Genomic DNA, 144,179 nt, shown 5'->3' with positions numbered 1-144,179 from the left:
TAGTATTTGCATATTGTATGTGCATGGTAGAATTTTTCATATGCTATAAGTGAGAATGTAGTTTTCATCAGCTTCCCTGGTTAACATGCACGGCCTCTATCTTATTTTTTCTTTCACTCACAGAGATACGGAATTTAATGCTTTATTATTATTATTATTATTATTATTATTATTATTATTATTATTATTATTATTATTATATGCAGCTTCATATATACTGGCACGGAAAAACAAGAGAAAATGACACTTTCTATCTTGGCTTATATGTCCGTACACTTTGGATATATGGAGTTAATGCATGCATGTATGCAATTAGTTTGTTAGTTTGATTCAGAGAACATATATACAACTATGTAATAGGAACAATTAAAGTAAACTACCCACTTATATCAAGGTTTTACTTATCCAAAATGGCTTATTAGTAGTGCCTTAGCTACTACATAAACATATACGATATAAATTAGAGAATTATCTTTTCATTTTAGCCAATATCATTCAATCTTTTTAAAATAATTTTTTTTATCTTAAATTTTAAATTTTAAATTTTAAACTCTCAATTCTAAATATTAAATTATAAATCTTTTAAAAAATAAGTTTTACAATTAAAAAAAATTGACTAATATTAAAAAATTAAAAATTAGTTTTTTGTACTTATTTTATTAATTATTCTATTTCGTTGTACTCGTACTATTATTTAGTAGAGTATTAACACATTGCTTGAAAAAAAATTACAATAGAACTCATCATATTTTCTCATATTTTTTAAGTAAGTGTTATGAAGTTATTCTTTTTGAACTGAACTCTAAACTTTTAAATCATAAAAATTTTGTTATCATATTATGAAACTATTTTTTAAAAAATTTAAACTAATAAAAAAATCTACATGAATAATAATATCTCTAATAATAAATATAAAATTGCATTATAGAATTAGTTTTTTTTGCCTATATTGTACGTATATTTAATTATTTATTCAATCAATCCATTCCTGCTTTAGAGAATTGAGTAATGTCTTCTTTAGAGAATTGAGTAATGTCTTCGGAGGGAATGGTTTGCATTGCAAATGCATAAAAATTAAATTCTTCAATATATTTTTATTTTATTTTTTGGTCAGGCAACAAATTTTTGTTTTGATCAATCAAATGTATTAATGATGAGCCCAAAGAAAATATATATTGCCCAAACATGCTAAAGAGTGGGAGCGGGATTATGTTCTTTCTTATTCAGAGCCCAAAACTATTGGACATCCACTTCACAATTTAGGTCCTATGACTTTATTTGAAGGATACAACAAAAACCCAGATAACCCAAAATAGAAAATAGTAAAACAAATCCAAAACGTATCTTTGTATTGTAATATACAAATATTTGTCACTGAGTTTTTGTTTTTTTTTTTTTTTTTTTTTGGTTTAAAAATTGGGTAAAGAAATTCAGGAAAAGAGAGTTCTAGTTGCAAACCAAGCGCGATAAAGTTACTCTTTGCTCATCTTCAGACAAGAAAATTACTATCTTTCTTAAAAGAGTATCCCAAAAATAAAATTTTATATCTAATTCTAAACTTTGATGCGCCAGACAATCAACACATTTATTGTCTTCTCTATAAATATTTACAAAGAAAATGTTCCATTTCCTATTCTTCCAATTATGAATGTTTCTGATCAAGACATTTGGATGATTTTTTTTGTTTTTTAGACTGTTGATAATCTCTATGACAGCCTTTGAATCACACTCCACTCTAACTTTTCTCAAATTCATAGTTCAGGCCAATTTGAGACCCTGATCTATTTCTTATAACTTTGTTTTGAAGGCAGCTGTTGTTGTACGAAAATCTCCCTATCCATTTACTATTCTCATTTCTCAATAAACCCCGCAGCTAGCTTTTTTGGTGAACCCATTCATAGACCCATCAATAAGAAAGGGGTGCCATCTAATAAGTTGTTCTTCTTTGGGTCTTCTGTAAATTCTTCTTTGTTCATTGTTGAATGCTTCCCTAATCTCTTCTACTTCCTTTAGAATCGTGGACCTCCTGATTTCTCCTCCAGATCTTCTAGACAGCGACAATGAAGATGTCTTTCCCCTTGAGGTTAGGGTTTATATTCAATTAGTTAAATAAGTTGAATTTTGTCCAATCTTTAAAGTTGAGGGCAAAAAATTTAGGTACTTCTTTTGGGTTTAACAAATTCACCCAAATCTGCATAAGTCTGGTGCAGTTTCTTAAGGCTCCGTTTGGTTCATGTCTCACAAAGGTTGAGACACATACACAAAGACATAAATATTGAGACAGGCACACATACACAAAGACATGGTTAAAAAGTATTGTGTTTATCAATTGGAAAAACTACCATTTGTACCCATGAACTTTACGAACACTGACAAAAGTACCCATGAAAGAAGAAAAGTGACTTTGTACCCATGAAAGGCTGGATCCGTCTGTCGATAGTACTCGAACGTCATTAAAACGTTAGCTCCGTTAAGTTAAAAGCCAACGTGGAACGTTAACTGCTTACCTGGCTTTTGAATTTTAATTTGAATTTTTTTAAGAACCTTCCAGGTGGATATAGAAGAGAGAGAGAGAGAGAAAGAGACGTTAGAGTCACTTCGCGCCATTCCATCTTCTTCCTCACCACCCTTATGCATGCCCTAACAGAGAGAGATGTGAACCACGTACTGAAGCGACGCCACCAACCAAGCCGCCCAACCACCTCCGTCCGCCCAAAACACCACCGGCGACCAGCATCACCCAATCCTTCTTCCATTTTCTTCTCCCTTTCTCTATTTCTTCCCTCCTTTGCGCGTAGTCACTCTGTCTCAGCGCGAACAGCCCCTGCTTCGCATCTTCCAGTCCGGCGAGGAACCAAGGGCGGCGAACTTTTGTGCCGATGTGACCGCCGCTCCTCCGCGTTGCCCAATTTCTTCGTCCTTCCCTCTCATCAGCGCAGGTTCAATTCCCTTTCCCTACTTCCCTGTCTTTCTTCTCTTTAATTTTATTGCTTTTTCATTCTGTTTTAGTGATCTGGGTAGGTTAAGTTACATGATTTATGTGTTTTATTGTTCACCTATTTGCTGTGGCTGAATTTTCTGGGTTGTTTGATGCCAACATAGAACTAAACACGCTGTCTGAATTTGTTGCACACCACATGCTCGATATATCGCCTGAATGAAGTTTTTTATTTAAACCTTATATCTGATCAGCATAGGGCTTAAGTTTTGTTTTCATTAGGCATTTTAATTCACAAATATGCAGTTTTCTGAACTTTGTGATGATGATTGTGATTAAACTTTGGTTATGCGCTAGTTGAATGTACTTGTTTTACACCAAGTTATCTATATGTTGTTGTCACTCAATAAAGAGATACCTACCTAACAAAATATAATTTGGTAAATTCTTCATATTTTACATAGTTGAAAACAATACCACCACCACCATAAGATAATTATAGTTTTCAGGGGACATTTTTCTGAAAACATTCACTATTTTACACGGGTTGGCAGCAAGCATAGCCTATTACATATTCCTTACCAAACATCATAACATATATATCTCAAATCATTATTCTATAAATCAATAATTGAAACCTCATTTTTCATGTAATAAATAATGGAAAGGATTAATGGATGTATTGGGCTCATGAATGAGTTTAGCTAAAATTTCAAATAATGGCACGATTACTAGGCGATCTTGTTGCTTATCGAGCTACGGGAACTTGCCATATGGAACTCTTGGCAAGTTTGTTCAAATTTCACTCTATAAGAACTTGTCATGTTTGCATTTTTTGTTGGTATTTATTCTGCAACATTATCCTATTAGGTGATTTCAGCAATAGCTTAACTAGCTATGTTAAATAAGGTGGATGTAATATCATCATGAAACAAAGAAGCAATGATTTTTAAATTCAATTTTCAGATAAAAAGGACTGGAAGGCCACTCACTTGTTTAGTGGTTTATTAAATTTTCTTTTTCCTCTTTATCAGTGTATTGGATGGGTCCACAAATGTACCTTATCAATATAATAGCTATAGTGCCTTTTGTGATTTTGTTTATTAGTGGAATCAGTAGAAAATGTAGTTGGGTACATCTAGTTGAGTGATATAGCTATTACAAGATTTATACTATTATTCAAACAGTAGTATTTTGTATTCATACTATCTATTGCAGTTTAGCTTCTCTTATTGCTTGTCTCAAATAAAGTGCAACTGTATACTGAACTTTTTGATGATGATTGTGATTAAACTTTGGTTATGCGCTAGTTGAATGTCCTTGTTGAAATAGTAGGTGTATTGATAGGGACTGTTCATTCTTTTTTTATTGACAGAAATGGCTACCACGACGCATATCACATTAATAATACACCATAGAGGTAGACTTGAAAGGGGATCGGATGACAAGTTGTGTTATGCAGAAGGTGAAATTACTGAGGTGGAGAGAGTTAACGTGGATACTCTGAATGGCTTCTTTATTAGTGACCTACTGAAAGACATTGGGTATCCAATCATCTCCGATTTCTACTGGCAACAGCCTGGAATGGAAATTGAGGGTGGTTTGAGGCTTCTGCGACTTGACATGGATGTCGTTAAGATGTATGAAGCTGCTGTGGGGAATGGACATAAGATTGAATTATACACAGAGCACCCAATTAGCCAAGCAGATGTTGTAGATACGAATGAAGAAGCTGCTGTAGAAGCACCTGATCAGGTTAATGTAACTCCATCAAGGAGGAGGAGGAAAGTTTGTGTCAGGAGGACTCCAACTCCAAAGAAGGCAACAGGTCCTAGAAGAATTCTTCACCTGGAAGGGGTACAAACTGAAGCCCAAATTACAGAGGAGACCCATGGTACAGAAAAGGCCCAACCAGATGCCAGCCCAAATCCATCAGTTCCAGCTATACCAAACACAGTTAATGTATCTGAAGAATCTGCTACACCAAACACAGTTCCAGCACCATCTATTCCGCTTGACAACAATGCCCAGCCAAAGTCACCAACATACACAGAGCCACCCTCTACCTCTGATGATCCACAAGACGAATTCCTCACCCAATATGTTCCTTTACCGCAGAATCAACCCTCCTCCCAAGCCATGCCTGAACCACATCCAACCCCCCCCCACCCAACACCCCTTCTACCAATCCATCTGCCACAGTAAATGCTCCAGAAACACAGAATAACAACACATAGGAGGGTACTGGAGGTAGTAGGAGAAAACAGATAAGGAGATCTACTAAGAGACCCCTTCCAACTGGACAAACATTTATCCCTAATGCAGATCTGACTCAACCTCCATCAGTATTTATTCCGGTGGATGGGGGAGAATATTCAGATGATGAATTTGGTGTTCATTGCTATGAGTCAGAGGGCCTCCATAGCATTGGAAGTGATGAGGATGACCAGGGAAGGTCATTTCCACAGGGCAATGCCGATGCACCTGTTAAGGAGGTGAGGCTGGAGCTTGAAATGGAGTTCGAGACTCTGCAACAGTTCAAGAAAGCTGTAAGAAAGTTCAATATTAACCTTGGAAGAAGTATTTTTTTCCCAAAGATTGATTCAACAAGATGTAAAGCTATCTGCTATGATGAAAACTGCCCGTGGCAAATTTACTGTGCCAAGAGGTCATGTCTGGTGAGTTATCAAGTCAAAACCTTTGTCAATGAGCATACTTGCCCACGGAACTTGCATTGTAAATCTGCCAATGGAAAATGGGTAGTTGATGAGTTGGAAGAGAAAATAAGGAATCAACCTGATATGACAGTCAAGGATGCTGAGAACTACTTCAGAACTGAGTTTGATGTGCTTGTAAATGAAAGAAAAATTTATAGGTCAATGGCAACAGCAAGAGAAAGGATTGAGGGTTCCGAGGCTGCACAATATCTTAGGCTTCGTGACTACTCCAATGAGATACTGAAAATAAATCCAGGTAGTACAGTAAGGATACATACATCTCCTATGCCTGGGTTGGAGAGTTTCTTATTTAAGAGAATTTATGTTTGTCTGAGTGCATGCAAGAGAGGATTCGTTGAGGGATGTCGACCTTTTATAGGACTAGATGGCACATTTCTAAGAGGATACTATGGAGGCCAGTTACTTACTGCCATTGGAGCCGATGCAAATAATCATATCTTCCCAATAGCATATGCAATTGTTGAGTCAGAGAACAAGGACAGTTGGAAATGGTTCTTAGAGCTCCTACAGGATGATGTCGGTGATCATGCAGCAAATGGCTTTAACCTGATGTCGGACATGCAAAAGGTAAATATATTGTATTTATTCGAAACTGTTTTAACTGACTAATTGAATAAAGCTTAGTCAGGTTAATTGGTTTTTGTAATTCGCTAAACTCAGTACTCTTTATCTGGTTTGTATATACTTTAAGTTGGTTGAATTGAAGGCATTTAATAGTCTTTGTGTGATTTGTATATATTTTATTGATCTGATTTCAGTTAAGTATATTCAACAGATGGCATTTAGTAGTCTTTGTCTGATTTGTATATTTTTTAATTGATCTGCTTTCAGTTAAGTTGGTTGAATTGAAGGCATTTAATAGTCTCTGTGTGATTTGTATATATTTTGATTGGTCTGATTTCAGGAAACTTGGTTCTTAATCGAAACTGTGTTGATTGGTCTATGTTAATTGTTCTGAATTTAGTTTAGTTGATTCAATTGATTGCATTTAGTTCAGTATCAAATTTTAGTCAAAACCTCACCTTGTGAAGGAGTTTATTGATTTATATTCAGCTGTCTTAGTCATTCATCCATTGTATGGTCAGGGGCTAATTCCAGCAGTGAAGGATATCATGCCAGGTGCACATCACAGATTCTGTGCCATGCATATCTATCATAACTTTAGAAAACAATGGCTAGACTTAGAAATGAAGGCTGCAATGTGGGCATGCTCAAAGGCTACTACACCACAAGAGTTTGAACTTGCAATGGGGAGGGTCAAGAGAATAAACCAGCACGCTTGGGAGTATCTTAACAAAATTTTCCCGCAACAGTGGTCAAGATCTCACTTCAGTGAGTACCTTAAGGTTGACTTCTATACAAATAACAATTGCGAGACCTTCAACGGCAAAATTAAAAAGATGCGAGGAAAGCCGATTATTACCATGTTAGAGGAAGTGAGAGGTTATGTAATGAGGATTTTGGCAAGAAACAAGAAGGCACTTGTCGGATATCATGGTAGAATAACCCTGTGCAACAAAGCCGTTTGGAAAGGGACAAAAAAGAGAGCAACTATTGGAGGCCATTCCCATCCGGTGATAAAGATGGGAATGTCTATGAGGTTCAAAGGCTACATGTGAAGGTGAGTGTAGACTTGGGGAGAAGGACCTGTTCATGCAGGTTATGGCAGCTTACTGGACTTCCATGTAAGCATGCCTGTGCTGCCATTGCATACCAAAATCGCAGTGCCGAGGACTTTGCTCACAACTGGCTTACTATGGGAGCATACAACCTAGCATATCAGTGGACAGTTCAACCTGTCCCAAGCCAGGAGTACTAGGAGAAGGGAAACCACTATCCATTGTTGCCTCCAGTGTATAGGAAGCCTATTGGGAGACCTACTAAAAAGAGAGACGCTCGTAGAGATGGTCCTAGAGAGAATCCTGATCCCCATAGAGCAAAGAGGAGATATGGCCCCATTAAATGTACATATTGTCTGAAGGTATAACCTTATATTCCATATCTCATTTGTTTACTTCTGCATATTGGTTGTATTGTAAAGAAATTAAAATTGCAATTATTGCTACTGTTTTCTCAGACTGGTCATAACAGCAGAGGATGTGACAAGAAGAAAGAAGCTATGGCTAGTGGAGGAGCTGCATCAGGTAGTGGTCGTCAGCAACAGGGTGCAGAAGTGAGATCTGAAGGTATGGATGTTGATGATCTTGATGAGGATGCTACCAGAGAGCAAGAGATGTATTGGGAAGAGACTTTGGAGGCAGCAGATGCTGAAGCATCAGCTTCAGATTCACCCAGTGTAAGTTATTTATATCCACTCTCTTCTTCTACTTATTGGCATGAAGATAAATTTATCTTGCATTAAAAATTTGAGCTAATGCAATTTTCAACATTTATAGGTGAATGTTGATAATCTGAACTGTGTGAATCCTTCTGAAGAACCTATGGCAGTAAGACCTCTACCTTCTAACTCCTCTACTGCATATGTGCCACCTAGACCTATCATAAAGCCAACCATGTCCAAGAGACCAATTAGGAGGAGAAATATTAAGAGGCCACTACCGTCACAACCTTCTCCCCTCAGACCTGCCCCACCACAACCTACTCCCATAACGCCTACCATACCACAACCTTCTGTTGTTAGGCCTACATCACCAACTAACCAACCGCCTCCAAGAGTTACCAGACAAACAATGCATGGTGCAAGCCGAGGTACCACTACACGATTTATGCAATTCATGCCAACTCCACCATCCACAATTCAGACACCAGGCAGATGGCCAGTACCTGGGTTCCGTCCACCAACAGGAGCATCTTCAAGTGGCAACAACAACGGGGTTTCTAGTGGCAGCAGCAACTCCACACCCAACAAATAGGATTTTCTTGTGTGAATTTGTTTTTTGATGAAGTACTTACTGTAATGAGAGCTCTATGAACTCTTATATTATTGTTTTTTTTTTGTAACTTATGCCTAGTAATTAAACAACACAACTTGATGATTTTCATGTTCATGGTTTGTAAAGGTTCTATTAGGTACATTTGATTTGCTACTGCTACATCAAACTCATACCCTCATTTTGAGGCTTTTGTTGATAACTGCATATGAGTAAATTACTTCAAGGTTTATTATAGCTTATGGAATGAATATTTAGTTCCATTTCCAGGTTACAACTTTGCTATGTATTTTACAATACCATGTTTCTGGCTAGATTAAGACAAATCACGACATTTATATTTCTTTTTTTGTCAAAATTGAGTTAACTCCAATCTAACAGATATCAAATACATTAACAATCATGGACATTAATGTCATAACACAACTTGACTTTTTCCACAACAAGTGAAGATAGTAACAGAGTTTCGAAGTTCATCATCATCGAGACCAACCAGCTTCTAAATTCATCATCATTGAAACCAAAAAGCTGCACAAAAAGACCCCAGGACAACATACACCATAAGCACAGTTACATATTGATTAATTGGAGTAGATTCAGTCCTACACAAATCAGTAAACTCAAAAAAATAGTTATAATCCATGACCTAATAGTTCTAATTTCACCCTGGAGCTTCCCTATCTTTAACAATATCTTCACACTATTCTCTTCAATCTCTCTTCTTTGCCCAGTGAGATTGACCTCATGGTTACTACAGGAGCTATCTTGATTTTTTCTAACAAGGGCTCTTGCCAGTCCCTCCCATCCTCCGTCAATCTCATCCACCCATACAAAATACTTGCAATCCATCGTTTGTAGTGTGAAAGGGAGGAATAAGGAATCATTCACAATAAGTTAATCTGATCAGAAGCACAAAAACAAAAAGACTTACCTTTCATAGAGGACACCTTATGAACCATCTTCCAGGATTTGTTAAGGTTCCAGATTGTAGCAACACCACACCCTGTCCACAGAAGCATCTCCCAGAAAAAGTCTTCTCTTCACCCCTCTTGGAAGACGAAGTCCCTTCTTCGCTGATGCTTCCATTCGAAGAACATTGGTTACCTCTGCTTCTCCTAGACATTCTAGGGTTTTGAAATTGAAATTGGGGAAACAGTTGAGGATAAATTAGGGGAATGGGTGATGTTATAACGGTATATTTATGCTTGGACACGTTAGACTGCTGATTCAAAGCCAGGTAAGTAGTTAACGTTCCACGTTAGCTTTTAACTTAACGGAGCTAACATTTTAATGACGTTCGGGTACTATCAACAGACGGATCCAGCCTTTCATGGGTACAAAGTCACTTTTTTTCTTTCATGGGTACTTTTGTCAGCGTTCATAAAGTTCATGGGTACAAATGGTAGTTTTTCCTTATCAATTATAATAGACAGAGTACACATTATTTTAAAAAGTCTATTTTATCCTTGATATATGAAAAAAATTCAATAACTGCATCTATATCCCTTCATCTTCTTCCATCAATCTGATTTGTATTTTCAACAAAACTAATTTATAATTTCATTTTTATAATCCAGAATAAATTCAAATAACAAAACAAAATTTTACATAGATATATATTATTAGGGTTTGTGTCAAGAAGATTAAAGAAAGCAGAGAAAAAAAAAGAGAAATAAAATTATGAATTGCAAAGATGAATGTAAAAATAAAATTATGAATTGTAAAAATGAATGTACTCTACTTCAGTAACTTGTACTCAGCCAATATATGTACTCAGGATGAAGGTGAATAATAACAAAGATGAAAAAGAGAAAAGAGAGCCCTTATTTGTGGAGAAGGAAAGTGCGTGGAGAAGAAAAGAGAAAAAATGAGACAAAGGTAAAATAGTATAAAAATATAATTTTATTTGTGTCTTTAAGTAAAAATTTGTGTCTTACCTTTTTGAAAAGACACAAATTACATGTATTTTATAGGTATTCATGTGTATCCGTGTCTCTCTCAATTTTGTGTCTTAATAACCAAACAGTAAACATGTATACCCGTGTCTATGTTTTTGTGTCTTGTCTTCAAAAACAAACGCTACCTAAAGCATGGAGCGCATCTTCTTGTTTTCTAACACAAAAGGGAAAATCTCCTTGTCCTTCATATATTCTGACTTTTCTGGCGTTGGTGAGCAGTTTGTTGTGACACATCTTTCAGATAAATACCTTTGCCTTTTGCAGCCCCCTCCATTCCCATATAATCACCTATCTTGATTGGTGTGGTTTTGACCATCCTGCCAACGCCTTGAAGGTCGCATTAGTGGAGAATTCACTATTCTCCAAATGAATCCAACCTAATCTGGTATTCGCAATCCTTGGTGGGGGTGCGCTAAGATCTTCTTGATGATTTCTTCAGGTAGGTATCTCTGTAGTTCTGTTAAGTTTCATTCATTGCTTGCATTACTCTATTCCCAAACTGTGCTCTCCATATCTAAATTATTCTGTATTACAAATGGAAGCAGGGGTCTCGCCTCTTCTACCCAATATCCGCCCAGAATTTAGTGGAAAGTCCATCCCCAATAAGGAAGAAAGACATTTCGTTGAATCTAGGCCATAACTTGACTAGCTCTCTCCACATGCATGAATTTGAACTTTTAGTGCTTGGTAGAACATTTTGGTTATCTTTGTATCTGTATTTGTGCTGAAAGACTTTTATTCATAGAGGTTCTGGTTCCTGGTTTAGCTGCCAAATGAGCTTATAAAGGAAAGCTTCATTCATTAAGTTTAAGTTTCGGAACCCAAGGCCCCTCTCATGTTTGGGGAGACATAGAGTTTTTCAATTTACTGCATGGTAATTTCTTTTCCTTTCATCATCTCCCCAAATGAAACTTCTTTGAACTTTTTCTATTTTCATGCATATGGACTTGGGAATTCTCTCGTGCTATATTTCAAAATTTAGATTTGGGCTTATAATAGATTGTGCTAGAGTAGTCCTTTTCGCCTGTGATAAGCACTTGCTTTTTCACCCTTTGAGTTTTTCTTGGACTCTCTCCAGAACTGTTTTATAATTCTCCTTGCCCTGTCTGTTGTTGTTTAGCATGGCGCCTAAGTATCTTCCAATCTTCTTGCTCCCTTTAAAATCTGTTTTGGCCAAAATATCTGCTTTGACAGCCGCACCAGTATTCTTATATTAGGTAGCGTTTGGTGGAGAGACAGAGACGGAAAGACTGAGATTGAGAGACAGAGACTAAGAGACAGGGATTGAAATAAATATCAGTATTCTGTTTGGGAGACAGAAATTGAAACAAGAATGAAACTCTAATTTAATTTGCACAAAGGGTAAAATTGGAATTAATTAATTGAAATGAAAGTATTTTAGGTATAAAATGTTATTAAAGTTTCAGTCTCCATCTCTAAAAATTTCAGTCCCTTGTGTCCCTACTTTTTGGAGGTACTGAAATACTGAAATTTTAGAGACAGAGACAGAAATTTTAGTACCAGTCTCTGAACTAACAAACACGATACTGAGTCTCAGTCTCTCAGTCTCTGTCTCAGTACCTCAAAACAAACGCTACCTTAGAGAACACTATAGAAGTTTTGGCTGCATTAAATTAAGACCCGAGGCTTTACAAAAGCTATCTAGGCAGTCCTTAGTCATTTTCATTTGCACTTGAGTAGCTTCCGTAAATAGGAGAAGATCATCCTTGAAAAGGAGGTGTGAGATTGTGAGTCTAATGCTCTTCATTGTTCAGTAAATTGTGATAATTTATCCATATAAATAACAAAGAGATAAGGGGATAATAAATTTTCCTGTCTTATTCCTTTCTTAAATTTAAATTTTTTTGTTTTATTCCCATTTCATAGAACACTGTAGCTAATTGAATTGACTCCGTTCATAATGAAGTTGATCAAAGATCAAACTATTCGATATTTTGAATTTTTTTTTTGTTTGTCTTTTATGTAGTTCCAATTAATTCTTTGATATGCTTTTTCAAAATATATTTTAAATAATCTAAAACAGCATTTGAAATGCCCCAAAAAATGTTATTGGGCTCAGTTTAGGCCCCAAAAATCGGTTTTTTCAATAATGTACTTAGGACGTCTAACAGAGAAAAAATGTGTTTCCTAGATGTGGTGTTTTTAAGGTGATAATTTGATAGAAGTTATGTTTTGTATAGTAACTTGAAAACTAAAAAAAGACAAAAAGAAAGATAGGTATATATAACTTTTGTAGTTTTGTTACACCCGATCTATAATAATTTATTATAATTAATTAAATTATAATTCTCACATATTTTAACTGAAAATTCTCAACTCATTATTTTGCGGACATTTAAGGATTGGTGACTTTCTAAGATAAGAGATAACATATGGTGAGTGCTCGTAAAATTCAGATTACTTTTTTCAGTCTATTTATGTGTGACTGCCGATGCGGAAACAAATTGTTATATTCTAGAATTTTGGTGTCAAGTTGCATTCTTTTAAGTTGATGAAGAAAGAAAAAGAAAACAATAATGGGCCCTTTTTCATTAACGAGCTGCTCCCACAGAAAGTTCTCTATGGTCATGGAAAATGCCGCTTTATATTACGTGCACCACCTGTCTTTCTAGTAATAATAAGTTGAAATTTAGGACCCCAAGCCAAGTTTGATACATCTTTCTTTATAACGGATTCAATTAATGCTTATCTTAATGCCGTATGATTCTTCATCAAATATAATTTGATATATGCATGCATCAGTGACTACGGCAGAAGTAATAACTATATGGTTTTATCATAGAGATTATTATTTAATTAAAATAAGAAAGTCAAATATATCTAAAGTAACCAGTACATTGCCGTAGCCCATTTTTTAATTGTTCTTTTTAATTGGATTAAATCACCACTTGGCTTTAATAATGATTCCCTTTAAAATTTATTTAAAATGTTTTTTTAATATGATCAGTTTGGATGGAGTTGACTTCCATGTATACAAATTAAAGTGGACCGATTCAATTAGTGGGATCATCTTATATACTCCATTACATGTGCAAGTTGCAGTTTATTCTTTCCAAATATCTTCTTCCATATTATGTGAACCGTTATGAAATTACTAGAGACCACTCACGATACTTGAGTCAATAAAGATTTAATTATTTTGTCGGTTTTTATAATTTTATTAAATTTTTAATTAAATATTTATTTTTTTAATTTTATATCGTATTAAATTTTATAATTAAATTATTATTGTAATAAAAATATTAAAATTAATAAAATATTTTATTAAATAAAATGAGTATGTCTAATATTTAATTGAATATTTTGTATAATTTAACAGAATATTTCGTTGATTTTAACGTTTTTGTTATCATATGATTTAATTACAAAATCTTATATAATATAAAAATTGAATTAAAATAAAAAAAATATAAGAATTTAATTAAAAATTATAAAAATTGATAGAGTAATTAAACGTGAATACATAAGGAGGGAAGCTAAGGTGTTATATCCTATGTGTAGTTGTATACTATATAGTAACGAAAATGGCCCTTTGTTGGTCTCACAGGCCAAAGTAGCAAATTAACTAAAATCAGTGCGAATAAAAGAGAAAAGAAAATCTTTGATAAGGAATCCCCACACTACCACTGAAAAATCTGCTCAAAGATGAAAGAAAAATCATAGAACTATGTATAAATTACTATATAAATATATAGAATGATACTTGGTTGTACTTTTATATATATATATATATATATACTCTTTACTCAAAATTACTTACTACGTAGTTTTATTTTCATGTCGGATCCTTTTGGTAGGTTGTGTGTTTGAGTAGGATCTTCCAAATCTAATATAGATTATGAACCCACTATTACAAGTGGGATATTGTAAATAATATTACTTGACACGTTGTATTCTTGTATATGCTATATAGTGTGTGTACTGATGCATTTCTCATTAAAAATTTTGTAAGATTAGATTGCGATACAGATCGTGTGTCTAGGTATAACTTATTAATATTAGTGCCACCGGTAACATTGAAATTTGAACACTATTGAAACTTCTCTGTAAATGAGAAAAAAGTGTTATCTTCTAAAAAGAATTTACAAACTGGTCACTGAAGAATCCTTCATACTCGTAAAAAGGAGTTAATTATGATTAAGATATCCGAAATTCCCAACTTCTTTTCATCAAGTAAAAGTCCTAGTCTCTCTCTCTTTTATGGATCTAAGGAAAGGTTAATTGGACCAAAGGTTAATTGTGATTCATTGCTAACATGACACCTTTTATCTTGTTATTTAATAAAATTTTTAAATTTTATTATTATTTAAGTGATGATTATTACAATATAACTCTTGAGCTGAGCCTAAAGTTATGGTTGGTCTAAAAAATTTTTTTTAAGAACATATCAATACATAAATGATAGAATTTGGATTATATTCGTATAGAATTTTGTGAATATCTCACAGGATTTGTCTAAATCCTTTTTAGATATATCTACTAAATACTATAAATAGAGTCTAACTCATACTCAAAGTATAACATCTAATTCTAATTTTCTATCTCTTAGATTTTTTTTATGTGAAAATAGGATCACGGATCCAAATAAAACAAATACTAAATAAAATAAAGTCTTAAAAAAGTTATCCCTCTTCTATCTGCATTGAGTTGCAGGATAATAAAATCCAGAGCTTGCTCACAAAGATGGAGGCCATGGGAATTTTCATGTGTATGATTAGCCAGAGCGTCCGCCATAAAGTTTGCTTTCCTAAAAATATGTCTCATTCGAAAATACTCAAGTTTAGCTAGTAAAGTCCGGCCCTAATTACACGAATAATAGAGTTGGTTTCAATAATCAAGCTCTGGATGTTAAGTTTGGTCGCAAGCTTCAGACCAATGTAAATGCCCCAAAGCTTTACTTTAGTTATGAAAATCTTTCCAATGTTCATCCAAAATTCAGCTACAAAACGCTCGTGACAATCTCGAATTAATCCTCCACAAGTATCAGTCTTGGAAGTTGATAAGAAGGAGCTATCTGGGTTGAGCTTATAGTCTCCTTCCTCCAACGGTTTTCAACCGATGTGCTACATCCTAGTATAGGTGTGCATTTTTTTACTAGTCTCAGTTAATGAAATCACCTCTTCATATCTTTTAGTAAGATTCTGCGCTAAATAAGCAACACTATTACTAGAGATTTTTTTTTTAATTAAAAATCAACTCATTTCTATTTCTCCATGCTGCATTGCACACAGTGATAAAGTATATGGCCCAAGAGGTCCCATTATATTTACGATTCACCAAGCTTAAATTCTCCTCCATCCAGCTGTGAAGATCTTGATTGAAGAAGTCTCTTTGCAAGGTGCTATCAACGCTGCCTACCCAGGCATTTCAAATGTAAGGGCAATCTCTTAGCACATGGAGCAACGTTTCATCTTGACCAGGACATCTGGGACAGCTTGCATCACTAGTAAGTCCCCTTTTCTGTCTTTTAGAATTCGTGAGTGGAGCTTTATGCATAATGAGCCAAACAAAGATTTTAAGCCTCTGAGAAATTTTTCGCTTCCAAATATGTTTGGTATAGTTACCCGTATCCTCATCACTCTCATAGAACTCTTCATAGGCTAATTTAATAGAGAATTTGCCGTCTGGTTCTGAAAGCCAGGCTATACTATATGGGCCAAGGTTCATCTGGGGCTTTCATGAGACGAATGACATCCAAAATGTCCTTAAGAAGAACTTGGTGCAGCTTTTCCCACCTTCAATGACTATTTTGGTCAGCAAACCTATTAACTTTCTCTTCAAGATCACCTGTCGCAAGATTTTCTAAAGCAACAGACTTTAGTAATTCAATTTCTGGAACCCAATGGTCCTCCCAAAAGTGAACGGTTTTTCCACACCTAACCTCAGACGATGCTAGTCTTGAACTGGTTCCACACCTTGACTATACCCTTTCAAGCATTGGGCAATTAGGCTTTTGGTGTACTTTAGGAAGGGCATCGATCACCCCCGCACCCATATTTTGATTTCATCACCTTAACCCATAGGGAATTAGTCTTAGTAGCTAAGTTCCAAGCTAGCTTCATGAGGAACAAGTCGTTGGATTCTTGAGCTTTTCAAAGATCAAGCCCTCCTCGATGCTTGGGTTTGCACATTATATCCCAATTAATAAGATGAATTTTTCTCTTACTCTCACTTGATCCCCAAAGAAAGTTCCTGCAAGCTTTGTCAATTTGATTGCACAATTCTTTAGGAATCTTCATAGTTTGTATAACATAAGTTGGAATGGTGGAGAAGATAGATTGATAAGGGTACATCTTTCGGCAAGAAAAAGAATTTTTCTGTTCCAGGAGCTTAACTTTTGGTGCATTTTGTCCATAATAAATCGAAAATGTTGCTTGTTACATCTTTCATGAATGAGAGGCACACCTAAATATTTTTTTAAGTTGTTGGTTAGGTTAATATTTAGGTGCAAGCTTAGGTCCTGTCTGACAGTGTGATTGAGGTTCTTAGAGAAAAAAATGCAAGACTTCTGAAGATTAACTTTTTGTCTCGAACTTTTACAAAAAATTCTTAGGGCTTCCTTAATGACACAGACCTGCTCATTATTAGCTGGAGCAAAAAGAACAAATCATCTGCAAAATAAATGTGAGAAATCTTAGGTCTCCCTCTAAAGAGGATGATAGGCTTTCACTTCTTATTATTCACAAGAAAAGTAATAAGGTGGGATAATCTTTCAATATATAGAACAAAAAGGTAAGGGAAGAGGGGTCTCCCTGTCTAATGCCTCTGGTACGATAGAAATCTTCTGAACATGAGCCATTCTAGAAGACATTCATAGCTGGTATGAAAATGCAGTGAAGGATCACTTTAATTAGATTCTCTAGGATGTTGCAATCCTTAAGCGTTTCCATGACAAAATTCCTGCTCAATCTATCATAAGCTTTCTCAAGATCAATTTTTATTGCCATCAATCTTGTCCCTGAGTTTCTAGTTCTAATGATGTGGATAACTTCTTGAGCAACAAGAATGTTATCCGCACTCACTCTTCCTGAAAAAAAAAAACTAGCTTGATTATCAGTAATAAAAGAAGACATGTATGGTTTAAATCTCTCGACAATAATCTTAGTGATAATTTTGTAGCACATATTACAAAGATTTATAGGTCTAAACTGCACAAAATTTACTGGAGCCTGGACTTTAGAGATAATAGAAATAAACGTTTGGTTAACGTCCCTAATATGTTTAGGATCTCTGAAAATTTTTTGAACCCAAGAAAAAAGAGAATCTTTAATAGTATCCCAAGCAATTTGGAAGAACTTAACTGAGATGCCATTTTTGCCCGGTACTTTCCAAACTTCCATATTAAAAACAGCATTCTTAATCTATTCGAGGGTGACATTATTACCAAGCATAGTCACTCCCTGTTCTAAAATCTCTGGAAAAGAACCTGTAATCGGAAAGAAAACATAATTAGTATCAGCAGTGTATAAATTTTTTAAGTAAGATACTCCCATTTTTTTAGGATAGTAGGGTTATCGATCCAATTTCCATTAGTATCCTTAAGAGTTGTGATCTTGTTTCTTCTTCTTCTGCCATTAGTTTTCTGGTGAAAATACTTTGTGTTCTTGTCTCAAAATTTGATCATATTACATCTTGACATTTGTTGCCAATAAGCTTCTTCTTGGATAACCACTTCTTCATATCCTTTCCAGAGGTCTCTTTGTAGTTTCTCCAAAAAAGGGTTGTAGCCGAAGGAGCTTTTACGGTTTATCCCCTCCATATGCAGCATGATACGGTTCTTTTTCTTTAGAAAATGTCCAAAGACCTCTCTATTCTACACCTTAGCTTTGTCTACAAAAGAAGATATGTTAATAAGGAGGTCTCCATTCTTATTCCAGCTATTTTTCACAAGATTATTGTAGTCCTTGTGTAATAACCACGGTGTAAGGAGCTTGAAGAGTATCTCTTTCCTACCCGAACTGGTAAAGTGAAAATCCAACAGGATAGGTAGATGATCCGACTTGAGTTTAGGTAAATGTCTTATGCTAACATTAGGGAACGCATTGGTGAAATCAAGATTGCATAAAAATCTATCAAGTCTCTTCTTTGTATTCCCTCTTTGGCAAGTAAAAAGGGGTCCGGTAAAGCCCAAATCATTTACACCGCAGTTATTGATGCAAGATTGAAATCTTTTATGGTCTTGTGATAGGTTAGAGCTCCCTCCAGTGTCATTTAAGGAAAGGATTGAATTAAAATCTCCCTCAATACACCACGGCTCTCGAATGCTATTAGCTAATTTCTCCATGTGGTTCCAAAGCTTCCTTTTATTAGCTAGGTGCGGACTTCCATATACAACTATAAACCACCAAACATTATTATCTGAATTTATAATCCTTATGTGTATAAGTTGATCTTGAATAAAGATATGTTCAACATTTCAAAAAGCTTTATTCCAAAAATACCAAATACCGCTAGCAAATTTGATAGCTTCACTGATGCACCAAGAGTCAAAACCTAGTCTTTTAATAATATTTTCAGCTTTGTTTTCTGATACATGAGTTTCCAAAAGCACATAGAAATTAGCTTGTACCTATAAGCCATATCTTTAATAATAATGGAGAACCCTCTAGAGGCAGTTTCTCTACAATTTTAATTAATAAAATTCATTAAAAAAAAAGAGTTCAGAGTTCTCTTGATGGAGCAGGTAATCAAGCCTTCATAGGCTTTGGGCTTGAGAGAGATTCATCCCTATCCTTATACCGATCTTTGATGAGCATATCTTTCGACCCAAAGCTCTGTTGTTTGTCTCCAGAATCAATTGGGTTATTGGCTGCACTGCTGCCTCCGTGTTTTGTACCCTGTCTTCCCATGACTCTCAATATGATTGACATGGTGGCATGGTCCGTAATACCAAAAAAAGAGATGTGTCTTCCATTGTTGTGTTTTTTGGCTAATTCTTTTTGGAGTAAACTAAAGCTTCTCCAGTAATTCTGGTGGCTATTTTTTTGTTTCTTTTTATTATGTGTATACTCCATGATATCTCTACTTAGTTTTGGTTATTTGGCTTTTCATGGTTTTGAGTGATGCTTGGTTTGTTCTGGTATTGCTTTTGGTTGGGACTTTTTTTTCTTTCCTATGTCCAGGACTTTCTCCCTCAAGTTTGAGGTGGATGCCTTACTTTTTGGATGACTCTTTTGGACTTGCAGTTTATGGTTATACTTGTAAGTATTGTTATCATGTTTTTCTTGATCTTGCACTTTTACCTTGATTGGATTCTAATTGTGCTCATTTTTATCTGCAATATTTTTTTGCATGCTCTCATTATTGTCATTAAGAGTTTTCTCTGATAAGACTTGGAATTTGGAACCATAAAAATTTTCTTTTTTTACTTTGGCAGAATCTAATTTTACTCCTTCTAGGATTGCGTTTAACCTGTATCCACGGTCCAAAAAGATTTTTATTAATGGTGAGTTTATTATTTTTTCCTTCCTTATTAATAGTAGGATTATTCCCTTCCTCTACTGCTGACTATTGTGCCTCAACCTGTAATCCTTGATTTTGCACCATAATAGTCTCACTCTCATTAGGGGGTTTCCTTTTCTGATGATCCTATTAGGTTACTATTATTTTTGTCTTCTCCTCCGTGTTTCGGCGTCCAGCCACCATCCATGGCTGTTTGAAACACTTGTTTGAGCATTTCTCCCACAAATTCTGAGCAGTTTTTCATCCTATGTCCATATTGCCCACACCTAAAACATACTTGATGGAGCCCTTTGTATTTGAGTTTGAATTCTTTCTCCAGAGCCGTGAAAAAGGGTACAATCTGCTTTCTTAGATCAATTTTCACACATATACGAGTGAATTTTCCTCTAGAATGTATCAATGTAAGTTCATCAATCTTTAGCATTGTTCCTAAGGCTTTTCCTACCTTCCAAAGAAAGTATTTATTGTAGAGTTTCGCTGGAAGGTTTAGAATTCTGACCCAGACAGCTACCTTGTGTATATCTATATCGTGTGGCATGAAGAGGGATTTCCAACCCTATATTAAGAGGTAGTGATCCGTTATCTTTCAAGGTCCTACGAAGAGGGCGTACAAGTAGTCTTGATTAGAAAAATGAATCAAGAAGAAGTTCTCCTCAGGATCCATGACTCGAACCACATCTTTCCTAGCCATTATTTTTTGAGAATTCATCTCTCCATAGCTTAGAGATTGAGGCTTTTACCAAGAGATTTCACTATCAGTGATAGCTTTCATGGCTTGCACCAATCTTCATACTCCTCCAAAGTGACTTCAATGTTTGGTTTGGGATTGAAGGGAGTCTCCAAATCTTTTCTAGCCTCCAAAGAATTTTGATTCGACATGTACTCCTCTACAACCATCTCAGCTATTTCTTTTGGGTCGAGATTATTAAAACCATTGCCAACCACCATATCCCGGTAGGATATCTTTTGGAATGTTTCCTCCACCAATATTCCCTTCTTGAGTCTCTATTGGACTGGAGAGAGGATTGGTTTCTATCTCTACAACGTTATTAATGACATCTCCATTATTTTCTGTATCCGTTCCTGATTTTTTATCCCGTCCATTTTCACCTTCTTATTACTTTTAGCCACCAGATCTTCTTCTTTGGGAGACCTCTTTTCGATATCATTTAGAAAAGTTTCAGAACTCATAGAAAAAAAGTTCTTTTAGTGAATTTAAATAGTTCTACTTCTTAGATTTATACTAACTTCAACACTTAATGATATTAACCTTTGATTTTACTATATAATATATATAATTAATATTAATGATTAAAATTATTAAAAATACTAATATTATTGAAACAATTTAAAATTTTCCTATAATTTTGTTAGACGAGCATAAATTAAAATTTTAACTTTATATTCTTATAAACTATATCAAACTTATATTATTACTGATAAGAAAAGTTAGTTTTGATTTATTAAATTATTTTACGCAATTATCTAATATTTGGATAATTATTCACTTGTAAAAAATTATTATTTTATCTAATATAGCGATACGCAACAAATACATATAGAAAACTCTTTTCCAAATTCCAATATACTACTTTGAAAATTACTGAAAAAGAAGGAATGATAAAAGTAGAAATCACGTGAATTGCAACCGTCAAATACATCCCACCAAGTTTGAGCGTGGTGTCGTCCTCCCACGACCGGTAACGGTTAACCCGCATTCTGTAAATGCACCCTGCACCACTCCGCACGCGATCCCCACCCAACCCATTACGTGTTCTGTGTGAACACACCCACGCACTCACTCACGCTCCAAGTCCCACCCTTTCGAACAGGTCAACCGCCAAGGACATAACCGTCATTTCACCACCCCCGGGAATATGACAAGAAATTGCATTTTATTTTAGTTTAACTCCTAAAGTGGTTGCCTAGTATCATATCACCATCATATATTACATTATTATTACACTCATCGTTATCATCATATTAACAAATGTCATTTAGGCGTTTACTAAACTTAAGAATGATAATTGAAAATAATAGTACTACCTTACAAGGAAAATCTCTTTCTTAGCAATGAGATTTAGTTACCTACTTACCTACATAAATTAGTTACACTAATCTTGTTTCTTCGCAACAAATGTGAGATATGTACAGCTACCTAATATTACTACGAATATTCTATGCAATCATCATCAATATCATAGTGTGTATCCGTTTTCCATTAGTATAAATAAATAAAATAATATTAATTAAATTAAGTAACATAGTGTGTCAGTTTCTGGGTTGGATTTAATGAAAGCATAGTCCGTGTCTCCTCCGGAGTCAGCCTTCTTTGTTTGTCACATTTTAGAGAGAGATTGAGAGAGAGAGAGAGAGAGAGTGTGTGTGTAAATTGTGATTTGTTGAATAGGATCTAAAGCGTGTTATCTGAGATTAGAAGAAGACTTTTTATGCAAATTTGATGGTTAGCTTCTACTTCTTCACCCTTCTTAATCTGACTGAATCTCCCTTCAACTATCTGATTCTGTTTTTCTCTCTATCTGTTTATAATGTGATTGTGATTTGGGAAACTTCCGGACACTGTTTTTTATTTATATTTTTTTATTTTTATTGAGGTTTTCTCTTCTGGGTTCTCTTTTAACTTCCGGAAGTTTCCATTCCTGCTTGACCTTTGGTTATATCATTCTCATGCTGGGTAAATTATTGTGTATTTTCATTTTCTTTTAATCATATGTATCATTTAAAAGAAGATTTTAGAATAAAATGAAATAAAAAAAAAAAAGAGAAAATTTATGTTTTATGGTTTGTAGTGATGAGGTATGACCTGTTTTGAGCTTTGTGGATCTAATGTGTTTTTATGATTTCAGCATCTAATTTATAGTTGAAGTTTGGTGTTTAAGTGTTGTTTTGTATATATCAATTGCACCTTTATGTCTTAGATTATTCTCTGCTTGTGTGCTCGTGTGATAGACATTTCATTTGATTCCTCACCTTGTAACTTCAAAAGCTAAGAGAGAGATAGATGATTAACTGAAATTTGAGCAATTAGATTCGCTTCTACATTCACATATACAAAAATAGAGGTGTTTGCCACTTTTTCTGTTTGTCCTTGTGGTGGAAAGGGTGTGATTGTGATGCTAATTCTAATGCTTTGATAGAACTTTTATTTGGATTTGGTTGCTCTTATGAGAAGCTAGATTTAGGAGGTTGAAGGTGTTATTCAAAAACCCTTAAATTGTTTCTGACAAAAGTCTGGAATTTCAGGCTGCTTTAGCTTTTAGGTTCATGTGGTGCTTTCTTTTTATATATATGAGAATCTTCTTCTTTTCCCCTTTGTGCTTTACCCTATATGTCTTCCTTCTCTTTTATTTCTTGATCATTAAGTATTGAAGATGGAATTTAAATTAAAGTTTGGTTTAATTTGCAGCTCCTCTTCAAACACTGCTAAGACTTGTGACATCTGCCAAGTAACTAGAGTGGAATTTCAAAGGGGATTTTATGACACATTAGATTCTTGGGGCTGTCACTCTATTTGAACAGATGTCCTTCCGTAGTATAGTTCGCGATGTAAGGGATGGATTTGGAAGCTTATCAAGGCGGAGTTTTGACTTGAGGCTTTCTGGCCATCACAGGGGCAAGTCTCGTAGCTCTGTCCACGAGTTGCATGATCAGCCTCCGGTTATACAGAACAGCCGGTGGGCTAGTCTTCCACCTGAGCTTCTTCGCGATGTTATTAAGAGGTTGGAAGCTAGTGAGAGTACCTGGCCTGGTCGTAAGCATGTGGTTGCGTGCGCAGCTGTGTGCAAAACCTGGAGAGAAATGTGCAAAGAAATTGTGAGCAGTCCTGAATACTGTGGGAAGATTACTTTCCCTGTTTCCCTGAAACAGGTATGATATTATTGTTCTTGTATCTTAGTTCTTAAAACTATTTTTGAATAATTCGCATGATGTAAGAGAAAAGATATGATTGTTTGAATATAAGATTCCCAATGTTTACGTTTTACAGCCTGGGCATAGGGATGGACCCATCCAGTGTTTCATCAAGAGAGACAAGTCTAAGCTGACATACCATCTCTTCCTTTGCCTTAGTCCTGGTACACTACTTGTTTCTGCTTTAACAATTGTTATTGATTAGAGAGTTTTGTTTCAATTGTTTCCTTAATTGGAATTTTATAATATGCAATTAGCAAATAGCAATTCTCGCCCTGGATGTTGTTGTTTCCGGAACTTGTTCTGAATTCATAGCTGTTCTCTTGCAGCTTTGCTTGTTGAAAATGGGAAGTTTCTTCTTGCTGCAAAACGAACCAGAAGGACAACTTGCACAGAGTATATTATATCAATGGATGCAGATAACGTATCAAGATCTAGTAGCACTTACATTGGAAAACTGAGGTGCGATATTTCCTCCCTGGTACACTAGTTTTTTTTGTGTATGACATTCACTTAGTACTACTTACTAGTCATGGTATTTGAAATTATCCAAGAATAAGTGTAGAAATCTGTGGAAAGGAAATAGTAGCCTTAGCCTCATTTTGCAAAGTGCTAGTTAAGTGTTGGAGAATATATATGTACTTGTATTAATTGCCACTTGTTTCAGGTCAAATTTTCTTGGCACCAAATTTATAATTTATGATACACAGCCTCCCTATAACAACGCACAGCTGTCTCCACCGGGCCGGAGCCGCAGGTTTTATTCGAAAAAGGTCTCTCCGAAGCTCCCTAATGGCAGCTACAACATCGCCCAGGTCAACTACGAGTTGAATGTCCTTGGTACTAGGGGCCCAAGAAGGATGCATTGCACCATGTATTCAATCCCCGCATCATGCCTTGAGCCCGGCGGCTCGGTTCCAGGTCAGCCAGAGCTCCTTCCCCCCTCCCTTGAGGATTCTTTCCGGAGTATCTCCTTCTCAAAGTCGATAGGCCATTCAACTGAATTTAGCAGCTCCAGGTTCTCTGACATAATGGGCGCGGGCAATGAGGACGTGGAGGGAAAGGAGAGACCACTAGTCCTTAAGAACAAGCCTCCACGGTGGCATGAACAGCTGCAGTGTTGGTGCCTCAACTTCAGGGGAAGGGTGACCGTCGCCTCGGTCAAGAATTTCCAGCTGATTGCTGCAAATTCACAACCTGCTGCTCCTCCTCCTCCTGCAGGAACAGGACCACCAACATCTCAGCCGTCGCAGTCTGACCCTGACAAGATCATTCTTCAGTTTGGCAAGGTCGGCAAGGATATGTTCACAATGGACTACCGGTACCCTCTATCAGCATTTCAGGCATTTGCCATATGCTTGACTAGCTTTGATACAAAACTGGCTTGTGAATAGTACAGAGATTATATTATTATATTGTGAAAAAGAAAAAGAAAAACAAAACAGAATTCAATCTCCATTTCAAGTATTTCATAGGATAGTGTACTTCCCTTTTGAGTCATTTAAGATTTTACCCCTCATAATAGTCAAAACTGTAAAGTTTAAACAATGTGTGTCTAAATGTCTCATTCCATTCTCTTCTTCATTGCTATCTTTTGCTATTTCGTCTTTTCTCCTTTTGATCTTCCTATGTTAGTATGCCTTAAAGTTTAAGCTGTTTCTGTCAAACTTTGTTAATGCAGATTTGCATTCTATGTTTCAGATGCAATGAAAAATATAGCAGCATTCAATTTCCCTGATTGGCTCATTGTATGGGATTTTTAATTATTTTGCGAGACTTTGAAAGATGATTATGTAATGCATCATGTTAAATGCTGAAAATGGACCTATATATATGCTTATTGCTTTACCATGAATTGATAAGGGACTTGAATAGTTTGATTAGGGCAACTCTATCTGAAGTTATAGACTCAACAAAATCAAGGCAATTATTTTGTTGCATCTTTTAAAGAGTTGTTGGACAAAGTGGAAGCTTTCTTCTTCTCTTGGTCCTTTATTTACTTTATTTCTGTGTCTTTTTTTTAGATTGTTCAGAACACATTTGACCCATAAAGAGGAGAAGAGACTAAAATATCCTCTAGTTAGATAAATGTTCTTCTTCAGCATTGCCATTAAGAAACGAATAACTTTCCACAGAATATTTATAACAGATTCTTAACAAAAAACAAACATGCAAAATAAAAACAGAAAATAGAACAACCACCACCTTATAACAATTACATTCAAAGCCAACCCATGCCTCTGCTGTGATTATGGAGATTTAATATCCCTCTTTCATGGTATCTTGTATTCTCATGCCATATTTCCTTGTACTCAGTTCACCAATATGCTCTTATTAACCGAAGCCAAATGCTATCCAAGTTCCTCACCTTGAACTCATTAACCCTCCCAACATTAAAGCCTTGGATTACTTCATAACATGCACACTTCTTCACCTAAAAATTCCACTGCAGCCATTGATCTTCTTTAGTAGTAGTCACTCTATCCCATAGCTTTCTTCGGTTCTTCCTTTAAAACTCACTGCTGGCCAAGAATTGAACATCAATGTTTTGTACCATTTGTTTCTAATAATTATCCATAGCTCCTAGTTACTTTCTACTTTGCCATGCTTCCAATCTACTAAATTCTTATTATCAACGATCACCATATCTTCCTCTTCCTTGACTCCAACTTCCTCAACTAAAAACTGCAGTGAGTTGCCAAGCTTGCAATAAATGCGTCTGCACTGGATTTTTCTTTATCACACGCCCCATAAGACATTATCTCACCTTGTGAATTTTCAAGATATCCACTCACCATAAAATAATTACCATCAGACACATAATCAAAACATACCCACCGAAACCACTCACCCTCAATTCTAGTTGCCGTCTTAGAAATTTTCCTCTCTCTATTAGGGCTGACAATGGGTAGGGTAGGGTAGGGTTTGGACCCTACCCTAACTCTACCCGCGGATTGAAAATTCTATTAAAACTCTACCCTACCCTACCCGCGGGTTGAGAATCTCTCAACCCTAACCCTACCTGCACCCTAAAGTTCTAAACCATACCCTACCTTACCCTACTCGCAGAAATATCAAATTTTTTCAAATTTAATATAAAATTCAATCATTTCAAATTTTATACATATTAATAACATAAAAAATAACAAACTAATGCTCTAAATTACTAAATTAACTAACTAGTTTAGTGGTTGTTCACTTATTGTAAGTCATTACATAAGAGAGGTTGTGGGTTTAACTCTCACTTCCTTCACTATAGACCTAATTTTTATAAAATATGTGTTATATTTGAGGTGCGGATAGGGTAGGGTAGGGTATACCCTAAACCCGTACCCTACCCTACCCTACCCGCAGGCATACCCGGACCGTATCCTACCCTACCCGCAGTGGGTAGGGTACCCTACCCGAACGGGTTGGACCGGATTGGGTACCCGCGAGTAGGGTATGAATTGCCAGCCCTACTCTCTACTTTTCTTTTTCACCACACAGCCACACACCATTGGTTAATAAGGGCTTTAATGTGCTCCCAACTATTAGTAACCTCAGGCACTTTATTTTCAAAAACTTTTTAACTTATAATTCCAAATAGCTCACACAACAACAAAGAAAACCATGCCCCATTTATTCTTAGACCACTTCCTAACATCCTATTGCATCCATCGCTCAAACCAATCTTTAATATTATCTACACCCGTCCAATGTATGCCCCAACATAAGGACAATCCTCACAATTTAGTTGAGAAACGACAATGCGAAAAAGGTGGTTTACAGTTTTACACTCCAAATCACAAAGAAAGCACCTTGCCTCATCTTAATTATTATTCCTTTCCTTAATAGTTTTTCCTTAGTGTTAAGACATCCGCAAACCATGCCAACATTTCAAATCTAAGTGGGAGTACACCTTTTCAAATGTCATCAAATATGTATTTCATAATTAAGATTTCATACATACTGAGCAGCATCATAAAATGACTTTATATTCACCATTAACGAAAGGGTAACGTTAGTTAATCAATAACTTATCTAATCAACATGAACAACTGAGCAGCATCATAAAATGACTTTATATTCACCATTAACAAAAGGGTAACGTTAGTTAATCAATAACTTATCTAATCAACATGAACAACAGTCCTTGAAAGTGGCCCATTTCAAGTAAAAAACACTGCACCTTCATTTTGTCTCCAAATTCCAATTTTTACAAATCCTAATCATCTACCCCTTTTTGACCTATCAGTCAAAACCGTTTCCCTGCCCACAAAATTGAACGTGCACCGCTCCTCCATCAAAGTGAATAGCCTTTCCAACCAAAGCTCTTCCGGCAAAGTGCACAGCGCTCCTCCAGATTCCAACCGTCCAACCTCTCCACTGCTGCCGTCATTCGTGGAGCCTCTCCGTCATGCAGCAATTGAGCGGCCTCTATGTCATCCCCGCACCGGCGACGTCGCCCATCACCGCCAGCGCCACCAGCGTCCCTCTTCGCCGCAAGGTACGTCCGCGTTCCCCACGCCACCCGCACCCCCGCTGAAGGCCGGCACCTGCTGCCGTTCCGTTTCCCTGTTCTCCGTCTTCCCAGGTCAGTGAAACGCTATCTGTGTTGTTACTGAGTAGATGTTCACAAAATTCTTTAGTTGATGTTTTTTTTTGAACCACTGGGCTGTTTGTGTTCATTGCTAAGTCTGTTTGACTTTTTTAAGTTTGAATAAACATGTTTCAATTTCAGTTTATGTGGGTTTGAATTTCAGTTTGTAGACGGGAGTTTGTAAACGGGAGTTTGCATAAAATTGATTTTGTAAACTTGATTTTGATGAAAAATAAGTTTATATTAAAGTGATTTATGTTTGGTAATCTTTATATCAAAATAGATTATAGTAAAGTAAATATTGTTTGAATTATACTACTCAAAATTATTTTTAGATAAAAAATTACTAAATAGACATCAACTTAAATAAATTTTTTATATTATTTTATTATTTTAATTTAAATATTTAAATAGATATTATTAATTAATTTTATAATAAAATTAATATTTACTTACTAAAATAAAAATAATATATAAAAATTGACAAAATATATTTTTATATCAAAAACAAAAATAATATATGAAAAATATATCAAAATATATTTTATTATATTATATTATTTATAAATTTTTAGTATTTTCGGTATTTTTTTATTTAATATTATTTTAAACTATAAATTTTAATTATTTATAATTTTATTCTTAGTTATAATTAATATTTTATTTATTTTATTCTTTTTAATGGGATTAATAATTTATATTATAACAAAATTATAATAATAAATTAATATACAAAAATTATATTTATAAATTTTAACAGTCAAACAAAAAATAAATTTTTTTTATACAAACTCAAAAGTAAAAATTTAATAAAAATATAATTATATATTTAAAATATTTGAATACTAAAGAGATTACAAGCAAGGAAATAAAGGATAGAATTGATAAAAAAAATAAATTTAATGCTAACGTCATTTTCTAAACGCAGAAGTTACAATTTCTAGCTTCTTATAAACGGACGTTAAGAGGCAAAATCACTTATGGGTTTAGAGTTTCAAAAAGTTGTCAAACATAAAAGATGGGACGTTCAAAGCACTCAAACGAGCTTATCTCTTCTCCAACGTAAACTCCAAACACACCTTATATTGTTAAATAGCCTATTTTTTAATATTTTGTAATGATTGACTGAATTTGGATATGTGCTGTCCCCGGAAATTAGGAAATTACGGATATTCATAAAAGGTTTCAAGCACATTTTTTTATGAATTTATTTTATTGAAGTATGAGTTATTTATGCAATGTAAAAGGGATGGTTACTTCACTATGTGAATGGATGTTTGAAATGCTTACAAAGAATGTGAAATTTGTTTCATTCTTGGGACCTAATTTCTGGTTTCAAGTTAGGTAACAAACCTTTTGTGTCACATGTGAAAACTCATTCAATTTGACCGTGGAGTATGTTTGATTTTTTATAAATATTGTTTAAGTCATTTGATATGTTTACTTTTTAAATAATCTGCAAGTCAAATTCTAATGTTACAAAACCTTTCTGTATATAAAGTTTTTGAACTGGATTGGAGTTATTTGTTACATTTTTTAATCACAGTTAATAGTAATATACATTTTTTACACATGATTACTATCTTATTTTGTTACTTGTTTGATAATGTTCTATTTTAAATAAGATATATTAAGATCAAATGATCATTATGAACACAAAATTAATTAAAATTAATTCATGATAAAATAAATATTAATTATTTAACTTTTTTACTCAAAATATATGGCAAGAAATTCTCAAAGGGCATTTTTTTATTTTATTTTAGGAATGAGAATGGGTTTGATTTGATTAACAATATTTCAACAGTCTAAATTTTATGTACTTGTATTTCATTTGATTTAATTTGAGATGATATTTGTTAGAGATGTTTGGTTTCGTAAGAAACTTTGATGAAAATCTGAGATGAACTTTTGTGTTGAAGTAACTGGTGACATATTGTTGTTATGAAAACTGTGGAAGACAAGTTATAATGGCGGGAAAATTTTTGGGTCTATGATTCTGGAATTCGGTAGATATTATTCGCTTGTGTTTTTAATCACAAATAAAGCTGTAATATGCTGGTAATATACGTCTTTATTATCGTGTACTCATTTTAGTGCCATGTGAAGCTCTTGGGGTGGTCGGTTAGGATTCTAATTCTATTCAAATGATAACGTGTAGTAAATGGCAAGACTAATTATTTATTAGTTCGTTACAGGCACGAACCTGTTTTGAGATTGATTTACTGAGTACCATTCAAATGGGGAAAAAGGTAATCTGCGTGTCATCGTTAAGCAGTCTTTATTCTAGTTGCTTATAACTTGTATTCTTTTTGTCAATAGAAATTAGTAGAAACGCGCTGTTCTCCATGCTATATCAACGAGATGATCACCCACCTGAAAAACATTAATGCCGTCGCGAAGCTATCGGAGATCAATGCAATTGGGTTTGGATTTGTGAGGAGGATTCTAAAATGGGCAGTGAAGCAGAGTATAATGTTACAACTAGCAAATGCATACGATGTGGACACAAATACACTTATAGTAGATGCTGAAAACATCCGCGTCAATGATGAGTTGATAGAGAGGGCGTTAGGGATACGCGACGGTGGTAAGCTATTGATGTTTCCTTGTTACTATTTGTCATAAATAGCTTGGTTAGTTTCCTTTTTCTTTGCGTAACAATTATTGTCCGCACTTTGCTGAATCCAAAATTGTAAGTGTTGCCATACCCGAACTAAAAAAGAAGAATCATGTCCATCTGGCCATCAAAGAACAGTTTAAGAAAAAAACAACCACCCAGTTGCACGATTTTGTATATGACTGTCCCATGGACACCGAAGCGGAACGGGCTAATTTTAGAAAGCACTTCATTCTGGTGGTCCTGAACATGTTCCTATGCCCAACGAGTTAACAAACCATTTTTCTGTGGCACATACCTCTTATTCTCGATGTTGCCGACACCAGCAGATTCAATTGGGCACATAAAACATTCAAGTGGTTGGGGCTAGTAATAGAAAAATTCAAAACTAAGAAGCATGAAACTTGTTGTGGTTGCATTCTTGCCCTGATGATATATTTTAATGTTTACTTGCTTATTTTACCTACTTGATTTTATGTTGCACCATATAACCTTTTAATCTTGCCTTCCAGCTGTTATATTTTCAGCGATTGCAACATGGTCCACTCAATCGCTGTCGAGAACCAGAGTCATGAGTAACTGCATGGACTGCTGCAGAACTTGAAAAGCAAGCCGCTAATGTGCTTGCTGAGATACTAACCCACCCGGATAATTTATTCGTTGTTATATGCTAATCCACTTAACCATTGAGTGATTTTTAAAAAAAAAAGGAATAATGTTCCGCAGGGGTAATTTAAATTATTACTTTCTAAACACATTTAACATTTCCCTAATAGGGTCGCATCGGAGATAGGAAAAAAGTGAGCGAGGAATCAACATCTAGAGAACAAAGACGAAAGAGGGAATGCAAGACTAGAGCGATGCACAAGGTAATGTGTTTGTTGAAATTTATTTTAATTATAGCATTGAAGTAATAAGTTGTTAGATTATATGCCTATTTGAATTGTTCGTTTGCAATTGCAAACTGGAATACCCCCTATTCTAGTTTGCATTCCATGCAATTGCAAACGAACAATTCAAATATGCATATAATCTAACAACTTATTACTTCAATGCTATAATTAAAATAAATTCCAACAAACACATTACCTTGTGCGCTGCTCTAGTCTTGCATTCCCTCTTTTGGCTTTGTTTTCTAGATGTTAATTCCTCGCTCACTTTTTTCCTATCTCCAATGTGACCCTATTTGGGAAAGGTCAATTGTATTTAGAAAGTAATCATTTAAATTAACCTGGCGGAACATTATTCCTTTTTTTTTAAAAATCACTCGATGGTTAAGTGGATTAGCATATAATAACGAATAAATTATCCGGGTTAGTACCTCAGCAAGCACATTAGCAGCTTGCTTTTCAAGTTCTACAGCAGTCCATGCAGTTACCCATGGCTCTGGTTCTCGACAATGATCGAGTGGACCATGCTGCAATCGCTGAAAGTATAATAGCGGGAAGGCAAGATTGAAAGGTTATGTGATACAACATAAAACCAAGTAGTTAAAATAAGCAAGTAAACATTAAAATATACCATCAGGGCAAAAATGCAGCAACCACAAGTTTCATGCTTCTTAGTTTTGAATTTTTCTATTGCTAGCCACAACCACTTGAATGTCTTATGTGCCCAATTGAATCGGCTGGGGTCGGCGACATCGAGAATAGGAGGTATGTGCCACAGAAAAATGGTTTGTTGACTCGTTGGGCATAGGAACATCTTCAGTACCACCAGGATGAAGTGCCTTCTAAAATTAGCCCGTTCCGCTTCGGTGTCCATAAGACAGTCATATATAAAGTCGTGCAATTGGGTGGTTGTTTTTTTTTCTTAAACTGTTCTTTGATGGCCAGATGGACATGATTCTTCTTTTTTAGTTCGGGTATGGCAACACCTACAATTTTGGATTCAGCAAAGTGTGGACAATAATTGTTATGCAAAGAAAAAGGAAACTAACCAAGCTATTTATGACAAATAGTAACAAGGAAATATCAATAGCTTACCACCGTCGCATATCCATAACGCCCTCCCTATCAACTCAGCATTCACGCGGATGTTTTCAGCATCCACTATAAGTGTATTTGTGTCCACATCGTATGCCTTCGCTAGTTGTAACATTATACTCTGCTTCACTGCCTATTTTGGAATCCTCTTCATGAATCTGAACCCAATTGCGTCGATCTCCGATAGCTTTGCGACGGCATTAATGTTTTCTAGGTGGGTGATCATCCCGTTGATATAACATGGAGAACAACGCGTCTTTACTAATTTCTATTGACAAAAAGAATACAAGTTATAAGCAACTAGAATAAAGACTGCTTAACGACGACACACAGATTACCTTTTTCCCATCTGAATGGTACTCAGCAAATCAATCTCAAAACAGGTTCGTGCCTGTAACTAACCAATAAATAATTAATCTTGCCACTTACTACACGTTATCATTTGAATAGAATTAGAAACCTAACCGATCGCCCCAAGAGCTCCACACACAGAGCATCATGGAACTAAAATGAGTACACGGTAATGAAGACGTGTATTACCAGCATACTACAGTTTTATTTGTGATTAAAAACATAAGCGAATAATACCTACCAACCATAGACCCAAAAATTTCTCCGCCAGTATAACTTGTCTTCCACAGTTTTCATAACCACAACAATATGTCACCAGTTACTTCAACACAAAAGTCCATCTCAGATTTCCATCAAAGTTTCTTACGAAACCAAACATCCCTAACAAATATCATCTCAAATTAAATCAAATGAAATACAAATACATAAAATTTAGACTGCTGAAATATTGTTAATCAAATCAAACCCATTCTCATTCCTAAAATAAAATTAAAAAATGTCCTTTGAGAATTTCTTGCAATATATTTTGAGTAAAAAAAGTTAAATAATTAATATTTATTTTATCATGTATTAATATTAATTAATTTTGTATTCAGAATAATCATCTGATCTTAATATATCTTATTCAAAATAGAACATCCATGGTCAAGTAAGTAACAAAATAAGATAGTAATCATGTGTAGAAAATGTATATTACTTTTAAGTGTGATTAAAAAATGTAACAAAAACTTTATATACAGAAAGGTTTTGTAACATTAGAATTTGGCTTACAGATTATTTAGAAAGTAAACATATCAAACGACTTAAACAATATTTATAAAAAAATCAAACATACTCCACGGTCAAACTGAATGAGTTTTCACATGTGACACAAAAGGTTTGTTAGAAATTAGGTCTCAAGAATGAAACAAATTTCACATTCTTTGTAAGAATTTCAAACATCCATTCACATCATGAAGTAACCATCCCTTTTAAATTGCATAAACAACTTATACTTCAATAAAAAAAATTCATAAAAAAACGTGCTTGAAACCAATTCGTGGCTTCCTAATACCCGGAGACAGAACATATCCGAATTTAGTCAACCATTAAAAAATAAAATATAAGACGACAAAAATAGGCTATTCAACTACATTAACATGTCAGTATGTTTATTCAAACTTATAGAAGTCAAATAGACTTAGCAATGAACACAAGCAGCCCAATGGTGCGGATTTTACTATCCAAAAACTAACCGACAAGTGCACCGGGTCGTACCAAGTAGTACTTGATGAGCGGATATTTTATACGCTTTTTGGGGTTAATTTCATATAGTTTTTAGTATATTCTAGTTAGTTTTTAGTTTATTTCCATTAGTTTTTAGGAAAAATTCATATTTCTGGACTTTACTATGAGTTGTATATTTTTCTGTAATTTCAGGTATTTTTCTGGCTGAAATTGAGGGAGCTGAGCAAAAATCTGATTCAGGCTGAAAAAAGACTGCTGATGCTGTTGGATTCTGACCTCCCTGCACTCAAAGTGGATTTTCTGGAGCTACAGAACTCAAAATGGTGCGCTTCCAATTGCGTTGGAAAGAAGACATCCAGGGCTTTCCAGCAATATATAATAGTCCATACTTTACTGAAGGATAGATGACGTAAACTGGCGTTCAATGCCAGTTCTCTGCCTAATTCTGGCGTCCAGCGCCAGAAAAGGATTAAAAGTTGGAGTTCAACGCCAGAAATGGATCCAAACCTGGCGTTGAACGCCCAAAACAGCCTTATGCACGTGAATTATTTAAGTCTTAGCCCCAGCACACACCAAGTGGGCCCCAGAAGTGGATCTCTGCACCATCTGTCATAGTCTACTCACTTTTTGTAAACCTAGGCTACTAGTTTAGTATTTAAACAATTTTTAGAAACTTATTTTGCATCTCATGACATTTTAGATCTGAACTTTGTACTCTTTGACGGCATGAGTCTCTAAACTCCATTGTTGGGGGTGAGGAGCTCTGCTGTGTCTCGATGAATTAATGCAAGTATTTCTGTTTTCCATTCAAACATGCGTGTTCCTATCTAAGATATCCATTCGCGCCTAACTATGGAGAAGGTGATGATCAGTGACACTCATCACCTTCCTCAATCCATGAACGTGTGTCTGACAATCACCTCCGTTCTACATCAGATTGAATGAATATCTCTTAGATTCCTTAATCAGAATCTCCGTGGTATAAGCTAGATTGATGGCGGCATTCATGAGAATCCGGAAAGTCTAAACCTTGTCTGTGGTATTCCGAGTAGGATTCTGGGATTGGATGACTGTGACGAACTTCAAACTCGCGAGTGCTGGGCGTAGTGACAGACGCAAAAGGATAGTAAATCCTATTCCGGTACAACTGAGAACCTGCAGATGATTAGCCGTGCGGTGACAGCGCACCTGGACCCTTTTCACTGGAAGGATGGATGGTAGCCATTGACAACGGTGATCCACCTACACACAACTTGCCATAGAAGGATGTGCGTGCGTGAATCAGAAGACAGAGGAAAGCAGAGATTCAGAAGACAAAGCATCTCCAAAACTCCAACATATTCTCCATTACTGCATAACAAGTAACCTTTAACCCATACTCTCTTATTTATTCGCAATTCAACTGATAAATAAAATTGACTTCCTGACTAAGAATTGTAAGATAACCATAGATTGCTTCAAACCAACAATCTCCGTGGGATTCGACCCTTACTCACGTAAGGTATTACTTGGACGACCCAGTGCACTTGCTAGTTAGTGGTACGAGTTGCGAAAAGTGTGATTCACAATTCGTGCACCAAGTTTTTGGCGCCGTTGCCGGAGATTGTTTGAGTTTGGACAACTGACGGCTTATTTTGTTGCTTAGATTAGGAAAAAAATTTCTTTTTGGTTTAGAGTCTCTTATTATTGTTCTTGGTTAAAAATATCCTTCTTCAAAACAAGTGTTACATTTATTGCCCAATTGGCTAGAGTGTTGGTTTATGTTCTTGATGATTGGGCACCAGTTTTATTAAAAATCTTTTTCAAAAAAATAATTTTTCTATTAAATTCTGTGTCAAACTTTAAGTTTTGTGTTCTCTTGTTGATTTTTCTTTGTTTTTCAAAAATTTATTTTGGTTTTCTAAAAATTTTAAGTTTGGTGTTCTTCCTTCATGTTCTTGTGTTCTTGTGAGTCTTCAAAGTGTTCTTGAGTTGTCCTTGTGTCTTGATCTTAAAATTTTTAAGTTTGGTGTTCCTTAGTATTTTTCCCTCCAAAAATTTTCGAAAACAAGGAGCATTAGATCTAAAAATTTTAAATCGTGTGCTATCTTATTGCTTTTCTCTCTATTTTAAAGCATCTTTTTCGAAAATCAACTTTTAAAATTCAAATTTTTTTCAAAACTTCCTAACCACTTTCTCTCTTCTCAATTTTTCGAAAATCTTCACCCATTTTTATTTATCTTTATCTTATTTTTAAAATAAATAAATAAATAAATAAATATTTTCTCTATTTTACATCATCTCCCTTTCTCCATCATGGACCTAAGCGGAAATGAACAGTCCATGAGGACTCTGGGGTCATATTCTAACCCCTCTACTGCTTCATATGGGAGTAGCATCTGCATACCCTCCATTGGAGTCAGTAGCTTTGAGTTGAATCCTCAGCTCATTATCATGGTGCAGCAAAGTTGCCAGTATTTCGGTCTTCCACAGGAAGAACCTACAGAGTTTCTGACACAGTTTCTACAGATTGCTGACACAGTACATGATAAAGAAATAGATCAGGATGTCTACAGACTATTACTGTTTCCATTTGCTGTAAAAGATCAAGCTAAGATGTGGTTGAATAACCAACCTAAGGCCAGCATAAGGACATGGAAACAGCTGACAGAAAAATTCCTGAATCAATACTTTCCCCCAAAACGGATGACACAGCTAAGGCTGGACATCCAAGGCTTTAAACAAGGAGATAGTGAATCTCTTTATGATGCCTGGGAGAGATACAGAGAGATGCTACGAAAATGCCCCTCTGAAATGTTTTCAGAGTGGGTTCAGTTAGACATCTTCTATTATGGGCTTGCAGAAGGAGCTCAGATGTCTCTAGATTACTCAGCTGGTAGATCTATCCACATGAGAAAGACAATTGAAGAGGCTCAAGAGCTCATTGATACAGTTGCCAGGAATCAGCATCTGTACCTAAGCAGTGACCCTTCCATGAAAGAAGAGGTTAAAACAGTAACTGCTGAACTCAGCCCTGTAAAACAAGCTGCTGAATTCAATCAGCAATTGGATTTTCTAACAAGGCAGTTAGCCAAATTCAAGGAAAAAATACAAGAGACAAGGATGGCTAATATAAATATGGAAGAACAATTGAAGCAAACAAAGCAGCAGCTGTCAAGACAAATAACAGAAGAATGCCAAGCAGTTCAATTAAGAAGTGGGAAAACATTAAATACCCCACCTCAAGGCAACAAAGAGCTAAGGAATGAGCAAACCACCCAAAATTCACCTGAGGATAGTAAGAGCCCAGGGAAAAGTAATTCTGGCGTTAAAACGCCAGAAATCTGGTGGAAGGCTGGCGCTGAACGCCCAGACCATGCCCAAGACTGGCGTTCAACGCCAGTAACAAGCAAGGACTGGCGTTCAACGCCAGAAACAAGCAAGGATCTGGCGTTGAACGCCCAAAATGGGCACAGTTCTGGCGTTCAGATGCCAGGAACAGACAAGGAGTTGGCGTCTCACGTCACTCCAGCTTCTGACTCTGGCACTCAATTGCCAGTGAGGGATCAGACACACACAAGTGCTGATGATAACCCCTCTAAAAAGGCTTCTTCAACCACTTATGTAGGCAATAAACCTACAACAACTAAGGTTGAGGAATATAAAGCCAAGATACCTAATCCTCAAAAACTCCAGAAAAGAGGAGCAAGATAAGCAATTTGCTCGCTTTGCAGATTATCTCAGGACTCTTGAAATAAAGATTCCATTTGCAGAGGCACTTGAGCAAATACCTTCTTATGCCAAGTTCATGAAAGAGATTTTGAGTCATAAAAAGGATTGGAGAGAAATAGAAAAAGTTCTCCTCACTGAAGAATGCAGTGCAGTCATTCTGAAAAGCTTTCTTGAAAAGCTTAAAGACCCTAGGAGTTTTCTGATACCATGCATATTAGAAGGTCAATGCACCAAGACAGCTTTATGCGATCTTGGGGCAAGCATCAACCTAATACCTGCATCCACTATAAGAAAGCTTGGCTTAACTGAAGAAGTTAAACCAACCCGGATATGTCTCCAACTTGCTGATGGCTCCACTAAATACCCATCAGGCGTAATTGAAGACATGATTGTCAGAGTTGGGCCATTCGCCTTTCCCACTGACTTTGTTGTGCTGGAAATGGAGGAGCACAAGAGTGCTACTCTCATTCTAGGAAGACCCTTCCTAGCAACTGGACGAACCCTCATTGATATCCAACAAGGGGAAATAACCCTGAGAGTCAATGATGATGAGTTTAAGTTGAATGCTGTCAAAGCCATGCAGCATCCAGACACATCAAAAGACTGCATGAAAGTTGATCTTATTGACTCTTTGGTAGAAGAGATCAACATGGCTGAGAGTCTCGAATCAGAGTTGGAAGACATCTTTAAAGATGTTCAGCCCGATTTGGAGGATTCAGAGGAGACGAAAGAGCCTCTGAAATTTCCTCTGGAAGAGGAAAAACCTCCTAAACCCGAGCTCAAGCCATTACCACCATCCCTGAAATATGTATTTCTGGGAGAATGTGACACTTTTCCAGTGATCATAAGCTCTGGTTTAAATCCACAGGAAGAGGAAGCACTTATTCAAGTGCTAAGGACACACAAGACAGCTCTTGGGTGGTCCATAGGTGACCTTAAGGGCATAAGCCCAGCTAGATGCATGCACAAAATCTTATTGGAGGATAATGCTAAACCGGTGGTTCAACCACAGAGGCGGCTAAATCCAGCCATGAAGGAAGTGGTGCAGAAAGAGGTCACCAAATTACTGGAGGCTGGGATTATTTATCCTATTTCTGACAGCCCCTGGGTGAGCCCTGTCCAAGTTGTCCCCAAAAAGGGAGGCATGACAGTGGTTCATAATGAAAAGAATGAACTGGTTCCTACAAGAACAGTTACAGGGTGGCGCATGTGTATTGACTACAGAAGGCTCAATACAGCCACCAGAAAGGATCATTTTCCTTTACCATTCATAGACCAGATGCTAGAAAGATTGGCAGGTCATGATTATTACTGCTTTTTGGATGGCTACTCAGGCTATAACCAGATTGCAGTAGATCCCCAGGATCAAGAGAAAACAGCATTTACATGTCCATCTGGAGTGTTTGCTTATAGAAGGATGCCATTTGGGCTGTGTAATGCGCCTGCAACCTTCCAGAGATGCATGCTCTCTATTTTCTCTAATATGGTGGAAAAATTTCTGGAAGTCTTCATGGATGACTTCTCAGTATATGGAGACTCATTCAGCTCCTGTCTTGATCACCTGAAACTTGTTCTGAAAAGATGCCAAGAGACCAACTTAGTTTTAAACTGGGAAAAATGTCACTTCATGGTGACTGAAGGGATTGTCCTTGGGCATAAAATTTCAAACAAGGGAATAGAGGTGGATCAAGCAAAGATAGAGGTAATTGAAAAATTACCACCACCTGCCAATGTTAAGGCAATCAGAAGCTTTCTGGGGCATGCAGGATTCTATAGGAGGTTTATAAAGGATTTTTCAAAAATTGCAAAACCTCTAAGCAATCTGCTAGCTGCTGACACGCCATTTGTGTTTGACACATAGTGTCTACAGGCGTTTGAAACGCTGAAAGCTAAGCTGGTCACAGCACCAGTTATTTCTGCCCCAGACTGGACATTACCATTTGAGTTAATGTATGATGCCAGTGATCACGCCATTGGTGCAGTATTGCACAGAGGCATGACAAGCTTCTGCACGTCATTTATTATGCTAGTCGCGTTTTGAATGATGCCCAGAAAAATTACACAACCACAGAAAAAGAATTACTTGCAGTGGTTTATGCCATTGACAAGTTCAGATCATACTTAGTAGGATCAAAAGTGATTGTGTATACTGACCATGCTGCTCTTAAATATCTACTCACAAAGCAGGATTTAAAACCCAGGCTCATCAGATGGGTGTTGCTTCTGCAGGAGTTTGATATAGAAATAAGAGACAGAAAAGGGACAGAGAACCAAGTGGCTGATCATCTGTCCCGGATAGAGCCAGTAGAAGGGACGTCCCTCCCTTCTCTGGAGATCTCTGAGACTTTTCCGGATGAGCATTTATTTGCCATTCAGAAAACACCATGGTTTGCCGATATTGCAAACTATAAAGCTGCAAGGTTCATACCCAAAGAGTACAACAGGCAACAAAAGAAAAAATTAATTACTGATGCAAAGTACTACCTGTGGAATGAACCCTATCTCTTTAAGAGGTGTGCAGACGGAATAATCCGGAGATGTGTGCCTAGAGAAGAAGCACAGAGGATCCTATGGCATTGCCATGGATCACAATATGGAGGCCATTTCGGAGGTGAACGAACAGCCACGAAGGTCCTCCAATGTGGCTTCTATTGGCCCACACTCTATAAAGATTCCCGAGAGTTTGTACGTAACTGTGACAGTTGCCAAAGAGCTGGTAATCTGCCTCATGGTTACGCCATGCCTCAACAAGGAATCTTGGAGATTGAGTTGTTTGACGTATGGGGAATTGACTTCATGGGACCTTTCCCACCATCATTCTCAAACACTTATATTCTGGTGGCAGTTGACTATGTATCAAAATGGGTTGAGGCCATTGCCACACCCACCAATGATACTAAAACAGTGCTAAAGTTCCTCCAGAAATATATTTTCAGCAGGTTTGGGGTCCCTAGAGTACTAATCAGTGATGGGGGCACTCACTTCTGCAACAAACAGCTTTACTCTGCCATGGTTCGGTATGGGATTCGCCACAAGGTGGTGACTCCATATCATCCACAGACTAATGGACAAGCTGAAGTCTCTAACAGAGAGCTAAAAAGAATCCTAGAGCGGACTGTAAATACTCGTAGAAAGGATTGGGCAAGAAGCTTGGATGATGCTCTGTGGGCATACAGAACAGCATTCAAGACTCCTATAGGGACCTCTCCATACCATCTGGTCTATGGTAAGGCATGTCACCTGCCCGTGGAACTGGAACATAAAGCCTACTGGGCAACCAGATTCCTGAACTTTGATGCCAAATTAGCAGGAGAAAAAAGATTGCTCCAGCTAAATGAGCTAGAGGAATTCAGATTCACTGCTTTCGAAAATGCCAAGCTTTATAAAGAAAAATAAAAAAAGTGGCATGACGGAAAGCTGTCATCTAGAATCTTTGAACCAGGACAAAAGGTTCTGTTGTTCAACTCTAGGCTCAGGTTATTCCTCGGGAAACTGAAATCCCGGTGGAGGGGACCATATGTGATTACAAGTGTATCACCATATGGTTATGTGGAGCTTCAGGATATTGATTCTGATAAGAAATTCATTGTCAATGGACAGAGAATCAAGCACTATCTTGAAAGCAACGTTGAGCAAGAGTGCTCAAGGCTGAAGCTAGATTAAAAGCTCAGCAAGGTCCAGCTAAAGACAATAAAGAAGCGCTTGCTGGGAGGCAACCCAGCCATGGGGCATCAATCCTCTAAGCATTTTGCCCTATTTTTATTTTTATTTGTTTATATAGAGTTTATTGATAACAAGATAAAGAATCAATTGCATAAGTAAACAGGGTTACATAAGGAATCTGCACACAAAACAGAGAAAAAGAGCTCACTGGCAAGAAAACGCCAATAAGAGCCTATTTTGGGCGTTCAGCGCCCAAAAGGGGCAGCCAGTGGGCGCTGAACACCAGTAAGGATAGCAATCTGGCGTTCAACGCCAGAAAAGGGCAACAACTGGGCGTTGAACGCCCAGGAGAACAGCATTTGGGCGTTGAACGCCCAAAACAGGCAGTGTTTGGGCGTTCAAACGCCAGGATGATGGGGAGGAGGTAAATTCATTCTTTCTTCATATTTTTCATTTTAATTCTGATTTTCATGTTTCAATTCATGATTTCTTACATAAACATGTTAAGAACCCTGATTTCTAAAATTCCTAATTTTCAAAAATCCTACTTTAAAAATATCAAATGTATCTTAATCCATAAGCACAAATCCTCTTTTGCAAATTCAATCCAACTCTTTCAAATTTTCAAAACAAATCTATTTTTTTTTCAACTAATATCTTTTTCAAATCTCCATATTATCTTTTTCAAAATCTAGATTTATCTTTTTCAAAAAATTTTCATATCTTTTCAATTTTAAACTATATCCTCTCTTATCATATCTTCTATCTTATCTTTTCTAAAGCAATCTTTTTATCATATCTTTTCAAAATTTTCGAACCCACCCCCTCCCTTTATATATGGGTTCGGCCTCCACCCTCCTCCATCAACAATTGCACCTAGCTCTCCTTCTATCCCTCTCCTTTCTTTTCTTTTGTTTGAGGACAAGCAAACCTCTAAGTTTGGTGTGTTTATCCGTGATCACTAAGAGCATGCCTCCTAAGGGAAAACAACCCACTTCAAGAGGCAAGAAAGAGAGTGTTCCAAAACCACTTTGGAATCAAGGGAAGTTCTTATCTAAAGAACATGCAGACCATTATTACAAAATAATGGGTCTAAGATCAGTGATCCCGGAAGTTAGATTCGATCTGAAAGAAGACGAATATCCGGAGATCCAGGAGCAAATTCGAATCAGGAACTGGGAGGTCCTAGCTAATCCTGAGACGAAAGTGGGAAGGAATATGGTCCAGGAGTTCTATGCTAATATGTGGCAGACTGACAAGCAAAAACTATCTGGAACTGCTTTCTATGAATATCGGACCATGGTCAGAGGAAAGATTGTTCATACCATCCCTGGCAAGATCAGAGAGATCTTAAAGCTACCTCAGCTGAAAGATGATCCAGACTCTTTCAACAGGAGAATGATGAGAACAGAGAAGGGCCTAGATAAGATTCTAGAGGATATATGTATCCCTGGAGTAAGGTGGACCACTAGCACGAAGGGTGTCCCAAATCAACTCAAAAGAAAAGATCTCAAACCAGTCGCCCGAGGATGGCTGGACTTCATTGGGCATTCTCTGCTGCCCACTAGCAACCGTTCTGAAGTCACTGTTAAAAGAGCAGTGATGATCCATTGCATCATGATGGGAAAAGAAGTGGAAGTTCATCAACTAATTTCAACTGAATTTTACAAAATTGATAATAAAAATTCTAAAGAGGCCAGGTTGGCTTACCCAAGCTTGATTTCTCTGCTCTGCAAGGACGCTGGAGTAAGGATGGGAATAACTGAGTATATCTCAATTGAGAAACCAATCACCAAAGCATCAATGGAAAAACAACAAGCACAGGATGACCCCATCAAGAAAAAAACACAGGAATTTCTCCCAGAAATCCCTCAATCTGAATATTGGGAGTATCTTGAAACATCAGTTACCAAGATGCAAGAAGCTATGGAACAAATAATAAAGGAACAGAAGGAACAAAGTCAAATTCTTACCTATTTGTTTAAAGAACAAGAGGAGCAAGGGCATGACTTAAGGGAATTGAAGAGCCAGAAGTTATCTCTTGAAGGACCAAGCACCCCACAGATCAGAGGAACATCCACTTCCCAGAACAAAGGTTGTTAAATTCCAATTTCCGCTTTAACTCTGTGATAGTGTCATTATAGAAGTTCACCTTAGGAGTCATATAATAGTAATTAGTATCTATTTTGATTTTATCTCCAATTAAGCCATGGTTTATTTTTCTCATCATCAGCAAACATGAATAAAATAGTAGATCTTTTGAATAAGAGGCAATAAAATTTCGAGTTCTTAATAAGAGAAATTCTAATTAGTTACATGTGGTGGCAATATTTTCTGTTTTCTGAATGAATGCTTGAACAGTGCATATGTCTTTTGAATTTGTTGTTTAAGACTGTTAAATATGTTGGCTCTTGAAAGAATGATGAACATGAGACATGTTATTGATAATCTGAAAAATCATAAAAATGATTCTTGAAGCAAGAAAAAGCAGCAAAAAAAAAAAACCAATAGCCCTTAAAACCAAAAGGCAAGGGTAATAAAAAGGATCCCAAGGCTTTGAGCATCAGTGGATAGGAGGGCCTAAGGGAATAAAATCCTGGCCTAAGCGGCTAAACCGAGCTGTCCCTAACCATGTGCTTGTGGCGTGAAGGTGTCAAGTGAAAACTTGAGACTGAGCGGTTAAAGTCAAGGTCCAAAGCAGAAAGAAGAGTGTGCTTAAGAACTCTGGACACCTCTAATTGGGGACTTTAGCAAAGCTGAGTCACAATCTAAAAGGTTCACCCAATTATGTGTCTGTGGCATTTATGTATCCGGTGGTAATACTGGAAAACAAAGTGCTTAGGGCCACGGCCAAGACTCATGAAATAGCTGTGTTCAAGAATCATCATACTGAAATAGGAGAATCAATAACACTATCTGAATTCTAAGTTCCTACAGATGCCAATCACTCTGAGCTTCAATGGATAAAGTGAGATGCCAAAACTGTTCGGAAGCAAAAAGCTACTAGTCCCGCTCATCTAATTAGAATCTGAGCTTCACTCAAAAACTCTGAGATATTATTGCTTCTCAACCTATTAGTCTTCTATTTTATTTGTCTAGTTGCTTGAGGACAAGCAACAGTTTAAGTTTGGTGTTGTGATGAGCGGATATTTTATACGCTTTTTGGGGTTAATTTCATATAGTTTTTAGTATATTCTAGTTAGTTTTTAGTTTATTTCCATTAGTTTTTAGAAAAAAATCATATTTCTGGACTTTACTATGAGTTGTGTGTTTTTCTGTAATTTAAGGTATTTTTCTGGCTGAAATTGAGGGAGCTGAGCAAAAATCTGATTCAGGCTGAAAAAGGACTGCTGATGTTGTTGGATTCTGACCTCCCTGCACTCAAAGTGGATTTTCTGGAGCTACAGAACTTGAAATGGCGCGCTTCCAATTGCGTTGGAAAGAAGACATCCAGGGCTTTCCAGCAATATATAATAGTCCATACTTTGCTCAAGGATAGATGACGTAAACTGGCATTCAACGCCAGTTCTCTGCCCAATTCTGGCGTCCAGCGCCAGAAAAGGATTAAAAGTTGGAGTTCAACGCCAGAAATGGATCCAAACCTGGCGTTGAATGCCCAAAACAGCCTTATGCACGTGAATTATTTAAGTCTCAGCCCCAGCACACACCAAGTGGGTCCCAGAAGTGGATCTCTGCACCATCTGTCATAGTCTACTCACTTTTTGTAAACCTAGGCTACTAGTTTAGTATTTAAACAATTTTTAGAAACTTATTTTGCATCTCATGACAGTTTAGATCTGAACTTTGTACTCTTTGACGGCATGAGTCTCTAAACTCCATTGTTGGGGGTGAGGAGCTCTGCTGTGTCTCGATGAATTAATGCAAGTATTTCTGTTTTCTATTCAAACATGCGTGTTCCTATCTAAGATATCCATTCGCGCCTAACTATGGAGAAGGTGATGATCAGTGACACTCATCACCTTCCTCAATCCATGAACGTGTGTCTGACAATCACCTCCGTTCTACATCAGATTGAATGAATATCTCTTAGATTCCTTAATCAGAATCTCCGTGGTATAAGCTAGATTGATGGCGGCATTCATGAGAATCCGGAAAGTCTAAACATTGTCTGTGGTATTCCGAGTAGGATTCTGGGATTGGATGACTGTGACGAACTTCAAACTCGCGAGTGTTGGGCGTAGTGACAGACGCAAAAGGATAGTAAATTCTATTCCGGTACAACTGAGAATCTGCAGATGATTAGCCGTGCGGTGATAGCGCACCTGGACCCTTTTCACTGGAAGGATGGATGGTAGCCATTGACAACGGTGATCCACCTACACACAGCTTGCCATAGAAGGATGTGCGTGCGTGAATCAGAAGACAGAGGAAAGCAGAGATTCAAAAGACAAAGCATCTCCAAAACTCCAACATATTCTCCATTACTGCATAACAAGTAACCTTTAACCCATACTCTCTTATTTATTCGCAATTCAACTGATAAATAAAATTGACTTCCTGACTAAGAATTGCAAGATAACCATAGATTGCTTCAAACCAACAATCTCCGTGGGATTCGACCCTTACTCACGTAAGGTATTACTTGGACGACCCAGTGCACTTGCTGGTTAGTGGTACGAGTTGTGAAAAGTGTGATTCACAATTCGTGCACCAGTACCTCAGGTGAATGAGGGTCGATCCCACAAGGATTGATGGATCAAGCAACAATGGTTAAGTGATTGGCTTAGTCAGACAAACAGAAAATAGTATTTTGGTATTCAAAAGCATTAAACAGTAATTTAGAAATTAAAACAGCAAGCAGTAAATTGATGAGAATAATATATGGAGAAACAGTTAAGGCTTCAGAGATATCTATTTTCTGGATTGACTTTTCTTACTAACTATTTTAATCATGCAAGATTCAATTCATGGCAAACTATATATGACTAAGCCTTAATTCCTTAGACCTTCTTAGTCTACTCTAACTTTCATCAACCGCCAATTCCTTGGTCACTTAATTCCAATTAGAAGATGAAGTTCAATTCTAGTTTATGTGCCACAGAAACTCTAATTACCCAAATATAAAAGGATTATATGTCACGTATCCCGTTAAGTCCAGATAATTAGAAGTTTAGGAGAAATTATTTTCAAGCTGTTGTTCAAGTGAAGAGCTTTTCCAAGTTATACAAGAACTCAATTAGAACAAGGGCCGTTCCACCCAAATTCATAAGATAAAGAACGAAAACAATTCTTGAAATAGAAATCAATACATGAATTAAAATAGAAAAATAATAGTATCAATCCATACAATAGATAAAGCTCCTAACCTTAACAGTGGAGGTTTAGTTGCTCATGGTTCAGAGAGGAAACTAGGATTTTGTAAACCTGTAAAGTGCGGAATGAGGTAGAGAAGAGAGATGAGCCCGAAGAGATGATTCTTTTTTCTTTTAAATATAATCTTAATTAATGTAAATATATTTTCTTATTTTAAAATAAAAATTAAAGTTTAATCAGAATAAATGAAAGATTTCGCATGGCTTGTGCATTGGCATGGGGACCACTTCAAAACCTGAACCTAGCGCCTACTTGACCATGGGCTGCGCCTTACTTGGCCATGGGCTGCGCCTAACTTGATGGAGGCTGAATTGGTTTGTGTGTTGATGTTGTGTCTTGCGCCTAACTTGAGATTAGCGCAGCCTTGGCAGTATGGTTGGAGAAGAAGTATGGATTATTATACATCGTTGGAAAGCTCTGGAAGTTATCTTTCCAACGCCATTGAAATCATGTCAATTGGACCTCTGTAGCTCGAGTTATTCAGGTTTGAGTGCAGAGAGGTCATGGTTGACAGCATCATTCGCCTTCTCTTTTTCTGCGAAAACTCCATACCTTCAATACCCATATGATTCTTCTCCATCATCGATGAACTCAAATGATTTAAGAGGATATTGATACTTTATTAATTATGTTGTCCCTACAGAATTGTACTTCCACGATGTTACGCTTTTATTTTTTCTTTATGTACTCTTTATGTACTCTTATTATAATTAATTACTATCAATATTAAACTAAAAAAATATATAAGTAACAATCAAAGCTACCATTACTGCTAAGAACGACAAAGATATGAAAGAAATCAAACATTACATCCGCGAAAGAGGTGCTGCTTCGATTTTGATAAATAATGACTTCTATGAGCTAACTGTGGAAATGTCATATATCCGTTACCAAAATATTCTACATAATTGTACTCATGGCATAGCCTTTGTTGGCTATGACGCTGATAACTGGATATTGTCCCTGATTTACTCGAGGAAGAAATCCTAGATCACTACCAAGGCCTTCAATACTCATATGATTCTTTTCCGTTATCTATTAGCTCAGATGATTTTAAGTGGATACTGATACTTTATCAATTATATTGTTCCTATAGAATTGAACGATTTTACACTTCTACTACCTCTTTATGTACTTTTTTATGTATTTTTGCTATAATTAATTACCATCAACATTAAATTAACAGAAAAAATAATTTAGGTAACCATTAAAGCTACTATTACTCGCTGAGACCGATGATAGGAAAGAAATCAAATAATACATCCATGAAAAAGAAAGATCGTACTTCGATTTTGATAAATAGTGACTTCTATGAGCTAATGTGCAAATGTGATATATCCGTGACCAAAATATTCTACACGATTGTGCTCATGCTATGAAATTGGATATTTCAAGCCATTATTCATTATGTTGCGCTTCCACGATGTTAAGTTTCTACTTTCTCCTTATATACTCTTATTATAATTAATTACAGTTAACATTAAACTAAAAAAAATAATCTAGATAACAATTAAATAAATAATTTAAATAACAATCAAAGCTACCATTATCCGCTTAGACCGATAAAGATACGAAAGAGGGCGTGTTTGCTTTAATTTTGATAAATAATGACTTTTATGAGTGCAAATACCATATATTCGTGACTAAAATATTCTACGTGATTGTATTCATACCCTAGCCTTAGTTGCTATGATTCTGAGAATTTGATATTTCAAAATAACTTCTCCACAAGATGGGAGAATCGACTTTCGGCACTATTTCTTACAAGACAATTATTTACTATGTTGACTGTTTTGCTTGAGAAAGAGGTCCTGATCACTATTAAGGCCTTCAATACCTATATGATTCTTCTCATCATCAATGAGCTGATTTAAGAGGATATGGATACTTTATTAATGATGTTCCCTACCTTCTAAGATGTTAACCTTCTACTCCTTTCTTGGTATAGAATTAAATTTATGTATTTAAATTTAATTAATTGGTATAGATTTAATTAAGGAGTACACGTTTATATGTAATTTTTTAAAGATAAATAATAGACATAAAAAATATGTAAACGGTGTATTATAATTTAATTAATTTTGTTATAGAATACCAACAAATTATGTTAGAGTAAAGTATAGTTTTTGTCCCTGAAGTTTGACAAAAATTTTAAAAATATCTCTAAGTTTTATTTTGTTTCAATTTTGTCTCAAAAATTTTCGATTTGCATCAAATATACCCCTAACGGCTAATTTTTCAAAAAATTTAAGACCAATTCAACAACAATTTCATAAGAACAACCCTCAATACAAGCAAATCAAGTATAATTTTCATGCATTATTGTTAGATTGATCTTAAAGTTTTTTGAAAATTTAGCCGTCGAGGGTATATTTGATTCAAATAAAAAACTTCTGGAACAAAATTGAAACAAAATAAAACTTAGGGGTATTTTTGAAACTTTGGCCAAACTTTAGGGACAAAAAATATACTTTACCAATTATGTTATTACCTAGAATAAAATGAATCAGTTTTAAACTCTATCATGGATAAAGCCAATTTTTTTTTTAAAAATAAAAAGAATTAAACACGTAGTGACAGTTTTTTTATTAAAAGTGAAGTGGGTAAACCCTTTTTTTTTTGGAAAAAAAAGAAACAGGGATAAAATGGAAAGAAGAAATTGGATACCAAACTCCCATATTCCCATTATATATTGGTATATATGTATTGTAATTTAATTAATTGGTATAGATTTAATTAAGGAGTACACATTTATATATAATTTTTTAAGATAAACAATAGACATAAAAAATATGTAAACGGTGTATTGTAATTTAATTAATTTTGTTATAGAATACCAATAAATTATGTTATTACTTGGAATAAAATGAATCAGTTTTAAATTCTATTATGAATAAAGCCAATTTTTTAAAAAAAAATAAAAAGAATTAAATACGTAGTGACAATTTTTTTTATTAAAAGTGAAGTGGGTAAACCCCTTTTTTTGAAAAAAAAAAAGAAATAGGGATAAAATGGGAAGAAGGAATTGGATACCAAACTCCCATATCCCCATTATATATTGGTATAGATGATTCTTAGAATATTTTCGGTCTAGTTTGTCAAACATGCTTTAATGATATGTTATACTCTTTGTTCATACCCTGTCCCAAACACTATGACCCAGGTCCAAATACACTAAAAGGCCCAATCCAAAGATTGACCTTCACGACCCACAGACCTTCTCAGAGGAGGTCGGATTCAACACAGACTCCATCTCAAAGAAGTCGGACTCGAAGGATAGTTGGCAGACAACATTTATTCAAATAAGTAACTGCCCCTAAAATCTCTCAACCCACTTCTAGGAGCCATATCCTAACCACTTTAAGATAAAGAGACGGTTATTCACCTTAAAAGGTGGAACTACTCCAATGGTGGTTATTGGATCACCACTATAAATACACTGACACCCCTCAGGTATCTCTAAGTTCCAATACTCTCTAAGCCTGCTTACCCCTTTGCTGACTTAGGCATCGGAGTATTTTTGCAGGTACCACCCCCCATTTCTTCATACACACAAGTTAGACGGAGGCTCCCAGATGCAAACCAAGTCGGAGTCCACCGCCTCTGGACGTTAGGCCAACCTTACAAGCCCAATCTGTTAAGCACAAGTTACCCGCGTAACATTGGTGCCATTGCCAGGGACCTAGAGATTAACCCATGATGGTGGATGACTTAAACGTGGATGGAAACACAGCGTCTGATTCTGAACAGAAAAATCAGGACGCTGATAACAACGACAGAGCTATAGTCACTCACCAAGGGGTGACTAACCAGCATAGAGAAGGCACCTCAGGGGTGAAAGACCCAAAGGAAAACTCCTCTGAGGGACAGGAATCCGGCAAAGAAAGACAACCCCATGCCACTGATTTTATGGGATTGTTCCATGACCACCAGGGACGGCTGGAATAGCTGGAGCAAGAGCTGGAACAACAGCGAGAGGCAGAGAGAAGCCTGAGGAGGGAGGTTGAGCGAAGAAAAGCACTTGAAGAAAAGCTCTCAAGATTAAAATCCGCTCTCAGAGGACGGAACTCTCGCAGTGACCCAGAAGATTCTCCTTTGGGAGGGGAAGACCCATTCAGCGAGGACATAATGAGGGCAAAAGTTCCAAGGAACTTCAAAAGCCCCGATATGGACCTATATGACAGGACTACTGACCCAAAGCACCACCTGAGCAACTTTAAAAGTTGGATGTACCTAGCCGACGCCTCTGATGCTACTCGCTGTAAGACCTTTCCCACGACCTTGACAAAAGCAGCGATGAAGTGGTTCGATAGCCTCCCCCCAAGGTCGGTCACTAGCTTCGACGACCTCTCGCGTAAATTCCTTATGCGATTCTCTATCCAAAAGGATAAAGTAAAGCACGCACCGAGTCTCCTGGGAGTAAAACAGGAGATCGGAGAACCTATGAGAGACTACATGAAAAGGTTCAACAAAGCGTGCTTTGATATTAAAGACCTACCCACGGAGGCAGTGATCATGGACCTAGTAAATGGACTGCGAGAAGGCCCATTCTCCCAGTCCATCTCGAAAAGGCATCCGACTTCTTTGAGTGATGTACAAGAGAGAGTCGAGAAGTACATCAACATGGAAGAAAACGCCAGGCTACGTGAGCCAAGCTGGCGACCTGGGCATTCTCACTCCTCAAAGAAGAAAGAGAAGGAGCCCAAAAGAAAAGAAGAAGTCGGACCTGAAAGGCCCAGGAGAAATCACTCCTATACTCCTCTACGAGTTTTCCTAGTTGATGTCTATAGAAAAATTTATCATACTGAAAGACTACCTCCCCCTAGGCCCATCAAAAACAAAAAGAGGGGAAGTCGTAGCGACTAATGTGAGTATTATAAATTGTATGGTCACTCAACAAATGATTATTACGACCTAAAGAATGTGATAGAAAAGCTGGCCAGAGAAGGTTGGCTTAACAGATATCTCATGGAAAGGTTGGACCATCATGGCAAGAGAAAACGAGATGACGAGGACCGAAGAGACCCGCCACCACAGACCCCGGAAAGACATATACACATTATCTTAGGAGGGTTTGCTGGAGTTGGTCTCACAAAGTCATCTCGCAAAAGGCACCTGAAAGAAGTCTACCAGGTCGGAGGCGAACCTCCCGACCTCCCAACCATCTCTTTCACTAAAGAGGATTGGCAAGGCATCATTCCTGGACATGACGATCCAATTGTGATAACCATGATCCTTGCCAATGCCCATCTACACAGAACTCTGGTGGATCAGGAGAGCTCGGCTGATATCCTGTTCAAGCCAGCATTTGATAAGTTTGGACTGGATGAAAAGGAATTAAGAGCTTACCTCGATATGGGTTGGGGGATGCACCAATAAAGCCACTAGAATTTATACCCCTACACACAAATTTTGGAAAAGGGGCAAAGTCCAAAACTCTGAGCATCGACTTCATAGTCGTCGATGTGGGTTCAGCCTACAATGCTTTAATAGGCAGAACAACCCTAAATCGGCTTGGAGCAGTGGTGTCCACTCCCCACCTTTGCATGAAACTCCCAACACCAGAGGGAATTGCAACCATTAGGGGAGATCAGAAACTGGCAAGAAAATATTATAATGAAAGCCTAAATCTGATAGGAAAGGGCAAGGAGGTTCACACCATTTGAACTCGGAGGAGTTGGAGCTAGAGAAAAACTACGAGCACAACCTGGGGGAAAGACTGAAGAAGTACAGGTCGGAAAGGAGGAAGGAAAGAATACTAACATAGGAGCAACTTGGAAGAAGACTTGAAGCAGAAGCTTATAAGGCTCCTACAAGAGAATTCTGACCTCTTTACTAGAAAGCCTCCGACATGCCAGGAATAGATTCTGAACTCATGTCACATAGGCTGTCAGTGTACCCGGGATCACGATCTGTTCAACAAAGAAGACGTAAGTTCGGGCATGAACGGGCTCAAGTGGTGGAAGAACAAGTGCAGGCCCTTTTAGAGGCCGGCTTTATCGGAGAGGTCAAATATTCAGCTTGGCTAGCAAATGTGGTGCTAGTCAAAAAACAAAACGGCAAATGGAGGATGTGTGTCGACTACATCGACCTGAATATGGCGTGTCCCAAAGACCCATATCCACTTCCAAATATTGATACCCTAGTAGACTCCAGCTCGGGGTATCAATACTTGTCGTTCATGGATGCATACTCGGGGTATAATCGAATCCCGATGTACAAGCCGGATCAGGAAAAAACATCCTTCATCACACCTAGAGCAAATTATTGCTATGTGGTTATGCCTTTTGAATTAAAAAGCGCAGGAGCCACATATCAAAGGTTGATGAATAAGGTGTTTGCGCCTCACCTTGGGAATCTAATGGAAGTATACGTAGACGATATATTGGTAAAAACTAAGGACAAGGCCGACCTCCTGACTGACCTCTCACAAGTCTTCAACACCATTAGGATGCATGGAATGAGGTTGAATCCTGCAAAGTGCACCTTCGTAGTGGAGGCCGGAAAATTTTTGGGATTCATGCTAACACAAAGGGGGATTGAATCTAACCCCGACAAGTGTAGAGTAGTCCTAGAAATGAAAATCCCGACTTGCTTAAGGGAGGTCCAGCAACTAAACGGCCGACTTGCAACCCTCTCTAGGTTCTTGGCGGGATCAGCATTAAGAACCCTTCCACTTTTTTCCCTACTAAGAAAAGGATGCCAGTTCGAATGGACTCCTAGATGCAAAGAAGCATTCCAGGAGTTCAAAAGGTTTTTAAGCCAACCTCCAATTCTGACCCGACCTAAAAATGGGGAAAAACTCGTCTTGTATTTGTCCGTAGCCGACAAAGCTGTATCATTAGCTCTAATACGGGAAGATGAGGTCGGGCAGCATCCTATGTATTTCACCAGCAAATTTCTACAAGGCCCCGAATTAAGGTACCAAAAACTCGAGAAGTTTGCGTATGCCTTAATAGTAGCCTCTCGAAGGCTACGGCCTTATTTTCAAGCTCACACAATAAAAGTCCGAATGAACCAGCCCATGAAGCAAATACTTCAAATAGACATTACGGGCAGAATGGTTCAATGGGCTATAGAGCTATCCGAGTTCGACCTCAGGTATGAAACTCGATCGGCAATAAAAGCTCAATGCCTCACCGACTTCGTAGCAGAATATGCAGGAGACCAAGAGGAAACCACCACGGCATGGGAACTATATGTTGATGGATCCTCTAACAAAATCGAAAGTGGAGCTGACATAATACTAGTCAGCCAAGAGGGAACCCAAATAGAAATCTTCCTCAAATTCGAGTTCCCTGCTTCTAACAATCAGGCAGAATATGAAGCCTTGATTGCAGGGCTAAAGCTGGCAGAGGAAGTCGGCACAACCAAAGTAGTCGTGTTCAGTGACTCCCAGGTGGTGACCTCCCAGATCAACGGAGAGTACCAGGCTAAAGATTCCAATATGAAAAGGTACTTGGACAAAACCTTGGAACACCTTGGGTGGTTCTCAGAAACCGAGGTAAAACACATAATTCGGGATCTCAACAGCAGAGCAGACGCTCTTTTCAAGTTAGCAAGTACCAAGCCAGAAGAGAATAATAGAAGCTTGATACAAGAAACTCTCTAAGAACCCTCAATTACGAAAACTGAGAGTAGACAGGACATCCTTGAAGTATCCGGATTGGACCTCGGATGGATGAACCCACTAATCGAATACATGAAATTCGACATCCTACCCAAAGAGGAAAAAGAGGCCAAGAAAATCCGGAGGGAAGCACAAAACTACACTTTGGTAAAAAATATCCTCTATAAAAGAGGGATATCTACACCATTGTTAAAGTGTGTCCCAACCTCAAGGACAACAGAAGTCTTAGAAGAGGTCTATAATGGTATTTGTGGGAACCATCTCGAAGCAAGGCCCTTGGCTAGGAAAGTCATACAAGCCGGGTTCTACTGGCCGACCTTGCAGAGAGATGCCACCGAGTTCGTAAAGAAGTGTCACCCATGCCAAATGCATACAAACTTCCACATCGCTTCCCCCGTGGAGCTCATTAGCATAACTTCTCCATGGCCTTTCGCAAAAGGGGGATTGGATCTACTAGGGCCCTTTCCCCAAGCGCCTAGACGAGTAAAATATCTAATAATGGGAGTGGACTACTTCACGAAGTGGATCGAAGCAGAACCATTAGCCACCATCACAGCCCAGAAAAGTCGAAAGTTCCTCTACAAAAATATCATTACAAGGTATGGAGTCCCCCACTTCATCACCACTGATAATAGAACTCAGTTCACCGACTCTACCTTCAAAAACCTAGTAGCCAACATGAAGATAAAGCATCAGTTCACCTCGGTGGAATACCCACAAGCAAATGGGCAAGCTGAGGAAGCCAACAAGGTTATACTGGCTGGTTTAAAGAAAAGGTTGCAAGATGCAAAGGGAGCATGGGCTGAAGAACTCCCTCAAGTACTGTGGGCCTATCGAACTACACCTCAATCTGCCACAGGAGAAACACCCTTCCAACTTGCTTATGGAATAGAAGCCATGATATCAGTTGAAATCAGCCAGCAAAGTCCAAGGGTGAACTTCTACGGCGAGGTTGGCAACATACAAGGACACAAGAAAGAGCTCGAGCTACTCCCTGAAGTCCGAGAACAAGCCCAAATAAGGGAAGCAGCATTGAAGCAAAGGATGACAAACAGATATAACAAGAAAGTCATTCGAAAAAGCTTCGCCCCAAACGACTTGGTCCTGATCAGAAATGACATCGGAGTCAACAAGTCGGGGGAAGGAAAGCTTGCTGCTAATTGGAAAGGGTCATATAAGATAAGTGAAGTCTTAGGAAAGGGATACTACAAGGTAACCGACTTGAGCGGTACCGAGCTACCAAGGTCGTTGCATGCTTGTAATATGAAAAGGTACTATAGTTAAAAGCGAACTCCACTCCATGGTGTACTTTTTTTCCCAACTTCATGGTTTTTTTCCAAAAAAGGATTTTCCTGAAGGGGTTTTAACGAGACATCAAAGTGGAGACTAAGGGCAATAACTTTTAAAACCCTTAGTAGCAAAAGGTACTTTCACCAATAAATAAAGATCTTTTTATAAACATCTCTTTGTAAATTCCATTAGTCATTATCATTATCCCACGAAACGCACTGACTTAAACTCGAAAAGACGTAAAAATCCCATCACCGACCTAAGTGGACAGAAGGATGAAACGACAAGGTACAAGTCAATGTAAAGAGGTTATAAAAGCCGATCATGATAGCTCGAAAATATTACGACCTATAAGTAAAAAAAACTGAGAAGAATTAAAATATATCGCGAAAATAACCTAAGTTATGAGCAATTCAAATAAGAAAATTTGAATTTATGAGGAATACAAAAAAGAGATAAAGGAAATCCGTCAAAAACAAAGGCAGAAGCTGTCCCAAGTCTTCGAAAAAAACCAAGTAACTTAGACGAAAAACAGCCTGCCAAGATAAAAGGCTTTTCCAAGGAAAAAAGATCAAAAGAATTTTTAAAGAAAACTCATAAAGCATGCCCACAAGCAAAGTATACCCAAAAGCCCTTATCCAAAAAAGGGGCAAAATTAATAAATGCAACTTTTTGTTAACGGCCATAAAAGGCCAGAAAAGTCAGAAAACCGCCATCACAAGCAACAAAAATAAAAATTGTTCAAAAAGGGGCCCACAAGCCGGGCCCCAAATAGCTGAAATCATTTAAGAGGAAGGATTGGAATCACCAGTAGGAGGCAAGGTCGGATCAGCAGCAGGGAAGGGCAGAGCAGCCTCGTCAGCAACGGGAGTCGGAGTTTCTGAAGACGTCGGAAGAGACCCCTCTTGTCGTTCCTCACGAAGAGGAGACTCAATAAGCTTTTGTCCCTGGGTCTTCAGCTCGGAGTCTGTCTCAGGTTGGGGGGAAAAATGATAGCTCCGTTTACAACAATCTTATCAGGATCCAGAGAAGAAAGGTCCAGGTCAGGAGCAATAACTGCAATCTGCTCCTTAAAAATCCTCCAGGCCTCCTCCGAGTTCTCTGCCACGAAGTCCTCCAAATCCTGATAAGCCTTCCGACCTCTCTCCAGCTCCCATTGAAGGTCAATATTATCAGTGAAGACCCTGACATAATTTTGCTCCGCGTTCTCCTTCAGGCCCTCTACCATGGCACACTGGGCCATCAACTTCTTCTCCCTCTCCTAAAGTCGGGACTTCTCCTCCTTCAACCAAGTAATTTCCCCCTGGAGCCTCTTCTCTTCCTCTTGATAGAGAACAATCCTCCCCTTCAACTCCTCAACTTTTTGGGTAGAGCCCAAAGAGATAAGGGGAGTTTTGTCCAAGATATCAAGAAATTTTGTACATACCCCAGCAGCCCGAACACTCCCTCGAACCACAATTTAAAGATGGTTTCGAAGGGAAACATCATCCATACTAATTCGAGCATGGGAAACGATGTGATTTCGAACGAATCAGGGACCATCAAAATTGGCATCCCCTGAAGGAGAAGAGCTAGACTCCGAGGTCTTACGCTTCTTCTTCTCAAGTTCGGGGGAAGGTCAGACTGGGGGACGGGGGGAGGTAGAGAAGAAGCAGAGGCAGAAGTGACCATAATGGGACGAGAGGAGGTCCCCAAATCACGAGGAGGAGGAGGAGGAGGAGGAGGAGGAGGAGGAGCGCCAGCAGCCATCACAGCGTCAGCTCGGGCACGTGCCTTCTTCTTAGCCTCCTGAACCTTCTGATAAGCGGCGTTGGACCCACTCTTCACCATTTCTAAAAAAGAAGAAAAAAAACAATGATGTCAACAAGTCGGAAAAGCATAACAAGTCAGAATCTTCAGAAACAACTACAAAAGTGCAGAAACGACTACAAAACAAAAGACTACCTAGCTGGGTCTGTATAAAACTAGGAGAACCCAAAAGGAACTTCTTCGTGTCCAAATTGGGGGCTCTTCCCCAAACTTTCCGAAAGAACCCCACCACAGCCTCCTCAACCTCGTCCAAATCCTCCAATCCATATTTTTCCACAGGGGAAGCCTCTAACCAGTAAAGAGGGAAATGAGGGTTGGAGTTCTCATCAAGGAAAAAAGGATTATGGCCCTCTACGACTTGAATTTTGAAGAAAAAATTTTTGAAGTCATGGAAGGAGTCGTCAAAGATAGAGAAAACTTTCCGACCTTGAATGGCTCGGAAAGATATCCACTGCTGCTTGTTATTCTGCCCACTAAAGGGCTTGGTCATATGAAAAATGTAAAAAAAAGATCTTTAAAGAGGTCAGGAAATCTAGCTCTCGACTAACAAGGTGATAAATTTTTATGAAACCCCAAGAGTTGGGGTGAAGTTAGGTGGGAGCAACTCGGCAATGATACAACACACTTATCTCAAAGTCAGAGAAAGGCAGAAGAACCCCCAAACGGGTAAAAAGGCTACATAAAGAAAAAATGGGGATCAAAATCAGAGATCCTCCCAAAACAAACCCGGTCTTCAGGATCCGGGGCCACCAACTCATACTTTGGCTCATCAGCCTCACCACTACAAATTCTATGGTGGGTACGAAGGATGGTAAGATAGTCAGTGTCTACTAAGGGATTTTCCTCCAAAACGGTATCATCTACCCATTGCGAAAGGGACTCAAGGGAAGACATCTTTTCCAGCAAAAAGAAGGGGCAGAAAAAGCAACAAGACCTACAAAGAAAAATGAAAAAAGATCAAAACACAGGGCCTCTAAAAGACGAAACAGCCTCTCTCAAACCAGAAAACAGAATCACTAGACCTACAAAACTCGCTAAAGAAACCAAGAATCACGAACAGCATGCAAACCTCCTCTAAGTACATAAAGTAAAGTGCCAACATAAATGATAGGAGAGGAGAAGAAAAGGACTGACCTTTGTTTGAAAGAAGAGCAAAAACAACAGTAGCAAAGCACTCTAAGAAAGAATGCTAAAGATTTTCTCTTTGGAAGAATAAGGATTGTAGGCGAGAATGTTTCAGAAGACGAAAGAAAACAGAGAAAAGAGAGGGAAAAGTATTTATAAACACACCAGAGACATAAGGGTAAATGGACGCGATCATTAAAAAAACGCGTCGTTACCAACGTAACTGCTCCCACGTGTAAATGCAAAAACCTCAACAGACGCGACGTTTGATTAGACACGACGGTTGAGAAATTCAAATCACGTCGGTTTCAAAATCACGTCGGTTTAGAAATCACATCGGCTACAAGCCCGAGTTCAAATACTCGAATCTGCCTCATAAATAAAAGAGATCGGACTCAAGTAGGGGCACTGTTCATACCTTGGCCTAAACACTATGGCCCAGGTCCAAATACATTAAAAGGCTCAATCCAAAGATTGGCCTTCACGACCCACTGACCTTCTCAGAGGAGGTCGGATTCAACATAGACTCCATCTCAAAGAAGTCAGGCTCGAAGGATAGCTAGCAGATAACACTTACTCAAATAAGTAACTGCCCCTAAAATCTCTCAACCCACTTCCAAGAGTCATATCCCAACTACTCTAAGATAAAGGGACGGTTATTCACCTTAAAAGGTGGAACTACTCCAATGGTGGTTATTGGATCACCACTATAAATACACTGACACCCCTCAGGTATCTCTAAATTTTAATACTCTCTAAACCTGCTTACCCCTTTACTGGGCATCAAAGTGTTTTTGCAGGTACCACCCCCCATTTCTTCATACACACAAGTCGGACGGAGGCTCCCAGACGTAAATCAAGTCGGAGTCCACCGCCTCTGGACGTTGGACCAACCTTACAAGTTCAATCTGTTAAGCACGGGTTACCCACGTAACACTCTTATTATTGATGGAATAAAAAAAATTATATTTACTATATGTACACAAATATAAACCCTTCGAAATATAGAGTCTAGAAAGGAGAAAAGAACTAACCTAACTAAATCAACTAAATAATCCTTCAGTGTCTAATGCATATTCGATATTTAAAAATAAAAAATAAATATATTAAGCGACAAATAAATATGTTTAGAAATTAGAATGAATATAGACCCGTCAGTCCAAAAGGTGAAATTGTATAGTTTAATTTGTTTTTCTTTCAAGTCCCGTTTCTATACCTAAGAGAAAGGCATTTCTTTCAATAACTATATACATGTAAATATATAAAGTTTTATTAAACATAACTAACCAATATCTTCAAACAAAATTACATCAACTAAGAGAATGCGGGTTGAGTCTCGTATTTTTGGTAAAAGAAAAATAAAATTACATCAACCAATTTTATTATCAAATTTGACCGATGTAGTCATTCAAACCGAAAATCCGGTCATTTAACTATCAATTTGGATTAAATTATCATTTAAATTGATCAAACAATTAACTCAATCAAATTTAATCAAATCTGATAAAAATAGTTAAATCTAATTAAAATTAGTTAAAACTGGCTCGGTCAAATTCAATAAAATCTGGTTAAACTAAAAAAAAAATTTATTTTTTATACATAAAATTTTTTATTAAATGTATTACATAAATAATCTTAAATTATATTTACATATTAAAAAATAATATTTTATTAATTATAATATATTTTCTATTTCTATGATTATGATTTTAATTTTTTTATAAATATTTTAAAAATATAATAAATATAAACTAATTAATAAAGAATCTCGCTAGAGAGTCAATTGAGTATTTGTACAATGTGTACAATTGGCTGTTTATTTGGCCCAATATAAGTTAAAAATGAACATCCAGGATAAAATACTACTAATTTATCAAATACAATACACTCATACTATCCAAAATAACCATCCGGATATCAGGGATAATAAACATCTGATATCCTACTGAATCGAACACAATACAGCCCATTGTACACATTGTATAAATACTCCATTGGCTCCCTATACTTTCTCATTAATAAATTATTAAAATTTAAAATAATAATTAATTTAATAAAAAAGAAAACTAAATAAAAAATATTTATTATGAAAATAAGAAAGTAAATTTAAATTTTATATAATTATTTAATTATATCAAATTAAATGGTTCAATTTGTGATCCGTCAGTTGAACTAGTAATCCAATTACCTAGTAATCTGATCGATTTGATTACTAATTTAATTTTGATAACTTTAGTTGAAAAACTCGACCAATCCAAGCGGTTGGATATTGGAATACCAGTGACTCAGGTCCCTAATCAATCTAGGCTGAGTATTGGACTTCACAAAGAACAAAATCGGTGAGAACCGGTTTGACTCAGTCGAGTTTTGTAAAAATTGATAAATCAGTAGATTTGAGAAATCGATACCAATTTGTTTTTTTTTAAGTAAAAACCCCCCACCCAAACGACGTTGTATGACGTTTTAATTTTAATTTCTAAAAGAGACCTTAGCTAAACGAAGGTCCACCCTACCCTAGGCTCGAGCTCTCTTACTCATCCACATTCCCTAGTCTTTGGCACACCATGCTACCATAGACACAGAGGCAGAGTTGGGAGCTCACCTTGTTTCACCACCACCACATGTTCGCCGCTGTCGCTACGTCTCTCGCTGGATCCTCCACGTCGTGTGCTTGCATCTGGTCTCTCTCTTCCGTCTGATCTCGGTTGCTTGCGCCTCTCATGCCTCCGTGTCTGCTCGAGCAGTGCTTCCTACTCGTGTCGTCATCGCTCCCCCTGCCTCTCTCCCTCCTTATGCCTCTGCTCGAGCTTTGTCGTCCCTTGGGTGCTCGTTGCCTGCGATCTTGCTCCCTATCGAGCCTTATATTCTGCCATTTTTTCGCGTTGTAAACATAAAGAGAAGGACTGCCGCGGTGCTGCCAGCTTCTCCGCATCACATTCTTGCTCTTTCTCCTTCATACTCTTTTTGTTGGAGGACCATCGAAAGTTACTTAATTTTTCTTGCTTACTTTTTTTTTGTTTTTAATCTATTGTTCATAAAAAAATGTGATTTGGATAATTTAGTTTTTAATGTGTTCAAATTGATTTAGTTAAAAATAATTAGTTAATTTTGTGTATGTTTGTGAGCTCTGATCTCTTATGATGCTATGTATATAATGTAATGTTCTGAAAATTGGATTGGACCAGCAGATTCAACTGGGTTAAATTGGAACCAGTCTTCTAGCCAGTCTGATTGATGCCTAAAAGTGTCTTGCGAAAAATCGGTTAAAAAACTGGTCGAACGAGCGATTAACCGGTAAACCGGCTGATCCGGACCGGTTTTTAAACTACCGGTTCGCTACCAAAAAATAAAAAAAACCCTCAGCCCAGATGCCAAAAAACCCATCCCCCTCCCCCTCCCCCTCCAATCTCTCTCAAACGCTGAAACGCCCAAAGCTCCAGTCACCAACCCTAACCCTATCAGAGCAAATCAGAAGAAGGTTGGCTCGTCCTCGTTGTCGGCCGCCCTGTCCTTGTCATCGAACCCATGTCTGTCTTTGCTTGTGGATGGTCTAGTTGCTTCTCTTCGACCTTCTTCTCCTCGGCGTCGCACGAAGGCCTGCACAGAGCTATTTGCGTCGCCCTGTCCCTCTTCGAGCTCTCTCTGTATCTTTCTCACTGCGACGTCTCTTTCTGCTCGACAGTGGAGTATTCGCCGTGGCATCACCTCCCTTCCTCCCTCACTGCCGGTAACCACTCCCTCAATTTAACAAATCCTAAACTCTCTCGCACTTTTGTGGACAATATTACAGAGTTTTATTCTGGTGTCAGGAGGGTGCATGGCTTTGCAACTCTTGGTCTCTCTCACTTTATTTGTCGCTAGTTATATCATCTCTATTCTTTCTATATCCCCTACCCTCGCCATGAAAGTTTTCGCTCTAACTTGCTTTGTTGCACCCCCAATTGTCTGTAATTGATTGAGAAAGCAATTTATATCAATTTATTATATTTTGTATGTGTGCCTGAATCACAGAAATCTGATTCAAAAAGCATGCAATTGATTGAGTAACTATTGAGTAATTATTGAGTAGCTATGGTGCTTCACTGCATTGTTAAATTTTGTTAATTTTATTGATTCTGATTTCTGAGTCGTTGATTGCTAGGTTTTTTAATTCTGAGTTATTGATGGTGCTATGGTGGTGCTGATTTGTTTATTCTGAACTTGGGGAGAATAATGTTATTGCTGCTTCTGTTGTTAAGTTTTTGGTTTTTATAATTTTTATGAAACTGGAATAGTTGTTGATTTGAATAATTTTGTTTGATGGTGTTTCACTGCTCTCTTAAATTTTGATGGATGATAGTTGATTGTGGTGTTTCATTAAATTTTTTGAAATAATTTTATTGATGATTGAAATTGTTTTTTTTTTAATATTTCAAATTATATATTAAATATTTAAAAATTTTATTTTATATTTAATTAAACCGGTTGGATCCTGGTTGAACTATTGAACCAGTCATTCTACCGGTTCTTTGACCGGTTCAATTCTCGCAACCTTGATGTAATGTAATGGACTAATTGCTTGGTTATGAATTTATGATGAGACTTGAATTTGTTAACTTGTTGAATGAGAGAGTTAAATTTGTTTGATGAGAAGTTTGCTAATTACTAATTTAGTTATCCTACCTATTGTTGATTTTGCGTTGGTTTGCTAATTTTGAATTGGAAAGAAAATGTTATGGGGTAAGTATGGTTTTGGTCCCTAAAGTTTTGGTCCAGAATCGATATCGTCCCTCTTGTAATTTTCGAATTAAAATCATCATTAACGTTTTTTTGGTATTAAAATAGTTATTTTTAATAAAAAATAAAATTAAAAAAATAAAAAAAAACACGTTTTGGGGGAGGGGGCAAAGGAAACGCGTTGGGGGTGGGGGAGAAAGGAAACGCGTTGGGGGTGGGGGGAAAGGAATCGCCGCCGCCACCATCGCCGGTTTGCCCACGAGCCGCCGCCGGAACCACGACCAGAGGAAGACGTCGCCGTTCATGCATGCTCCTGCCACCGCGTTGGGGGTGGGGGAAAGGAACCACCCAGCCGCCGCCGCCATTCACCTTCTGCATCTGCTTCTTTGTGCTTGAATTTATTGATTTGGCTTTGTGTTGGATTTGTTAATTTGTTACTTTCTGTTTCTGCTTGTGTTAAATTTGTGTTGGATTTGTTGATTTTCTGCTTTCTGTTTCTACTTCTCTGGTGGAGGTGGAGGTGGAGGTGGAGGTGAGGGGTGGGGGGAAGGGGAGACGGGGAGGGGGTGGGGGACGCGGGATGGGGTGTGGGGGAAGGGAAAACAGGGAGGGGGAGGTGACGCGAGGTGGGGGTGGGGGTGCTGGGAGGGGGTGGGGTGCTGGGAAGGGAAGACGGGGAGGGGGGTGACGCGGGGTGGGGGTGCTGGCAAGGGAAGACAGGAGGGGGAGGGGACACGGGTGGGGGTGGGGTGTGGGGGGAAGGGGAAAGGGGGGAGGGGGACGGCGGCGGCGTTGGTGGTGGTGTTGGTGGTGCTGGTGGTGGTGTTGGTGGAGGTTGTGGCGGTGGTGGTGGTGTTGGTGGAAGTTGTGGCGGTGGTGTTGGTGTTGGTGGTAGTGGTGGTGGAGGAAGTAATTATGTTGGTAGTGGTAAAGGTATTTTTGTCCAAAAAAATAAAAAGGACAATTTTAATACGAAAAAAACGTTAAGGACGACTCTAAATCGAAAATTAGACGAAGAACGGTTTCGATTTTTATGCTCAACCTTAGAGACCAAAACAGTACTTATCCCAAATGTTATTGGTATTTAGTTATTTAGTTTTATTTTGTGCTTATGATATTATGATTTTGCTAATATAAATAATAGGGATGCACCTTATTTTCAATTTTAATTAGGAGGGCCCTAAAATTACCATTGTTAATTGTCTCTAATTGATTGTTAATTGTTAATAGGCTTCGTTGCTACAATGTGATTGTGAACTGCCTAATTGGAATTGATTCTGGACCACAATGAACCCTATTGCAACATTGAACCATTTGTCACATTTTTTCTCATCTTAATAGACAAAATCACATGCTCACAAGACTAATTCATCGTCGTGGTCCTGTGATTCCGTCTTTACAAAAACTACAATGTCTTTCTCTTCTCCACCGAACCTTTTCCCTGTGGTCCATGAAGAAGGATCCAGTCCTCGAATCCGCGCTCTCCCGCAACCGTCGTTGGATTGTCAACAACCATATCAAGAACATCATCCTCCGCTATCCAAACCAAGAGATCCCCATTGCATCCCTTCAGAAGAAGTTCAAAACCCTTGACCTCAAAGGCAAAGCCCTCAACTGGCTCCACAAGTACCTTTCCTGCTTCGACGTTACTTTCACTGGCAATGAACACCGCTGTCACCTCTCCAAGCACATGATGAGCCTCGTCGAAGAGGAGGAATCTGTTAGAGAGTCTCAGAAAATGCTTTCATTTGCAGGTTAGCAAAATTACTTATGATGAGCGTCAACAAGAGGATTAATGTTCTGAAAATCAACGAGCTGAAAAGGAATTTAGGATTTCCCGATGATTACGTGATTAGGATTGTTGCAAAGTACCCAAATTTGTTCCGTGTTGTTAATGAGGGCGGGAGGAGGAGCTCTATGGAGATTGAATTGGTTCACTAGGACCCTGAATTTGCTGTATCCACAGTGGAGATTGCGGCCAGGAGGAACGGCAATACAAGGCCAACGTTCTCATGTTCTTTGCCTTTCAGTTGGGTGAAATCATGGGAGAGATTTCGTGAATTCGATTTGATTCCTTACTTTTTGCCTTACATGGACCACAGGGAATTGGTGGAAGGGTAGAAAGAGATGGAGAAGATGAATGTGGGATTGGTACATGAGGTGTTGTCTTTGACTCTTTGGAAGAAAGCCTTAATAGTGAAGTTGGGTCATTTTAGGAGGGAGTTTGCTTTGCCTGATAGGTTGAATGTGTTGTTGCTCAAGCACCCTGGGATTTTCTATGTTTCTAACAAGTATCAGATTTACACAGTTCTTCTTAGGGAGGCCTATGTTGGGTCTGAACTTGTTGAAAAGGATCCTCTGGTTGTTGTGAAGGAGAAATTTGGGGAACTGATGCAGGAAGGGCTTCATGAGTACAATCAGAGGCGGCGCCTCATAAATATGGAGAAGAGGAGGAAGAAAGGTGTTCCTTTGGCTAGAGTAGATGAAGTAAAGTGTAAGAGGAGAAGAAGTGAAAATGCTGACTCAGATGATGATGAGGATGGAGACAATAAGCCGGGAGGTTTGTTTGACCCAGAGGAAAGGAAACGGTTTTATAAAGTTCTGTTTGATGATGATACTTCATGAAATTCTGAGATGGTGTGTGTGTGATAATCTAGTTTGCACATTATAAATTTGATATCAACACTTCCCTCCCTGCTACATATGCATACATACAGAAGGTTGCACATATGGATTGAACCTTTTTTTTTTTGGTTTGATATGTGCCTTAAATTGGCATTTTAACTTTTGGAACTGGTTTTCTGAATTAAATTTTGGTTTGGCTGGGTTGTGTTTACTTTTGTCTTATTGCTGATGATTCAACGGCATGTGTAAGCTGTACTTTCTATATATTAGAAGAGAAACTGAGCGCATAGTCCAGTTAAAACCTACATAACTCTAATATAAGATGCTTGCATCATTTCTCTTCATAGTTGCCGTTGAATTAAAAAAGAAAACCTTATCTTCCCATGTTCTTTGTTGTTTTCTTTGGATAATGGTCAATGGTGATTGCCCAATGATGCACAATTCAAAATGTATTGAGCAGTTTTGTTGTGGTGTTAAGTTCATCACTTGCCTTCTACCATATCTCTCTCTCTCTCTCTCTCTCTCTCTCTCTCTCTCTCTCTCTCTCTCTCTCTCTCTCTCTCTCTCTCTCATACTCACATGCATGCATATATACATACACAAACATATATTTGGCAATGATGATGATTATGATTCTGATCCTTTGGAAGGCTTTTGATGAACACCACTAGCTATGGAACTGTCTATGATTAGTTCTAAGCTATAAGATTTGAGGGCACTCCTATGTTTTACACTTTTACCTTCAGTTTGCCTGCTATTTGAGCTAGTTGGTTAGATTTGATTGTTTATATAGGAGTTTTCGGTCATGTTTCTAAGGGAAAATTAGTGACTTAATTTATGAATGATGATGCGCTGCACTGAGCTCTGAGTTACTTTTATTAATTGACTGCATAATTAATAGTGAGGGTTTGGATTGGCTTTATTTAGAGGAAGAAAGTACCCTTTTATTTAAAAAAAAATTGCAAAATTTTAAGAGCATTTGGATATAATTTTATTTGCCACATGCTTTGATCTGCAACTTCAAATTTTAAAGAAATGAAATATGAGAAATTGTTCCAAATTAGTACCCCCCTTCTTTTATTTATTTGTTTATTTTTTTTTTAATTCTGCCCAATGATGGACATACAATCTCCTGGCTAATAGGTTTTGTTCATACTTGTAGCTGCACCAATCTCTCTCTCTTTCTCACTCGATAACTCTGTGAACTGCGATCTCTCATAATTATTTATTTATTTATTTATTTTATTTCTTCCGGATGGTGCAAGAAGTCTGTGAATAAAGCTAGTGGCATAAGCTTTAGCTGATTTCTAGCTAGCTATATGAGATCTGAGGGCTCTATTTTTCTGTTAGTTTTTCTGGTTAAGTGATTACATAAGTTTGCTTCCTTTTTGGTGGCTATCTTTGATTTTTATTGATGTCATCTTCTTTAGTTACTGTTTTTTTCATTTTCTTGGTATTATAAGTGCTACTGCTACTTCACGCAGTGCTATGTGAACTTACATTTCTGTATGCTGTGATGTTGTAGGGTTTAGGCCTTTAGGGTGATGTTCTAGCTTCAATTCAGTTCTGCCCTATCCTGCTCTACTAATATAACAACTACAATACTTCAGAAGTTTTCCTTTGTATTTAGTTTACTACTTGCATAGGATAATGTCTACATTGATGAAGTTTTTTATTTTCCTTCTGAATCATAGATTTTGATTGTTTTAGTTTGCATTTTATACACATGCATAGTTAACTGCAAAATTTTTCTTTTCCCCTTTTTCACACATTATAATAATTCTGCCAAATGATAGAACATGTTTACTAATGAACGACTCTATGGATATTGTTCATGACTGGACATACATCACCTCCATTACCATCACGGCATCACTATCGTCACCACTACCATTATCATAATCATAATCATATCCATCAATCAATTAATCTCTTTGTGTATGCCTCGGTGGGTAAATGGCTAAATGGGACATTGAAGGATGAGATTGAAGCCTGTTACAAAAGCCATGGATGAGTTTTATTTAGCTATGAGATCTGAGGTCTAGTTTTTTTTTTAAAAAATATGCTTACTGAGGGTTTAAATCAAAGGCACTTTCCTGGTCTTAAATTTTCATTACAGAAGTTGAAGAGAAACTTGTGCAATATTGTGGTTTGTATTTTTCTTTACTCTTATCACATCATTGTTGTTTTACTTTTGGTTTTGGAGTTGCCCTCACAATGTTAATATTAATTCAACCTTTGGAACCCATTGCATGGATATTATTATCTTGCTCTTTTTGAATAATATAGGTTTCTTCGCATTGCAGGTGCTGATTCAGAGTAGATTGGTTCTTGAACTCCCTCCTTTGGTAAACTCTGGATCAAATCATATGCTATTAGTTCTTAATGTCAGTATCATGCTCCCATTTATGCTGACTTTATTTTTCCCATTTCTTTTTTGTTGGCTTAACAAATTAACTGTTGCTTTTCTGATGAATGTGCTTTGTCATGGCATCTGTATAGTTCATGTTGTATTTCGATATGCCCTGGGATGAAAATTATTGAAGCTGGAACTTTGAATACGATGCCAGCCTTTTCCATTCCTTCTGCCTTTCCTCCCACTGCCATAATTAACCGTTCCTTTCCCTTGTGCTGCCATTACTGATGATGTTCCTCTAGACCTTGTACTTGTTCTTCTTCTTCATCATCAACTTCTTCTCTTATGCATTCCCTTTATCACTATACCTCTAATCATTGTTGTTATTATTATTATTTTCTTGCTGTCACGGTAATTGGCAGCGGGTAGAAATGGTGGAGAGGGGAGACAGGGATGTGCACACTGCCTTTGGAACCCATGGTATCTGAGGGCACTTTGTATACTCTGTTCACTTATTCTATCATCATCATGTAACTGAATGATCCACTGCTTTGCATTCTTAGTGAATATGTACTACTATTGTAGATATTGATCCGTGAATTTCTTCTCTTGTATATTAATACTATGATAATCTTTAGCATCATGTCTCACATTCGACAAAAGTTAGTTTCTTCCATGTCTATCTCATTATAGTTTTTGTTATCTTAATTAGGTTGGAAAGGAAACTCGACATTTTGGAGTATTGTGTTGCGTGGGGTTCCAAATTTAGGTCTCTCATTGACCTCTTTCTGGCAATGATTCCCTTTATTTAAGCTCAGAAATTTCAGAAGTTAGTGTAATGTACAATGTTGTATATAATCTCTGTAAATAATCATACCTTTGTAATTTGAAGGGAAACTAATTCCTTTGAAAGAATAATATTTAATCATAGATCTTCAATTAGATATTCATGGTTCCTTATATATAAATTTTTAGAAAATCTCGGCTTACAAGTCAAATTGAGTTACAAGTCTTACAAGTCATTACAGTCAAACGCGCCTCTTATGGCATGTAAGTTTCACGTGCCTCATTAACAGATTTTCAAATCAATCAACGCGCAAATATATAACTTCCTTTTTTGAAAGGATTTCGTTTTCTTTTTCGAATTTCTTGTCTTTTTTCTTCGATTTCTTGCCTTCTCCTTTGTCGTTTATGTGCCTGTCTCTCTGCCTTCTCCTTGTCATTTACGTGCATTTTTCTCTTTGTTTTCTTTCTTCATTTTTCTCAATTTTCATTGTCTCTGAAATCAAGGTTTGAAATCCTTTTGAAGATAATAGATGATTCAACTTCAAATTGTCAGCTAAACCAGAGCGAAGTGGATTTTGAATTTGAATCCAATGAAGTTCCTGAGGTTTGATTTAGTTTTAGTTAATTATTGAATCTGAATTTGATCTACTTAGTAGTTTATGATTGTGTAATTGAATAATGCGTGAATATTGAATCTAATGTACTGTAAATTTGCTGTTAATTGTTCCTTGTTTGAATTGAATCTAATATACTAGTTTCTGATGAATTTTGTGCATTTTATATAAGACATTCGGGTGTAGATCAGGAATATTTGGGTGTATTTTAGGAAAGTTTCGGTGTATTTACAGTTTATGACTTTTCATATTCTTTTAGTTGAATTGTTAATGTTCCGGTGTAGTTCAGGAATATTTAGATGTATTTTAGAAAAGTTTGGGTATATTTACAGTTTATGACCTTTCATCTGACAGAGGATGAATTGTCTTATTCTTTTACTTGAATTGTTTTAGTTTCTGTTTAATGATGATTCATGAGTCTGGTTTTTGTTATTTTTTTATGATTGTTATTTCTATTCTATAGTATATGCTTGTTTTTAATATGGTGGTATTTTTTGGTGTATTTTACAGCCCCTCTGTGTTGTTGATGAGCAGTTTGATCCCAAGGTTGGAATGACTTTTAACACCCTTGAAGATGCTGCAAAATTCTGTAAGGATTATCCGAAGGCTGCTGGTTTTTCTACAAGAGTTCGGAGTATGAATAAGAAGGAAAACGAAATTAAGAATCAATTGATTACATGTAGCAGGGAGGAAAATGGAAATAAAAAATATCTCCGACCGAGAAGACAAATCCCAGTGCTGGTTTAAATTGTCCTGGAAGAATTTATATACACATATTGAAAGACGTTGGTGTTTAGATTATTTCAAGGTCGTGTTAAATCATTCACATTCCTGCTGTCCAAATCAAGCAGATATGCTCAAACAGCATAGGGAACTAAGCATGTCCGTGCGTCGTACAATAGAGCATAACGAGAAAGCCGGTATCAGACCAAGCAAAACTTACCAATCATTTATTGCAGTAGCCCGAGGTCACAGTGAGTTAAATTTTATTGAAAAAGACGTGAGGAATTACATCACGAGAGAAGTGCGGAATATTTCGGAACAAGACGATGCAAAAGAATTCGGAAAATACTTATTAAGAATGAAAGAGAAGAATCAGAATTTCTTTTTTGAGCTCGAACTAGAGGACGATCAGTCGATTAAGCTTGCTTTTTGGGCCGACGCAAGGAGCAGAGCTGTCTTTGAGTATTTCGGAGATGTTATTTCATTCGACACCACCTGCAATACAAACAGGTAATATGCTATTATGGTTTATCATGCTGAATTAAAGTTGTTTTATGAAACTACTGCAGAGGTGTATATTGGATGTTTTTGGGTGTATAAGCTTATTATTTGGGTGTATTTAATTATTTTAATTCTGTTTTGTCATAATCTGTTTCAGGTATAATCTGGTTTGTGGTTCTTTTGTCGGGGTGAATCACCACGGTCAGTCAACACTTCTTGGATGCGCTTTGATGAAAAACGGAGATATTCAATCATTCAAATAGTTATTTCAATATTAGCTTCGTTGCATGGGAGGAAAGGCTCAAAAAAGGATTCTCACCGATCAATGTGCATCGATGCAAAGGGCTATCGAGGCTTGTATGCCCACAACAGTTTACCGTTGGTATATTTGGCACATCATGAAGAAGATTCCAAGCAAATTAAACGGATACAAGGGACACATATAAATCGAACAAGAAATGAGCCATGTTGTTTGGAACTCTCATACCAAAGAATCATTTGATAGAAATAGGAATGATTTTCTGCTTAAGTATGGCCTTGTGGACAACAAATGGCTTTCAGATAACGATGTTTAAAATCTGCAGCAGAGGTATAAAATTAATGTTTTTGGGTGTATTATAGTCTGATTTGGGTGTATTGTGCAAAGCTTTATGAAGACCGTCATATATGGATTCCAATTTATCTGGATTACCACTTCTGGACCAGGATGAGAAGCACACAAAGGAGCGAGAGCATGAATTCATTTTTTAACAAGTTCATTACCCAGAATAGCTCACTTATTCAATTCGTCAAACAAAATGATAATTGCCTCGGAAGCAAGGAGCAAAGAGAGAGAGAAGGTAAATTGCATCACAAGATTAATGAACTCCGCTTTAGGCTATTCGGTATACGAAGTTGGAGAACAAGTTTCCAGCTCAACATTCAACAAGTTTGTGATTACTTACGACTCAGTAGCAGCCCAAGTAAAATGCCAGTGCTTATTATTCGAGTCAAAAGGGATATTGTGCCGTCACGCCCTAAGCGTGTTAAGCTTTGAACGAGTAATCCAAGTGTCATCGAGATATATATTGGAACGATGGAGCAAGAAGGTAAAGAGGTGATACACACACATCAAGAGCAGCCACAACAAGCCACTGTTGGAGCTAAGAAGCAAGAGGTTTGACGAATTGGTGTTTTGTTTGCAAAATATATGTGAATTTATATCAGAATACGATGAGATGACTGCTATTCTACACCATGCCTACGATAACGTCATGGTTGAGATAGAAGAACTGAAAGCCAAAAGGAAGGGGACATATTCGTTATCTCACGAAGATGCCAACTTAGAATCCATTAACGAGCTTCAAAGCCCTCCAAGGGTTCAAACAAGAGGACGTCTAAAAAATAGGCTAGGTTCAAAGTTAGACAAACAGATTGCAAATGCCTCAAAGAAAAAGAAAATGAAAACTCTAAGTGAGGTAAAAATGATGTTCTTTAAATAGGTGGTAATTGAGTTTAATTTATTTGTTAATAGTTTTGCTAATATGTGAGTTTATTATTTCGAGTTAAACCATTTTGATGCTGCATCAGTTGTGCAACCAAATTCCAGCCAATATCACGGACATGTTATGAATTATCAGTTTAGGAATCCAGCAGTAGGGGATAGGTTTTTGGGTTATAATTACAAGATATTGGTGTAATGATCAGTTTTTTTGGTGTATTTCTGCATTCTCTTGTGTTTGAGATTTTAATTGTTTTATATTTTTTAGATGCTGCTGTTTATGTTAGAAATTAGTGTTTTGTTTAGGATTTAGGGTTTAGGGTTTAGGAGTTTAGGATTTAGGGGTTAAGGGTTTAGGGTTTAGGATTTAGGGGTTAAGGGTTTAGGGTTTAGGGTTTAGAGTTTAGAGTTTAGGGTTTAAGGGTCTAGGGTCTAGGGTTTAAGATTTAGGGGTTTAGGGGTTTAAGATTTACAGTTTTAGGGTTTAGGGTTTGAGGTTTATGGTTTAGGGTCTAGGATTTAGGGTTTAGGGGTTTAGGTTTTAGGGTTTAGGGGTTTAGGGTTTAAGGTTTAGGTTTTAAGGTTTAGGGTTTAGGGTTTAGGGTTTATAGTTGGGTGTATACGAGTTATATTTGGGTGTATTATTAAAGTAATTGGGCGTATTAGCTGGTTTGGTGTTGTTTTCCTTCATTTTTTTTGAACCTGTAATTTACAGCTTTTGAATACAACACAGACAGTTTATTTATGCCAAAAAAATTTATAATAAAACTGGATTAAATATTCACAAAATTTACAAAAAGTGTTCAAAACTATTCCAAGACTACATAACACTGAAATTAATCACTTTCAATATCATATGAATCTATTTGACAATATGGACTCAACAACAGTGAAATAGAATTCGGGAAGCAAATTCTATTCTAAAGTGATCCACCTCCGCCTACAGTTTAAAAGAATATTCTTTTTAATCAACTCTGTTAATTAGTAAAGTAATAGAGTTATATTGTTTTAGACATAATTACCTGAGTCCAATTGTCCCATTCACACTTCTCCTTTTTAATATTTTCGGGCTGGATTATTTCAAGCCATTTCATTATATAAACAGTACAATTATAGCTGAAAAACAAAAAATAAACTAGTAATTTAATACAGGACAGTTAGAGAAAACACAATTTTCAAAGTGAAAGATTTATACTGTGTTTTTTGGCCTGAGATGTCAATGTATAGTGGTTCAATTTCACGATCTTTTTTCCTGAGAGGTGCCCCCTCGGCATATACCCTCATTCTAGAAATCACATACCCCTAAAAACAAAAAAAAAGAGCAAAATATAAGAATGAATAAATCTAATAAATGAATACACTCAAAGGATCACAAACTACACCTTATTTTGAACAGAAATACACCCAAATATTAAAACACAAAACACAGAAACAACTTACAACGAATTTATTTAGCTTCATTCTGGCTTCAGAGGGACCGTCTTCTGATATGTGTCAAGTATATAAAATTTTTTCTTTCTTACATCAGCCACCAATATCCACCAATGCTCTAAATAGCAAACAGGTGCAAAAATCTGAAACATGTCCACATTGAACAGTGTTTTAGTTTAATTGGCACATAACCAAAGAATTGTGATAAGAAGTTTTAGAAACAAAAACTTACATATGGATGTGATGATAATTTTTTGAGGTCCAAAAAGGGTATAAACATTGGATAGTCTTCGACCATAAATGGCTCTTTAGATTTAGGCTGTAAGAACTCCCCACTTGGATGATTTTCAATGGTCATGTTCTGCAGCATTTGTGTAACAATAAAAGAAATATTTAATACACCCAAAAGATTACACAAATACACCCAAATTTTATTACAGTACACCTTACCACAATATTAGGGGGGAGACAGTAAATTTCTTTTTCAAATCTTTTAATATTTTGTCTGTTCAGTATCAGACAAATAGCATTGACAATCTAGAAAAAAAAACTCAAATCAATTTACATCAATCAACATTGCAGTCATATTTCATGATAAAATCATTAATCTTATTCTAATATTACCTCAGCTTCGATATATGTAGCAACTTTTAGAGATGCAAAGTGGACTTTTGACAATATCAATGGTGCTTGGGCATTCAAGGTGCACACCGGTTCATACTCATTAGTGGTTTCATCTCCGTATGTCTTTACACGTGTGGCCCACAGGTAGCACTTTTCTTTCATGTTCCCCAACATTTCCTTGCACTTTGCATGAGTTTCAAAAATTTTTCCGGCAAACTGCTATTCCATCGGGGAACTTTTACCCTCTGAAAATCCAATGCTGTCTTTATCCCACTGTTTGCAATTTTTCCACCAGCTCCTCTAATTGTTCGATTAGTTTTGGTGTTTAAGGACTTTTTCCTTTTTGAGATCCTGGTTCCCTCTCTTGGCTCAGTATTTCTTCTTGACTTGAATCAGTGAAGTCAAGGTTGAATGATGACATTGGAAGTTCTTTAGGTACGTATGATGCTGTGCGGGCCATCATCATTAGTGCAGCAGCAGTGGCTTCAGGGGCTGGATTACTGTGTGTTGATATATAAGATACTATAAGAATAAGAATAGACGAATGATATCGAAATAGAGTTATATTGTGCTGAACTTACACTTTAGATGGAGTTGGTGGCACCGTGGGTGTGCTTTCATCAAGTTTCTGGGGTTGTCGAGTGTTGCAGGATTAGAAAAAACGAATCAAATTATAAAAAATAGTTACAGATCAATTCTGAAGATATACACCCAAATAAGGAAAATATACACCTAAATAATAACCAAATATACCCGAATATTATTCTTTACCTTTTAGTTCTTTCTTCACTAATTTTCTCGCTCAGAGACTTTGGGGGAGATGGTTCAATTGCTGGCACAGGGCTTGGTGCTGTTGTCTGGGACAGAGGCTTGCATACTTAAAAGTTAAGAAAGCTCCTTAAAATAGTTGATTAGAACGTTGAAATTTAGTTGTAAAACTCACATTGAAAGCGGTTCAGCTTACAAATGTGTCTCCATCCGTACAACCATCATCTTCTGTTGAGTTGGGTCACTAGATGATTCTTCTAACAGACTCAACCTGAAATCCACCCAAATAAAGTCAAAATACACCTGAAGGATTGAAAAGAAACACTGGCTTTGTTTTTTGAGAACTTACGTAGATGCAGACTTTTTTTTTGCCTTTTTTTCTTGAATAAAACATTAAAGGATTTTTTTTAAAAAAAAATATATACAGAATTAGAAGCAGATGGTAAAAAAAGAATCAAGCAACCGGTATTAGAAACAGAAATTACATGCTATCCGCGGGTTTGTTTATGATGCTTTGATCCATTTGTCCTTGAAACAAAGGATCACTCTCGCTTCCTAAGTTCACATCCGGCATTCTAAGCATAGAATAAATATCATTCAATAAAAATACTATATAGTTAAATCAGGATATCAAGATTCTATCAAATAAAGGTTCTTACATTTCGGATGAGTCATAATGACCTTCCGTCGATCGCAGCCGAGCTCCTTTCTTCTTGGAAAACCAAAAACAATTATCAGCAACCAAAACACCTTAAAATCGATAATATACACCCTAATATAACAAACCCCTGTGCAGCAGCCTTTTCATTGGTTTTCTTCTTCTTTGATTATCTTAAGAATTCTTGTAATAATTTAGTTCCAAGATCAGATCTGACAGTACATGCAAAAGAACATGTTAACAAATATAATTTTGATGATAAATGGTAAGATAGCTTTACAAAGTATCTTACCCTTCATAGTATTGAGTTTGTTCTTCAGAAGACGAATCCTCAACAATGTGCTTTCTCTTTTTGGATTGCGTCCTGGAAATAAAAAAAGTATGAATAAGAAAAACACAACAAAATTGATGATAAAATACTATCGAAAGAAGTGCATACTTTTTGGGTGTGGTCTGCATTTTTTTCTTTGTTTTTTTATTTTTTTTATTGGTGATGATTCTTCACTTCTGAAAGTTAATGAGAAACACTCTGTTAATACATCAAATATTGAAAATAAACAAAAAAGAAAGCGATGATAATTTCAGAATCTTACTCATCATTGGATTCACTTTCACTTTCTGAAGTGAAATCCTCCAAGATCTGCTTCCTTTTTCTGGATTCCATTTTGGAAGAAAAACAATCATTACTAAAAAACACCTTAAAAGTGACAAAATACACCCAAAAATATTACTTATTTTTTCGCCATTCTGGTGGGTTGTTTCCTTCTTGGTTCCTCTGAGTCCTCTTGAGACTCAGACTCAGAGGAAAAATCAAGTTTACTCTCCGATGGATCACTCTCGGATGAACTTGTCTTCTTCTTTTTTGTTTTTATCTTTCTTTTCTTTTTCTTTCAATTCCTTCAACTTCTTTTTTGTTTCCGCCTTCTTGAAGAGGCCCTGAAATAGTACAAACGTTAGTTTACCCGATCTATATAATTAAAATACACCCAAACTAGAGAAGGTATTCTGTTCAGTTACCATATGATCATCTATCTCCACTCTCATTCTTGTAACCAGCAGCTCTCTATTCCAGTGGCTAACCCAGAAAGGTCCAGGGATTGCTTCTCCCTTTTTCTCTGCGTGTTTTGATAAATGAAAATACACTATCATCGGGGCATAAAGGCAGCCGTCAATGGATTTTTTCTTTTTTAGATGGTAATTGGTTATGCCTTTGATGATGAAATTGAGCACATGGGCTCCCCAGTTTTCCTCCATTATTTTGTCCATCTGAAAAATTGGAGCTAGGTGCACAAGAGATACTTTGTTTATTGTCGTTGACAACAAGAACGCTATCTGAATATATAGGATGAAAATCCTCTTGAACATCAGGCGATCATGGTTGTTCTCAACACCGATATTTATCATCTCATCGGTTAGATTCTTTAATGTCTTCCCTTGGAACCTTCTAAAACTCAGTTTGTTCTCCTCAGAAAGTTCTTTATAACTCACTTTATCAAGAAACAGATCTCCTATAAAAAAGAAAATAATTTACACTCTAAATCGTTTGAAATACACCCAAATATCACTCATATACATCTAAATTTATTACTTATTACATGAGACTAGAATAAGATATCACAAAGAATATATTACAGAAAATTCAAGTATAGAGATTTTCTATAATCAGTTACCTGATGCATTGAGGTCTAGAGCAACCCCTATTGTTTTGGGTTTAAATTTAAACGAACCATAGCCTGTGTCCAGTTTGTTATTGTCCAAATTAAAGGAGTTAGCCAACTCCTTTAACAGTTTGTGTGACACATTCATTGGCGGGATGTGCGTGAGGCCACCAAATTCTAATTCGCGAATGATGGCTTTCTTTGGTTCACTCATATTTTTAAACTTTTTATTCAATAGTCTAGTGGCACATTTCAAGTCTTTGGTTTGCTGTAAACAAAGTAAAATGAGAGTTATTTAAATAAGCCATATTTACATTAGCAATAAATGATTTGGTGTGCTTACATTATATTTTTTGTATTTTTTTCACCTTGGCCCTTGGTTGTCATTTTTGCTGTAAGGAAGAAGAAATACTGTCAATAGAAAAAAAACCAAGCAAGTAACATACACATACACCCAAATACCAACCAACTACACCCAAATACCAACTATCTACACCCAAATACCAGCCATACACCAAAATCCAGTCCTATACACATTTATTATTTTTTTTATTACACGAAATGAAATGAGTTAAAAATGATATTCAAATCAATCAAACTTGCATACAATGATACTACAAGATCAAGCAAAGGTACAACAACACCAGTTACAATTTAACACTCTTATATATATATATATATATATATATATATATTAGTTCATACACCATTTTTATTTTTTGATTACATGACATTATATGAGTTCAGAATGATATTTAAGTTCAAAATGCCACTAGAAGCACCCGTCACATTCCAATTCGGACATATACACCCAAAAATGATTTCACTAGAAATACAATACAGAGTTTATATGTATACAAACTCACTTCTAAAACATGCAAACACGCACAAAACATGGACAAAAATAGACGAAAACACATGTTAAACCATTCACTAGAAGTATGTAAAACAGCGTAAACGACTTAAACTGTTTCATCAGAACAGTAATATCAAACCTAAATCAAGAACAGTGAAACAGAGAGAGAAGTACGACGATAATGCTTTGTTTTCGAAATGAGAAATAGAAATCTGAAAAATCTAGAAGAACATTGAAGCAGTACCTTTAATAATGTTTTTTCATTCTTTTTTGTGTTTTTTGATGGAGATTTGGATGTTTTCTTCTTGATTTCTTCTAGTTTTCGCGAGGAGTTTGACAGTTTCTTCACAATTGCAGTTGGTTTCGAACATGGCTTGAATCTCGAGGGTTGAGGTTTTAATTGAGGATGAAGAGGAAGAGTAATGGTGAGTAGCACGCTTTCGAAACATGAAACGGTTGAGTAACGCGCGTGTATCTATGCTCAAGTGTGGGAAATTTTAATGCGCGTGTGTTTTGTTGGACTTGGATCAACTTGTAGAACTTATAAGCTAAAAAATCTTGTATGTATAGCATAGTTAATAAATTTTTTTGCTGTTAATATGGTCATAAAAAAGGTTATCTGAATTAAATCTTAAAACAATACGAAATTTTGTTAAACCACGTGTCTTTGAATACCCTGGCAGTTTCACCATGAGTTCCAAGCTCTAACAAATGTGGGCGACTATTATACAATTCCACTGTAATTACTGTTGAATCTTGATCAACATCTTCTCTATAATAATTTTTTCTATATATCAATAAAATAGTTGCCAGTATATTTTAAGGATTTGAAAAACAATGTGAATACTAAATATCTAAACCCACTCACAAGCTTGTATTGTATCACAATTTTGAAACCAATGATATGGTAAGCAAAGGAGGCCCATTTAGGCCCAGTTGGAGCCCACAGGAGGGGGGTATAAGTGGCGTGCGCGTGGAGCTTCATCTCTTCATTATAAAAAAAACCTATCATCCTTGTCGTCGTCTTCATTTCCGAGGTCTCTTCCGATTCACTTCATTCTCTTTTTTCCGTCTTTTTCTTCCTTTCTTTTATTTTTCTTTTCCTTCCAATTTTTGTGTTAAAAAATATAATTTTTCTGGTACATTATTTTTGTGCTCTATGTTGATAATGCCCAATGATGCAAATGTCAAAAATCAAAATGTAATGAGACAGTTATGCCGTGGTTTTAAGTTCATCGATGACCTTCCCCATCTCTCTCTCTCTCTCTCTCTCTCTCTCTCTCTCTCTCTCTCTTTCTTTCTTTCTTTCTTTTAAATGTAGGCATACATACACACTCCCACTTGGTGGTGGTGGTGGTGGTGGAAGCAGCAGTAGTAGTAGTGACCATGATGATGATCATAACAATAATCATACATTGTTGGAAGGCTTTTGATGAACGCCGCTGGCTTAGTAACTGTCTCTGATTATTTCGTTATAAGTAATGAGATCTGAGGGCATTTTCTATCTCTTGTTTTCTATGACAAACCCTTTTTTTGGCTTTTTGTTTCCGAAATAATATTGATTGACGCATGCAGCGACAGCTTATCTACCTTTACTTTCACTGCATTATTGATCCAAATGCGCAAACTATAATTTTATGATGTATTGATTAAATTATTTATTATTATTTTGGTATTAGGATATTTGAACCGTATGGTTTCATGTAATATAAATGGGGGTTCTTGACCGTGATGCAATTCCAAGTAGCTCTGGTTTTGTTTGCATTTGCCTCATCGTTCAATCAATGACCACCAATAGTTTGATGGTTAAACTTCTGTGTCCCAAGTAGCATAGGACTATGTGAGGGTTTTTCTGTGGTTTTATATGATGCTCTTATTTTCTTAGATTACTGAGAACTGAAATTTCCTTTTTTTAGTTCTTTCAACTGAAATTTGTGGCAATTTTTTTTGTACTGCCCAATGATGAAAGGAAAACACTGTTGAAATGCTACAAGGTTTTGTCCATAACCGGAGCAGCACCATCTCTCTCTCTCTCTCTGTGTGTATGTGCTTGTTTATTTGTTGTGTGTGCTTGTTTATCTTCCATATGGTGCTTGAAGGTTGTGAATGAAACCAGCTGCAAAAGCTGTAGATGATTTGTCATTTGTAGTTAACCATGGAACCCGAGGGCTCTGTATTCACTTTTTTATGGCTAAGTTGCTACATAAAAATTGATTTCCTTTTTTGTTGTCATTATGCAAGTTGTTTATGTTTCGCTGTAGTATTGGATTTGGGATGAGAAATTCTGTATCCTGCCCAATGATGGAACACATTTTATAATGAGCGGTTGCACTGATTTGTTCATAACTGGATGTGCACCACCACATCTTCACCATCACCATCACCATCACCATCATCCTCAGTCTCAGTCTCAGTCTCAGTCTCATCGCAACCTTCTACTCTCTTTCTCTCTGTCATTCTCTTTCTATGTGTGTGTGTGTAAATGGTGCACGGAGATGTGGATAAAGCATGCTGCGAACGCATTATATGAATTTCATGTAGCTATGAGATCTGAGGGCATCTGTAGGTTCAAAATATTTTCCTTCAAATAGCCTTTGTAGAAAAAATTTTTCATGTATGTGTGAAGTGCTTGGATAAATGATAGTGTAAACAAGCTTGGATTACTATTGAGTACTTCAGTTGCATATTCTATAGTTTTAGTTTGCTGCTTCTTTTTTGTGCAGGTTAGTATAAATATGTTTCTGCTGTGTTATTCTCTTTGTTGCAGGTTGAGCAACATCCAAATTCCAGAATGGATCCTTTTATATGTGTTTTACAAAATGTAAACGCTATATTTTGCTGTCATCTGAGCCTTTTTTATGTGCCTAGTGATGAATGCTTATTGTAAGCTGGAACTTTGAACATAATTCAAAGCCTTTTCATCCCTTCTGCCTTTTTTCCCCACTGCCATCTTGCAAAGTATGCTGCTGCTGCTGCTGCTGTTGCTAGTACTACTACTACATTCTTCTTCTTCTTCCTCTTCTATGGCAGTTGTTGTTGTTGCAATCTTCTTCTTCCTCTTCCTCCTCCTCCTCCTCCTTTTGTTGCTTTTTCTCTTATTATTATTATTGTTATTAGATAATGAGAAATGACAGTGGGAAAAAGATGGTGGAGGCAGGCTGTGATGACTGCCTTAATGGATGTTGACAATATCTGAGGGCACTGTTGGTGTTCATGGTTCTTTTATTTTTTAAAAAAATTATATTTTTCCTCGTCCGATATATTTATAGGCTCAAAGACGACTATGGTTCATGATAATGCCCAATGATGCACATGTCAAAAATATATTGAGACAGTTATGCTGTGATTAAAAGTTCATCACTTTCCTTCCCCTATCTCTCTTCCTTTCTATATCTCTCTCTCAAATGCATACACACACACACGCACTAAATTTGGTGTTGGTGTTAGTGCTTGCGACGATGATGATGACGACGATGATGAAAACTCTTATTGTGGAAGGATTTTGATGAACTTCACTGGCTTAGTAACTGCCTTTGATTATTTATATATACTATGAGATCTGAGGGCATTTTTCTCTCTAGTTTTTACTCATACATTTTTCTTAGAAATTTTTTTGTTCTACATGAATATTTGATCCATATAAATATACAATTCTGAGCTGCTTTGGTTCTGTTTGCGGTTGCCTGCTGCATAGTTCAATGACTATATGAGGTGGTTTATGTGGCTTATTATGATTTTTAGGGTACTTGAATTTTCGTTTACTTACCTTAGTGGCTTAAACTTATTATCATTTTACCGTGAATTTTTTATGTAAAACTTTTTTGAACTAGATGACTGATGACTGAAAATTTGTGCTTTAACTCTGAGATGAAATAGTGTAACCGATAGCAAATTAATTGTTTTAAACTTTTGCCCGATGATGGAGAAAACCACTATTGAATGTCTACATGGTGTTGTTCATAACTCGAGCTGCATAATTCTCTCCTTCTCTCTCTCAGTTACTTGTTTACTCTGTGTGTGCGTAGATTGATAGATTGATAGATAGATAAATATATTGTATCTCTTCCAATGGTGCTTGAAGGCTGTGAATCAAAACCGCTGCAATAGTTGTAGATGAATAATGAATTTTAATTAACTATGAACCTGAGGGCTCTGGATACCCTTTTACTGTCTAAGTATCTTCGTGATTTGATTTTTGGTGCTCTTTTTTCTATAAGTTTTGGTGCTTCTACATGCATTATAATTAATAATTCTCTACCCTGCCCAATGATGGAGGAAATTGACTAATGAGCGGCTGCACAGCTTAATTCATAACCGGATGTATCTCCACTGCCACCTCTATCATCATCATCATCATCATCATCATCATCATCATGACTATCTTCTACCCTCTCTCACACACACACACACACACACACTCTCTCTCTCTCTCTCTCTTTCTCTCTGCTTCTGTCTATGTGGGTGGATGTGTAAATGGTGCACGAAGGATGTGAATAAAGCTAGCTGCAAAAGCCGTAGATGAATGTCATTTAGCTATGAGATCTGAGGGCATCTCTGGGTTCAAAATCTTCTTCCTTCAAGGAGCATTGGTAAACTTAATTTTTCATTATAGCAGATGACAAGTAAGTGGTGTTTCTGCTTGATGCATTGTTCTGTTTCATTTTTGGATTTGGTGTGATGCATATTTTATAGTATTTTTGACTCTAGTGATGGTGATTGCAAGAGGCTTTTGCCTATGACCATATGTGATATTCCTATACCATCAAAATTTAATAATGATGATGCTTATTGCTCACTAGAGCATTTAACAGGATTCAAAGCCACGCCATTCCTTCTGCCTTTGTCACCCACTGTTAATAACAACAACAACAACAACAACAACTATTATTATTATTATTATTTTGGTGAAAATTGCTATTATTTTGATTTATTATTTTAGACATTGATTGTTGTGAATCTTTGTTTTATCTTCCCCATCTATGTTTATACATGCTTAATCTCTGAGCTGTAACTGTATCAAAAGTTAATTTATTACTTGTCCTTGTAATAATATTATCAAGCGATAGATTCATTGATAACGTCCAGAATCACTAGAGAAGAAACTACACTTGATAATTGCTACTATATTTATAACAAATATTGGAACTGAAAGTTTATGCCCAATGATGTTTAGTGTTTAACACAAAATGTATCGAGACAGTTATGCTGTGGTATTCAGTTCAACACTTGCCTTCCATCATCTCTCTTTCTCTCACTATCTCTCCTCTCTCTCTAATGCATACATATAGACACTCAAATGTTGGTGGCCGTGGTGGTTGCAGTTGAAACGGTGATGTCAAAGATGACAACGATCAGAATCTTGTTGGTAGGCTTTTGCTGCACACCACTGGCTTAGTAGCTGTCTATGATCATTAAAATTTTGTAAGCCATGAGATCTGTGTGCACTCTACATTTTTTCCCTCTTATACTTGGAATTTTACGTGACACGGTTTATTTGGTTTTGATATGATGCTGTGAGTTAAATATTGCTTTGGTTATCTTAGTGGCTTAAATTATTAGTGTTTAACTTTGATGATGCATCAAAACCAAGAAAATTTAAATTTAACGGCTAAACTGAAACATTGCCCAATGATGGAACAAACACTACTGAAAGGTCACATGATGGTTTTGTTCATAACTGGAGCCTGCACCACTCTCTCTTTCTCTCACTCAGTCACTTAATCCCATTCTCTGTTGTGTGTGTGCGCGCTCATATGCCGCACGTGTGTATAAATATATATATATATGAATTATTATGTATCTTCCAGATGGTGCGTGAAGGCTGTGAATGAAACTGGTGGGAAAAAGCTGTAGTTTATTTGTAGTTAAGTATTAAACCTGAGGGCTGTGTATTCACTTTTTCTGGTTAAGTGGCTGTATAATCGAGGTTCTTTTTTGTTAGCTATCCCTGTATGTTATTGATTTCATTTCTTGTTACTTTGCAAGGACATTGTATATTATTATTATTATTGTTGTTGTTGTTGTTGTTGTTGAGTTTCGAAAGTGATGTGCATGCCTATCCTTCTATTTTACGCTTCATTTTTGTTCCAGTGACAGAACAAACAACTGACTATTGAATGGTTTCATGGCTTTGTTTATAACTGGATGTGAACAACCACCTTCTTTGTCTGCATCGTCATCACGATCCTCTCTGCTGGTTGTAAATTGTGCACAAAGAATGTGGGTAAAGCTTGCTGCAAAAGCTGTATATGAATTTGCTTTTGGCCATGAGATCCGAGGGTGGGTTGTGTTCTATTTTCATCTCACCTCCCCACCACCCCAAAATTAATTGGGTGCAAAATCATTTTCTTTTAAAGAGCCTTCCCGACTCCCGAGAACAGATTATCAGAAAATTGTGCATTGCACTTATGACTCTTATTTTTCTTTACTCTGATCTGATCATCATGGCTGGATGCTTTATTTTGTTCCTTGTTTGGAACTGCTCATTTGCATAGTTATTAGTTCTTTTTTTGCCATGGCCTTATGCTTATACCGTCAATATTCCATAACATTAGCTTGTTTATCTAATATGCTTATACCACATTTGTGAATTGGTGATTTATGTTGCGTTGATGCTTAAATAAGCAATACTTTCAAACTTGGACTGAGTAATTCGGATGCATCAGCTATAGTTTCAGTTTGATTAGGTGTTTATAGGTGAGTATATCTACACGACTACACGTGTCTCATTTATTTGTTCTTCTAAAAACCTAAAAGCTATATTTTGTCCAGATCATTTGGTGCATCTTTTAAGTAACAAAATTTTCCAACATTTTACCCGATGTCATAACCACTTTTTGATGTGCCCAGTGATGTAATATTTCGACATGATGCAAAGCCTCTCCAGCCCTTTCCTCTCTTCCAACTTCCATCATTAAGTAAGCTGCTGCTGTTGTTGTGTTGTTCGTCTTCTTCTTCTTCTTCTCCTTCTCCTATTCCATCCTCTTCACTGTTACTGCAACTTGCTATTGTTATTATTAGTACTCTTATTATAATTATTATTATTATTCTTGGCATCACAACTGGCAGTGGATAGAGATGGTGGAGGCTGGGGTGCTGTGTTCACCCACCGTGATGGATGTTGAGAGGCTTTTATGGATATTGGCATAGTGCTAGTCACTGAAATCTGAGGGCACTCCTAGCATTCTCATTTAAAATAATTTTGTTAGCTTGTTATTGTGTCATACTAGTTTTTTTTCAAACTATTACTGTACTAGTTTGCTATTGGTCACATACAACCCAGTGATGGATTTTACTTTCCTTAATGGTGATACATCATTCATGTTCTGTCTCCCTTTGTATGTCATATACCACCTATAGCCATTGAAACCTCTAATTTGACTAAGAAATTTAGGATTGCTTGAGTGCTCATTGTTCATATGTCGTATGATGTCTTCATTCTTCTTTTCTTTATTTATATATTTTTGTCTAAAACTTTCAGCATATGTTGTGTTTTTGTTTGCTTATTTAGCTTCAAAAAGATCAAATGATTGAATTTTGCTGAAGGAACATTTGACCAAAAAGAAGTGCTTTATTCCCTAAGTAGTAAATGATTCTTGTGTAATTACTTGTACCTGCGCTTCATATGTTGTTTTGGTTTTCCAAAACATAGGAAAATAATTCTCGGTTTAAGTTTTTCAACTTCTAACTATCAGATTAAGGGCCTGTTTAGGAAACTCTAGAAGTAGCTTTTTTTAACTTTTGACTTATGAAAAGTAGTAGTATTAATGTCGGGTGCAATTTTCAAAATCAAATTGCAACTTTCTAAGAAGCTATTTTGGAGCTTATAGAGAAGTTAAAAAAAATGACTTCTCTTATAATACTTCTACTTTTCATTACATTTCTTTAAAATGAGCACTTTTAGAGTTAAAAATCCAAACACAAAATAACTTATTTATAAGTTACTTTTAACAGAGTCATTTATTATTTAAGTTATTTTATCAAAAGGAGCTTAATTAAGTTAGTTATCCAAACTGAGCCTAAGTTTTGATTATCTACTTATCCTCTTATTTTGCACTTGATTAACCTGTACTATATTAGGAACTTTTATAGAAACCAGGATAAAAAATTTACACGTGTTTGGATCAGTTTTTTTCTTTTTGTATCTGTTGTATTTTCATGTTTTTATTTACTTTGTTCCTGTGAACAATTTATGTCATCTGTGACGTTTTGGTGTCTTCGTTGAGTGCTTCAAATCCTGGAATCTTTCAAAGGGTCAAGGGTCAAGGATGCTTGGTTCCAAGGGATGGTGAATTTGCATCATCATGTCTTGTTTTGAACTGTGTGGCTGAGGAGACCTATGTAGCAGACAAACGAGAAAGGGTCCCACAAATTGAATTCAAACATGCCTTATCCTGTTACCTCCTCTATGTAAAAAGGCATGTTCATGCATTCCTTTCTTTTGACGACCATCATAGACAAGTAAAATGTACAAGGAAATTAAAATATATAGCTTTGATATGTTTGACTAAGTAGATTGTTATGCACAATTGTAATTGATACAACACGTTGCTCCTTGTAATTTCTTGTGTCATTGAATTCTGTTAATATTTACTTGACACTCCTCCTTGATGGATTTGACTTTTCAAAGATGCAAAATTTTAATCAATTAGCCTCGGTAAACCTCTCCTCAAAAGTGTGTTGTTGAAACGGGACACTTAAATTCGCATCTTTATGTGCTTGACTTGAATAATAATTAGTTAAAAATTTTGACGATTCTGCATTTGTTCCTAACCTTTCCCATGTCACCTGTCTGATGAAATAGGCTACACCTCAGCAGTGGCTAATTCTAATGCAATTATTATTCTTAATATTTGGATAGCATTGGATTGAAATGGAATTATTGCTCAACAACGAAGTTCAATTTGGCCATCCCTATGTAGAATGGCATTTGATTTTAAATAAAATAATCTTGGGGTAGTTGCATATGGGGTAGGAACATAACAATTAATGCTTGAATAACTAGAGGCATTCTTGTCAAACTTAATGATTGAAGAGCATGTGTCATGTGACAACATTTTCTTTGGCCATGCGTGAACTTGCCGTATAAAAGAATGCCCAAAACAATATACAACAAATTTGATAATCAATATTTTAAGGGTGCTGATTGAAAGTTTACAACGATAGAACATTATATTGGTGATTTATAAATTATTTGTTAGAAATCTTAAGGCAATGATTAGCATAACTCGAAAAAGAAATATGTTGAAAATAATATAGCCATTATTATTTATTTATCAACAAGAGTATATTACAATAGTCTTGCTGCTATACAAATTTTAAGGAGAAAGAAAGAAAATTTTACATTAAAAGAAACGTTTTGCGGAAAATGAAACAAGCATGTGGCTTTATAATCATTATTAGGACAAGTTGATGCTTAAACTCTAAGTAATATTAGAGTACAATTGTTCCAGAAATGCTTCATGTCTTCATCTGATTAATTTAAGGAATAATGTCTGAAGAGTGAAGAAGATGGATCCTCAGTTTCTAAGTTGAATAAAAGAAAAGAAACTATGGATTGGCATGTCAAGTGTTTTTGTCTTGCATAAGTTTCCAATTAAGTAGATATTGACTTTAACAATAAACTGTGGCTATATATTCATCCTATTTCTTCTTTCAATTAACAAGGTCTTAAAAAAATGGAAGACATACAACAATGCAAGTGGATGGTCAGTCTATAAAAAATGTATCACATGCCTGCGAGATACATCTTTTGAAAAATATATTTAATGATGTGCATTGTAAACACTTAAAATTACTTATTTTTATGTATCATATTTAACATCATTATTTTTATGGGTTTAGTTAATTAACATGTGTCTTAAAGAATACAAGTTAAAGATATAAATTAAAAAATTTGTAAAGAATATAAAATTTAATTTTAGATGTATTTATTATGTAATTCTTAAGGCACATGTTATTAGGCAAGTCTTATTTTTGTTCATCATACGTAACATCATGCAAATATATATTTAAATTTAATTTTGATGCATAGACAGTATAAAATCTTTTACACACTTATGCAATCATATCTATTCTTTTAAATGATTATTCAAGCAGTCAATATGAAAGGTATTTATTTTACTGATATGGTGTTATGTAATTAGATATATATATAAAATTACTTTACACTGAGTGTATCAAAATTAAATTTTATATATTTATTATCATTTATCAATGCAAATAATCAAATATATGAATGAACGTTGGGGTGCGTTATGATTTTATTGAGTAAAATAAGGTTTGCCAGCCATAAGCCAGTGAATCAATGTCTCGTAGTCATTGCCTTGAGAATTGAGATTGTATATATAAGAGTGGCCATAGCTTGTCAATTTGTGCTTAATTAAGTAAAATTATTTTGGAAACCACAATCACATGGCCTATAACTTCATACATTGCTTAAAGAATAAAAGGAACGCATGTAGCTTGTTTAAGCACTAACCTATATATATAAGTACACGAGATTGTTTAAGACTGAGAAAACGGGTTTCCTCATAGTTGTGGGTTACCTTGCCACACATTATATTCATTTCATCCTTTTCTATTAATTACTATAATTATTTTATATTTCCACCATTATTTCTTTTCTTTTTTCTAGAGAACAAATAAATTTGAAGATAAGGTGCCACTCTGCACCAACTAATAGCTTGCTGGAATCTGTAATAGTCAGAGTTGAATGTCCCTCTCATAAAATAAAATTGAATGATGAAACATGCATAATAAATTAATAATCATTAGACAATGAAATTTTCTGATTTTGGGATTGCATTTCACAGCCAGCTCTATGTTTATTGGCTTTCCCTTTTTATGAGAAATTACATAGAGAAAATATATTTGTAACACTTCAAATAATAATATAAACACTTCTATACCATATATATAAGAAAAGCGAGATGGATTTTTTAACATTTAAAAATATATATATATATATACTTCATAGTTCATACCAATGTGCAATACAATTGATCAAAATTAAACCAAAATGAACCAGGAAAAAATTAAAGCATTTTATTTCTTATAGTTAAAGCTACACATATGGTGCCAAAATTTAATTAGAGTCTAGTTTAATTTGTCCGCATCGATATCATTCAGTGTTGGTGGACTTAATACGTCATTGAAAGGTACCCCTCATTCAGAACAATATGGTAGATGTTGAAATATCTTGTAGAGCAGTGAGTGAATAATTGTGGATCACTGATTTTCCTTTTTCTTTTTAGACAAATATTCAATACAAAGTAGTGTATATTGTATGGTACTATGGTATTGTTAACATCCACTTATATAGGTGTATAATGTATCTTATATTACTTTGCCCAAACAAGATTATAGGCACTCCTAATTAATTAACTTTTTGGAATGTAGTGATACATTATTTTGAAACATATCAATAATAATTTACATTTATATTTATAAGTATTTTTATATAAAAATATATAATTTATATTTATATTTATCAGAATTTATATACATAAATTAATATAATTTATATTTAAAATTTTCAAAATTTATATATATAAATAATAAAGTTTATTTATTAAAAATAATTTAATATTTATATTAATCAAATAATGACCAAAATTATTAAAAAATTACTAGTTTTTAGAGTTTCTAAGTAAAGAATTCATAAGATGTATGAAGTAACTTGGTAACGTATCACCTTGTTATTAACCACACAGGAGGAAGCATGAACCTTTTTATTTAAGGGCTAAATGAAATAAAATAGGTTAAGACTTAAGAGTCGCAATCTATGAGAGTTGAGTGTCACATCACAATAATAATGGCAACAAAATATATTGATGACTAATGAAAATGCTACCTTGCTTGCGCAGCCCTAAATTCAATCCTCCAATAGAGAGACATCAGAGATACATTGCACTTTCGCAAGTAGTTTTTAATAAATAATTAATTATTAGAATAATGCAATACTTCTATAATATTTTTCATAAATATCAAATATGTTTTTTTTATAGTTGTTAGTTAATAGTTGATTTTTTATGTTTACATGGTATAATTATTTAAAATTTATTTATTTGCCACTAAAGAAAAAAAGAGAGAAGAAATAGTTTGTTTTTTAAATATTTTTAACTTTATTTTAACATATTGATATTGATATTGTAAATTTTGACTTTGTTTAATATTTTTATGTTTATCACTATTTCTAATTCTTTCAACTATCGTTTTAATTATACTTGGATTCATTATAAATAAAATATATCAATGTATTCGGTTTTACTTTAATATAATATATTTTAAGAATTTAGTTAATATATATCTTAAAAACAAATGATAAAATTATTATTAGTAAGATATTTTAAATATTTTTTAATAAATGCAAAATCAATACATTTAAAATTTTAATTTTTATATTTTGAATAAAAAATTCTCAATTTAAAATCATAATATATATTTTTAGGCTACAAAATAACTAAATTCATATTTTAAAAGAGATATTTAAGTAATTATATTATATATATTTTTTAAGAATTATTAATGAACCCATGCCTATCTATAAATAGGGGCACATTGTCAATTTATTGATTCTAGAAACAGCGAATATTAATAAAGAGACCCAGCCAATCACTAATGTTTCACCGATCTGACCCCGCCATCCACGAAAGACTGCGTCTCCCCAACCCCTATATTAATTTCTTGACTTTATTTCCTTTATTTCTTATATTTGAAAAAACAAAAGAAAATAAAGAGATAAAAATTATTTATATTTCTTGGATAAAACTTATGGTCTTATAAGAGCTTCTAGAATCTAAATCAATAAGTAGCTTAGATCCAATTAGGTTTGTTTGACTTACGGAAGAAAATATCTTCCCATACAAAATCTCCCATGTGTTCTACACATGCAACCCTTTGTTTTCATTTTTGCTTATGCATTGCCAAATACCCATAAACTACGTTAAAGTTTTAAATTAGCATTTTTGATTAAGTTGATATAAATTCTATAGGTATGGTTGTTGTCTCAACATAATAGAGATATAAACATAAATATATAAAAATATATAGGCATAAAAAGATATTTAATTTTATATGTTATTTTAATGTCAAAATTAGACTTATTGGTTGCGAGAATTTTAAAGGTCAAGTACTACAATAGGAAGAGGTTCATTGAAGCTAAGAAGAGCTATAGTCTAAGTTTCACTTGAAAGAGCATTTGGGGTGCAAAAGAGGTGCTGAATTTGGGTGGTTTATGAAAAGTTGGTACAGACAGGAATATCAAAATTTGGGAAGACCTATGACTTCCTAATCAAAATGGGTTCAAGGTCTGGAGTCCAGAACTTGTTTTGAGCAGGAAGCCACAGTGGATAACCTGATCAACCAGGAACAGAATACATGGAAGCAATAGCTAATTCTATAAATTTTTCTACTTTTTGAAGCAAACCAAATTCTAGCACTCCCTATTGACATGCAGAGACAAGATGATAGATTTTATTGGAAGTTCAGTAAGAAAGGAGAGTATGAAGTTAAGACTGCTTACCACATAATTAGAGCTCACAACCGAAGCCAACAACCAGGTATCTGTCCGAATAACCAGAAAAAGGAGAAGTGGAAACAACTGTGGAAGATGAAAATTCCTTCAAGATCTCTGAATTTCATGTGGAGATTAATGCACAACTCTCTGCTAACAAAGGCAAATATTCAGAGGAGAGGAATTAATTGTGACCTGATCTGTTCTAGGTGCTCAATGATAGAAGAAAGTGAAGCTCACCTTTTCAAAGATTGTGACTGGACATCTCGTTTTTGGTTCGTGTCACCTTTTAACCTCTGAACAGAAGCTGCCGCCGGAATGCCGTTGCTAGAATGGGTATCGACAACTCTAAACCAAATTGAAAAGGAGAGAAATGGGCTGTTCATTTGTTGCTTGCATGGCCTATGGCATAGTAGAAACAAACTCCTCTTCGAGAACGAGAACTTGACAGCGAAAACGATTTTGGAGAGAGCAACCATCTCCTTTGCAGAAGCTCTACGTCCAACAAATTCATCACCATCGATTCAAGAGCCACCTCCAGGCAGATACAAAATTAACGTGGATGCGGCTAGCAATAATGGAGTCAAGGGAGGAGTAGGTGTGGTCATTAGAGATAGTAATGGACTTGTTGTAGCTGCTGCCACATTGGAAGTGGCTCCTGCACTTTCAGTTAGAGAAGCGGAAGCATTTGCTTTCTACCAGGGAGTGAATATTGCAGCCCAAACTTGTTTCTTAGAAATAGAAATAGAAGGAGATAACATAGAAGTAGTCAATGCTTTAAATTCTAATAACCCATTTGGTGGGACTTTTGGTACTATAATCTCAAACTGTAAAGCCCTTTTGTGTTGTTTTAGGTTTTACAAGATATCTCACATCAAGAGAAATAAAAATAGTGTAGCTCATTCTCTTGCAAAACTTGCTCTAACCAGACCAAATTTGATGTGGCTGGAAGAGACACCTACAGAAGTTTGTAACTTGGTCTATCTTAATATATTAAGCCAACTGCTTTATTAATCATAGTAATTAATTTTTAAAAAAAAAATTATCAAAAACTATTACTATCTTCAGATTAAATTCAAAATGAACAAAAAACTCAAATTCAAACTAAATTCAATATTATAAAATCAATAGAAAGAAATTTCAATCTTATTCCAAATAAGAAAACAATACACAAATTCAAATTAAATTCACGATGTATAAAATTAACAAAATATTTTCAATCTTATCTCAAATAAAAAAATACAAATTTAATTTTTTAATAAAAAATATTCAAACAAATGTAAATTGAATTAGAGGCAGAAGAAAGAAAAGACCACATCAAAGCACAAAAATGAAACGCAAAACTACAAGTCGAAAAAAAGAGAAAACAATGAAGACACAAGATTACGATGTGAAAGAAAGACAAAGCAGATGCATACAGTACAAATCTACCTCTGGTGACATCATGTCCTCTTTTTTGTCACCATAGATCTGTGGTGATTTTCTAGTACTGAATCAATGATCGTTCTTCATCGTCGCAAAGATTTTGAAGAGGAACAAGAACAACAGAGACAAATGAGGGAGGATAAAATAGAGGGGACGTTCTCTTTGCTCTTTGGAGAAGAGGAACCACTAGAAAGAAGTTGAAGGGTAGTGTCATTGCTGTCCGAAACTGACAACGTAGAAGGCAAAAAAGAAAGTTACCTGTGAGAGAGGAGAGGATAAAAAAAAGTTGAAAGAAAAATTAGTTAGAAGATAAAAGAAATATAGTTGTGATTATTGAAATATTAATGAATAAAACTATAAAAAAATATCAGTATCTTAAGTTAAAAATTTATGTCTCAACAATCAACATTTAAAAAAATACATAATACATATTTTTTTATAGGTAATTATATATAACTGTGTTCTTCATAATTTTGTGTTTCAGCAAACAAACATTAGATATATACTACTATGTCCATGTCTTGATAAATATATATAATAAAATAAAGGGTTAAGTACAATTTTGGTCTTCAAGGTACAAGTCGAAAATTTTTTCATCCTCAACCTTTTTTAATATACAAAATTGTCCCTAAGATTCAATAATGTAATTTTAAAATCGTCATTCGGATCAAAATACACTTCTTTTCTTCTTTAGAAGCAAAAATAGAAGATACAGAGCCCAACTACTGCCGCACCCAACCCTTTCCCTCCTACCTGGACTCCCCCTCCTTCCTCTTCCCTACCGTTAAAACCCCTCAAAAGCAAAAACAGAAGATACAGAGCCCATCCACCGCCGTACCCAACCCTTCCCCTCCTATCTGAACTCCCTCTCATTCCTCTCTCCCACCGTCAAAACCCCCTGTCACATTATCGCCGCCACTCCCTCTCACTCCATCGAGCAATCTCTCCACAACGCGTAGCACCTTGCCCTCGTCGTCGCTTGTCCATCGCCCTCGCAGCACCGCGACTCACGCCCTAACCTCGCCGCAACTCACCCTCGCCTCGCAACACCTCGCTCTCGCCGTCGCTTGGCCGTCGCCCTCGCAGCGTAGAAACTCGCGCCGTAGCCCTTCCCTCCCTGGCTCCCTGCCCTTTGACTTCTTCGAATCAGATGCTAACTCCATGATGAATTTTTCGAATTCAATTTATTCACCATTAAATCTTAATTCTAATAGCTCTCGAGCCTTGGCGTGTTTCAGAGGGTTTCTCTTTGCTTTCTTTTGTTTGGCTTGTAGGGAAGTGAAATTTCAAGTTAGTTATGCGATGAGTCTTGGATATGATCTGTGTTATCGATTTTTGTGTGCTTGGTGCCTTAGTATGTTTCTGTGGTGTGATTGCTAAAGGAATTTTGGAGATGATGTTGGTAAGTGGTGGTTGTGTGCTCGTATTTTTCGTCGTTATCGGGTAGGTGGTGGTTGTTCCTCGCGTTTCCAGCATCACCGCTGCGCCTCCCTTCTCCTTCCCCTTCCCTCCCTGCCCTCTGCCGTCCTTCCCCTCCCCCCTCTTCTCTTCCATCTCTTTCTTGTTAATGTTTGTTTTGATAATGATGATGATTTTTTTGTTTTTTGTTAACGATGATGATTTTGGTGATGAATTGTTGTTTTGATTTTTATTTATTTAAGGTTGTTGTTGAATGTTTTTTGGTGCAGATGATGATGGAGTAGTAGTGGATGGAGTGGTGGTGGTGGTGAGAAGAGAGCAAAGGGATAATTTTGTCATTTAAAAAATTAATCTATCTAAAAGGACGATTTTAAAATTACGTTGAATCTTAGGGGTGATTTTATATGTAAAAAAAGTTAGAAACAAAAAAAACTTTGATCTATATTTTAAATACCAAATTCGTACTTAACCCTAAAACAAATGTAGCCTAACTGTATGCTAGAATAAGTATTATTCCATAACAAATAGATTATTTATCATGATAGTAAATCTAAAAATAAAATTTACAAATTCATTTTTTATTAAACTCCGAACTTCTTATAAATTTTCATTATTTGAAAAACCCTTGTATTTTAACAATACGAGTGTTTCAACCCTTTTTATATGAGAATGCCATGTAGTTAATTTTTTTTCTTTTTGTAAATTTTTTAAGATTGTCACTACTCCCTAGTCAGTAATATTTATATATTCACAAAAACAAAATTCTAAAAATCATCAATTTATTACCTAAATTATTTTGGTCCCTCTAAATTATCAGAGGTAGCGACACCCATCAACATTTTATCTAAGCCTTATGTACGAACCACATTTGTCCGGGTGTCAAAGGTGGACCCCACGTGACCACAATCCAGCACGTGGTGGCCCATGTAAAAGTGTAAAACAGTCTCCCAACTCCATGTAGCACACTATAAATTCCTCCCCTCCCTTCAGGTGCTGATGTACAGTGGGGACAGCATAAGTGTCTCTGTCCCAAAAATTCAACGGTTCAGATTTCATCCGTACCTTTTTCATTGGGATCTACACCGCTGAAAGCCCTCTGAATCCTCAATCTAGGTCCTTGCCACCGTGTCCGCTACGTGTTCGATGCGTGTTCTGCTTCCATAAACCACATTAATTATTAATTATTTTTCACTAATTAACTGCGGATTACACTTTAAACTTTACATTAGTGATTTTTTATTCTTTTTTGTTTATGCGTGGTTCGCTTTTTCTTCTTTTTCTTTTTTTTTCTCTCTCTCTTTTCTTTTATTCCTTTTTTTTGGTCTCTTTTTATTGCAACCACCACTAAACGCGGTGCAATTGTGCCCCAATAAAATCCCTCTCTTTACCACTTAGGGTTTCCATGTTTCTTTCTTCTCCCTTGTCCCCGCATTCTCTCTCTCTAGTTTCTCTCACTCCTTGTCTGGTTCTCTCTGTCTCTCTCTCTATCTCACTGGATTCTAAACTCAAATTGGGTTCAGTTGAGCTGAAAAGTTCTGGAATCTGAGTGGGGGAATCCTTTGGAATTTGTGGGAAGTCATTTGTGCTTTTGATTTCTGGGTTTCCAAATTGATGTTGATAGAGTCTACAAATTGGTCTCTGAAGTTTGGGGTTTTCAAATAGGCGAGGTTTTCTTTTGAGGGAAAAAGTCTTTGAAATCTAGTCCTTTCATTTCTGGGTTCTGAAATAGAAAACAGAAAGTCCTCAACTTGGAGATAAATCTTGGATTTTGATCGTTCTTGAGTGTGTTCTATGTGAGAATGCCCGCAACGGACTACCAAGGTTCGTCTCCGTCATCATTGTCCCATTTCGGCCGTTCATTTCTGAACATACACCGTGATCATCAGGTTCACTCCATGGAAGGTTCAAGCTTGGAGGTGGAGCTGGAATCGTTTCAGCAACACGTGACTGACCAGTTCCTTGAGCTGTCGTCGGTTAGCCATGAAGAATTGGTGTCACTTTCATGGGTTGGGAAGCTCCTTGATTCGTTCCTGTGCTGCCAAGAGGAGTTCAGGGCCATCCTCCACACCCACAAGGTGCTTGTTTTAAGGCCACCCTCGGATCGCATGGTGTCTGAGTACTTTGAGCGAAGTGTGAAGGCCTTGGATGTTTGCAATGCAATCCGTGATGGGATTGAGCAGATTCGCCAATGGCAGAAGCTCTTGGAGATTGTTCGTTGTGCAATGGGAGGGAACCAGAGGAGCATTGGTGAGGGCCAATTTCGAAGAGCAAAGAAGGCTCTTATTGATTTGGCAATTGGTATGCTTGATGATAAGGATTCTTCTAATGCCTCCATTAATGCACATAGGAATAGGTCATTTGGCCGCAACACTGGTGGTGGTAGAGACCACCATCATAATAACAATCTTCACAATCGATCGTTGGGGCATTTTCGATCCCTTTCGTGGAGTGTTTCTCGAACTTGGTCTGCTGCTAGGCAGCTCCAAGCAATTGGGAACAATATGCATCCGCCTAAGGCTAATGAGCTTGTGGCTTCCGGAGGCCTTGCAATGCCGGTTTTCATCATGAATTCGGTGCTTTTGTTCGTCATGTGGTGTCTTGTGGCTGCAATTCCCTGCCAGGATCGCGGCCTTCAAGTCCATTTCAACATTCCTAGGAACTTCTTGTGGGCTGCTCCAATGCTATCGCTCCACGACAGGATCATGGAGGAGTCCAAGAAGAGGGACCGGAAGAATGCGTGTGGATTGCTCAGGGAGATTCATCAGATTGAGAAATGTGCTAGAGTGATGAATGAGTTGGCTGATTCAGTTCAGTTCCCATTGACAGAGGAAAAGGAAGCTGATGTTAGGCACAGAGCTCAAGAGGTTGCACAACTTTGTGATGCTTTGAAAGATGGGCTAGACCCTTTGGAGCGCCAAGTTAGGGAAGTGTTCCATAGAATTGTGAGAAGCAGAACAGAAGGGCTTGATTCTCTTGGAAAGCAAAACCTTGCTGATTAACCTTTTTTATGCATACCCTTTAGTTTCCATTGTTGGATTTTGCTTCTTTAGAAGCTGAGAATGGAGATCAGAATTGTAAGGGGGAGGTTCTTGTATCTAAGAACCGTGTAAAATGTATAGAGCTTAGAATATTTGATGTGGATCCTTTGTGATCTATGCTGTTTATTGTCCTCTCCTTGGTTGTTTTTCTTTTTGTCTTGTGATGTTGCTATTGTATAATCAATTTTCTCTGCAACTTGCTGCATCCTCATTGTAGCAGATTTTGTTAATCGATGTGTGCTAGACACATTTTCCTTTTGCTTCATGTGTTCATATACTTACAATTCGCGTTCTTGGATTATCAGGATTCGTGGTTTTCATTGAACTCTTGACTGTAAGATGCATTGAAGTTGATCAAAACTCAGGAATCACTCTTTTATTCAAGTCAGCAAGTATGCAACAAAAGAAACAACCTTTCGTTTTATATTTATCTTTCTCTTATGTGTTACCATTTCTATATTGAGAATGACATTTGATCATTTTTAACAATTGTTACTAATTGTTCTAAGTAAGAAATATGTTAGAGCAGTTTTTGCTATGGTGGTTTGTCTTCAAAAATACCCAGCATAATGAATAATATGCAATTGTAAAAAGTTCGAACCCTTAACCAGAAATAATACAACTTTCTCTTTTTTTTTTTTTTTTTTATTTGCACCGGCATTCCCTCCTTGAGATGAGAACAAGTGTTCCAGATGAATGATCAAGGAGATTGAGTTTCTAGTCAAGTCATTCAAGTTGACTTTGACTTGGTTTATTGCCATCCATAATTGAATTCCTTGACAAGGGGCTAGTTCAGGTCAAGGTCAGGATAAAACTTATGACCTTTATTCACGGAATCAAGATTTGCCGCACATTATCTCTAAACTTTTGCAACACAATACATGTTCTTGGTTCACAAAAATAGTAATGTTCCCTCTACTTGAATTGAGCTTATATCCCAGTGGAGCTTCAATAAAAAAATGTTAAATAAATACTGCTATTGTGCGATATTGAATTTAACTTGCAGTGGAACTTCAATTTAAAAAAAAAAGGTTAATCAATGCTGGCCAGCAAATTAGTTACAAGTGAAAGAAAGTTTGCGTTGATTTACCTATAATTTAAATAAATGAGTTATCCTTCATATTTTATTTTGTATTGTGATACTTTAATTATTATATAGAATATAAATCTAAATAATACAGTTATATCTCATCTCTAAGTGTTAATTTAATGTATAAAAATGATAACATAAAATATTTTTCTGGTTTACTCAAATCAAGGAGTTGATGGTTGAAGCCACACTCAATCAATTATAATATTATGTTCCCAATTCACCCAAAAGTTTAAAATAGGTACAACGTTTTTTTTTTTTTTCCTTCTCTCTTTCCCTGTTATCAACTGACCCACTTAAACAAATCTACCTATAGTACTTGAGAATTTGATTTTCTCTTGATGATATAAATAAAATTAGTTAAGATTGCTATCTTAGTATGTATTGATATATTGAATTCAGGCCCCTCAAACAATGGTTGGTGTTATTAGGATCGGATATTTTTAATGTGATAGTTAAAGTCAAAAGGTGTTATCAAGTGATAATCATGTAAAATAACTTTTGAATTTTTTGTGCTTCTCATGAAATTACATGATCAAATTTTGTTTCCAAGGTAAGCGGCATTAATTGAAAGTTACATCACTTTAAATGGATAAAAATAAAAAATGTTCAATGACTATCAAAATTTATTATTTATTATTATTATTTTTAGTTATCAATTCAATTTTTTTAATTTAGTGATTTAATAACATATTTTTAGCTTATACTTTTAAATATTGATGACTAATTAATTGACAAAAACAATAAATTTTGATAGTTTTCTAGCATTCCTCCATAAAAATTATATTGTTGGTTTTAGATGCCAAAGAATTTTTAGTCTTTTCTTATGGACATGGAAAGAATTTTTAATCTAATTATTAGTTTTGTGCCATCATGCATGAATTGTGGCCTTCAAATGGTGTTCCTTCTGGCCCAAAAAATGATGTTTCTCTCTGCCATCTTTTTATTTTCATTTTGCTTTAAGAAAAAAAGATTGTAATCTTAGAACTATGATTAAATACTCAAAATTAGATTTTCACAAAGACATCAAGTTAGTTCTCTGAAAACATAGATATGCATTTAGTTTACATTCTACTAACTTTTCATGAATCACTAAAAAGCTAGCCAATGTTAAATTATCATAAATTAAGTTGATGAACAAGATTAGTCAAATATGTTATGAACTATATAGCTCTATGAAATTAACTTCCAATATTGTAGTTTGAGAAACCAACAAAAAAAAAGGAAAATGAAAAGCACGTTTTATTAATCAACTCTTTCTGACTCTAATATAGTGTATGACAAGAAAAATAAGAGATACAAGCAAAGTTGATCCTCCTATGAACAATGGAGGACAAGGCTTCCATGGCCTTTTCGGACGCTTCTTCTTCACTGCTGGACCTTCCTCTTCACTCTTATCTGGAACCTTTTCAGCCACAATTTGTTGTGCTGCCGGCTCCGGTTCCGGCTCGGGCTCTTGTGGCTTTCTATGAACAATCTCTTCTTCCTTCACCTCTTCAATTCCAACACCAAGCATCCCTTTGACCCTTTTTGGCATCACAATCCTCAAAACTGCTTCCTCTTGGTTATACTTGGCCTTGATCCTATCCAATTCTATATCCCCGGGGATTCTAAACTTCTTTCTAAAGTCTTTGATTTTGAGGTCTTTCTTGAATGGCATCATCATGTGCATTTCCTCCACCTCCTTCTCCCCACTCACTGAAATCTCACTGCCATCTTCACTTATATTGATCTCAATGTTCTCTTTCTTGTATCCTGCATTAACATGCTAACAGGATCAACAATATCTTTATGCTAACTGTTTCTGTGGTTTGTGTTTGGTTCTAGAGATAAGAAAGAAACCAAAACATATATAAAAACTAAAAAGTGGAAAGTGTTAAAGGAACCTTTGAGATGTGCAGTGAGGATGAACATTACATCGGTTTCTTTAGACAAGAAGAAAGGCCCTGCTCTATCTTTGGCAAACTGAAAATCAGAAATGGAAGTGGAATCATCTCTGATTCTCGTGATCTTCAGACCCAACTCAACCTCCATAGATGTTGATCCTCAATTTTTCCTGAAATAATGCATAATGGTTAGCAATTTAGCATAGTGCTATATAATTCAAGAACAATATTGTGCAAGTAAAGAACATATTCTTTTCTTCCTGCAAAGGGCAAAGCTGCTAAAACGTTGAAGTACATTGCTTCTCTTACTATTCTCATTTTCTTATTGCCTTTTAAGGGAATCTAGTGTTTAGAAAACATGGTTGCAATTTGCCAACTCCATTTAAACATTTGTTACTAGTTAATGAGTTGTTGTATATACAAAGTAAGATTCGAATATCCGCTTAAGAAGTCGAGTGACCTAATTCTTCGGCTAACCAACTCACTAAGATGAACCCAAGTTGGTTAAGTAGGAAAATGACTATGATGGAGGCTTTTTCACTCACATCACATCATCTTGTCCTTTTTCTTTTTATTTTTATGCTATGAAGCACAAACATTTCGCTGAATTGTCATATCTGTGTGTAAAATACATTTTGGACATGACACTCGTCGACACTTGTCTACGCAAGTTTGCTGTATCCAACTGTGTCTTAATAAAAAAAAAACTTCTTTGAACACGCTTGAACACACCTAAATAGCATGTCAAGCCTTTCTTAAAATTTGTGTGTCGGCATGTCTTGTGTTGTGTCGTGTCGACATAGTTTTTTTTACAAATCTAATTACTAACATCTATCTTGGGCTAAAATTAGTGTAAGTTCGTTTTTAAGGCCCAAGAAAACTTGATATCATACTGAGGCCCAATACAGAATGGATCAGAAGCATAGCCCGATGTAGAAGAAGCCTTATGTCTTGAATAATATTTCATCTATTTCTCCTTCTTCAGCCCTCACCATGATCCCAAAAACAAAAATCTCCTTCTTATAAGTCCTTTGTACATCTCTTATGTGTTAAGATCATAATTGTCCTTTATGATTAAAATCTCAAGAGGGGTTTCTAACTTCAAACATACATAACTCTCTTTTTTTCTTCTTTTTAATTCTTCTTTTATTTTAAATGTAGTGATAACAAAATGGGTATTCTTCTTGAATAGCTTTGATAACATACCCTACCATGCTTAATTGATGATTTGATGTACTACTACTCAAAGAAGTGTGACCTACCGTGTTTCTCAAGTAAGAGGCACCTTTTCTAAAGGCTTTAGTATAAGTCACAAGCCATTCAAGATTTCTTTCGCAAAAGCATTGGTCGGTCATTAAACGCAAATGCGCGTGAGAGAGGTGTAACTGCCCTTCCTCCATTCCAATCACTTGGTGTGTGAGGGACATTCACTCCTCAAAACAATAATAACCAAATATAAAGAAATAGAAGAAAAAATAACTGTCGAAAAATGTTTTTTAAAAATGAATTTGCAAGTTTCTTAGGCATCATTAGTGTATGCGTATTAGTAAGTTATTATGAATAAGGTAAAAATTCATCTGCATTTATTTTTATGTAGAGTTATAAAAGTAGTTAAATTATAATTTAATTAAACATATTAAATCACTTAAAAATTGTCAATTATCAATTTTATCTATAGACGATTACATGTTTACCTATAAAAAACATAAATATTTATATTAAATTTATGATTTTAATTAAGAAATTAATATTTTCAGTTAATATCAGACAATTTTTTTTAATTATTTTTTACTTTAAATCTCAAACACTAAATATTAAATTTTAATTTTAAATTTTAAATCTAAACCCTTTAGAAAATAAAGGTTAAAAAATAGTTTTTTTATTGACTAATGTTCACACATTTTGGTTTTCTATACGAATTCTAAATTTATTAACCTACATTTTCCCTCTTTTAAGAAAATCCAAAAATATATAAAAAGAACTTAAAATGAGTGGTTATGCATGTGTTGCATGTTATTAAAGCATTCATTAATTATATACTCAGAAGTTATACCGTAATGGAAAAGTATAAGTAACTAACAATTTTTTTGAACAATATGTAAATAATGTGAATTAATAGGGTTAAAAGAGTAATTTTAATTAATAGTATTAAATTAGGGTATAATATATTGGTAAATGCTATGGTGCCTAAAAAGTGGTGTCTATTTACTAAAAAAGGTTAAAAAGTAATATTTAATTTAAAAGATATAATAATAAATAATTTTTAAAAAATTAAAACTTACTACAAAAAGTAAGTTAGGTAAAATTTAGACACCAACTCATAGGCACCATAGAATTGACCTAATATATTTTTATTTGATTGGTAATTGTTCATGTTATTTAAAATAGTCATTGTTTACCTAGCATTCGCCTACCGTAATATATAGGTGATCTGTAAGAGACCATTTTACATCATTTTAGAATAAGAAACTTTTACTTTGATCATTAAATTTGAATAAAGAAGAAAAAAAGAAATAAATAATAGACAAGAAAAGTGAATTCACCGAAAAATAAGAATTTGTAACGTGCGTGGACACTAATTTCTTCGATCTACGGTATATGTCCATTCTTAGAGTTTATGATGCTTTTAATGTTCATTAAATATATTTGTTGCCAATACGGGGTGCTTTTTTATTGGATTGGAGCACACATGTCCAGCACTTGTTGCATATGATACAAGTGATTTTCAGTAATTGCTCCATCGCTTTCTGATGGAGATAACAAATAATCATGTGTGGATAAGGTTATCTTTGAAAATTTGAGAGATTTCATACCATATTTAAGTTCTCAAACAACTTAGTCACTTGCAAGTTGCAAATGTATTATTTAATTAAATGTTATTTTTTTGACAAGAATTTTATGTTATCAATTGCTTAAACTTTTTTTATGATTTAGTGGTTGCGAATATTTCAGTACTTTTTGCAAACTAACTAATTTTGCTACCGACCCCAATTTTTTTTAAGACACCATATAAATCAGAGTAATTAAAATAAAAACACGAGAGTAAAAACTCCAAAATTGTAAAGTAGTTCACATTGGAAAATTAAAATGTGTGCAAATAGTATAGTTTTTTTCCTTGCCAAAGTAGTTCTCATTTTTGTTTCGTTTTAGCTCAAGTATCTACCTCAGTGGCTGTAAGTGGCTTTGTAGTTTGTATGACCCCATAGTTAATAGCTTGTGACAGAAATGTTGTGGTCATCGATACCTAGAGTAAGTAGTATTTGATATCTTGATGAACCCATCAAAATGGGACAGATCTATTTTTAATCATGGTTATGAGAACCGATTGAACTGGCCAGTTCAATGGATTAATCAGAAATTAACTATGAAGAGTGGTAGGAGTCGGAAATTTTTGTGATTTGTAGCTATCAAATAGCTATTAATAATATTTTTAATAGTATGAAATTTCATCCAATAATATATGATTATTCACTTTTTTTTACTGGTTATATGTTAACCAAAATTTAATAAAATTGTTGATCCCCTATACTTAATTAGACAGTTCAAATAAAAAATTAATTGCTAACAAATGGGTCAAAAAATTGAAAAAACCGATTAAAGAACAAAAAAAAAATCAATCAAATAATCAGTTAATTAAATTAAAATAATAAAATATAAAAAAATATTTTTTTAAAAAATATATATTATATATAAATAATCTCAATTAAATATTTAAATTTTAAAATTTTTAACTTTATCCATTTAATAGTCCGTTTGATTTTCAGAGCATTACTTTTTACACATTCTCTATGTGTTAGAGGATTCTTTCTCTTCTCTTAAATAGTTAAATCACATATGCATACAATCATGTTATACATGTATATCAAAATTGGGGATGGTTTCATCAAGACGCGTAAAAACGTCTTTTTGTAAAAATGTTTACGTATCATATTATTATTAGATATATTAATGAATTGGTTATTTTTTAACTTTTTAATATATTAAAATAAAACTTATTTTTTTATAATAATAACAATAAATCTAAATTTTTTTAGAAATTTAATTGTATTTTTAAATTTTTAGGAATTTAAATGTCTGCAAAACAAAAAATTAGAGATATATTTACCTTTTTATCAAAAAATTTAAAGATATTCGATTTGGATTGTATAATTCAATCGGATCAAACTGGGTCTAATAATTATAATGCAGACAATTGGGTTTATTAAAAAATAAATTATTAACCGATTTAATAAAGATATCCAATAATAATATGACACATATAAACATCTTTAAAAAAACATTTTTTTATTAAAATAGTCTCCATCAAAATTAATCATAAATATTAATTATTAATATAAAATAAATATATAAATATATATTAAAAATAAATTAAATAATACATATATTCATATATATAAATACATAATGCGTTTATTCTTCTTTAGACAATAACTAACTATACAAAGAATATTTTATGGTACTTAATAAATTTATGTCTAATTTGTTTAAAAGGTAAAAACACAAGAGGTGAATCCAACCTTTTTATATTTGTGTCATATAGTAAAATTAAGTATTATAGAAGAGACCACGATACAATTGAATAGCATCCCAATAATAATAATAATAAATAATAATAATTTTATATAATATCGGTAATCAACAGAGTACATATACAAGCATATATTGGAAGCAAATAAAGCAATAACATTCTCCCAATAAGTAGATACAAACCACACACAGTAGTAGTAAGCTGGAAAGATAAATTATACGAAAGATACATAAAATCGAAAAGCACAATAATTCAATAATATTATTGTTGTACGTATGTATACGTATATGTATGTATACAGATAGAGGCATCAGCCAAAGAGGTGGTGCTTCTTCTTGCCATGAGCTTCTTCATCTTCCTCTTTAGCTTCCTTCTTCTCATGATGCTCATGGAAGGCAAAACCTCCAGATCCCACTGCAGCTGCCGCTGCTACCTCCTCTTCTATCTTGTGCCTGTGAGCATGCTCTGGATCTTTCTTTGCCTCGTGCTTCTCATACTGTTCATGTCCAATTTTCAAAATTAATTAATTCATGCAAACAAAAACTAATTAATTACTTAAGAAAATGAAAATTACTTACCAAGGCATAGGCACCAGCAGCTGCAGCACCAAACTCACCGAGATGCTCAAGCTTCTTGTGGTGCTTCTCTTCTTTCTTGTAGTCAACCTCATCTTCATTTCTTCGATCACCGTCATCACGCCCATAGCCACCGCCATAGCCACCGGAAGAAGGTTCATCAGTGGAGTAAGCTGTCTTGTTGTAACCGCCAGATTCACCATAGCCACCACCGCCAGAAGGCTTATCGTAACCACCTTGATCGCCATAGCCACCAGACTCACCGTAGGATGATGACTTGTTGTAGTCACCACCGCCGCCGTAACCACCGGAAGGATTATCATCGTACGATGATGGCTTGTTATAGCCACCGCCAGAGCCACCGTAACCACCAGTTTCCTCGGTGGAGTATGATGATGACTTGTTGTAGCCAGAGTCAGTGTCTATGGGTCTGTCTTCATCGTCTTTGCGGTGGTGGAAGAGGCCTCGAGAGCGGTTCTCGTCAGACATGGTGGATTGAGAGAGAGAATAAGAATGAAATGTGTGAGTGTAAGGTAGGATGGGATTGGTGGTATGTGATAGGTACCTATTTATAAACGGATATCATCATGTTAATTGCATGAGACCAAAATATTAATTTAATCTTAAGTTAATTAATTAATTGTCCCTAATTTAATTTTTATTTGAAATTAACCCATTATATGCATTCTACTGCATATGTATTGCCTCTTTATACTTCTTCAAAACAAAATAAATAAAAAATAAATAAACAAATTCATGATCTACCCATCACATTTTTTTTTATATATTTTTGCTTTGTATTAAAATTAATTATAAACATTAAAAAATTTACTTTTATAGCATAAAAAAAAAGTGCTAACAATTTTTTCCAAAAAAAAAAAAAGAAAGCAAATAAAATCAAATTAAAATTGTTATTTAACTTATTTCTATTGAAAATATAAACAATTTTGGTAAAGTAGCTAAGAAAAAAAAAGGAAAAAAAATTGGAAGGAAAATATCTGAGTCCCCGGCCCACATGTTTTTACTTTTCTCTTTCGAACGGAGACTATTTATGTAGCTTTCTTAATTTCTTTTTACTCGTATTGTAATTTTTTTATTCTAATAATTCAACAATTTATTTTTAATTAAAAATATTAATGAATTGGATCAAATCAAGTTTAGTTAGACCTAAATTTAACGCTAAAAAATTATCATCTCTATTTTGATTTGACTCGAAATTAGTATATACAAATTTATAAATTTTATATATTAAAATAATAAATTTTATTTTTTAAAAATTAAATTTAATAAATATTATATTATATTTATATTAAAATAAATTATTTTAAAATAAAAATAATATCGTATAATATAAAAATATAATTAAAATATAAAATTATAATATGATTAATTTTATTTTAAAATATATATTTTTATTATAAAAAATTACTTTGAGCCAGTCAAGCAACCCATGTATAATTCGAATCTAACCAAAAAATAAACCAGATAAAAAGTAACAAAATCGAACCTATTAAAATATGTTTTGGATTTGAGTCAAATTAAAGTTTTAGACAAGATCAGGTATTAAACATTCTTATTTTTAACCCATGCTTTTAAATATTAGTTTTTTAGTATTTTTCTTTGTTTTTAGGAATAAATTTAATTAGAGTATTAATTTTTTTTAATTAATATCAGTTAAATTTTTTGAAGTTTTTACTCTAAATTTTAGAGACTTTCAAAAAATTAAAGATTAAGAACATAATTTTATAATAAAAAATTTTACTAACAAAAAATTAATTTTTTATATTTGTTCTTATATATCTGCATAAATAAAGAATGAATGGTGTGATAGATTATATAGCACATGAAAATAGCACAATTTACTTCATCCTGATTATTTGTTTATGGTTTAATTATTCGGTTGGTTCATATAATTTCGTGAAAATTTTAATTAGATTTTTATATTTTTTTTAATTAGATTTCTATATCAATTTTTTTTTAATTGAGTCTCTATATTTTTTTTTTTTATTTGAGTCTCTACACCAATTTTTTTTTAGTTGAGTCCTTATACAATTAAGTCAATTACTATCAAAAGAGACTTAATTGAAAAAAAAAAAATTTAGTGTAAGAATTCAATTAAAAATATATATATATAGAGAACCTAATTAAAAATTTTGCAAAACTATAAAGATTAACAGAATAATTAAACTTTTGTTTATTTATTTGTTATTATTATTTTACACGAGTTATCTACATATATTATCACCGTGGTGGAAGCAACTTACTTAAAAACAAAAAAGGATGGATATATGATCATAACGTTAGACAAACATGTGTCATTGGGTAGGCAAATTCCTTCTTTCTTGGTAGGGGCCATTAATGATATTAGTGGTAAGCTTTGAAAATTTGGGTCTCTATTAATGCTTTATAAGTTTAGAAGAAAATTTTCTGTTTTTCTTTTTTTTTTTTAGGATATTTTTTAATAGATTAATAGTTAATTTATTGTAAATCAGAACTCCATTTAAAATTTTATTATTAACAAATAAATTATTATATATACAAAATAAAATTTAAATTTATAACACTTACTTAAATAGATTAATTAACCACTAAGCCGATCAAAACTGATTTCCTTTTCTTTTCTTTTATTCGGTACACATTGCATTATTGCATTTAATTTTGGGCCATATACTATATATATAGATATAAGGATATTTTATATATACGTACATACATGTGAAACAATAATATCTAGTTGTTTAGAATTTATTCCCGCGTACACTACAATATAGAGATTGTCATTTAATTATATAGGGTTGTATTAACAGTGCAGATAATTAAAGTTTGATATTATTATTACTAGTTCTTGAAAATGATTAAACTTTCATTTTTGTTATTATTTCGTTCACGAACTGAAGAATATATATACACACACTTAGATATATAATATTTTTGTTATACACAAACATTTCAAAAGTAATGTTATCCATTAGAATTATCCTACATGTCCTTTTCAATTAGTTGTAATTTTGGTTGTTCGTTTCATTTCAAACGAGTGCACGGCAATTTGTGTGTCTCAACAATTTATAAAAGTAAAGAGGAAAATATAAATTGATTTTAGTTAAAAACATAAAAGCAAAATATTAAACTTACATTTGGAATTATTATATCTACTTTATTTACTCTCTTCATCAATTGATCCAATCTTAATTGTGAAGGATGTGTATTATTCATTTATTCCATTTTAGTTGAGGATACAATGTCAACAATTTTTTCATAAATATGACAATATTATTCAATGAGTTAATTTTTAAATTGAGTCATGGTCACTCAATAAGAAAAAAAATTACATCAATATTTTTAACATGTATTATTTTAACAAAAATCCTTTATATATGTACTTCTATCTAACCTTTTTATTTCGGATTGAATTTATTTATTTATTTTACTTTGGAGGTGATAAAAGCGCAAAGGGTTGTAAAAAATGGAAGTGGATAATGTAGGCGGTGAGTGGGACCCATTTGAATGGAAGTTGCAATTTCAACAGTCTGAGGTGTCGGCAAGAAAGGATATTCCATCCCAAGAGTCATGAGATTCAATATATATTCTCCTTTTTTATAATTTATAGTTATTAATTAATTATTATTAATTTTTTTTAATGATATAAAATTTTATCAAATAATGTAAGATTATTTATTTTTTTATTAATTAAGTGCTGATCAAATTTTAATAAAAATACTAATCTTTAAACTTTCTCATTTTAAAAACATGTGCATTTTTTGCTATAGAAATAAAAATATAATTTTGATACAATAATAATATAAAATATTTTATATAATCATATAATTATATTTATTTTTTTAATAATTATTCACATGATCAATATAAAAAATAATTATTTTTATTAATATAATATTATATAATTAAATACATGTATAAAATTATTTTATATTAATAATACATTAAAATTAAATTTATAGAAATAAATAAATAATAACGAAATATCATTTTATGCTCATACGCACTAAAGTTATTTGTATGGAGGGCTGAAATTGTCTAGGTTCACCGAGAGTTTTAGATTTTTTATTATGTTCTTTACATAAAATATATTTAAGAAAAATGATAAATAGGTCCTTGACCTTTTTTTACAGACATTTTCGTCCACAAAGAATAGAAAATACATGCATGTTCTTGGCCTCTCTAAAATGTGGACAAATATACTCCCCGTTAAACTCCGTCCGTTAGTTCCGACAGAAAACACTGACGTGACTTCCGTAGCGCTGACCTGACCGTAACGAGATGACATATGGGTTATACCTTCTGAAAATAGGATGTATTAGTCCCCAAGCTCCAAAACAACGCCGTTTCTCTTCCACTCCTCCAAACACACTTTAATTCCCATATGCAATACCCATAACACCCATGTTTGATTTTCTGAATTACTGGAAAACCCTAAGAAGACAGACGATCAAACTCCCTCCTCCCTGTTTCTTCCTCCAAAAATTACACTACGTAGAAGAGCAATCGGTGCGTGGTGAAGTTGCTGTGGGAGGCTGAGAAGAAGGTTTTTGTTGAGTTCATAGTTGCTGTCTTCGTCAGAAGGTAAGATCGTCTTACTTAGCGTTAAAGTTTTGGTTATTGTTGTGTAAACAAAGGATGAAGACAGTATGTGTGCATGTAGAGAGTGTGGGTAACAGTGGTGTAATGAAGTGGAAAAACGTTTTTGCAAAACGTTGTGCGTAGGATTAGAAGGAGGGATTGTGTTAGGGCAAAGGGGTTTCGTTCGTAATTTTGGTAACTGGTTTTTGGAATGACACATTGTTGATCATTGGTTAATTTCAGATGGTTGATGTTTTTGTGGTGCCGATTTTTCATCATGGAGGTAACTTTTTCAGAGAAAGTGATAGATCCCTGGTTTATCAAAATGGAAAGGAAGAGAGGTCCCTGAGATGGACCTGGACTTTGTGAACTTCGGAGACCTTGTAATATTATTTAAGGGTTTGAAATACTAGTCATACAAGGAAGTATATTGGTATGATCCAATAAGTAGTGACATTGAGTCTGGGCTGAGCATATTAACTGGGGATGCAGGGATCAATGCAATGCGAGAGAACATATTGAAGAACCAACAGACTTCTGAGTTCCACATATACTTTGATCACCCAGTCGATGATCCTGAGGTGGTTGACAATGCTGGCAAGATGAGATTTTAGAGGAATTGAAGACATCGTCTTCATCAGATGACGGGTACAAAATTATAGAAGATGTGCTGTACAAACCTCCACCAGCTGGATTTGAGACCGATAGTACTGAAAGTGATACTAATGGCGGGATTGATGGTGGCAACTGGCAAGATAAAAAGAAGTACGAAGGATAAAAAAAAGATTGTGACCCCGAAGAAGCCAGTTTCAAAGAGGCAAGGGTCAAAGAAAAAATCTAAGGTTGGAAATAAGAGGGTTCAGCATGGAACAATGGTGAAAATAAGAGGAGAAAATAATGCAGGTGCTAATGCTAGGACGGGTAGTGAAGTTGGGGGTTAGGAGGCTGATGGGCCGAATGATCAAGGAGGTGGTGGTGATGATCCTGGTGTGCAGCTGGATCATACAGTGGCGAGTGGATTCTATGTCAACGAAGTCCCTACAGAAATGGAGGAAATCATATTTGAGTATGAGTTCGAGGAGTTGCATACACCCAATTCATCCGAGGATGAAGGCAACAACAGGAATTTTCATGAGTTTGATGATGATTATGCTCATGATGAGGACAGATTTGAGTTAGAAACGAGGTTTGCTACTGTTGAAAGGTTTAAGGAGGTGGTAAAAGATTCATTTATTGCTGATGGGAGGGAGCTGAAGTGGATCAAGAACGACAAGGAGAGGGTCAGGGTGGGTTGCAAGGATGAGGAGTGTCCGTTCCTAGTTCATTTGTCCTACAACAAAATCTTGCAGTGTTATCAAGTTAAGACGTACCAGCAAGAACATATTTGTGCAAGGAATTTAGGGAGTAATGCAACTGATCAGCATTAGCTTAGCAAGAAAATTGAAAGGAGGATGGCAATCCAACCACACATGAACACAAGAGAGGCAACTGAACTCCTAAGGGAGAAATTTTTACTATGTCCCCACCCTAAGATGGTGTACAGAGCAGTAGTGGAAGCGAGGGAGAAGATCATGAATAACGAGAGGGAACAATACAAGAGGAGCAGGGACTACTGTGAGCAGATTCTTATAAGCAATCCAGGTTCAACGGCCAGGTTGGAGCTCATGCCAATTCCAGAAGCACCTCCTGTATTTGATAAATTATACATATGCTTGGATGCTTGTAAGTAAGGGTTCAAAGATGGGTACAGGCCGTTGTTACACTTGGATGGTTGTTTTCTGAAAATCTACTACATGGGTTGGCTTCTAGCAGCAGTTGCTCAAGATGCAAACAATCAGTTCTACGTTGTTGCATATGGGGTTGTCAGGGCTGAGACCAAGGATGCCTGGAAGTGGTTCTTGACAAATCTTCAGGGAGACATAGGAGACAATGCCATCCATGGCTGGACCTTAATATCGGACCAATAGAAGGTAAGATATAATCCTGGTTAATCAATATGTTTGCTTCAAATATTATTAGTTTCATTTAGTATATCATTCCTTTATGAAAATGTTTCCTGCCCTCATTCAATGCAGGGTTTACTCCCTGCGCTAAAGGAGGTCATGCCACATGCAAAGCTCTGTAATTGCGTGATGCACATGTGGAAGAATTTCATAAATCTCTTCAAGGACTTGTACATCAGAGAGATTGTGTGGGAGTGTGCTAGATGCACTACTGTTGAGGAATTCAAGGAATGTATGGAAAAGATGAAGGCAGTGAACCAAGGTGCTTGGGAATACCTCAGTAAGTTTGAGCCAGAAACTTGGGTTAAGGCTTATTTCTTCCATGTGCCAAAGGTTGATAGCCTTACAAATAACATGTGTGAGGTGTTTAATGCCAAGATAGTGAATTACCGAACTAAGCCCATACTCACCATGTGTGAAGAAATCAGGTGTTACCTGATGAGGAGGATGATGAATCACAAACGAGTCCTGGACAACCACACTGAAAAGCTAGCACCAGTCCAGCAAAAGAGGATGGAGAGGTTAATCAACCTTAGTACTAAGTGGATGGCTGAGTGGGTTAGTTACAATGAACGGAAAAGGTTTGAGGTGAATCGCAAAGTAAGCAAGGTGGGTGTAGACCTCATTAAGTACACTTGCTCGTGCAACAAATGACAACTTACTGGTAACATCTGTGATCATTCTAATTCATTCATTGCAGAGTTTTGTTGTTATTAGCACTAATTATTTTGTCATCATTAAAACCTGTTTCTTTCAATATCTCAGGCATGCCTTGCATTCATGCACATACTGCCATTAGGAAGAGATGTAACATGCCACAAGACTATGTCCATCCTTGGCTGTGTATGGAGTCAATCCGTAGGACATATGCACACTGCATTAAACCAGTGCCAAGTGCAGAATTTTGGCCCAGAACTGAATTCTCACAGCCAGACCCACCCATCATCAAAAAGGGAATTGGCAGGCCAAAGGTTCATAATCGGCAGAAAGATCCTGCTGAGCCACTAATGCAAGGGGGTAAATTGAAGAGGCCATTCTCTATATCTTGCAGTAAGTGTGGTGAAAAGGGCCACAATTACAAAACTTGCAAGGGAGCTCCTTCGAACCCCAATTGGAAGTCGAAGACAAAGCGACCTAAGAAGGAGGGAGATAGAACCTCCCAAACACTAGTTGTGCTTCCTTTGTCACAATCAGCTCCACCACCAGAGGTAAGATCACTTTAATGTCATAACATTGTTTCCTTGAATATCTACTCCAGCAACAATTTTGTCATATCATTAAGTAGTTCAGGGTTTAAACTGTCTTAGTACTAGAAACATCAGATATTATTTTGTCTTAGTACCACAATCTTCAAGGAGTGATCTGTCGTAGTATATTACTCCTGAGGGACTAATATGTCTTCATTCTAAATTGTTAACTACTATGACTACTATGTCCAGGATGCTTCAAATCAGGAGATTTTCAGATCAAAGCAGAAGATTTTCAGGCCACCAACTCCACTTGGTCAAGGGCTAACCCCACCTAACACACAGCAGGCAGCACCAGTTCATGAAGTCTCCCAAGGACCAACTCCATCTAGCACACAAACTGCTGCACATGATCAGGAGGCTCCACCACCAACTATACCATGTGTGTCAGCATCTAAGGATTCCAAGGAATGAAGCATCATGCCATTATGTTATTTTGTGATAAATGTGTGCTGTTGTAATTCTTAATGGCAAATTTCAAATACAACTATCCTTTTTCTATTAGCTGTTTTTTTTGTTTAGCCCGTTATTGGTCAAGTAAAAACTTGTTAATGGTATCATGCCATACATGTGCACACATTATTATCAAACTGGTCTTCTTTTTTTTGGGTTGTCAGAAACAATGATTAATGTTTACGTTCACAGCTTTAATGTCACTTCTTGGATGTTTGATTATCTGTAATTTGGCCAGCTTTGATTCAATCATACATTGCAACATACAGGATAAAAACTGATACATGTATAAAAAGGACATGTTCAATTTTTCTGGGAACAAATTATCACATTTATCGTTTTCAACCATCGATTAATTCTTACAACTTAAAACAGCAACAATAAGGACAATTAAAATCACACATATGCACTACCCTGTTGGATTTTTTTTCATCTTTAAAGCTACTATCCTCTTCTCCAAAAATTTGATCCTATTTTCCATGTCTTGCTTTCATTCATGCTCTTTAATGTCACCAATTTCCTTCTCTCTCCAGTCCCTTGTATCACTCCTCCCAAGCCTTGCAATGTGCTCATCTAACCACAGAAAGAACTTACAATATGGTTGTCTTACTTGTACAAAATCAGTTCACAGAACTCACCAAAAATTCTGGTTTCGGGGATAAACCCTAACACAAACAGAGTTTCACATAGTTGCTTTACATACCTTATAAAACGAACATCCGAGAAATAATCTGTTAGGATTGTTGCTCGTCTTCGACATGAACATGATTGCATTTTCTCCACAGAAGCACTTTGGTGAGACACCATCTTTGTCATCCTTCCCGTTACGAACCCAGCCTTCAGCAAATTGCTCTTCTCTTCCTCCACCTCCACTTCTTCTCGAGCTAGATGATACCCCATCGAATGCCATGGGACGAAATGCTCCCTTTCTTCGTTCACCCGCTTTCTGTGCATTCCAGGTATTAGGGTTCAAGAATTTGAAAGATGGAGGGGTAGGAGAGAAATGGCGTCGTTTTGGAGCCTGGGGACTAATACGTCCTATTTTCAGAAGGTATAGCCCATGTGTCATCCCGTTACGTCCAGGTCAGCGCCACGGGAGCCACGTCAGCGTTTTCCATCGGGACTAACAGACGAAGTTTAACGGGGGGTATATTTGTCCACATTTTAGAGGGGTCAGAGACATGAATGTATTTTTTATTTTTTAGAGACAAAAATGTCCACGAAAAAAAAGTCAAGGATTTATTTGTCCTTTTCTCTATATTTAATTATATTTTAAACATGATATATTTAACAATATTAAGTTCTAATTAAATAATAAAACATTTGTTTGTATGAACAAATATTATTGTTAACATTAATTAGTCTTCACCAAGAGAAATCACACCATATTCCTTGATGTCACTTGCTTGCTGTGCCTATCTCGGATTCTCGGTATCTCCCTTCCCTCAAATACTGTTTACTAAATTACTGTTATTATTATTAAAATATCATTCTACTTAAGATGTAGAATTAATTAAATTCATAACAAGGCTTGATTATTCAAAAGTATTAATATTACTGATATGAATGAAACAAGTTACTGAAATTAGGTCATACTCGGGAGCTACACGTATTTGAGATATAATATATGGTTGTGACAATTGATTGGATATTAACCTGTGGAGAAGTTGGAGCCACGTCGTGTTGCCACGTATTTCAATTGACCACTAAAAAGAATAGATAGATTTGGTGGTAATCGATTTTCATAATGTGGATTGATTGATTATTATTGCCCATGCATCGCATTACTTGATACTTTGTTCGTTGAAGGTGGACCAAAAGTTGAATCCAGTACTTAATGCCAATGTAGCTATTTAATGAATAATTTCGGTTAAGCGAAAAAACAACCAACTCCTAAGTCGAGAGGGTTAACTGGTACTGAACACATCTGAGTTTTTTATTACTAAATAAATACTTATTAGAGTGTTCTGCTTCATTACCCTTGAATTTTATTTATGACTTTAGTTAATTAATTAGTTGAGTTATCCACTTCAAATAAAAATAAAACTTGTATTCACATATTACGGTTATTTTGAAAAGTTTTTATTCTTTAAAAATAATTTATTAAAGTTAGTTTTTGAAAAAACAATTTTTTAATGATAACATTTGTTTTTTTAATAAATAAAGAACAAAAATAAAAATAATTGTGTTTAGAATTTTTTTAATTTTAAAAGACTATAATAGATATAAATATAACATAAATTTAGATATTTATTATTATATAAAATTATATTTGAATTTTAAATTTTGATAAAATAAAAATTGATTTAAAAAATATCTCTTTGGATGATATTAAAAACCCCTCTAATTTTTAAAAATTACAAATATAAATACATGCTTTTTTTTTATTCACTGAACATAAAATTTACCAAACAAATCGTATGTGTTAACACTTTTCTGAGATTCATAATTTTTTTTTTTTTGTGTTTTTAATATTAAAATAGACTTAAAATCCAAAGAAAAACTAAATAAAAATCAAGCGCGATAAGGATGGCCTGGCTTATTTTTCTTTTTCAACTTTTTAATATAAAAAATTAAGATAATGCAGCACAAATTTAGCAAATGTCCACATTGTTTTAGGGCCATTGGAGACATGAAACCCAAACATAGGAAGGATATTATATGAAATTATGAATATGGTGTAAACAAGAAGCCCATGTTTATGGCCCAGATCTAGATTTACTAAGGCCCACTAAGGCCCAAATAAATAAAGAAAAGAAGAAACCCTCCTCCTATTGCGTTGCGCAGTTGGAATAGCGGAGGTTTTAGCAAAGGAGGCGTCGTGCCCAGCTGCGCGGAGCAGAGCCACATCCAACTTCCTTGAATCTCCCTTCATTCAACCATGGTACCAAATTTCTTCTCTTTCTGCATATGTCTTTGATTCTTTTGAGAACTTTCTGGTTTTGATTTCAACTATCTTGCAAACGTGAACTTCCATCGCCTTTTTTTTTTAAAAAAAAAAAACTAGCCTTTGATCTGAAATCAAGGGTTTTGAAACCAACCTTTGCCTTGTTTATGCTTAGAATGCAGTATGATGATTGTGTTATTGTCCTCTTTCTCTCTCTTTTGAGTAATGTAGTCTCTAGTGGCAAACGAGGATTTCCAGCACATTCTTCGTGTTCTGAACACAAACGTAGATGGGAAGCAGAAGATTATGTTTGCTATGACCTCCATCAAAGGTATCGGAAGGAGATTCGCCAACATCTGTTGCAAGAAGGCCGATATCGACATGAACAAGAGGTACCTTATATGTTTATGTATATGTATATGATATCATAAGATAAGTTGTGGCGTTAGTTATCTTACTAATGGTTGAAATTATAGACTATAGACTTTAGGATATAAGGCCAGGTTATCTGATAGGGTATGTTTCTGTTGTTGTTGATTGATTGGGCAGAGCTGGTGAATTAAGTGCTGCTGAGCTTGATAATCTGATGACTGTGGTTGCCAACCCAAGGCAATTCAAGATCCCAGACTGGTTCCTCAACAGGAAGAAGGACTACAAGGATGGCAAGTACTCTCAGGTCGTGTCCAACGCCCTCGACATGAAGCTCAGGGATGACTTGGAGAGACTCAAGAAAATCAGGTCTCACTCATAACTCTTTAATGAACTTTTTAATTTAGTCTGATTTAGATTGAATCTTTATTTAGAATTTACGGATAGGGATGGATGTTAATTGTTTGTTTGTTCAATGTAATTTTGGATGAAGTTGAATGTAGTCTCTGTTTGATATTGTGCTAACATGATATCTAATGGACCAGTTGATTTTTGGTATGGTTTTTGGTTTAGTTGTTAACTTGCTCTTTTCATTTTATGATGGTGTGATTGTTTATTTCTATTCTTATTATATATTTTTATCATAGACGGAACAAAATATCCTCATTACCTGGTAGATATAGTTATCTGAATCTTCGTCTTTTCAATTTAGTTCAATGGCTTTTCATGAGTGTGTATTTGATTTGACTATCCTGCATGATTTGATCTAAAATCATGGTGTTCTTTTTCCATTACAAGATTACGGTTTACAATAATTTCTTAAGATGTACAAATAAGTCATTATATGATGCAACACTAGCTATCTTTTCTCTTGCCAGTCCTCAAAACACATTATATTCAGGGAAAGCTGTGGTTAATATATGCTTATGCATTGGTTGACTTAAAAATTCTAGCTGCTGTATGTCTTTTTCTTCATGAACTATTCTAGCTCCTGTATTGACACACACGTTGACACTATTTTTCAGAAACCACCGTGGTTTGAGGCACTACTGGGGCCTCCGAGTTCGCGGTCAACACACCAAGACTACTGGGCGTAGGGGAAAGACCGTTGGTGTTTCCAAGAAGCGTTAAATTGTTATATTTTGGCTTTTGGAAATTAGATATTGTTGAAGAGGCAGACAATGTTTTTACATACCAACTTTGCTTTTTGGTTGTTAAATGCTCTCTTGACCGTTTTCAGTTTTGTTTGTTATTTTCTCTAAGCTTCTTTTTAGTTGAATGAATGATGACTCTTTTTACAGACATGAGACATCCACAATCCAATAGTATTGATTACATTATATATTAACAAAAAGTTTGCCATCCAAATCTTTTGAAATAATGAGGAATTAGTAAATTGGTGTTGGTTTACTAGTGCTACGTTTGAATTGGCGCTAGTGGGAGTGGAGTAAAATCTAGTTTCAAGGGAATTTAATGAACTCTTCTTGTTTGGATTGGTAAAGTTAATGGAATAGATTTAATTCATCAAAATTATAGTGAAGTTCAATCATACCTGTTACCATTATCTATATTTTTTAATAAATAAAAACAAGTATTTTTCAGAAATTTTTTTTCTGTTAGTCCCTTGTGCTCACGATATAATCCATGTGGTTTCATTACACCTGAATAAAATAGTGATAGTGTGGTGAACAATAAATAAAGACTTGGTAGGTTTATGAGCAACAATATTTCCACTTTTTTGTTTACTCAGCAGAGTAAATTTGTATGCAACTTCAAATTTCCACCATAATTAAGCAAGCCTAGAAAAGTGCTGAGTTAGTTCTAAGGAATAGAGAGAATCACAACAATATCCAATGTTTATGCAAATTCTAAGACTATCCTTTTAAAGTCAAAAAATAAAAGCAACTTTTAAAAATACCAACCCGTCCCAAGTTGCATACTAATCGCGCCGCCCCCTTCTTTCTCCAGAATGAGGGGGAACCTGCTCGGAACCACCGACAAGCGGCACAAACACCTCTCTTCGACACTGCGGATCCTTCCGGACGATATCATCCCCGAGATCCTGGTGAGGCTTCCGGCGAGTTCCGTTGTGAAATTCAAGATTGTGTGCAAATCATGGAATGCACTAATCTCCAGCCCAAAATTCGCCAGCGACCACCTTCACCGCTCAACAGCAGATCCAACCATGACTCGCCCACAACTCCTATTGGAAACTGATCGCGGATTCGGAATTTTCTCGGTGCAGTCTCTGTTTAAGAATCCATCCCCGCCTACTGAGGATGCCTGCTTCCAGATGGATGATGACGTGCGTATCTTGGGTTCCTGCAATGGCTTGTTCTGCCTCGCCTTGATCAGCGGTAATAGACTCTGGGAATCCATCAGATTGTGGAACCCTTGTACCAGATTGGCTTCCGATTGGTGGAAAATTCGGCAAGAGGGGCACATGAACTGGGGTTACATGTATGGTTTTGGCTATGATCACGTGCATGATAATTACAAGTTTCTTGAGGGTTCTTGGGCACTCGGCTACAAAGTTCACACCTTTGGTTCGAAGTCTTGGACAACCATCATTCAAGATCTTCCATTTTATCCCCGGCAGGCGATAGGGAAGTTTGTGAATGGCACTCTCAATTGGGTAGCTCATACTCGTAACAACAGCTTAGAATGGGTTATCCTTTCCTTTGACTTGGCCAACGAGAATTGTTGCCCAATGTCCCTGCCTAATATGGATCATGTTGATTACGATTATAGTACTGGTGCCTATACTATGTTGGGTGTCTTGAGGAACAACCTTTGTGTTTGTTTCAATGAAAACTTTAGTCGTTTGGCTTTGTGGGAGATGAAGGAGCATGGGGTTCAAGAGTCTTGGACTAAGTTGCTCACCATACCTAGGGAGCATGATGTACCCCGGGCTTATGAATTCCCACGGCTTCATTCATTTAGAGTCTTGTACATCATGGAAAATGATGACGTTCTGGTTGTTTACTATTATTCCAATGCTTGCAAATTACTTATGTTTAATGCAAATGTTGGCCAGCTATCGCATCCAAATCTTTACAAAGCAGGTCTTCTGAACTGCTATGTTTATCATGAAAGCTTAGTTTCGCCCTCCCATTTAGGTCTTCCAAGTTTCTTATATGGATCGACTATTGATTAAATCAACTCCATGTTTATTGCTTAATGACTCTTTCTTATTGTGGCTTCTTTTAAGTCCTACTCTCATTTATTAATGCAGTTTATTTTCTTTTCCTCAACTTGGTGTAGCGCTACATGACTCTACTTTCTATCCATATGATTATCTCCAGTGGCTATCTAATAGTAAATTAGTAATATATAATTATATAAAATCAAAATCGATTAGCCATATTACCAATCGATTGAAAGCTTCAAAGCAACTTGAGGAATCACAATTCAATCGATTGATTGTGTTGCCCAATCGATTGAAGTCTTCAAAGCAATATGGATTTAAAGCTTTCAATCGATTGTTTATATTACCCAATCGATTGATTTTTGCGAAAACTATGCTGCCTTGCAATTTCAATCGATTGTTTTGTGATGAAGCTCAATCCAATCGATTGAGTCATGGAAACCTAAAATTCAATCGATTGTTTTGTTAATCCAATTGATTGATTCTCTCTGAAACACAACTTCACAACGCTCGAGGGATGTAACGGATTAAAAGATAAACTTTTAATCGGTTAGAATTGCCAAAAAATTATTACGATCAATCGAATATCTAATTTGTTATTATTTTTATTTTTTATTGTTAATAAACATAATAGATGAATGATAAAATAATAATTTATAAAATAAAAAATAGTTTTTATAATTAAATAAAATATATGGAGTTAATTTGTAATTAAAATTAAATAAGGACTATTTAACAATTATTAAAAAACTTAAAAAACATGTTTTGTTATAGAATCATTTAATAGTCCAAACGTTCGGAGACCATCTAATCCTTTGCCCTTACACTTATACTATTAGATAAAGAATTATGCTACACATACAAGTCTTTTTGGCTTACAAGTCTTATAAGTTGGGCCAAATCTAACAAAAACTACATTCACCTACTGTGACGCGTCACTCAACCATTTTCAAAGCGCGCTCTCACTCATCATTATGGAAGACACTTCTTCTTCTTCACGTTCCTCTTTCTCCTCCTCCTCTTCCTTCTTCTTCTTCTCTTTTTTCTTTGTGTATCTCCTTTTTCTTCGCGTGTTTCATCTTCATCGTTGTTTTTTTATTACCGTTGTTGTTGCTGCATTTTTTTCCTACTCTTCTTTCTATTGATTTGCAATATTATGTATTTTTTTCTTCTTTGTTTGATTTTTTCTCCCAAGAAGAATTATAATAAAACGAAATAAGAAGATGAGGAAGAAGAAGCAGTAGACAGTAGAAGATAAAGAGGAAAAAGAGGAAGAGTTTTGAATTATGCAGAATTTATCAGAATAAAAATACACCAAAAAATTCTTAAAATACACCCAAATATCTTCGTATTACACCCAAATATCTTCGTGTTACACCCAAATTTGCTGCAAATATAGAAAAATATTTTCTCTACTACTACGTTTTTTTCTTCTTCTTTTTTTCCTTATTTCTTTCTTTCTTTTAGTTAAATGAATGTAAGTTCATCATTTTTCAAGTAATTTTGCAGTATTATGTGTTTCTTCTTCTTCTTTGTTTGATTTTTTTATTTTTATTCTTGTTAAGAGAGTAAAACAAGAAGAAATTTGAGAAGGTAAAATAAAAAAAAATATGAATAAGAAAAAAAAAGAAAAAGATTGTGATGATGATAAAAAAAAAGGTAAAGTATATTTTTTGTTCCTGAAATTTGATAAAAGTTTTAAAAATACCCTTAAGTTTTTTTTTGTTTCAATTTTGTTCCAAAAGTTTTTGATTTGCATCAAATATACCCTTGACGGCTAAATTTTCAAAAAATTTAAGACCAATTCAACAACAATTTCATAAGAACAACCCTCAACACAAACAAATCAAGCATAATTTTCATGCATTATTTTTAAATTGGTCTTAAATTTTTTGAAAATTTAGCCGTCGAAGGTATATTTGATGCAAATCGAAAACTTTTGGGACAAAATTGAAATAAAATAAAACTTAGGGGTATTTTTGAAATTTTTACCAAACTTCAGGGACAAAAAGTATACTTTACCCTAAAAAAAGAAGAAACAGTAGAAGATGAGAAGGAGGAAGAGGAAGAGTTTTGAATTATGCAGAACTTATCAGAATAAAAATACACCAAAAAATTCTTAAAATACACCTAAATATCTTCGTATTACACCCAAATATCTTCGTGTTACACCCAAATTTGCTGCAAATACAGAAAAATATTTTCTCTAATGGTGCGTTTTTTCTTCTTTATTTCTTTCTTTCTTTTAGTTAAATGAATGTAAGTTTATCCTCTTTCAAGTAATTTTGCAGCATTATGTTTTTCTTTTTCTTCTTTATTTGATTTTTTTGTTTTTATTCTTATTAAGAGAGCAAAACAAGAAGAAACTTGAGAAGGTAAAATAAAAAAAAAGATGAATAAGAAAAAAAAAAAAGAAGACAGTGATGATGATAAAAAAAGAAGAAGAAACAGTAGAAGATGAGAAGGAAGAAGATGAAGAATTTTAAATTATGCAGAACTTATCAGAATAAAAATATACTAAAAAATTCTTAAAATACACCCAAATATCTTTGTGATACACCCAAATATCTTCGTACTATATCTAAATTTACTGCAAAAAAAATATTTCCTCTAATACTATATTTTTTCTATTAAATTGAACCACACCTTAGTCTTGGATTCAAAACAATAATCAATTTCGTTTTGATTCAATTGACAATCTAAACTTGAATTATTTATTATTTTCAACAACGAGATAACTGATGATGAAGGAAAAAGAGAAAACGAAAACAGGAGAAGAAATTTCAATGAAAAAAGAAGGAGGAAGAGAAGGAGGAGGAAGATGTGATGTTGATGACGACGATAATGGGAGAGAAAAATTACAAAAAAGAAGAAGAAGAGGCACAGAGAAAGAAAAAGAAGAAGAAGAGGTACGAAAAAAGAAGAAGAAAGAGAAAAAAAAGAGAAAGCACAGATAAAGAAAAAGAAGAAAAAAAAGAGGCACAGAAAAAAAAAAAACGTGAAAAACGTGTGAATATAAATGACTTGTATAATTTATATGAGAAAACGCTTATATGTGGAGAATAACTCCTAAATAAAATCTCACACCATTAAAACATCATTAATAACTACTTAATAACTACAAATCATAAAAATTGTTGGAGAGGCAACACTCCTCAATAGGGGTGCACAGACTCGGCCCGGCCCGGTCCCGAACACTTTAGGGACTAATTTGGTGTGATTTCATCGGATTTAGGGTCGGGTACAGGTCTCAAAAATAGACCCGGTCATTATTTCGGGTCGGGTCCGGACCATAGCTCGGGTCACCCGAAGTCGGTCCGGTGGCCCGGTCATCATACACAATTAATATTTTGTGTTATTAGTGATGGATCATGACTATTCTTACGTGGAATTTAAGTATTGTAAACCTTAATATTTTGTGTTATTAGTCATTATAAAGCTATAAGTTAATGTTTTATGTTTAGAATACATAAGACTTTAGACTAATACATAAGATTGTGTTATTTGTATTGATTTAAATATTTGGTATTATTAGACAATATTAATATTGATTGTGGTTATGCTTTAATATTGATTGTGGTTATACTTTAATTTTGAAGAAGGGTTGGTTCTTGTTATATTTTTCTAAGTGAATTTTACCATGTTAACTAATGGTTGGAGCCTTGAAAATTTGGATATTTTTACATGCTAGTTTACAAGAAAGTATCAACGTAATGTAATGTTAACTGCCCGATTTTCACCCGGTATAATTGTAGCCCGAAAGTGTATTAGTTTCATCGGGTCTAAGGTCAGATTCGAATCTAATAAATAAATCCGATATATATTTCGAATTGGATCTAAGTCACATCAAACCTGGTTTCACCCGACCATGTACACCCTACTCCTCAATTCTAAAACCACGCTTGTAAAGTCAAAAAATAAAAGAAACTTTTAAAAATACCAACCCGTCCCAAGTTGCATACTTCCACTGCTACTAATCGCGCCGCCCCTTCTTTCTCCAGAATGAGGGGGAACCTGCTCGGAACCACCGACAAGCAGCACAAGCACCTCTCTTCGACGCTGCGGATCCTTCCGGACGAAATCATCGCCGAGATCCTGGTGAGGGTTCCGGCGAGTTCCGTTGTGAAATTCAAGATTGTGTGCAAATCATGGAATGCACTAATCTCCAGCCCAAAATTCGCCAGCGACCACCTTCACTGCTCAACAGCAGATCCAACCATGACCCGCCCACGACTCGTATTGAGAATATTGAGAATTGATCGCGGATTCGGATTTTTCTCGGTGCAGTCTCTATTTAAGAATCCATCCGCGCCTACTGAGGATGCCTGCTTCCAGATGGATGATGATGTGCATATCTTGGGTTCCTGCAATGGCTTGTTCTGCCTCGCCTTGATCAACCGTCATACAGACTGGGAATCCATCAGATTGTGGAACCCTTGTACCAGATTGGCTTCCGATTGGTTGAAAATTCGGCAAGGGGGGCTCATGATCGGGGACTACATGTGTGGTTTTGGCTATGATCATGTGCATGATAATTACAAGTTTCTTGAGGGTTCTTGGGCACACCACTACAAAGTTCACACCTTTGGTTCGAATTCTTGGACAACCATCATTCAAGATCCTCCATTTTATCCCCGGCAGGCGATAGGGAAGTTTGTGAATGGCACTCTCAATTGGGTTGCTCATGTTCGTAACAACAGCTTAAAATGGGTGATCCTTTCCTTTGACTTAGCCAACGAGAGTTTTTGCCCAATGTCCCTGCCTAATAGGGATCATACTTTCTTTCCTATGTTGGGTGTCTTGAGGAACAACCTTTGTGTTTGTTTCAATGAAAACTATAGTCGTTTGGTTTTGTGGGAGATGAAGGAGCATGGGGTTCAAGAGTCTTGGACTAAGTTGGTCACCATATCTAGTGAGCTTTTAGTACCCCGGGGTTGTGGATCAACATGGCTTCAGTCATTTACAGCCTTGTACATCATGGAAAATGATGACGTTCTGGCTGTTTCCTATTATTCCAATGCTTGCAAATTTGTTATGTTTAATGCAAATGTTGGCCAGCTAACGCATCCAAATCTTTACGAACTAGGTATTCATAACTGCTATGTTTATCATGAAAGCTTGGTTTCGCCCTCCCATTTAGGTCTTCCATGTTTCTTATATGGATCCACTACTGATTAAATCAACTCCATGTTTATTGCTTAATGACTCTTTCTTATTGTGGCTTCTTTTAAGTCCTACTCTCATTTACTAATGCAGTTTATTTTCTTTTCCTCAACTTGGTGTAGCGCTACATGACTCTACTCTCTATCCATATGATTATCCCCAGTGGCTATCTAATAGTAAATTAGTAATATATAATTATATATCTCTATCAGTACTGCATAAGGTGCATCAGGCACCGTCAATTCATGTTCTCCAAGGTTTCCATACTCTGGAGAAAACACAAGCAATGTGCATCAAACATGTATAACATTGGATTCCTAAATCATGGAGTCATGACAATTAATCAAATCCTTTACTTTTGAACAAAAATGAAGGTCCTAGGTATGCAGACACTTATTTTCAGATTCCGATACTGTTTCTACCACCACTTCCATAGAATTTCCAGTCATAATAAAGTACAAAGAATGATATATATTTAATTTAAGGAAAAAGTTTGGTAACAAAAATTTTTCAGCCATAATCAGCCAAAATTTTTCATATTTTACTTTATTTATATCATTTAATAACAGTTTTATTTTTTATTTCACTCTCTTATCATTCTACTTATCACCGTTCTTATCAAATCTGCTAATTAATGATATTAATTAGAAAATCATATCCCTTTTTGTTAGGCACTATTGTAATCAATACTTAATATTCCTTTTTATAATTTGATTTTTATATATAAAAATACAATAAAAATTAATAATAATTATATTTAAGAACGGTAATTATAATATCAATTACATTAAATAATTGCAATTGATTCTTTGTCCGTTATGGTATTTATCATCAATTATTTAAACTATATTTTATTATGTAGTTCAAATTCTTTTACATATATACTAATAAATCATGATTCAAAATATTTTAATATTTTATTTTTGAAGACATTATACATTTAAATCAACGTATAATTTTTTAAATCACCGTCTTTGATAATTTAAAAATTTATTTCATGTTTTTCAAAGTGAAAATGATTTATTTTAATTCACATATATTTCTAAATTTTACTATAATTAAATTTGAAAAAAAAAATATCAAATACCTAAATCAATTTATTCAATTGACAAATTTATTCATAACATCCCCAAGTTCATACACATAACATCCATAATTAAGTAAGATACACATAATATCCAAAATTTTATATTAATAACATCCATAATTTCATATTCATAACATTCATAATTTCATACATATAATATTTATAATTAACAATTTTTTACAATTAATATTACCAAATTTTAATATTTTTATTTACTATTCATATGTATACTTATTTATTGATTTTAATACGACGAGTTAATAATTATTTTTAAAATTTTATTTTTAATTTTAATTTTTTTTATTTTATAATAGCCTATATGTAAAATATGAGTTGTATACCAGAAGTTGTTACATTCTCTAATTTAACATCCATATTTTTATACGTATAATATTTATTATTTTATTTTGCAGGTTATGAACCAACAATTTTAGATATTTTTAATTTTCAATAAATAAAAATTGATCAAATTTAAAATATTTTATTTTTTATAAAATGTGTTGAGGTGATTTGAGTTTTTTTAATTAAAAATATAAGAATTTGAAATTTTTATTTAGAAGAAAAAAATTATACAATTATAAATACATGTAATAATAATGAAGGAGAAATTTTTGCAATCTGATTCACATTAAATTTGGAATTAACTTTTAGTATAATTAAATAAGAAAAGATAATTAATGATAGAAAGAATAAATTAATTGCGTCAATTAAATTAGGAGAGTGATTCACACTCTCTTATAAACGCAAATACTATTAGTCATATACCTTTATTTATTATCTATAATATTTTGGTCATGTAACATTGCCCCACTTTTAATTGTATAGTTTAATTAAAGCTGCACTTTCTGTAAATTGCTTCTATACATTATTATCCTTTTCCTCTAAAATTTCGTATTACTTTTAACATTTTCAGGTGTATTGAAACTGCAAAGAATACTTTCTGTTGGAATGTTGGATGTCATAGATGAATATATTGGAAGACTAAGATCACCCTATTATGTCTTTCAGACTTTTTTTTTTTCCATTGATAGTTAGTCACTGGACAACTTGATTCTGTTGTGCTGAGCGGTGGACACCCAATTAAATTAACGGCAATCCTACGTAACCAAAATATTATAGATAATAAATAAAGGTATATGACTAATAGTATTTGCGTTTATAAGAGAGTGTGGATCACTCTCCTAATTTAATTGACGCAATTAATTTATTCTTTCTATCATTAATTATCTTTCCTTATTTAATTATACTAAAAGTTAATTCCAAATTTAATGTGAATCAGATTGCAAAAATTTTTCCTTTATTATTATTACATGTATTTATAATTGTATAATTTTTTCTTCCAAATAAAAATTTCAAATTCTTATATTTTTAATTAAAAAAACTCAAATCACCTCAACACATTTTATAAAAAATAAAATATTTTAAATTTGATCAATTTTTATTTATTGAAAATTAAAAATATCTAAAATTGTTGGTTCATAACCTGCAAAATAAAATAATAAATATTATACGTATAAAAATATGGATGTTAAATTAGAGAATGTAACAACTTCTGGTATACAACTCATATTTTACATATAGGCTATTATAAAATAAAAAAAATTAAAATTAAAAATAAAATTTAAAAAATAATTATTAACTCGTCGTATTAAAATCAATAAATAAGTATACATATGAATAGTAAATAAAAATATTAAAATTTGGTAATATTAATTGTAAAAAATTGTTAATTATAAATATTATATGTATGAAATTATGAATGTTATGAATATGAAATTATGGATGTTATTAATATAAAATTTTGGATGTTATGTGTATCTTACTTAATTATAGATGTTATGTGTATGAACTTGGGGATGTTATGAATAAATTTGTCAATTGAATAAATTGATTTAGGTATTTGATATTTTTTTTTCAAATTTAATTATAGTAAAATTTAGAAATATATGTGAATTAAAATAAATCATTTTCACTTTGAAAAACATGAAATAAATTTTTAAATTATCAAAGACGGTGATTTAAAAAATTATACGTTGATTTAAATGTATAATGTCTTCAAAAATAAAATATTAAAATATTTTGAATCATGATTTATTAGTATATATGTAAAAGAATTTGAACTACATAATAAAATATAGTTTAAATAATTGATGATAAATACCACAAAGAATCAATTGCAATTATTTAATGTAATTGATATTATAATTACCGTTCTTAAATATAATTATTATTAATTTTTATTGTATTTTTATATATAAAAATCAAATTATAAAAAGGAATATTAAGTATTGATTACAATAGTGCCTAACAAAAAGGGATATGATTTTCTAATTAATATCATTAATTAGCAGATTTGATAAGAACGGTGATAAGTAGAATGAACGGTGATAAGTAGAATGATAAGAGAGTGAAGTAAAAAATAAAACTGTTATTAAATGATATAAATGAAGTAAAATATGAAAAATTTTAGCTGATTATGGCTGAAAATTTTTGGTTACCAAACTTTTTCCTTAAAAGTGATAGGGTGAACAACAAAAGACTTGCTAGGTTTATTGCTTGACTTTGAGACCAGTTTCTACGCGTTCAATGAGCTGATCTGCACTCATTGCTCCCTCCTGCAAATCATACCACAAGAGAAGATATAAAATCAAGCAAACCAACCAGCCAAATAATAGTAATAATAATAAAAAGATGATGCAAACTATAAATAAACGAAATATATGATGTAGCTTCAACATGAGAACTCTGTTTTGTGTTTTGAAAATTGGTGGGCACAAGGGAAACTTTCAAGTAAATATATTAAGTAATAATGGTATGACTTCAATATATCTATAGTTATATATACAAAACGAGCGTGAAGATAACATAGGTGACAATCTACTAGAACATCAAACATAATGCTACCATTTTATGCTATCAACCACGGACTAAGGTCTTAAACATTCTTGAACAGATGCACTTATTAGATTCTTAACAATGTAATCAAAGCATGTTTTCATTATGTTAAAGTCAACAAGAACAAGCCTTAGAGACAAAGAATGTGAATGAATGTGCAAACATCCAGTCCTAATTTCGAACTAGATGCAAGCCCACTATATCCAACAATGCAAAGTTGAATAAGTAATATTACAATGTGTTATTAACCTCTTTACTAAACTGATTTATAAATGTAACTTCAAAATTCCACCAAAACTAAACAAGGCAAGAAGAAAATGTTTGTTTCTGAAGGATTACCATGTGTTCATAACACGAAAAAAAGGTAATTTAAAGATCTATTTTGTACTTAAATTTTATTCTAGAAATAATACATAGATCATATATAAATACCTGAGTACGCTAGTAAAAATCTTTTTCTCCTTCGATGGTACGAAGGCGCTATGCGTATCCACACCGAGACCAACCTTTGCTGTCAACTCTTTGACCAATGGATATCTGATCTAAATTGAGAAACCTCTTGCAATTCTTTGCACACCATAAAATTCTTCTCCAAGAATTAGGCTCACATACATTTATGTGCGTAGAGGTAAATGAATAAAACTCTTGTTATTCTCCTCTGTCTTTCCTTTACTCTTGGCACACATATATATAGTATGAGATTTGTTACTAATTTTAAATTTGAATCTCAATTCAAATTTAAATCATATCTTGAAATTCTAAATCTGAATCCTTCAAATTTATGAATCATATCATCACTCAATTTGAAAACAGAATCAGTTAGAATCTCATCCAAATTTAGAAATAAAATAACTAATTATTCTCAAATCTCATTTAATATTTTCAATCATCATACTATTATTATATTCTTGGTGCTAGTAAAGAATATAATAATATTCCATTTGAATTAATATAATTATTTATTTGATCAAATCAAAATAATAATTAAATAATTCTACAGCAAAGATTAGAACACTCGTTAGTGTGTGACCCCATAGGTTCAATACTAAGCGGGTAGTAAATTAGTCATACTAAATTTACTAATCGAGGTTGGCGTCTAGCAACACTCCTCAACGACCCAATAGTATGAAGTAATATATTTTTACTAAGAACCTTAGAAAAACAAAGTATAGTTCCTTCCATCTTTCCAACTCTTGGTTAACCCTTAGAGTATGGTTTAATTGTCAAACTCTAACTTGTTACCATTATTATAATGAACTGTGAATGACCTAGGAAACTCATTTCTTCATTCATTCAATTCTCTTGGCCAATGTTTCATTTATCTCAATCATTATAATCATAGAACTCAAACTCTTTACCAAGAGTTGACGGATTCCTTATTGACTAATCATTAATTCTACAAGTATTTAAATCATATCCAATATCCACTCAATTAGCACCCTAGGGTATTAGGTGTCCGGAATCAAAGTATAATAAATACATTGTTAATTACTATGACAGTCGCAGGTCAAAGAAAACTCTGTTACTATGTTCATCTTGAGAATATCCTATTGACAAATATACGGTAATTATAACCATTAGAAATTCTCAGAGTGGGTCAGTTCAATAGTCATATCTCTATATGCACCATCTATATGTATAATTTAATAAATAAGATCTATTAATCTTCATCCAATGAAGACCATTATATATATATTGATCTTTCCGGATTATTAATGTCCTTTTTAATAATCCTATGACCAAGAACAATTTAGATTAAATTATAAAAGATTTATCTCTCAATATTATGATCACTATCACAATGATAAATCTATAAATTTAATCAAGGACCTTATTATATTAACATTTTAATATAATAACAATAACAAATTATTTGACACATAATTGATTGGATTGTGGTCATACTCCTTATTCCCAACAGTTTCTTTGCTTCAACCTAAACAAATTTAAAGAAATACATTTAAAATTCTAAAATCGCAAATTGGCCAAATAATTCAGGAATCAGTGTAATGGAATAGTAAATAATCGGCATAGAAGATGAAACTTAAGAATGATTTCTTGATATATTTTAATGTTAGTATTTTTATTGCAAATAATTAACACTGAATATAATTAATTTTTATTGTTATAATTTAATTACTGATTTACAAACAATCATCTATGTATTTGTTGTATATGTATTTATTTGTGTGTTATGATTTTTGTTAAATTTATATTATATTACTATGCATTATTATATATACTTATATAACTAAATATATTAATACTAATATATTAATATTAAATATAATATTATTAATTGGATATATATATTTAAAAAAAAATTCTTTCTCGTTGAAAGGGAGATATTTTTTAAATTTTAAAAAAAAAAATTAAAGAAACTCTTCTGGCGGTAAACAAGTTGTTTTTAGAGTAATTAAAAAGAATAAAAGAAAAGTGCCTCATCCACTGCAAGAAGGGATGATTATATTATGAGTTAGATATTATTTATAATAATATAATTAACCTCTTATAACTCTTATAAACTTAAGAATGATTTCTTAATACATTTTAATGTTATTATTTTTGTTGTAAATAATTAACACTGAATGTAATTAATTTTTACTGTTATAATTTAATTACTGATTTACATACAATCGTCTATTTGTTTGTTGTAAATGTACTTATTTGTGTGTTACGATTTTTGTTAAATTTATATTATATTATTATATGTTGTTATATATAATTGTATAATTAAATATATTAATACGAATATATTAATATTAAATATAATATTAATAATTAGATATATATTTTAAAAAGAAATCTTTCTTGTTGAAAAGGAGATATTTTTTAAATTAAAAAAAAAATTAAAGAAACTCTTTTGGCGGTAAACAAGTTGTTTTTAGAGTAATTAAGAAGAATAAAAGAAAAGTGTCCCATCCACTGCAAGAAGGGTGAACCCTTGGTTCCTTTAAAAAGCTTAAGAGTAAAAACAAATTTTTTTTTTTTTTACTAAAGATAAGATACTCGAATTCGTAACCTCTTAAATGAATATAGGAAAATTATGCCATTTGAGCTATTACTTATTGGCTAAAATTTAAAACAACTTGAAAACAAAATAAAGTGATATCATATTTATAATAGTTATAACATATGTATAATATGACGTGTTTATAGTGTTTTTTGATAATATTAACTATAGAATTGTTTTTTTTTAGAATTTAAATTTAATAACAACATCAAAATTACTATTAAAAAGAGATGATTATATTATGAATTAGACAGTATTTATAATAATATAACCTCTTATAACTCTTATAAACTTAAGAATAATTTCTTGATATATTTTAATGTTATTATTTTTGTTGTAAATAATTAATACTGAATATAATTAATTTTTATTGTTATAATTTAATTACTGATTTACATACAATCATCTATTTATTTGTTGTATATGTATTTATTTGTGTGTTACGATTTTTGTTAAATTTATATTATTATACGTTGTTATATATATTTGTATAATTAAATATAATATTAATAATTAGATATACATATGTTACGATGGGTAACCGGAGATTGTTGGGTTGGACTCGCTGGATTGGCCCAATCGTCTGAGGAAGGAAGTCTTCGAGCGGGTCTGCGCCTTGGGGGCTTCCGTCCGACTTGTGAGTATGAACGAATGGGGGTGGTACCTGCAAAGACACTCCGATGCCTAAGTCAGCAAGGGTGTGAGCAGGTCTAGAGAGTATTGGGACTTAGAGATACCTGAGAGGTGTCAGTGTATTTATAGTGGTGAACTAATAACCACCGTTGAAGTAGTGCCACTTTTTAAGGGGAATAACCGTCCCTTTATCTTAGGGTGGTTGAAATATGGCTCATGGAAGTGGTTAGAGAGATTCTAGGGGCAGTTATCCTCTTGAGGGAGGGTTTATCTGCCAGCTGATCCTCGTACCGACTTCTTTAGAGCAAGTCGTGAAGATAGCCGACTTCGTGGCATCTGGTTTGTGTAGTGTGAGGCTCAACTCCTTTGAGTTGGGCCTTTTTACTTGGATCCTGGGCCTTAGCATTGGGCCAGGGTATGAACAGTGCCCCTACTCGAGCCCAATTTCTTTTAAGACTTTGGGTTCGAGTATTCTACTCGGGGATGTAGCCGACTGGGGAGGGAACCGACGTGTTTGTTTGGAACCGACGTGACTTTCGTGACTTTTGATTTTTCACGGTTACGTCTAATCAAATGTCGCGTCTGTTAGAGATTCGCGTAGGTATTGATTACCTTGGTAACGGTGCACCCATTAATGACTGCCTGTTTTTACCATTATGCCCCTAACGTGTTTATAAATACTTTCCCTCTCTTTCATTGTTTCGTTTCTGCGATTTTTCAAATTTCCTCTCCACCTGTTCGTGAAGCATTCTTGTGTTTGAAGGCTTTCATTTCCTCCAACCTTTTTCGGATAAAGGTTAGATTTTTCTTCCTCTTCTTTTGTAACATGCTTACTGTTTGCATGCTTTTATTTTGCGGATGGATAAGTTGATTCGTAGGTTTCTGTTTGATTCCGTACTTCCCCTTAGAGACCATGTTTTTTGATTTTCTTTTCTTTTTCCTTTGTAGGTTTTACCAAAACCCTTTTTAAAAGAAAGAAAATGTCTTCTGTTGAAAGTCTTGCTCAGTGGGTCGATGTTACGGTCCTGGGGGAGGAACCTTTGGTTGACACTGATTTTCTTACTGATCTTCGCACTCGCCACCGGCTCTGCACCTTTGATGAGGATGAGCCGAAGTATGAACTACTTGCCCCGGGTCCAGAAGACCGGGTCTGCTTTGGGAGGGCTTCGGAGGCAGCCCCTCATTTCTTTTTTATGTATGAGAGCATGCTTACCCGTCTGGGCGTTTTCCTTCCTTTTTCTGACTTTGAGATGGATGTTTTACGCCACTGCCATGTTGCACCTACCCAGCTTCATCCCAATTCCTGGGGTTTTCTGAAAATTTATCAATTTGTCAGCCATGCTTTAGACTTTCCGACTTCCTTGAGGATTTTCTTTTTTCTCTTCTATATGACTAAGCCCTTCAGTGGGCAAAATAATAAACAATAATGGGTGTCCTTCCGGGCTATACAAGGTCGGAGGGTCTTCACCCTTTTTGATGAATCTTTTCATGACTTCAAAAATTATTTTTTCAAAGTGCAAGCTGTGGAGGGTCACCACCCCTTTTTCCTGGATTCGAATTCTGCCCCTCGCTTTCCTCTGTATTGGTTGGAGGCCTCCCCCTGTGAGAAATATGGTCTGGACGACCTGGATGAGGTAGAGGCAGCCATTGTGGGGTTCCTCCGAGAAGTATGGGGGAGGCCCCCTTATCTGGATACTAAAAAATTTCTCCAAGGGTCTCCGACCTTTGTCCAAACACAATTAGGTAGCCTTTATTTGTTTTCTTGGATTTCCAATTTGTCTGACTATCTTTTTCTGACTTGTCTGACCTCTTGGCTACTACTTGTTTTTACAGAGATGGCGAGGAGGAATTCGAATGAGTCTTACCAGAGGGTCCAGGAGGCTAGGGCAAGGTCCCAGGCCAGGACTGGTGGTGCCAGGGTAGCTATCCCTCCCCCTCCTCCTCCTCGAAATTTGGGAACTCCTTCTGAACCTATTGTTATCTCTTCTTCTGCTCCTTCTCAGCCGTCCCCTCCCCCCCGATCCTCCCCTGAGCCTGAAAGGAAGAAGCGCAAGGCTTTAGAGCTTAGTTCTTCTTTCGAGGGCGAAGCCAAAGTGGACGCCCCTGAATTTATCCGGAAGTACATCTATCCCCATGCCTGTATAGGCTTGGATGATGTTTCTATCTGGAACCACCTTACTATTCTGGCTCAGGAGAGTATCAGGGCGGCGGCGGTGTGCACCAAGTTTCTTGATATTTTTGAGAAGACTCCTCTTAGCTCTCTTGGTTCATCCTCGAGGGCCAAAGAGTTGGAGGAGAGACTTCTTTTATATCAAGAACATGAGAAGAAGTTGAAGGAGGAGGTCGCCAAACTAGAGGAGGAGAGGAAGGATCTCTAGGAGAGGAAGAGCAAGTTGCAGGCCCAGTGCAACATGGAGGTCGGTTTAAGGCTGAAGGCGTAGGAAAGCTACTCAAGCCTTTTTGAGGACCTTGTGGTTGTGAAAAAAGATCTGCTGAATGCTCGGACTGCCTACACCGAGTTGGAGGACTCTATTGCCGAGGGATCTGAAGAGGCCTGGAGGATTTTTAAGGAGCAAGTCGGAGTCATTGCTCCTGGCTTGGATCTCTCTCCTTTAGATCCTGACAAGGTCGTTATTGATGGTGCTATAGTGACTCCTCCTGCCCCCGAAGTTGTTTCTGAGTCCGACTTGAAGACTCAAGGGCAGAGGATTATTGAGTCCCCTCCTCGCTCAAAGGATGCTCCGAGCTCTTCCAAGGTTCCTCCGACTTCCTCTCCGTCTCCTATGGATGCCTCTCTCCCTGGTCCTGACGCTGCTCCGATTATTCTTCCTGGTTCTGGTGGTGATCCGTCTACTCCTCTGAAAAAATAACTTTATTGGCTATATGGGGCCCGGCCTGTGGGTCCCCCTTTTTTAAACTCTTTTATATTTGTTTGTTGGTGGTGGTGGTGACTGAACAATTTGCTCTGGCCTTTTAAGGCCGTAAACAAAAAGTATTTATAAATACCATTTTTTGGATAAGGGTTTTAGTTTTTAAAGAAATACCCTTTTTGGATAAGGGTTTTAGTTACCTTCTGCGTGTGCATGCTTTTCTGTTTTTTTTTTTTTTTGAAAAACCCTCTTTTTGATCTTTTTAGTTTTGGAAACCTTTTTCCTGGCTGTCTGTCCTTTTGAGTTCCTCTTCGCTTTAAGGACAGCTTTTAAGCTTTTTCCTAGGTTTTTCGATCTCTTTTTTATTATTCCTTACACTCAACTTTGTTTTATTGAGCTTCTATGACTTAGGTTATTTTTGCGACGCGTTTTCTTTTCTACTCGGTTTTGTATTTCGACTTATAAGTCGGCCTATCCCCGAGTTTCTCACGATCGACTTTTATAACCTCTTTACACCGACTTGTACCTCGTCGTTTTATCCTGACGACCATCTAGGTCGGTTCATGGGATTTTCACGTTTTGTCGAGCTTAAGTCGGCGCGTTTCGTAGGAAAAAAATAAACGAGAAGGAATTTATAAGAGATATTGTAAAAGATCTTTATTTATTGGGGAGGTACCTTACTGCTACTAAGGGCTTTTGACAGCCTATTCTCCCTTAGTCTCTACTATGATGCCTCGTTAAAAACCCTTCTCCAGAAAAACCCTTTAACTTTCGGGAAAAAATCGTGAAGTTGGGAAAAGAGTACATCAGGGAGTAGAGTTCACTTTTAACTGTAGTACCTTTTCATATTACAAGCATGCCACGACCTTGGTAACTCGGTGCCATTCAGGTCGGTCACTTTATAATAACCTTTTCCTAAGACCTCGCCAACTTTGTAGGGTCCTTTCCAATTGGCGGCAAGCTTTCCTTCCCCCGATTTATTGACCCCAATGTCATTTCTAATCAAGATCAAATCGTTTGAGGCAAAGCTCCTTCGGATGACTTTTTTATTGTACCTTGTAGTCATCCTTTGCTTCAGCGCTGCTTCTCTTATCCTGGCTTCTTCTCGGACTTCAGGGAGCAAATCGAGCTCCTCTTTATGCCCTTGTATGCTTCCGATCTCATCATGGAGAATCACCCTTGGACTTTATTCACTGATTTCTATTGGTATCATGGCTTCTACGCCATAGACTAGTCGGAAGGGCGTTTCTCCAGTGGCGGATTGGGGCGTTGTCCTGTAAGCCCATAACACTTGTGGGAGCTCCTCGGCCCAGGCTCCTTTTGCATCTTGTAGCCTTTTCTTTAATCCTGCCAGTATGACTTTGTTGGCTGCCTCGGCTTGTCCATTTGCTTGTGGGTGCTCCACCGAGGTGAACTGGTGTTTAATCTTCATACTGGCCATCAGGCTTCTGAAGGTAGAGTCAGTGAACTGGGTTCCATTGTCTGTAGTGATGGAATATGGTATCCCATATCTTGTGATGATATTCCTGTAGAAGAACTTCCGACTTTTCTGGGCTGTGATGGAGGCTAGTGGTTCTGCTTCTATCCACTTTATGAAGTAGTCGATTCCCACGATCAGGTATTTGACTTGTCCCGGGGCCTGGGGAAAAGGGCCTAACAAGTCCATTCCCCATTTTGCAAAGGGCCATGGAGAAGTTATACTGATTAGCTCCTCGGGGGGAGCCACGTGGAAGTTTGCATGCATTTGGCATGGTTGACATTTTTTCACAAAATTTGAGGCATCTTTCTGCAAGGTCGGCCAATAGAATTCAGCTCGGATTACTTTCCTGGCTAGTGACTTTGCTCCGAGATGATTTCCGCAGATCCCACTGTGAACCTCCTCTAATACCTCCATGGTTCTTGAGGTCGGTACGCACTTTAACAATGGTGTTGATATTCCTCTTCTATAGAGAATATTTTTCACCAGGGTGTAGTGTTGTGCTTCCCTCCGGATTTTCTTAGCCTCTTTTTTCTCCTTGGGGAGGATGTCGAATTTTATATATTCGACCAAGGGGTTCATCCATCCGAGGTTTAATCCGGTTACCTCAAGGACCACTTGCTTTTCTACTGTTTTTTCCACGGAAGGTTCCTGGAGAGTTTCCTGGATCAGGCTTCTGTTATTCCCTCCTGGCTTGGTACTTGCTAACTTGGATAGGGCGTTTGCTCTGCTATTTAGATCCCGAGTTATATGTTTGATCTCGGTTTCCGCAAAGATCCCGAGATGCTCCAGAGTTTTTTCCAAGTACCTCTTCATATTTGGGTCTTTTGCCTGATACTCTCCACTTATCTGGGAGGTCACCACTTGGGAGTCGCTATATACCATCACTTTCGTAGCACCGACTTCTTCTGCCAGCTTCAATCCAGCAATCATGGCCTCATACTCTGCCTGATTATTTGAGGCTGGGAATTCGAACTTGAGGGAAACCTCTATTTGGGTTCCTCTTTCATCCGCCAATATTATGCCTGCACCGCTTCCTGTTTTATTTGAGGATCCATCTACGTAGAGTTCCCATGTAGTTGGCTTTTCCTCTTGATCTCCTGCGTATTCTGCTATAAAGTCGGTGAGGCATTGGGCTTTAATTGCCGTCCGAGTTTCATACCTCAAGTCGAACTCGGAGAGCTCTATTGCCCATTGAACCGTTCTCCCTGCAACATTCGTCTTTTGGAGGATTTGCTTCATGGGTTGGTTCGTGCGGACTCTTATTGTGTGAGCTTGGAAGTAAGGCCGTAGCCTTCGTGAGGCTACTACTAAGGAGTAGGCAAACTTCTCTAGTTTGTGGTACCTTAGTTCGGGGCCTTGTAGAACTTTGCTGATGAAATACACTGGGTACTAACCGACCTCATCTTCTCTTATCAGGGCTGACACGACAGCCTTGTCTGCTACAGATAAGTATAGGACGAGGTCTTCCCCAGCTATAGGTCGGGTCAAAATCGGAGGTTGACTCAAGAATCTTTTGAATTCCTAGAACACCTCTTCGCATTCAGGAGTCCACTTGAACTGACATCCCTTTCTCAATAAGGAGAACAGTGGAAGGGATTTTAGTGCTGATCCCGCCAAGAATCTGGAGAGGGCTGCAAGTCGGCCGTTTAGCTGCTGGACCTCTCTTAAGCAAGTCGGGCTTTTCATTTCCAGGATAGCTCTACACTTATCGGGATTTGCTTCGATCCCCCTTTGTGTCAGCATGAATCCTAAAAATTTTCCCGCTTCCACCGCGAAGGTACACTTTGCGGGATTTAGCCTCATCCCGTGTGACCTTATGGTGTCAAATACTTGCGAGAGGTCTGACAAGAGGTCGACTTCTTCCTTGGTTTTAACTAGCATGTCGTCGACGTAGACCTCCATTAAGCTTCCAAGGTGGGGAGCGAACACCTTATTCATCAGCCTCTGATATGTGGCCCCTGCATTTTTCAATCCAAATGGCATGACCACATAGCAGAAGTTGGCTCTGGGTGTGATGAAAGATGTCTTCTCCTGATCTGGCTCGTACATCGAGATTTGGTTATATCCCGAGTAGGCATCCATAAACGATAAGTATTGATATCCCGAGCTGGAGTCTACTAGGGTATCGATACTTGGTAGTGGATAAGGGTCTTTGGGACATGCCTTATTTAAATCGGTATAGTCGACACACATTCTCCATTTGCCATTTTATTTTTTGACTAGCACTACATTAGCTAGCCATGTTGGGTATTTGACTTCTCTGATGAAGCCGGCTTCTAGGAGTGCTTGTACTTGTTCTTCTATTACTAGGGCTCGTTCTGGGCCGAGCTTGCGTCTTCTCTGTTGTACAGGTCGGGACCCTGGGTATACCGAGAGCTTGTGGGACATAAGCTCGGGGTCTATCCCGGGCATGTCGGAGGCTTTCCAGGCAAAGAGGTCGGAATTGTCTCTTAGGAGCTTAATCAACCCTTGCTTTAGGGCTTCCCCCAAGTTGGCTCCTATGTTGGTGTTTTTTCCTTCCTCTTCGCTGACCTGTATTTCCTCAGTTTTTCTTCCCGGCTGTGGTCGTAGCTCTTCTCGGGCCCTTGCACCGCCAAGCTCTATGGTGTGGACTTCTCTGCTCTTTCCTCTTAGATTCAGGCTTTCATTGTAGCATTTCCTTGCCAATTTCTGATCTCCCCTCACCGTCGCTATTCTCGCTGAGGTTGGAAATTTCATGCAAAGGTGGGGAGTGGATACCACCGCTCCGAGTCGATTAAGGGTAGCTCTGCCGATTAAAGCATTATACGCTGACCCTACGTCGATGACTATGAAGTCTACACTCAGAGTCTTGGATTTTTCCCCTTTTCCAAAAGTGGTGTGGAGGGGAAAAAATCCCAGTGGTTTTATTGGCGTGTCGCCTAGTCCGTACAAGGTGTCGGGGTCGGCTCTTAATTCTTTCTCATCCAACCCTAGTTTGTCAAAAGCGGGCTTGAAAAGGATGTCCATTGAGCTTCCTTGGTCTACTAGGGTTCTATGGAGATGGGTATTGGCTAGGATCATAGTAATTATCACTGGGTCATCATGCCCAGGGATTATTCCTTGCCCATCTTCTCTTGTGAATGAAATGGTGGGAAGGTCGGCTGACTCTCCTCCGACCTGGTAGACTCGCTTGAGATGTCTTTTGCGAGAGGACTTGGTGAGTCCCCCTCCCGTGAATCCTCCTGAGATCATATGGATATGTCTCTCCGGGGTCTGCGGTGGTGGGTCTCTTCTATCCATATCGTCTCGTTTTCTCTTCCCATGACCGTCCGACCTTTCTATGAGATATCCGTCGAGCCGACCTTCTCTAGCCAGATTTTCTATCACATTTTTAAGGTCGTAACAGTCATTTGTCGAGTGACCATATATTTTATGGTACTCACAGTAGTCACTGCGACTACCCCCTTTTTTATTTTTAATAGGTCTGGGAGGAGGCAGTCTTTCAGTATTGCAAATCTCTCTGTATACGTCCACTATGGAAACCTTTAGAGGAGTATAAGAGTGATATTTTCTTGGTCTATCAAGACCGAGTTCTTCCTTCTTCTTGGGTTCCCTCTCCCTCTCTTTTGTTGAGGGGAGATGCCCAGGTTGCCAGCTCGAATCTCTTAGTCTAGCATTTTCCTCCATGTTGATGTACTTTTCCGCTCTTTCTTGTACATCACTTAAAGAGGTGGGGTGTCTTTTTGATATGGACTGTGAGAAGGGACCTTCTCTAAGCCCATTGACTAACCCCATTATGACTGCCTCGGTGGGCAGGTCTTGGATTTCTAAACATGCTTTATTGAACCTTTCCATATAGGTTCGTAAGGATTCTCCGACCTCCTGCTTTATCCCCAGGAGGCTTGGCGCATGTTTTACTTTGTCTTTCTGGATAAAGAACCTCATCAAGAACTTTCTTGAGAGGTCTTCAAAGCTGGTGACTGACCTCGGGGGGAGGCTGTCGAACCACTTCATCGCTGCTTTCGATAAAGTGGTCGGAAAAGCTTTGCAGCGCGTCGCGTCAGAAGCATCAGCCAAATACATCCGACTTTTAAAGTTGCTTAAATGATACTTTTGATCTGTGGTTCCGTCATAGAGGTCCATATCGGAGCTTTTAAAGTTTCTTGGAACTTTTGCCCTCATTATGTCCTCACTAAAAGGATCCTCCCCTCCTGGGGGTGACTCTTCTCTATCGTCACGGGAGTTTCGACCTTTGAGGGAGGATTCTAACTTTAAGAGTTTTTTCTCTAACTCTTTTCGTCGATCCATCTCCTCTCTCAGGTGCTTTTCTATCTCCCTTTGTCGCTCCCGCTCTTGTTCTAGTTGTTCCAAGCGACTTTGGTGGACATGGACTAATCCCATAAGTTCGGTTGCGTGGGACTGTCCGTCTTTCTCCGAATCGCGCCCTTCTGAGGAATTTACCTTCGGAGTTTTGAATCCGGAGGTACCCTCTCTATGTTGATCGTTGGTTCCCTGGTGGAGGGTTAGGTCTACGTCATTATTTCCGTTGTCCAGATTCTTTTGTTCGGAATCTGTCTCCACATGACCCTCCTCAGGGGATCTGTCCGCCATCACTAGTTGATCTCTTGGGTCTCCGGCAACGGCACCAATGTTACGATGGGTAACCGGAGATTGTTGGGCTGGACTCGCTGGATTGGCCCAATCGTCTGAGGAAGGAAGCCTTCGAGCGGGTCTGCGCCTTGGGGGCTTCCGTCCGACTTGTGAGTATGAACGAATGGGGGTGGTACCTGCAAAGACACTCCGATGCCTAAGTCAGCAAGGGTGTGAGCAGGTCTAGAGAGTATTGGGACTTAGAGATACCTGAGAGGTGTCAGTGTATTTATAGTGGTGAACCAATAACCACCGTTGAAGTAGTGCCACTTTTTAAGGGGAATAACCGTCCCTTTATCTTAGGGTGGTTGAGATATGGCTCATGGAAGTGGTTAGAGAGATTCTAGGGGCAGTTATCCTCTTGAGGGAGGGTTTATCTGCCAGCTGATCCTCGTACCGACTTCTTTAGAGCAAGTCGTGAAGATAGCCGACTTCGTGGCATCTGGTTTGTGTAGTGTGAGGCTCAACTCCTTTGGATTGGGCCTTTTTACTTGGATCCTGGGCCTTAACATTGGGTCAGGGTATGAACAACATATATATATATTAAAAAAAAAAACTCTTCTAATTGTTTTAGAATTGTTTTGTTTTTTTTTTAAGTGCCTTTTCCACCGAGAGAAGGGTGAGCCCTTGACCCCTTTAAAAAGCCTAAGAGTAAAAGCAACTTTTTTTTTTTTACTAAAGATAGGAGAGTCGAACCCGCAACCTCTTAATTGAGTATGAGGAGATTATGTCATTTGAGCTATTAAAAGCAACTTGAAAACAAAATAAAGTGATACTAAATTTATAGCAGTTGTAATATATGTATAACATGACCTATTTATAGTATTTAACTATTTATTGATAATATTAACTATAAAATTATTTTTTTTAGAATTCAAATTTAATAATAGATAATATAACAATATAATTTCTTATAACTCTTATAAACTTTTTTTTTAACCAAAATAAAAAAATTCGAACCCGCAACCTCTTAGGTGAATATAGAAAGACTATGCTATTTGAATTGTATCTCATTAGCTATAACTCTTATAAACCTAAGAATGATTTCTTGATACATTTTAATATTATTATTTTATTGTAAATAATTAATACTGAATATAAATAATTTTAACCGTTATAATTTAATTACTGATTTATATATAATCATCTATTTATTTATTGCATATGTATTTATTTGTATGTTATAATTTTTGTTAAATTTATA

The 144,179-nt window shown here is 35.6% G+C and overlaps 12 protein-coding genes and 1 long non-coding RNA gene across 18 annotated transcripts; 11 read left to right on the top strand and 2 right to left on the bottom strand.

The window, feature by feature from the left end:
* Positions 1-21,976: 21,976 nt before the first annotated feature.
* On the top strand, positions 21,977-25,671 carry LOC107618111 (tubby-like F-box protein 8). Of its 2 annotated transcripts, none has more exons than XM_016320052.3 (5): positions 21,977-22,472; positions 23,436-23,896; positions 24,015-24,102; positions 24,268-24,400; positions 24,606-25,671. In XM_016320052.3, the coding sequence occupies exons 2-5, from the start codon at positions 23,549-23,551 to the stop codon at positions 25,330-25,332; spliced, it is 1,296 nt and encodes a 431-aa protein (XP_016175538.1). In that variant the 5' UTR covers positions 21,977-22,472; positions 23,436-23,548; the 3' UTR covers positions 25,333-25,671. The 2 variants fall into 2 exon arrangements, with proteins under 2 accessions (XP_016175538.1, XP_088354348.1); XM_088498222.1 differs by having other exon boundaries at positions 22,469-22,703.
* A 25,907-nt stretch (positions 25,672-51,578) lies between these two features.
* Positions 51,579-52,790, top strand: LOC148546820 (uncharacterized). Its single transcript, XM_088499381.1, has 2 exons — positions 51,579-52,056; positions 52,342-52,790. The coding sequence occupies exons 1-2, from the start codon at positions 51,579-51,581 to the stop codon at positions 52,788-52,790; spliced, it is 927 nt and encodes a 308-aa protein (XP_088355507.1).
* A 9,864-nt stretch (positions 52,791-62,654) lies between these two features.
* On the top strand, positions 62,655-69,930 carry LOC107617840 (protein WHAT'S THIS FACTOR 1 homolog, chloroplastic-like). 4 transcript variants are annotated; one of them, XM_088500010.1, is made up of 3 exons: positions 65,409-65,735; positions 65,838-66,618; positions 68,913-69,006. In XM_088500010.1, exon 2 carries the CDS (start codon positions 66,109-66,111, stop codon positions 66,604-66,606), a length of 498 nt encoding a protein of 165 aa, XP_088356136.1. In that variant the 5' UTR covers positions 65,409-65,735; positions 65,838-66,108; the 3' UTR covers positions 66,607-66,618; positions 68,913-69,006. The 4 variants fall into 4 exon arrangements, with proteins under 4 accessions (XP_088356134.1, XP_088356137.1, XP_088356136.1 ...); XM_088500008.1 differs by adding an exon at positions 62,655-62,992 and having other exon boundaries at positions 65,212-69,930; XM_088500011.1 differs by lacking the exon at positions 68,913-69,006 and having other exon boundaries at positions 65,301-65,735; positions 65,838-67,428.
* On the top strand, positions 65,432-66,102 carry LOC148546819 (uncharacterized). The gene is made up of 2 exons (XM_088499379.1): positions 65,432-65,735; positions 65,948-66,102. Exons 1-2 carry the CDS (start codon positions 65,432-65,434, stop codon positions 66,100-66,102), a joined length of 459 nt encoding a protein of 152 aa, XP_088355505.1.
* Positions 69,394-73,265, top strand: LOC148546818 (uncharacterized). Its single transcript, XM_088499378.1, has 10 exons — positions 69,394-69,442; positions 69,548-69,557; positions 69,675-69,731; positions 69,938-70,012; positions 70,253-70,352; positions 70,873-71,057; positions 72,059-72,155; positions 72,233-72,425; positions 72,793-72,944; positions 73,131-73,265. The coding sequence occupies exons 1-10, from the start codon at positions 69,394-69,396 to the stop codon at positions 73,263-73,265; spliced, it is 1,053 nt and encodes a 350-aa protein (XP_088355504.1).
* A 6,807-nt stretch (positions 73,266-80,072) lies between these two features.
* On the top strand, positions 80,073-87,708 carry LOC110266332 (uncharacterized). Its single transcript, XR_015900158.1, has 2 exons — positions 80,073-83,683; positions 84,350-87,708. It is a non-coding gene; the product is annotated as an uncharacterized LOC110266332 (long non-coding RNA).
* Positions 87,709-92,514: 4,806 nt separating this feature from the next.
* LOC107616295 (uncharacterized) lies at positions 92,515-95,093 on the top strand. The gene is made up of 3 exons (XM_016318270.1): positions 92,515-92,623; positions 92,882-93,543; positions 94,962-95,093. Exons 1-3 carry the CDS (start codon positions 92,515-92,517, stop codon positions 95,091-95,093), a joined length of 903 nt encoding a protein of 300 aa, XP_016173756.1.
* Positions 95,094-96,654: 1,561 nt separating this feature from the next.
* LOC107618126 (protein ROH1D) lies at positions 96,655-98,717 on the top strand. The gene has a single exon (XM_016320076.3). It carries the CDS (start codon positions 97,221-97,223, stop codon positions 98,418-98,420), a length of 1,200 nt encoding a protein of 399 aa, XP_016175562.1. The 5' UTR covers positions 96,655-97,220; the 3' UTR covers positions 98,421-98,717.
* Positions 98,718-100,768: 2,051 nt separating this feature from the next.
* Positions 100,769-101,894, bottom strand: LOC107616886 (uncharacterized). 2 transcript variants are annotated; one of them, XM_088500150.1, is made up of 3 exons: positions 101,682-101,894; positions 101,436-101,605; positions 100,769-101,304 (listed from the first exon to the last, which is right to left on the bottom strand). In XM_088500150.1, the coding sequence occupies exons 2-3, from the start codon at positions 101,581-101,583 to the stop codon at positions 100,799-100,801; spliced, it is 654 nt and encodes a 217-aa protein (XP_088356276.1). In that variant the 5' UTR covers positions 101,584-101,605; positions 101,682-101,894; the 3' UTR covers positions 100,769-100,798. The 2 variants fall into 2 exon arrangements, with proteins under 2 accessions (XP_088356276.1, XP_016174262.1); XM_016318776.3 differs by having other exon boundaries at positions 101,745-101,894.
* Positions 101,895-106,029: 4,135 nt separating this feature from the next.
* Positions 106,030-107,092, bottom strand: LOC107618664 (uncharacterized). Its single transcript, XM_016320787.2, has 2 exons — positions 106,542-107,092; positions 106,030-106,459 (listed from the first exon to the last, which is right to left on the bottom strand). Exons 1-2 carry the CDS (start codon positions 107,025-107,027, stop codon positions 106,274-106,276), a joined length of 672 nt encoding a protein of 223 aa, XP_016176273.1. The 5' UTR covers positions 107,028-107,092; the 3' UTR covers positions 106,030-106,273.
* Positions 107,093-117,590: 10,498 nt separating this feature from the next.
* LOC107619221 (small ribosomal subunit protein uS13z/uS13y/uS13x) lies at positions 117,591-119,429 on the top strand. Its single transcript, XM_016321469.3, has 4 exons — positions 117,591-117,703; positions 117,938-118,098; positions 118,256-118,444; positions 119,101-119,429. Exons 1-4 carry the CDS (start codon positions 117,701-117,703, stop codon positions 119,204-119,206), a joined length of 459 nt encoding a protein of 152 aa, XP_016176955.1. The 5' UTR covers positions 117,591-117,700; the 3' UTR covers positions 119,207-119,429.
* Positions 119,430-119,779: 350 nt separating this feature from the next.
* LOC107618301 (F-box/kelch-repeat protein At3g23880-like) lies at positions 119,780-121,329 on the top strand. The gene has a single exon (XM_016320325.3). It carries the CDS (start codon positions 120,045-120,047, stop codon positions 121,230-121,232), a length of 1,188 nt encoding a protein of 395 aa, XP_016175811.1. The 5' UTR covers positions 119,780-120,044; the 3' UTR covers positions 121,233-121,329.
* A 3,878-nt stretch (positions 121,330-125,207) lies between these two features.
* Positions 125,208-126,401, top strand: LOC107616296 (F-box/kelch-repeat protein At3g23880-like). Its single transcript, XM_016318271.3, has one exon. It carries the CDS (start codon positions 125,226-125,228, stop codon positions 126,399-126,401), a length of 1,176 nt encoding a protein of 391 aa, XP_016173757.1. The 5' UTR covers positions 125,208-125,225.
* Positions 126,402-144,179: the final 17,778 nt, after the last annotated feature.

Source organism: Arachis ipaensis, chromosome B9 (genome assembly GCF_059453495.1).
Source record: "Arachis ipaensis isolate K30076 ecotype BB chromosome B9, ASM5945349v1, whole genome shotgun sequence".
Taxonomy (NCBI): domain Eukaryota; kingdom Viridiplantae; phylum Streptophyta; class Magnoliopsida; order Fabales; family Fabaceae; genus Arachis; species Arachis ipaensis.
The sequence above is the reverse complement of the archived record's forward strand: the minus strand, read 5'-3'. Positions and strand labels throughout refer to the sequence as shown.

Excerpts from the sequence above, each read along its gene's own strand:
- LOC107616295 (XM_016318270.1), top strand. The coding sequence starts at position 92,515 with ATGCAGAGACAAGATGATAGATTTTATTGGAAGTTCAGTAAGAAAGGA. Across the intron at positions 92,624-92,881 it reads CAACCGAAGCCAACAACCAG|AAGCTGCCGCCGGAATGCCG; the intron begins GTATCTGTCCGA and ends ACCTCTGAACAG. Across the intron at positions 93,544-94,961 it reads TGGAAGAGACACCTACAGAA|CACCTTGCCCTCGTCGTCGC; the intron begins GTTTGTAACTTG and ends CACAACGCGTAG.
- LOC107618126 (XM_016320076.3), top strand. The coding sequence starts at position 97,221 with ATGCCCGCAACGGACTACCAAGGTTCGTCTCCGTCATCATTGTCCCAT.
- LOC107617840 (XM_088500008.1), top strand. The coding sequence starts at position 66,109 with ATGGAGAAGATGAATGTGGGATTGGTACATGAGGTGTTGTCTTTGACT.
- LOC107619221 (XM_016321469.3), top strand. Across the intron at positions 118,099-118,255 it reads GATATCGACATGAACAAGAG|AGCTGGTGAATTAAGTGCTG; the intron begins GTACCTTATATG and ends TTGATTGGGCAG. Across the intron at positions 118,445-119,100 it reads GAGAGACTCAAGAAAATCAG|AAACCACCGTGGTTTGAGGC; the intron begins GTCTCACTCATA and ends ACTATTTTTCAG.
- LOC107618301 (XM_016320325.3), top strand. The coding sequence starts at position 120,045 with ATGAGGGGGAACCTGCTCGGAACCACCGACAAGCGGCACAAACACCTC.
- LOC107616886 (XM_088500150.1), bottom strand. The coding sequence starts at position 101,583 with ATGGAGGTTGAGTTGGGTCTGAAGATCACGAGAATCAGAGATGATTCC. Across the intron at positions 101,305-101,435 it reads CCTCACTGCACATCTCAAAG|GATACAAGAAAGAGAACATT; the intron begins GTTCCTTTAACA and ends ATGTTAATGCAG.
- LOC107618664 (XM_016320787.2), bottom strand. The coding sequence starts at position 107,027 with ATGTCTGACGAGAACCGCTCTCGAGGCCTCTTCCACCACCGCAAAGAC. Across the intron at positions 106,460-106,541 it reads CTGCTGGTGCCTATGCCTTG|TATGAGAAGCACGAGGCAAA; the intron begins GTAAGTAATTTT and ends GGACATGAACAG.
- LOC148546819 (XM_088499379.1), top strand. The coding sequence starts at position 65,432 with ATGAAGAAGGATCCAGTCCTCGAATCCGCGCTCTCCCGCAACCGTCGT. Across the intron at positions 65,736-65,947 it reads GAAAATGCTTTCATTTGCAG|TGGAGATTGCGGCCAGGAGG; the intron begins GTTAGCAAAATT and ends CTGTATCCACAG.
- LOC148546818 (XM_088499378.1), top strand. The coding sequence starts at position 69,394 with ATGGTGGAGAGGGGAGACAGGGATGTGCACACTGCCTTTGGAACCCAT. Across the intron at positions 70,353-70,872 it reads AATCCAATGAAGTTCCTGAG|CCCCTCTGTGTTGTTGATGA; the intron begins GTTTGATTTAGT and ends TGTATTTTACAG. Across the intron at positions 72,945-73,130 it reads AGCTTCAAAGCCCTCCAAGG|TTAAACCATTTTGATGCTGC; the intron begins GTTCAAACAAGA and ends TATTATTTCGAG.
- LOC148546820 (XM_088499381.1), top strand. The coding sequence starts at position 51,579 with ATGGACCTATATGACAGGACTACTGACCCAAAGCACCACCTGAGCAAC. Across the intron at positions 52,057-52,341 it reads GGAAGAAAACGCCAGGCTAC|AAAAGCTGGCCAGAGAAGGT; the intron begins GTGAGCCAAGCT and ends AGAATGTGATAG.
- LOC107616296 (XM_016318271.3), top strand. The coding sequence starts at position 125,226 with ATGAGGGGGAACCTGCTCGGAACCACCGACAAGCAGCACAAGCACCTC.
- LOC107618111 (XM_016320052.3), top strand. The coding sequence starts at position 23,549 with ATGTCCTTCCGTAGTATAGTTCGCGATGTAAGGGATGGATTTGGAAGC. Across the intron at positions 24,103-24,267 it reads CTTCCTTTGCCTTAGTCCTG|CTTTGCTTGTTGAAAATGGG; the intron begins GTACACTACTTG and ends GTTCTCTTGCAG. Across the intron at positions 24,401-24,605 it reads ACTTACATTGGAAAACTGAG|GTCAAATTTTCTTGGCACCA; the intron begins GTGCGATATTTC and ends CACTTGTTTCAG.